At 36.9% G+C, this 113,598-nt stretch overlaps 6 protein-coding genes and 1 long non-coding RNA gene across 7 annotated transcripts in view; 3 read left to right on the top strand and 4 right to left on the bottom strand.

The window, feature by feature from the left end:
- Nucleotides 1-1,204: 1,204 nt before the first annotated feature.
- Nucleotides 1,205-13,207, bottom strand: LOC584826 (very long-chain acyl-CoA synthetase-like). Its single transcript, XM_030991101.1, has 11 exons — nucleotides 12,877-13,207; nucleotides 11,974-12,133; nucleotides 7,800-7,994; nucleotides 6,809-7,168; nucleotides 5,756-5,884; nucleotides 5,548-5,612; nucleotides 5,074-5,268; nucleotides 4,392-4,482; nucleotides 3,411-3,609; nucleotides 2,088-2,185; nucleotides 1,205-1,512 (listed from the first exon to the last, which is right to left on the bottom strand). The coding sequence occupies exons 1-11, from the start codon at nucleotides 13,192-13,194 to the stop codon at nucleotides 1,205-1,207; spliced, it is 2,118 nt and encodes a 705-aa protein (XP_030846961.1). The 5' UTR covers nucleotides 13,195-13,207.
- A 4,743-nt stretch (nucleotides 13,208-17,950) lies between these two features.
- LOC574604 (RING finger protein 10) lies at nucleotides 17,951-41,623 on the top strand. The gene is made up of 17 exons (XM_030991922.1): nucleotides 17,951-18,390; nucleotides 20,860-21,026; nucleotides 21,376-21,566; nucleotides 22,092-22,240; nucleotides 22,864-22,990; nucleotides 23,407-23,617; nucleotides 24,219-24,272; nucleotides 24,695-24,739; nucleotides 25,310-25,370; nucleotides 26,595-26,671; nucleotides 29,834-30,236; nucleotides 30,650-30,783; nucleotides 31,989-32,208; nucleotides 34,748-34,936; nucleotides 37,083-37,225; nucleotides 37,564-37,804; nucleotides 38,543-41,623. Exons 1-17 carry the CDS (start codon nucleotides 18,309-18,311, stop codon nucleotides 38,650-38,652), a joined length of 2,604 nt encoding a protein of 867 aa, XP_030847782.1. The 5' UTR covers nucleotides 17,951-18,308; the 3' UTR covers nucleotides 38,653-41,623.
- A 1,598-nt stretch (nucleotides 41,624-43,221) lies between these two features.
- LOC594463 (solute carrier family 13 member 5) lies at nucleotides 43,222-73,294 on the top strand. The gene is made up of 15 exons (XM_030991920.1): nucleotides 43,222-43,520; nucleotides 47,748-47,812; nucleotides 49,140-49,248; nucleotides 55,317-55,582; nucleotides 56,394-56,520; nucleotides 58,020-58,180; nucleotides 59,415-59,627; nucleotides 61,462-61,581; nucleotides 62,540-62,635; nucleotides 63,910-64,026; nucleotides 67,025-67,134; nucleotides 68,418-68,533; nucleotides 69,369-69,530; nucleotides 70,140-70,277; nucleotides 71,939-73,294. Exons 1-15 carry the CDS (start codon nucleotides 43,335-43,337, stop codon nucleotides 72,131-72,133), a joined length of 2,181 nt encoding a protein of 726 aa, XP_030847780.1. The 5' UTR covers nucleotides 43,222-43,334; the 3' UTR covers nucleotides 72,134-73,294.
- Nucleotides 73,295-75,631: 2,337 nt separating this feature from the next.
- LOC753231 (RING finger protein 215) lies at nucleotides 75,632-85,663 on the bottom strand. The gene is made up of 9 exons (XM_011663197.2): nucleotides 85,319-85,663; nucleotides 84,470-84,646; nucleotides 83,381-83,452; nucleotides 82,853-82,941; nucleotides 82,212-82,374; nucleotides 81,127-81,243; nucleotides 80,297-80,434; nucleotides 78,498-78,600; nucleotides 75,632-77,534 (listed from the first exon to the last, which is right to left on the bottom strand). Exons 1-9 carry the CDS (start codon nucleotides 85,589-85,591, stop codon nucleotides 77,503-77,505), a joined length of 1,164 nt encoding a protein of 387 aa, XP_011661499.1. The 5' UTR covers nucleotides 85,592-85,663; the 3' UTR covers nucleotides 75,632-77,502.
- Nucleotides 85,664-88,432: 2,769 nt separating this feature from the next.
- LOC593069 (protein NipSnap homolog 2) lies at nucleotides 88,433-100,826 on the bottom strand. Its single transcript, XM_792563.5, is given in 11 exon segments — nucleotides 88,433-89,841; nucleotides 90,193-90,276; nucleotides 91,091-91,185; nucleotides 92,025-92,056; nucleotides 92,623-92,669; nucleotides 92,672-92,762; nucleotides 93,571-93,638; nucleotides 93,992-94,086; nucleotides 95,895-95,940; nucleotides 96,969-97,093; nucleotides 100,642-100,826. Coding segments are annotated over 11 exon segments (846 nt in total). The 5' UTR covers nucleotides 100,740-100,826; the 3' UTR covers nucleotides 88,433-89,776.
- Nucleotides 100,827-105,468: 4,642 nt separating this feature from the next.
- Nucleotides 105,469-113,598, bottom strand: part of LOC100892877 (serine/threonine-protein kinase 36) — an 18,881-nt gene continuing 10,751 nt past the window's right edge. The window contains exons 10-12 of the mRNA XM_030991919.1: nucleotides 113,259-113,428; nucleotides 112,536-112,784; nucleotides 105,469-106,181 (exon numbers count right to left, since the gene is read on the bottom strand). Of these exons, the coding sequence (XP_030847779.1) occupies nucleotides 112,599-112,784; nucleotides 113,259-113,428 (356 nt within the window). The 3' untranslated portion in view covers nucleotides 105,469-106,181; nucleotides 112,536-112,598. The remainder of the gene's footprint in view (nucleotides 106,182-112,535; nucleotides 112,785-113,258; nucleotides 113,429-113,598) is intronic.
- On the top strand, nucleotides 107,987-109,613 carry LOC115926722. The gene is made up of 2 exons (XR_004065236.1): nucleotides 107,987-108,384; nucleotides 109,353-109,613. It is a non-coding gene; the product is annotated as an uncharacterized LOC115926722 (long non-coding RNA).

Genomic DNA, 113,598 nt, shown 5'->3' with positions numbered 1-113,598 from the left:
GATATATAACAAGTAGGTTATTTGGCTCATATTAAAAAGTTATAAATACATATATGGAGACAACATGATAGGAAAAAGGTGACATAATTCTGTTTTATATTGCAGCCAATTACCAAACATGATCGGCAAGTATTTGCATTTACATGTATGAATATTGAATTTGTCAATAAATTCATACAAAAAAATACATGTATATACATTTGCATGTGAAATTTTCATTTTGGCAATTGCAATTTTTAGAATACTGGTACACGGTTTTGGGTCTAGCCCTTGTCAAAATCTTAAATATGCTACACATAGATGCTCATCAAGTGAATGCCTTATCATCATATTACAAACATGGTCAATGACCTCATGGTTCCATCTCTAAAATTGTTTTTTATTATACATCTACATAGAATATTTGAAAATTAAAGATTGTTAATATAATATCTTTACATGTACATGTATTGTCGAAGGCTCTGCTTTATATCTGTATTCATGTATTCACATTCAGAAGCACATGTACTCGCTTGGATGTAAATTGTAAAATGCACCTGACACTTGCAAGTATACATACAACACAGATTTATAAACAAATGATTTCACACTAAACAAAGTTGTTACCCTTCTAACATTTACAAAAACATACATTATGTAATGTATACATCATATTGCTTGTTTAGATATACAATCGTGATAGATTTGCACGGATAAAACATATTTGGTAACCTTTGCATAAGTTTGCAAAATAAAAATGATTTACGGTAATAATATTGCAGAATGCCAGGCAGCTTGTTTTTGCAGCTTATCGGTAAAATAACAATCACAAAGACAAAATTTGCAGCTAAGAATAGGATAAAATGAAACATTTACTCTTAAGCCCATCTGTACTAGTTCGGCTAGGAGGGATTAGACCACCCAGGAAGGTCACTGACAGGTGGCTATCTCATCAACTCGGCTCTCAATTAACATAAGAAAAAGAGGATCACAGGGGAACAATGGTCACCAATTAGGCATTGTTTTCTATATAGAGGGAGCAAGTAGTACAGTGGGCCTTTAAATACCTGTATAAACTAACTCAATAATCTTGAAATAGTTCTTAGAAGTGAGAATATGATTGGAATATATCTATATAGTTTCTACAATGACTGTCCTGTTTTCATAACCAAGTCCAACTTCAGTGTTTAACTAAACCAGAGTTATCTCTAACCGTAGGACTTTTTCATAATCTCATATTGCCATTTTGAATGTTTTCGTATAGCTCATTATCTAGCAAGACATACGTTTCTTGAGTTTGGTCCCACACAAAGATGGGTTCGGACACCACTCTTGGGTCAAAACCTTCCTGTACCAGTCTGGTTTTCTTCTGCTTGAAAGTAGCTGTGTGCTCCAGTTGTTCCATGATACGGATGAATCGTGGGCATGCATAGTTGGGTAGGCGGGAGGTGATGTGTTTAAATGTAACAGCTGGACTGAAGTCTGATCCCGGGTTGAGTGATATGGCAGCCATGCCCGCTTTTCCATAGTGACCTATAACATTAGATAACGAAGGAGGAAGGAAAAAAAAATGAAATATGAAATGATGTTCAGGCAAAAAATTATATACATATCAAAGATAAACATCTATAAATGCTCAGCAAATGAATGAACAGGACGGACACGTCCCTCCCCCTATATTCAGTTGGAAGATCATCCCATATTAAATGAAATCAATAACACTTATAAAAGATGTACATTTATATTATTTCGTAGAAACAAGAAATTTGCTAATCTACTAAGAAACCTGCTCAAATTAAGATATGTTCTAGAGATATATGAGCGTGAGATGGCCAGCTGTGAACCAAAGTGATAGTGTATTTCACACCCAGTTTATCAGTTTCTCGACACCACAGCGTCGATTGTAAAAGCATCTACAGAAAATAATTGAATTTCAATCGACGCTACTACCTGCGGCTTATTAAAGAGTTGAAAAGCAACTAATAAAACCTTTCAAGATATATTAACAAAAATATTGATGTAGTTTTTCCTTTCAAACAAACGACACTCTATGTTTTAATCATGCGTTATTTCATGATTTGACTATTGTAATAATGTGAGTGTCATACCTGGTACTTCAACTCCATACACGCTGGATTCCAGTATTTCTGGCAGTTCGTTCAGGGTTTGGGAAACCTCAGTTGTAGCTACGTTCTCTCCTTTCCATCTAGGGGTAGAAAATCAGACACAAATTACGGTAGATTAATAATGCTGTTTAGGCTGCTATCCTGCTGTATCTTCCATTAAAGGTACTATGTCCCATTTGCAGGCCAAAAAAATGAAAAGGTTAAATTCCAATGGCATTTGAAAGATAATACTAATTTAGAACGTCCCTAAAAAAGGTGGGGCTTAAAAAAGGTCTTCAAGTGGGAAATAACGACTATTAGTTGTCAAATCGACTTAGGAGCTATAGAGCCAATAAGTAATAGTCTTGATGTTCAGACCATTGTACCGAATGGTCATACGTTTTATGCTGCGCAAAGATTCAATCAGTTTAATTTTGGCCATCACAAGAAGTGGGTTATTGATGTAGACAAATGCTCATGTAGGCTTTACAGCTCATTTTGTGTATGTTATTTCCAAAGAAGGAAAAAGCCAGTCAGTCACTCAATAGTGTCTGACAGTGAAGTCTAGCAAGTAAACAAGTTTCCTTGCATAATTGGAATATTAGATCACTGCTAACGTTTACATTTCACAGATATGACATACATGACATAATCACAATTTCTGCAAAGTTCTACAGAATTTGAGGTTGGCTGCAAAAGGGACATAGTACCTTTAACCCACTGACTACTGAATTTTCTCATTCCTATAGACTCAACACAGGGACCACCCGGTTCCAGTAGACAACGGTTAAAAGATGCGACCGAACATAAGTTTACATTCGTCCAATTAGAATTGCGTAGATATGACTTATGACAATATCGTCAAACTATCGACTATAGGTGTTAATCTTTATTTTGATAGTACAAAAGAACAACCCAATAAATTCCTCGGACACAATAATATTAATCCCTCTACATAAAACACTTTGTAGCTTCACAGAAAGGAGCTATATTATAACATTCTCCCATAAAATAAGGACTTCGCAAAATAAAGAAGTGTTTTAATAAATTGTGTATCAACGACCGAGTCCATCTACTTGAAAAACACTAGAACTAATAGTCTGACCATGTTGAATATCTAGCACACGTGAGAACAAAAATTGGGAAATGAAAAAGAGGTAAAAATATAGTGTATCATTTCATATTCAACGAAGTAAATCTAAAAACAAATGTGTCGAGTAGTATCGGATTCAAAGGAAAGTAGAGTTTTTGAAAAAATCAGGACATCGACAATTCGTTTTTTGTTTTGGTACAGAATCGAAATAAGGAAGACAAATTATTGCCTACCTGAAAGTGTCACCAATCCGATCTTTGAAGTAGAGATTGAAGTTCTTATCTCGAACCAGAAGATCACCTGTGTTGAAGAAGACATCGCCTTCTTTCCTCACGTCTCGTATAAGTTTCTTCTCCGTGAGTGACTTGCATCCCACGTACCCGTCTAGAGGGAAGATCCGATTGACGGGGCATACCAGCAGACCAGTTTCACCTGGAAAGATGCAAGATTGATATTATATCTCTCTATATAAACCCAGATTTAGTCAAGGAACCAGCGTTACAACCATCATAATCAACAACAACACCATCACCATCATTTCCACCATAATAATCATTGCTATCATCATCAGCATCATCCGCAGCAGAATCATCATCAACATTACAACACCGTCATCAACCGGGACATGCCAGCAGACCAGTTTCACCTGGAAAGATCCAAGATTGAGAGTCTGATATTATAACTCTCTCTCTCTCTCTCTCTCTCTCTCTATATTATAAACCGAAAGTTAGTCAAGGAACCAGCAGCACCACCATATCATCATCACCATCAACAATTACAACAACAACAACACCACCACCTTCATCATCATTATCATCATAATAATCATCATCATTACTATCATCATCACCGTCATCATCATCAGCAGCAGCAGAATCATCATCAACAACACCATCATCAACCACGTCATCATTTCATGTAACCATGGCAGCCGAGATAAGGGGCACATATCCCTGACAATCGACAACAAAATCTGAACATATTTAATCTTAGGCCATTGTATTAAGTTTTTTTCAGGTAATTTGGTTTGGTATACAATCAGCTTTTCCCGCTTGACCCCCCCCCCCCCCCCCCCCTGTTATCACAATATATGAGATTTTCTTTTTAAAGAGGACTCTTAACAAATTTTTAAAAAAAAGGATTATATAGAGATGTGACATCTGTACATAATCCTATTTCATAATCATATAATCCTATTAGTACATTGTACATACCTGGTGTAACTGGGATGCATCTGCCATTGTCATCTCGAATGGGTTGTGTTGTTTCATAATCATACTGGATAAGCTCAATCCTACACACCGCCTACAATAAACGTTCAATAAAAAATAAAATATGGTCAATTGATTTCTAATCCGCATTTCTTATACATTGTGTTGTACTAGTTTTGAGTATTTGATGACTCTATCTTCAACTTTGCGTCTAAACCATATTTGTGGTCTATTTAGTTTATAATGTCATGGACAACTACAGGAGGATTATAACGTTTCATCTGGGACATCTTCTTTTTTTTTGGGGGGGGGGGCGGGGCATAATGTTCGTCAGAATCAAAGGTTTTTTATTTTTTATTTTATTGTTTAATTCCAGTCGACGAAGTTGAAAAATCCGAGGACTTCCAGCAGACCCGGCGGCAAATTTTGGTCACGGTCACCCGCCCTCCCGACACCCCTCCTAAACCCCCATTCAAATTCATCTAGCGATATACCCCTCCCTGATAAACTGGCTCTTAAAGGTCTTTTTTATGTTCCGAAGTGCCTTCAATAGCTCGTTGAAATGAGTTCAAACATGGAGATACCAGCTTTAATCACGTCCTTTTGGCCTGGTCGAATGGGTTCTGTACAACGCATCTATTTTTAAATACCAATGCACTATGAACATTTTGCCCAAATTACTCACCTGCAGAATTGGGGGCCATCTTCCTACTGACCCGACGGTATTGTCCAAGTTCATGAGTCCGAAGTTGGCCTCGGTCGCTCCGTAGAGTTCAACGATTTGCTCGATGCGGAAACGGTCGCTGACCTCTTTCCAGATGTCGGCACCCAACCCGTTACCGATGGCCAGGCGAACCTTGTTGACAGCGTCGAGATCATTCTATAAAACACAAATCAAAGAAAATCATATTATACAAGAGATAAATTTACTTGGATCTGTATATGTCAGAGAAGAGCGATATAAGTTACACAATGTTATTTTATTTGTTATAAGTTATGTTATTTGTTATATTTCCGGACGAGTATTTACATGATAATTGTTTTGAAAAAAACGATTATTGTAAATTAGGATAATTATTGGAAAGAGACTTGAGAAGAAATATTATGGAACGATTGGGGAGGGGGATACGTAAGAGACAATATGATAACCTTTTCTCACTTTACCAGAGAAACTATCTTTAATTTGACTTTCCCTGCTTTTGGCAAAAACGTCGTTTTCACTAACTTTTCATAAAGAAGAACAAGAAAAAGTGAGAACTTTCATGAACACCTTTACAAAAACAATTGTCGAAAGGTACTCTTCACATAGACGGAAAGCAAATGATACTGAATTGGAAAACGAACTCGATAAATTCGAACTTAAATACAAACCTTTGGTTGTGCAATTAGATAGCGGAAGAGCTCGCCGATGTACATGAACATTGTGACGTCATTTTGGCGGCAATCACTCCAGAAATTTGATGCAGAGAACTTGCGTCTCAAGACACATGTAGCACCTAAATGATATAAAAATCAAAGGAATGTAAATGGAATTGTAAAACCACAGATGAAATAACTTTTACTATTTTTAAATGAATAATTACTGGTTTGCGCTTAGTTAGACAACTTTAGCCTAAGATCTCTAATTACTCGATTAGTAGTATAACCTGATTCCAAACAATCAGAATACTATTTTGATTGACATTTGTTATTTAGTTATTTTTGCTAGGTCGGAAATTCTTAGGTAAATCTGATTCTGCTGCATAGGGCCAAGTAGATGATCAGGCACGTAGCCAGAGATTGATGTTTGGGTGGGGGGGGGGGGGCAACTTAATACATGTAATCGATCGAGGTCAAAAAAGGGGTCTAGAGAAGTTCAACCGATCTTGGAAATTTGTTGGGGGCACGTGCCCCCCCCCCCCCCCCCCCCCCCCCCCCGTGGAGATGACATGACATCTCCCTGATAGGGCTTTTGTTTTTTCCGAAATAAGATCACTGAAATGTGAAAGACAATACAAAATGGAGGGGGAAAAAGACCTATAATGAGCGGCAAAAAGGGTGGATCCATTATTTTTGCAAAAGAGAGGAAGGGGCACAATCCCCCCTAAAAATAAAAAAATCTCTCAGAAGCAAATTAAAAGTTGCTTATTTTCAGATGCCTTTATTATTATTGGGGTAGAAAATTTGAAAAGGGGAGGGGGCATTTTGGTTGTGTACATCAGGTTGAATGGTTGTGACCCCCCCCCCCCCCCCCCCATCTGCCCACTGATTGTTTTACAGGTTGCAATAGTGATCCTCTACCCTAAATACTAGTAAACAAACGTAGTCATAATGAATTTCACAAGATCCCTTTACAGCAAACACTATTGAAAATCGCAAAAATGTGTTACCATTTTAAAACAATAATTTGTCTCACAGAATGATGATCATTCGTTTCTTACCTGCGTTAATGACGTTACTCAGTCCAATGAACAGTGCCGACACGTGGTAAAGAGGCAGTGTGATATACATGACGTCATCACTGCTCATTTTGAATGTTTCTAGCATGAATCCACCGGCCAACATCTTGTAATGAGACAAGCGAGAAGCCTTGGGTAAACCTGAATGATGAACGAGAAAACAAAAACATAAGTTAAGAGGTGTGTGGCCATGAAGTATGGGCAATATGCAAGTAAACATATTTATCTTCAAATTTGTAATGGAGCATTGAAAGTAGCTGGCCCGGTATATACTTTTTGATTTATTGTTTGTTTGTTTGTTATTTGTTAACGTTTGGTAAGCAGTCATCCTCCCTTTCCCCTCTGACGTTTGGATACATTGGCGGCATCCCTCATGTCAAAGTAATACAAATATTGAGGATGACTGAAATTAGTTATTTAATGTTTATTTATTTGATAACAATTCATATACAAACAACCCACCCGTACATAATTATAAATGTACGCCAGAGAATCTCTAATGCTGACGGTTTCTCTCATAGTTATCAAAATGATAATGAGGATAGTTAGTGTAATTTTTGTATGTTTATTTGTTTGCCCCTTTTATATGTCTGTTTGTTTTGTTTTAATATTTTTTCTATTTGTTGTTCTTCTTTGGTTTGTTAAGACTTTTGGCCCCGATCTTAAGTGTATATAGATGTACACCAGAGCAACCTCAAAATGTTGACGGCAATCCTCATATACAAATGTTACGGTGTACTTATTTTGTCTGTTTTTTTTTTTTTTTTTTATATGTTTGTTTGTTGTTTATGGTGTTTATACTACGTCATCCACCTGCTTTTCCTGACAAAGTCATGTAGATATACGTCAGGGCATCTCAAATGTTGACGGCATCCCCAATATAAAAATGATACTGCATGAAGAGATGTTTATTTGTTTATTGTTTGTTTACTTGTTTGTTTCATTATGTTGATTAGCCTACTACGTCACTCACCCGTTGTTCCTGACGTGTAGATGTACGCCAGGGCATCTCGAATGTTGAGGCCATCTCTGACGTCACGGGGCGGGTTAAGGTCATCCTCTGAACGATCAGCTGGGACGGGGAATTCGGGGTCCAGGCTCCACACCGAAATTTCCCTCTCTTTCAAGTCCGACATGACCTCTTCCAATGCTTGCTCCGTCGAGTTGCCTGTGCGATGGAGACATAATTAATAGGAAAACTGATGAAACGAGGAGAAAACGAGGAGAAAATAATAGGGGAGAGAGGAGCTAGGGGGGGGGGGGGGGTATCTGGGTTCAGGCCCGAGACCGAGATGTCCCTAGCTATCTTTCAGGTCTGACATGACCTCTATAATACTTGCTCCGTTCTCAATTCAATTCAATTCAATTTCATTTCATTCAGTTTAAAAAGACAACATTTCATATATCAACCAGCTATATAACATAAAATACACATTAAGTTTATTTGACATATTAAAATAAACTGAATAGGTTGCAACCTGAAAGGAAAAAAATAATCCTTATATAGAGGTTGACCTTTTTTTTTTTTTATAATAAACAAATATGAGTCGCTGTGCGATGGAGACATAGCCTAATCGAAATACTGATGAAGTGATGAAAAAACGAGAAGGAACTAATTTGTGAGACAATATTACATAGAGAGAGAGGGGGGGGGGGGGGGGGGGAGAGAGAGAGAGAGATAGTGGCAGGAGAAAGAGGGAGAAATGGGGTTAGTTTGCATGGAGAAAGAGAGGGGGAGGGGTGAGGGGAGTGGAGTGGAGTAGACGGGAGAGACAGACAGAGAAACAAATCTGAAGTGTAATAACAAGTAACCTTTAAATGCGGGACACCCTATAGACCGACAGCCCAAGAGACCGACAATGCACGAGATCGACAATTTCGGTTTTATGAGCCTCAACACAAAAGTTGGCAAACGATCCGTGAGACCGACGACGGTATCTTGGACCGTATAGCCGTTTTCATTCGGCATGAAGCGATGACAAATTGAAAGCAAAAAATGAGATATTAAATCTGGACTTTCATAACTATGTTATATCTAATCTCCTTCCCCCCCCCCCCTCCCCTCCCTCACAGCTGCTTGTCTATACAAAAAAAAAATCAGCAATAAACACCAGCGTTTGAAAGAGATGGTCAAAGGAATAGTCACATAACGTTAAACTATACAATTAGAGGAATGTTTAAATATATCTATTTTCTCTCGTATACCAAGACAAGTATAAGCAAACCATGAAGAAGAATGATAAATGGGAATAATCAAACCCCAACAAAATATTATGAAATGGAGTTTTTAAAAGGGCTCAGAGTCTTTTGATCATTTAAAAATAGATAGTACCGCAGTCAAGAAAAGAAAACAATTGTCCCGTTGGTATCATTAGCATATATCAGGTTTAGTTATGGTCCCTGCACAGTCGTAACGGGCCATAGACCGAGAAAAAGTTATTTCGAGCTTGTTCTATTCGGTCAAGAAACCGTCATGAATCATCTTCATTTGATTTGATTGTACTATATACTCCAAGAATGCAAGCGCGCATAAGCAAAATGTTTTCGCAGCGCCATTTTTCATTTATAAGAAAAAAGAAAAGTTTGGCACACCTCCGCGGCTTGCATCTTTCTCATTTATTTACGTCAGTCACGAACTCTTGGGTAGCAGATTTAACGAGTGGAGTGGGGATTGAAACACGAATACCACTCGCATTTAGCCGTCACTCAAGCTGGGCAATAAATTTGTAGCGCGCGGCATCATCTTCGTGGAGCAATTTCACCCACGGTGCATTGCTCGAGAAATATTTCACTACGAAGAAAGATGATCCATCAAAATAATTTGCGTGAATACAATGCGCCAACACGTAGCTGAAACTCCCCAAGCGGTTTCGGTGAATTGATCACTTTCTATCTCTTGAAAATAGTTGATGTCCTCGGGTTATTTCTAGCTGGCTTGTTAGGGGTATACAAAATAGCAAGGAGTCGCTGTGGAGTTTATTGGTATGTCTGAACTTTGCGATGAACCTTTGAAGCTGATATTATGGGGACAACAAATCATAAACAACTTTATAATTCTAAGAAATCATCCCAGGGTATCCAAAGTTCAATAGAAAGATATGCGATAGATGTGAGGTGTACTATTTGTGTGTGGTTCAATTAGGGTTACAATCTGTTTAACCCCCTCCGCTCGTTTGCTCCGCTCCCTCGCATGTCATCTATATTTTTAGACAAGTGCTCAAACCTTCATAAAATGTTGAGTTTAAACCTCACTAAAACAATCATTTTGTTTACGAAAATTCCAAGAAATAGTTTTTTTTCTCTCATTTTGGCTGACTGCTAACAGTATAGATTCTTCTGCTTCAATTCTCGTTAAATATCAAGCTCTCCTCTCAACAAAACAGAATGCAGCGAATAAGAGCGAGAGTGAATGGAGAGAGAGAGAGAGAGGGGGGGGGGGGGTTACAGACAAGCATCATACACACCCGCACGCTCGTCTACACAATCACGAACACCCACACACGCCCACCCTCCCAAGAAGAAATGTAGAAAGGGAGGGGGAGAGGGAGAGTCAGAGAGGGACAGAGCCAGAGGGGAAACAAAGTGAAATAGTACTGAATTGTGAATATCAGATCATAAATCGGGTATTCAAAATAATATGGATTCTGAATTATTATGATTCATCATCCAAAAACTTAAAGTTGCCCGACCTTTTTCCTAATCCATTCCAGCTCCCTGGTCTAAACATGAAAAATGGAATGAAAAGAATTTGAGCTGGATTAAAATGCATCATCCATGTACACTAAAATGACGCACAACAAACCAATAATACCAGGTAAGTAGGCCCCGATGAGTATGTGCTGCAACTATCAACACACTTCGGATAAGAGATGATTAATACAGGTAATACAAAATTATATATCCAGGGTGTGTTAAGCACGGCACACACGACACGATACATTGATTACCAAACATACTTCTATTAGTTAACAGATAATGCCGGCCTAAACAAAAATCAAATTCTGAGCAAAATTCATCTACCTTAAAGTTTAAAAGAGTTTATGAGGTTTTGTTATTGTTAGATCCATACAAACTGATGACGTTCTATCTCCTAAAATGGAAATGAGCGAGATGGCTTTCAGCTGAATTATAATTATACAATGTATTATCCATGGCCTTATATGCCAAGAATTGGATTGCATCTTTCGCAACCTGATGATACGCATGCGTAACCAATAACACAGGTAATTATGCCCCAAGGAGCATCTGCTATGCCAGAAACACCTGAAGCAAGTATCCAGCACGATCAACACACTTCGGGCAAGAGCTCATCCAGAGAAAATATCCAGGGTGTTATAATTGGATATCGTTCGTAATTTATACGTATATTCATTATTTCATCTATAATAATTATGCCGGGCCGTAATCATCAGATTCTGATGTGAATTTTTTTTTCTCATAATGATTTCAAGGAAAGCGTTATTTTGTATAATGTTAAAATGTGGTAATACACTGTCCTTGCTTATCGCTATATTTCTTGGAAGGGCTTCATTTATGTTTGACGGACAACAGAATTGCTACTCAATAAAGTGAATAGTCATTGTATTGTAAAGTTGCTTCCCCCCCCCCCCCCCCCCACGCACACACACGCACACACAAAAACACTAATTTTCGAAAACTTGTTTCCCCTTCAGGGACTCTTTGAAGCAAAAGCAACATTATAATGCGTCCTCTCTTGCTCAAAATAGTAGTCGAAACAACAGAAACAAAGAAGTTAAAATTTCAAACCCAGGTCCATGACATTAAAACACAAATGTGTCAATAGTTTGCAGGGTACTCAAAATAAATACAAGATAATTATACAAACATGGAAAATAAATAATAAATCACGAGAACCATTATTTTAACGAAACAGAAAAGAAAGCATTATTGTGTATTAGTATGTTCTGTAATAATCGTATGACCTGCCATGAGTTCGGAATGGGACCACCCTCTAACTGTTTTAACATTTAAAAGAAAAAACTTAAAAACACAGCATTGAGCAAAACGTGAGGAGGCAATATAGACTTCAATTAATTTGCCAATATCTTTGCCCCAAAGTGGCCGATATGGTACTGTGCTGAAATGACAATAAAGAAGATGAACAGTCATATCCAATCATATCTTACCAGTAACTGTGATAAGAGTAGCGGCTTCGCTGATCTGCAAGCAATGTAATAGGGCCTTCGATCTCAGGTTGACATTCAAGAGCGCGCAGGTCACACCTAGTTTACTGAAACCCAGTAAGGTCCAGATGAATGCAGGTTCGTTTCCGATGAAGAAGGCCACCTAATATTAAAATCAAGAGGAGAAAATTTTATTTAAAATAAATGTATACGTTGCCTATAGCTATGGGGTTGCTCCCCCCCCCCCCTCCACATCGAATGGCGACAACAAAATGAGGGCGAGCAGGGAGGGAGAGGGGGAAGGCAATAACATGGTGTATAAGGCAATATTTGAAAACAAACGTTTGCTCCGATAGTTTCACCAATGAATGCCAACTTAATTTCCTCTATGTAGGCCTGACGTTAATAATAGTCCTTGACCCAGCACTTGGCTATTGCGAAGAAAAAAAGTAGAATTTGTGTGAGAGAGTATGAAAAAGGAATGGAATACATGATAAATTACACTTAGAGAGAGAGAGAGAGAGAGAGAGAGAGAAGGGGGGGGCAGAGATATTGGTTATTGTGTACTAAATTATTTAGTTTGACTGTCTAAAAGTTGACGTTGAGCTTATGTTCGTTCTTATTCGGTCATTTTACCATTATCCAAATAAGAAAGGTTATATGTGGTCGATTTGGATTTTCTAAAGCCGCGCAAAAATCAGTACTATTTCACTTTTTTGCTTGTTGAAAAGAAAGGAAATCTGTTGGCTAAATTGAAAACAAATCGTCGACGACGTTTTTGTCTTGATATGGGACTGTTTCCAAAGTAGGCGCTATAATAATCTGATGATTTTTATTGAATTTAGGCAACATGAAAAATATTTACCTTGCCAAGAAAAAAGCGTTAAAAAGCATGTCTGATCTTACCTTATCCCCACGTTTAAACCCCATCCGTTGGGCGATTCTTGCAATCCTGTTGGCTCTTCGATTGACGTCGTCATACGTGTACTTCTTCCCCTCAAAAATGAGCATGGTTTTGGCGGGAGACTTCGTGGCGTGTTCTTCAAATTTATCAGCTATCGTGAACGGTATCTTCATCTTCGCGTACATCGATAGAGTTCGCTGTCTGCGAAGCTGAGTTAAGATGAACTGGACGTCGCAATAGGGCGTCGGGTATTGAAGCCACATGCAGATAACGAGACAAATGGCCACCAGAAGGAATATTGCGATGATGAACAACATCATTGATCACAATATTGCAGCTGTGAGAAAGAAAGAAAGAATGAATGTGATACAACAATAAGAATAACATTGCACTTGGGCTGGGCTATTTTTCACAATTTTCTTCCTATACTTTTATAGGAAATATTTACAATTACTTATAAGAATATATCGCTATCATCACTGTCATCATGCAGAAAATATTTTGTTTAATATGTTGAGATAAGGTCGGTCATAAATATACATAAAAACTAAGCCAGTATCTATATGTCTCAGTCATTGTCATAGAAAAAAATTGAAAGAAAATACACAACTGATGATAAAGTAAATAAGAAATCAAATCTTTGCCTACCTCTTATAACGAAATAGAGACGAAATGTCAAGCTTTGGAGATCCTTAGACAGTCTCAAAGAAGGTATGAAATGTCGATGAAGAAGAATTCAAAGAAGGAAAATCCAGGTACGATGATAAAGCGAAGTCTTCTCGAAATCTGCATGAGCGTATTAAACAGTCCACTTGATGAAACCCATCCAGGCATCTTCTGACTTTCTCCAGAGCGGTATAGACATATTTATATTATTACCGTTTCTCAATACTATATAAATAAATATTTGAATACTATATAATGATGCTATATTCTGTACGACCTCAGTTTCAGTTTTTTCGTACGTCATTGCGGTTGTATTGTAGTACATTACCAAGAACAGCGAAGAAAATTCCCCGTTCGTCTATTGGATAAAACCTTCGAGCCAATTAGAGGCTCCGAATAGCTCTCGCCAAATGTACGTTTTACGGAGAAGTGAAGGTCAGCGAACTGTGGGATTTCGTCTTGGGCAGGTTGTGCTATGTAAAGGGAAAATGGGTCAAGTGCATTGGCATTGCGATGTGGTTCTCGCTCGGCACATTCCAACGGAGTTCCCTGTGGACAATACGACTTCATAAGTTGACGTCATCCAATATCTATCCAAGAGTCGTCATCGTCGACATCATCTTAACCGAAGGTCATGGCCTTTGATTATGCATATTTTACTACGTCATCAATTCATGATGAACATCTTATTCTTGAGCAATATCACAGATATGGTGCCATAATGTAACGGTATGCATCTTAAGAAATAAAGTTGAAGCAATATAAGGTCAAATAACCAAAATAACGAGTTTCTCGTCCGGACTTTTTCAAAAAAGGAGAATGCAGGGCATTACCAAACTATTTTTAATTTTTTTTTTTGCCAATGATGCTTAAATATAGCTGGCCAAGGTATATTTATTCACAGATATTGTGCTATTTGAGTATATTGATGCAATGTATAACAAAACAAATGATTTAGTAGGCCTATCATCTTATAGCTAAGCAGGTCTAAAAATTCACAAACAGTGAAAATGTGTACATGACTGTGTTCAGTTTGAATTAACTATAGAAGCTATTGATACAAAATGTATCCATCACAACCTTTTTATTTTTTATTTTTTTATTTTTTGGGGTAATTATTTTTCCTTTTTTTTTTGAATAAGAAATAGTAAGAATTATTTAAAAAAAGGAGGCGGTGGCCTAAAAGGAGTCGGGCGGGGATGAGAAATTCGTTATATTTTTTTTTTGGCCTAATCAATTTCTGAATGCCGTTTCTTATGAAAGAAAAACGGTGATAACAGAGCGTAATAACGAATCAGATTAAACAATCAAAATAATGAGTTGCAAGCAATAACAAGTGTATCTCCATCGATCATCTTTTGTTTCAAATATTTGTAGACCTACATTAGCCTATAATCCATTCTAAAACTTAAAAAAAAAAAATCCTTTTAGTATAATAACATTTGATGTAGTCCTATGCTATAGGCAGGGAAAGATCTATAGGAGCTGGGGGAGGGGCATTGTCAGAGATTTGTGTTTGATTAAGTATAAATTTGAATAATATCTGAGGACACATTCCCCCTCAATTTGAGCGTTAACCTTTTAATCTCGGACCCCCCCCTCCCCTCCTTTTACAGTCCTGATCCTGGAGCCGCACCCCCCTCAATTTCTTTAGGGGGGATCCCCCCCTCAAAATTTGAAAAAGTGCAAAACAAAATGTATAGCAAATACTGACTGAAGACTGCAACACACTTTTAGGCTCTGGATCTGGAGGGCCCAAGAGTGCAGCGTTTAGAAAAATAAAACAAAATCTCACTCGGCAGCTACGCTCCCTCGCATTATATCCTTCAAAATGTACAAGTAAATACCGAGAAAAGTGAAGTGTGAAAAAATATATTGCTTGTTTTTATACTATAGTTTTGCTAAGGAATGTATTTTTTTAATACAACCAAAACTTCAAAACCTGTGACGGGGTAGTCACTTCCGTCACCTTCACCCTTCTTATTCACTATGCTCCCTCGCACTTGCGTATTGATTGCCGGGGGGGGGGGGGGCTTGGGGGAAGTTCCCCCTTCAAAAATAAAATTCAAACGTGGTTTATTTCTAATTCGATACCAGTGATTTACAAATGTTGCTGAAATGGCTTTTTCCCTGAGCTTCCGGGGGCTCTGCCTCCTGGACCCTACCAAATGCGCTAAGGCGGGCCTCTGGTTGCTCATCTGACCGTAATTAAATGCATAAAACCCCTTAGTTTAATGGGACTCCGCCCCTTGACCCCCGTCGGGGCTTTGCCCCTGGACCCCACGCCAATTTACCACTTGCTTCGCTCGCTTTGCTCTACCTGATCGTAAATACTTTACCCCCCTCCCCACTTTGAAAAAACGTTGCCAGGGCCTGCGTAAAATGTAAGTGTGGTGGTGATGCGGATTTTTTTCTTCTCCCCCATCATTTTTGCTCATTACGCCACTGCTCCCTCGTCCCTCACATTTCGTCCGTCCCCCCCCCCCCCTGTTATGAAAAGAAATCGCCGCCCTGGTGTCGATGGATATCAATGGCGTACTTGGAACAAACAGAAGTAAGTAAGGAAGGACAAATAATAAGAAAAAAAAAGAAGAAAGAAACACGTCATCCATTTATAAGAAATGACATAATTCAACTTGTTATCATATAAATTGATAAGCATCTTGTTGATTAGTATCACGACAACAATGATGATGAAGATGGGAAGGTGGCAGAATGAAGGGGCCTTCAATTTACAAGCCTTTAGCTTTAATGCCGCCACTTTCTTATTGCCTTGTTTTGTTCAATTTTGTTTGGTAATTAAAAAAATAAAATCTAATAGGCCTATTATGTATGTCATTTCTCATGAATTATGTGAAATAATATGTTCTTTTATTTATTCATTTATTCATGGTGTTAAGCAGCTAATGGCTGTATTGTTCACATTTTCAAGCAAATTCAAAAATACATATAGGCCTAATACAATATTGCACATGGTAACAAATATACAAACACCAGAGGATGATAATCAGGGTGCATAGAACAAAAATGAAATGTTTAACGTTATTGTTACTGCCTATATTTCAAGTCGTGTTGTATTTTTATTGTAAATTTGTTCAAACTGATTATCTACCATGCCCTGCATGTTTAATTTTATGTTTGAAAATGAAAAATAATGGATTGGAAAAAAAAGAGGGCGCAGAATTTTCGCCCTAGAAGGGCACAGTTCGGTTTGATATCATTTCACGCCCATAACAACAATTTGTATTTGCCGGCGGAGGGGGGGGGGGGGGGGAATTTGTTAGACGAGGCTTGCGAGGGAGCATAGCGACTATGCAGGATGGGGTGTCCCCTCTCAAAATGATTATTTAAATATTTGAAGAAAACTAATATTTTTCATCATTATTTTAGGTAAATGAGCGAAGAGGGCTAAGAAAATAAATTAAGTTCCATAGTATTATTCCAAGTTTCCGAGTGGATGTGTGTGTGGGGTGGGGCGTTCCATGCAGCGCCAGGGAAATTCCTATTGCAAACTTTAGATCAGAATTGTACCTCATGTTGTGTAGCGGCGGGGGAGACACTGTAAAATATTGGAGGGATAACTCTTGGACTATCATCCCTAAAAATTTGGAACCTTAACTATACCCGAAAATCTAAATTCTTTGCATACTCTAAAAAGCATGGAGGATCTCGGTCTGTGTGCCGTCCAATCTCATCGAAATGTATTGCAGTTTTCTAACCCAATATTCATTGTTGTATTTCAAAGCGACCGAGCGAGGGGGAATCTTATATGGGGAGTTTAATTCACCACCTCCCAGCCCCCCCCCCCCCCACCTTCTTGCCCAGGGAAACATGCATCAAAGTTGTTGTTTTTCCATTTTTAGTTTCCCCAAGTGATCTATCGACTTCGTCAGCCAGCTCGGAACATTCCCGGTGCATGGATGCATCGGGGTACTTTGATATGCATCGGGGTCGTGCCGGGTCGTGCTCAGTGAAAAAAATACACGGGGGCTCGGGGCGAATTAGCCCCCGAAATGCCCCAGAGAGCCCCCGAAAATCAGAAAAGAGCCCTTGTAAATTTGCATAGAGTTCAATGTAAAACAAATTTTAGAGTGTTAATTTCATGCAGGCAAGCTTGAAAAGTAGCCCCCGAAAAATGAATATTAATTTTTTCCCTGGTCGTGCTTTGGATCCCAAGAGAGCACCGGGGCTAATATTGTTTGTTCCCTTTTTTTTTGGTCATTTTCCTTTAGCGAAAATAAATGTGAAACTACATTAATGACTGATGTTTGTGAAACATAGGTATTTTCAGAGAGATATGTCATGTACTAGATCATCTTTTGACACCAAGGCGCCTGCCTGTGTGTTTTGCTAATGCATGTACTGTGAGCGCGCCGAAAAATAAACGAGGTCAGCAACGGACGCGCGCGTACGTGTCCGTATCCATCTTGATATCAGCTGGCGACGAGTCGCCAATTGTTTTACGGATAAGTCGGAAACGACTTAAAATTTGGTCTTTTTTGGCCATTCTGATCGCCCGCGAGCCAAGAATTTAAAAACTTGTGCTACAAAGCACAAGTTTTGGATAAATTTACTTGATATCTTCGCTTCTTTTACCTCACTTTTCAACCTTGCATTTAGTCCACGGTTGACATTTTCTTTCGTTTCACCAATATGGCGCAACAGTGAAGAGTTATCATGTCTTCAGAATCGTACAACCTCAACCAAGCTTCTCTTGAAGAAGGGGCGTTTTATCGCTCAAATATCTTCCAATTTTACCATTTAGTGGATGGACAAGGAAAACAACGATATGGAAAAGAAAATTACGTCATCTCCAGCTCGTCTCACTTCGTGTGAGACGAAGGGAAAGGGTAAGAATTTCACTTATTTATTCAATGACATAGAAAATCGTCTTTCACACCGGTACCCTGCCGTCGGGCCTAGTTACGGCGCACCCGCTCCTCTCGACCCGCTCAGGCCCCACCAGTGTTGCGCCAGCCAGCGTCTATCACGGGACTTCTTATTACGACATATCGAGCACAAGGCGCGGCGCACGCACAATTTTTCATAAGACAGGAAAATGATGCCGTCTAGACTTGTTTGTTGTTACCCCTGGCCCTGTGGTTGTTTTTCTTTATTTTAGTCGAATTTATGACTTTGATTAAGTTTTGCTGTTTAGTCTAGGTCTAGAGTCTAGACCTATAAGGCTATATTGGTAGAGAGAAAATCATGTTAAATGTTAGAGTCTATTATTATTAGTCTATAGACTCTATTATTACATTTACACAAATCTAACAGTAGTCTACACCTCTTAGTCTTACTCTTAGTAACAGTTTTATTGAGGCTGAAAAGTGAAAGCGAAAGATCCAACCAAAATGGGCAAGACCCAAAAGTGCAGAGGCCAGAGCAGCTAGCAGTGACCAGTGTAACTTTTTAGCGTCTATTTTCAGTAGAATCGATAGTTTGATTATTTATAGAAATCTAATGATACCTTTCTATTAGGCCTGAGTCATGTCGGGATTTTCATAAACCGGGTCCCGACGGCCTTGTACCGATCGGGACCCGGTGTCCCGAAATCAGCTCGCAGGATTTGTCACTTGCCTCTATAAAAAGCGCATATCATCAGTATGTCCCTTAAAAGTGACCTTTTTTATCAATCAAATTAATAAGCACATGCATACCTCGGCTCAGATCGGTATATTCTTCCATTTGACATTATTTTCATCCATGATTGGCGATGTTTAGTGCCATTTTCGTGCCTCTAAAAGTAAAAAAACTGGGGCAGAAATGTAAAGACAACATTTGAGCCGCCATTCGATTTATGCAGGTTGAATAAATCTGGTCAAAAAATATGAATGTTAGAATAATAAAACGGCTTTCTAAAAATTTCTTCTGTACAATATATCGATCATATAATATTTTAAAGACAAATAAAATATTTATCTCTTATTTCAAACATCGCATGCTTTTTTTTAAAAGCTGAAAATTACTTGGTAATCAAGAGTTTCGATACGGATAGCGTTGCAAGGCAAGTTGAGACTAGTCTCGGAAAAATGCGCAGTGCTCCTCGTAATTAACTGTAATGCGTGCCAGAACAAACCCCCAAAAAGACGTGATCGTAACGAGAAAAAAATCATTAAAAACTACGAGAGCACGATTGGAAAGACAACTACTGCTCAAAATTACCATAATCAGATAGATAACTTGGACAAAGAATTCATTAATCGCCCAAGAAATGCCACAGAAATTGTGATAATCGAGGAGTAACTGGGTACATTTTTATCGCAAGCAGCCTGCTGCAAATACTTGAAGCCTTTGTTATACTGCTTTTTACCGTAGAGGGCGGTATTTGCCTCGTATAGCCTCGTGTTCAATTTAAACACCTGTAATTCGGATATTGCAGCAGGCCCTTCCGATAATGATTGTACCTATAGTAACTCCTTAAATATCACTATTTATGTGGCTTTTCTTGGACAACTATTGTTTTCTTCCTCCAAGTTATGTATTTGCTTACGATAATTTTAAGTAGTTGTCAATCCAATTGTGCTCTGGTAGTTTTTAATGATTTTTTTCTCGTGACGATCACGTCTTTTTTGGGGTTCGTTCTGGCACGCATTACAGCTAACGAGGAGCACAGTGCGCATTTTTCCGAGACTAGTCTGAACTTGCCTTGCAACAGCTATCCGTATCGAAACTTCTTGTGATTACCAAGTAATTTTCAGCTTTTAAAAGAAGCATGCGGTGTTCAAAATCAAAGAAAAAATATATATTTTGTCTTTTAAAAATTATTCGATCGATATGTTGTAAAGAAGGACTTTTTAGAAAGCCGTTTTATTATTCAAACATTAATGTTTCTTTCAACCTGATTCCTGCCGAGAGACCCGGCCAGTACAGTAGCTAGCTAGTAGCTGGCAACAACAACCCCATGGGGCGAACTGCCTAATTGCAACCCATATCTATATCAGCAGTTCGGATTGATTCAGGATGAGCTAGAATATGATTGGTAACCATTAAATACTTAAGTTTTAAGGTGGATTGATTTTAGTGGTGTGCAAAACTGCAATTTCTTACATAGACTATTTCGTTATTTTTTTTCGGAGCGTCGGTTCTCAAAAAACGAAACCGGGACCCGACGGCAACGGTCGGGTCCCGGTGTGATCGACCGTACCGACTCAAGCCTACTTTCTATGCAACCAGATGGATTTACTAAATCTAATGCAATTAATATTTCTGTTGCTGAATTGCTTGGCACTTTTGTAACAATAAAATTGAAAGTGACTGTTCTTCAGTATGTCAATCACAATTTCATTATTTTGTTATGTTTTTTAATTTTTACACAGAGAATGGACGTAGTCAAAGATCTAATAAAAACAGGCGCGAGCCGCCACAGGTTCGTGCTCCAGGTGATCCTAACAACAGTCAGTCACGCCGACCAGTGCCGCAAAAGAGTAGGGCCGTGGACAAACGGCCACGCAGCCGAGGTCTTCCTGCCAGCAGACGCGATGAGGTAACAGTCTTGAGGATTTAAACAATATTGAAATAACACTGTGTTATGGTGACTCACAAAATACTATACTGTTAAAACATGAAACGCTTATGAATTTAATGAGTGGTTTCAAATTTGCATACGGGATATTTCAGGCACTCAGGAGACACCATTTTCCTGAGGACTGGGCCTCATTTCACAAAACTTGTCATCAGTGACAACAGACAATGACAGTTTTAGTTATAAGCTAATGAAACCCTTTCTTTTTGTCATTTGTCATTTAAAAAAAGGCTTTATGAAACAGGTCCCAGATCACTGCATGTATTTTTTAGCACTGTGCTTGTCCTAATCATGTTTGCTAATCTTACAGGTGACAGTAACTCAAAGGGCTGAATTTGGTTCAGCCCTTCCGCATGGTCCGAAGAAACTCAACATGAATCACCTCCTGAACTTCACCTTCGCTGCGAGAGAGAGTGAAGATGCCAGAGGTGGCTCTGGTTATCGTAGCAGGTCAAGATGGGGTCATAGACGCTTCAACAAGGAACAGTTCTTGCAAGCAAAGTGAGTTGAAGTCGTGGCTGTATGAAGGACTCCACAGTCCACACTTCATTTTATTTGTGGGATGTGAAGAAAGGGATTTAATCTCTGAATGGAATAGGTATAAAAGTTTCCCACACTGATTCTTCATTCTTGATTATTTCGAGCACAGTTGGCCTGAAAGTTCTGCAATGAAAGTTCTGCAATGGATCTTCATGATCAGTAGTGTACCAAAATCGTTTTACTTTAAATTATTTTACATCAGTACTGTTTTCTAATTTTTTAATCAGACAAATGTAAGTTCTTCTGATGATTTGCAGAATTGAGGTGTGCTTGTTTCAATTTGGAGCATCTGACATATACGTTCAGTCAGTAGATATGATTTTGAAGATAAAGACATCTTGGAGCGATACTTGTTATTTATAGATCGTTGGGGTAATGAGCACATGAACTCATATTAAAAAGGAAGCCAGTTTTCTTTTTTTAAATGGGAACAATTGCATGCCATGAAAATCTATGATTCCATCAACTTCCTTATTTTCATTTCAGTTGTCAGTTTGTGGTAAAAGCCAAAGGCAACTACAAGCAGCAGTCTGTAGACCCCGATGCTTTGGTGGAATGGGATTCGATTGAACAGATCCGCATGCTTGGCCATGAGATGCCCTCCTGCCCCATCTGTTTATATCCACCAACTGCAGGTGAATAAATATTTCTTCTCCTTTAACCTTTGACCTTTTGAGTGTTAAACACAAGGTAACTTTAAAAAGCTAGAGGCTATGGAGATTGCTTGTTATAAAAATTTGTAATCAGTTCCAAAAGGAAAAACAAAAAAAATCCACCCTGATTTCAAGTTAGTTCTAAAAGAAGCCAAAAATCAGTGAGATAGATTGATGAAACTTTACGGTTTGGGTTAAAATTCATAGAGAATGGGAAATGGTCAAAGTTTAAAGTTGGAAAAAAGAGTTATGTTCATGATATAGACAAAAAACATAGCAAGCCTCTTTTTTTCTACACATGAAAAAGCAAGATCTAAGCCTCAAGAACCCTGTGTTGAAAATTACACATTGGACAGTGTGTATCCTTTCACATTTACCAAATTCTCGTTCGTGGCATTTTCTAATTGACCCAACTTACAGCTAAGATGTATACACATCTGTTCAGTTTATTTTGATGTTTAAAATGTTTAAATAGTCATTCAGTTGTTCTATCAATGTATTTTATAATGTCACTGTCATCATTCATAGTTTTATTATCAAGTGTCAGATACACGTAATGTATGCTTGACTCACATATTGTATGCTTCACTTGTTTTCCTTCTCAGCCAAGATTACAAAATGTGGCCACATTTATTGCTGGCCATGCATCTTGCACTACATCTCCCTTGGGGAGAAGAGATGGCGCAAGTGCCCCATCTGCTACGAATCAGTGATGGCAAGCGACTTGAAAAGGTGAGCTAGATTGAAGGTACCAAGGTCTGTCATAACCATGTATAGTTGCTTGACAAACTATTGCGAAACTGGCCAAGGCTTGTCTACAAAGGACATATATTTTCTTTTTAAATTTCAAATTGCAGGCTTGATTTACAACCAGGCAATGTCCTGATGTCATGTATAGTTGTAATACCCATATTTTAGGGAAACATATCCTATGCACTAACTTCAGTTTCATGTTTGTAGCAAAAATATGAACATTTGTAAAGTAAGTAAGAGTATTTTATATCAAGACTTAAGACTCAAGCTTTCCCCACTTCTGGAAAAATTGATCTGTATTGTGACATTTCATCACTTCTTTTAGAAATACCTCAACATTACTTTGTGATAAACTAGACTCAATCTTAACACAAGTTTTACTTTCCACTACCCAGCGTGGTTGCCAAATCTCTGAAGACCTTCAGTGTTGGTGACACCATCACGATGCGTCTAATGACGCGGGAGAAAGGATCCATTACCATTCACCCTCACTTCCCAGACAGTGCTCCTGTAGAATTGCCAGTGTCTCCATGCATGACGGATTCATCGGAGGAAACCTGCTTCGTGAAGCTGATGATTGCCAGCCCAAGGGAAGTTCTAGATGAGGTGAGAAGAAAAGAGTTGTATTCTGCAAATCAATGGTGTTTAAAATCACATTATTAGAATAGCAGTATCTTGAATTATAAACTATATTGTTAAAAGATATATTCTAAATACAGTCAAACCTGTCTATAGCGACCACCCAAGGGAAACTGGCCTTTGTAGACAGATGGTCTTTGTAGACAGGTTCCTTTAGTACATGATTCAATGAGAAACCATTTTCAAGGGAAACAACAAATGTGGCCTTTGTAGACATATGGTCATTAAAGCAGGTTTGACTGTACTACTAGAATCTTGTTCAATTAGTTTCCTGAAAATGTCATCTTTATGAGAGATAAATTAACTTGATCCATGACTGAAGACTTACATGACATGCACAATTTAGAAAGTGCTATTGGCAATCGAGATCTAGATTTTGATTTGAATTTCTTAATTTGAGGTATTACTTATTCACCTTTAAAAGTGTATTTGTCTTGGTATATTTCTTTTAAATAATGGTAATTGAATTTATATTTGAGCAATCAACTAATTGTGTATTCCCAGATTTATAAGACCTGTTTTTGTGAGATTAATTGTTGATTTGATGTTTCAAATACTTTTATTTCAGATATTAAAAAGAGAAAGAGGAGAATTGGAAAAGCAGCTGAAAGAAGCAGTCGATGTAAGTGCCATTTAACAGATTAAGCTGTATTTTGTCAGTGTATAGAAAATAAAAATAAATAAAATATTGAAGGGGTATTTTTTGTCGATTCCAGTAGTCAGCAATGAATGAGTTAGGAACCTATTTATCTGTTTACCTATTTATTAACATGGCTACACATAGTTCATATATTTCGTTAATTCCTATCAAACATTGTTTTGCAATATTCTAGTTTGATACTGCAGATCAATGAATTTCCTTAAATAATTTTAGGATGTTGCCATCAGACCCAATCTACCTGAAGAGTAACTTTATTGAAATCTTTCAGAAATGTTTTCTTAACCCGTTTGCTACTGAATTCTCCCATTCCCATAGGGTTAATACAGGAGCTACCTGGTCCCCGTATGCAATGGTAATAATCTAATTATCTCTTTTTGTTTTAGGAATTTGAAAAATCATTTGTCCAGAGAGCCATGGATTCCTTGAAGGTGAGCACCATCATGTTTCAACATAATAGGCCAATTTCTTAACGGTATCAAATTACTGCACACATCTGTGTGAAGTGCCTCGTTACAAAAATTTTCATTCTCCTGTTAGGCTGTTACAAATAATTGTATTTGAATAGTCAGAATGAGAACTGTACATTTTGTGTTGTTGGGTAGGACAAGCCATAATGTTTGTCCTACCTAGCAACAATTAATTTATGCAATTCGGATTCAGACTATTGAAATACAATTATCTGTAATGGCCGTCATTTTTTATATTTTTCTTACGAAGGCTCATTAAACATTTATCTCAACTAAAAAAATGAAATAAATACTATTATAAATATAAGTTTGAAACTAGAAACTTTCGCTGTATGGGCATTTTAAGAATTGTTTATGATAGCCGTTTTCTTGGTATGAAATTTTTGCAAAAAGCCGAGATACCCACTTGCAATAGTTTCTGGTTTTTCTGTTGTGCTGAGAAATAGGTGCTGTTCAGATACACCCATGTTACCGGATGTTTAAAGCACCATTATAACCGTTTCCTTTTATATGTAATTGACACATTTTTAGGAAAGAGAGGATGGCCTTGGTCTGGATAAAGCAGTTACTGAACCATCAACATTAGTCACAGGTTGGTTTGCATAAGGAGAAGGTCGAGTTCTGGGAAGAGGTGAAAAATGATTTGAGAGAGTTATCATTGTATAAGCAAGTGTGGAACAACGTCGGATAAAAAATGTTCCCTGAAAAGCATGGCTCTTCAAATACCTTCATATTCTAAATGTATGTAATAGCATAAAAATTGGGACAGATTTTTATACCACATGTTTGTGTAGTCCCATATACATCTTTCTGTGTAAAGTGCTTGTTACTTTACCAAGACTGGGCCAAATTCTTATCATTTTGATGATTCCAAAACCTTGCAGTACACACCAATACTTATATGCTAGATGATCAACCTTTTCTGATCGATTCCACAACGTTTCTTTCACAATGCAATCGCATGACCAGAACTCAACTTTATCTTTAATCCTACACTTGCTCTGGGCTTTATTAAAAGAAATATTAATACAAATTAAATGAAAAGATGTATACAAAAAATAGGCAGGATGAGGGTAAAGGTTGTGATTGTATTTTTATAGGTTTGGGTTAGGGGTAGGTGTAGTGTTCAGGAATTGCATGACATTAGAAATCATTATTGCTGGAGCATGTGTCATGACAATGTTTGGTGATTTGCAATTGTAATCTATGTTTTATTTCTATGGTACTTCATAACAAATAATTGAAGTCAGAAAGCCAGTCTATACTAGTTATTTCTGATTTCGTGCTCTCCAAGGGTGATTATACATTTAATCTAAAAATGACAATTTTGCTGACTGCCATTCTGCAAGTCTAGACACTGTCATAGGGTAAGCCAAAAATTGATGTCATTGTTACTAGAAATATCAATCAGTAATCTTGTAAAGGTTTTTGTTAGAATTATATATGGTAGAAGTGTCGTAGTTGAGTGGTTTAAGCACTTGACTTGAAATTCAAAGGCCGTGGTTTGATCCCTGACAAGGCACTAATGTCCTTTGACAAGGCATTAATCCACATTTGCCACTCAATACCCAGAAGAGAAATGGGGACCCTGTAGGATAATGAATGCATCTTTGTGTTAGTAATTGTCTATGCCCTCATGGTGAACATATGGTAGGAATACTCCCCATGGAGTGGAAATGGTGAACATTGTGTGTGAATGAATCCTATGACCGGGGTAATAATATCTGTGTAGCGCTTTATACAGACAGTATGCCGTATTAATCGCTATATAAATCACGATTATTATTATTATTTACTTCATTCCTTACATTTTCAGATGAAAAAAGACCCTCCCTGGACCAAAAGGGGGATGATAATGACATGATGATGACAACGCCTATTCTACCAAAAGGGGTAAGAAGTTACAAAGGGCATTTGGCTCTTCATAGGCCTTATTTTAATTCCATTTCTAAGAATTGGGTACCGTATTTGCCGGCGATAAGGCCGCAGCGCTGCATAGGCCGCACCCCCAACTTTGACATTTCGTATAGGAAAAAAAAAAACGAATAAAAAAAAAAAAAGAGAGAAAAAAAATTCTCGTAGGACACTCTTTTTTTTTTACCAACTGATACCAAATTCATCAATATTCTTATAAATTTACAAGAAGTTTACCCCCAAAATGATCGTAATTTAGCAGATCTTCATCGACTTTTAAGCTAGAACTGTATCGCACTCAGATTTGGTATCCTACAATACCCTACCACGATGTGCAGTGTAATCCGGAATTGCGTTTTCGACCTGCGCAGTTGCGTTGCGCAACATCTGCTAGCTCCGTAAGTAACGGTCTGTCCCTTCTTTTACTTTTTTGGCGATGCAATGGTACAGACTTAGATCTAGATATATCGGTAGATTTTTATAAGAAAAATAAGTTATGCTTCTTTTTTTCGTCTACATGTGAACTGTGCATCGTAAAATTGTCGGTAAGTTGTGTGTGTGAGTTATTATAGAATTGTCCTGTACCATTGTCTAGTCATCCTACCGTTCATAGTCCCATATGTTCAAATGGACGTGCTGTTTTGACCGCTGGATTTTGTTGTTGTAGCGTAAAGGCCGCACCCCAACTTTTTGATATTTTTTCTTCCAAAAACACTGCGGCCTTATCGTCGTCAAATACGGTACTATAGGTAATGGAATATTTAGTGTTTTTTTAGTCGGTAAGTTGTTTTCCACCAATGCTTATAAGTGATTGGAATGTTATTTGTATCATGATAAATATTAATCCAACAAATTGTAGATATCAACATTTTGTTTGTAATGAGGCAGGGTTTAAGTGGTATAATTATTGAGAAGTAAAGTTTGCATATACTTGTTTTAGGACTCTCTCACTTTTCTGATTTAAAAGGAAGAAGGAAGGCAAAAGTGATCTAACTGCTTGTAAACACACAAGTACATGGGTATTAGGCTTGGGCGGTTCCCTTGTTGATGAGAACCGACTCCGGTTCCCACTCTCGGCCTCGGTTCCAAGTGGAATCGACTCCCGCTGGCTACCAGATACAGTACATGTAATTGAAGCCACAATGCTGTCAAGGCCACACACACACCAGGGAGGTGTTTACACACTGTACGTTATGTACTGTGCATGTCGTCTCCACTCAGCAGTGGCACTGATAGCAATAGATGATTTTCTATGATATTTTTTGGGAAAACTTTACTTTGAAAAATGAGTATAAAAAGTATGACTGTATTTGTGACTTGTGTGTGTAAATTGATGTTGTGTTTATATCTGTTTCATCTCATGTTATCTCTACAATTACATGCAAACAATAAAGAAGATCAAAGTGCAGACCTTTATAAACAGTTATGAAATGATTTATTTTACTACTTTCGATCAAATCGAGAAAAAAACATGACCACTGCTAATAAAGTAATTAATTATTTAATAACTCATGGTAACTTGGCAACAATGTAAACAAACAAAAACATGTTAGACCCTAGGTCCATTTTAAATTCTAAACTTCAACGTAGAATGATGGAATGATTAACTCGTACTTACACTGCTAAAATGTAAGACATGCAGAACAATTATTTCCACTATTACAGTAAACAATCCATTTTCAGAGTAAGAAGTCGTCATGTAAAACTAAAGATTCTGATTCCCTGCCTAAAATAAATGAAATATATCCGAAATATGCCTGGCCCGCTGGCTCTCCTCCCAGGGACCTATCTTTATCTAAGAGCTAAGTGTAAACCAGCCCCAGCGCGTGGCACTCCATTCCCATGGATACTGCTAACCACGTGCTCTCTAAACAACAGATAACAGCGCTAGATCGTGGTTTTGGAATAACTAGTCTGCATTTTCAGCCACTATTAGAGATGGCGCGAGGAAAAAAAATAACTGAAGGATACAAGAGATAGGGGGTGGGGGAATGTACATGTAAATTGTAGACCAGTCAAACTTATTTTTAAGAAGAAAAAAAACCCGATGAGGAGAATTCAAGGGAGAGAAAGGAGGAGGAAATTGTGAGTTGTGTGGTTTTAGTTTATTTGAGGAAGAAAACTTAACGTCTGATGTCTAGGGGAAGGGGAGACTAGGGATAGAGAGAGAGAGAGTATACACAAAGTCACATAAATCAGTTTGCGCACGAGAGAAAACATGAATCAACTTGATCAGTATCACCATAGACCTGGTAGGTCTATGGTATCACACACGCTCCAAGAGGAGAGAAAATGGGGTCATTGTTCCAACACTCTTGCGCAATTCATCAAAGGTCAAACGTTCAGCTGGGGGTGGGGGGGGGGGGCAGTTACAGGGGGCAACACACAGCAGTGCTACACACACCTCACTCACTCTGATGCATAGTACTACAAGAAGGTACACACACAAATGTGTGTATCAAAACAGCATGCTGTTAGTGCGCCCATCGCTCGCATGCATTCTGCTTTGATAGAGCTGATTTTGTTCATTCTCTATGCTGTGGAATCACTCCAGTTCGTTCGAGCAATGTTTTTTTGCAAAGTATCTCTTTGATTTGTGGTGCTGTGGAGTCGACTCCAGCGCCAAAGACTCGGTTCTTATCTTGGAACCGAGTCTCCTTTTCTCGGAACCGACGTGCTCGAGTAATCGACTCTCTAGAGATTGGAGTCGACTCCTCGGTTCTGGATTTCAGAATCGGTTAGAGTCGGGTACTCGGCTCTCGCTCCCAAGCCTAATGGGTATAGTGATCATTCATTCTGTTATTGTGGATATGCTTTATTGGCCTGTGGAGTAGATATGACTACCAGAGTACCAGTACATTCCTCATTTTATATATATATAATATTTTTTCCCGTAACATGAGAGTAATTTTAATAGTAATTTAATGTAATGTTAATTGTTATTATATAATTGTTTTAAATGGGGGCACGCTATAAGAGTCCTATCTCGCACCCCGGGGCAACGTGTCTAACACAGCTGGTTGTAGCAACTACTCCGAAGATCAAGATACATTAATCTTGATCTAAGGAGACACTAACGAACGAACGAGTACATTCCTATAAATGAACGCTCCATCTTATTTTTATGTATTTGAAACGCAGGATTGCATTGTTTATGCTTCTGCCTTCTCCGATGAAGAGCAAGATGAAACCATAGAGGAACCATCCTCTCCACCAGGAGACGACCAACCACCACCTCAAGAACCATCAAGCACAGACGTCACCAAAGAACCGAAAGAAACTGAAGATGGTACCGACGATGTCTTGGAAGAAAGCAACAGTAGCAAAGCTACCGGTAATCCATCTCCCCAAGAAGATGTCGGTGCTCCTGTTTCGGGGAAGACTGGAGAGGGAGAGGAAAAGAAGGAGGAACTTGGTGGAGGAGGGGAGAAAGAGAAGGAAGGGGTGGACTACATTGAGATGTCACCCAGTCACGCTGACAGTGCAAGTGGTAGAGAGAGGAAGATTCCCCCTAGTCACTCGAGAAATGTCTTTTTCTATCAAGGTACAGTTGTCAGTAAAATTTTCCCCAAATTATCTGTGAGTCTTGAGTAAACTTATTAATTGATTTTAGAAATTCAGTAAAATTGATAACTTCTATGAAGCAAGGATAAATGTAATCTTTCTGTACTTTTAGCTTGTACATTTTGGCATCACATTATTTTATATCTAGTACACTTCGAGAAATTTAAGTTTTTCTATATGTGAGATATAATTGAAAATTGGGCTAGTCTTTAATGCTGACTAACTTCTTTCTCATTTTTGTTTCTCCTCTGTCTGTCTCACTTTGTCTCTTTCCTTCTTCTTTATCTGTTTTTTCTTTGTCTGTCTGTCTCTCTTTCACTTTTTCACTTCTCTTTCTCTCTTTCACTCTCTCTTTCACTCACTCTCTCTCTCCCTCCCTTTGCTCCTAAACAGCCGAGGATGGTCAGCAGCTATTTCTGGGTTCCCTCAATGCCCGCTGCTTGATGCACGAATACGGTCATCTAGAGCACTCTCCCTTGACCATCACAGCCAAGATCGTTGAGATAGAACACATCTCCGTCACCCAGGTAAATTTCCCTTCATTCTGTACAAACGGTATATAAAAAAAAAAGCGTATCCGGACACCTACCCACTGGACGTCCTTCCCCCGGTTAACCACTCCCAGTCAACTACCCTCTAGACCACTACCCCTCAGACAGGCCTGATAAAAACCTGATTTAAATCGGTTTTCCAGATTTTTGTTTTTTTCAACAAAAAAAGTTACCCATTTTTAAAAATATTTTTACCGATCTTTTTTATTTTTTCTTCCTGATTTTTCCTTATTTCTCTGATTTTTCCCTTTTATCTCTATTCTTCCCTATTTTTCCTTATTATTTCCCAATTTTTTACTCAAAAGGGGGGAATCTTGTAAAATGCCATTTCTCTCCCCCCCCCCCCCCCCCGAATCCTCTTTTTGTTTTAACTCAAGGGGGCCGTGGTTGAGTGCTCACTATCACCGCTGCCCTCCAGACAACTACCCCCTACGACAACCCTTCTCTAGGACAACAACCCATCGGACAACTTTCTTAAGGGGTAGTTGTCCCAGGGGATAGTTGCCTGGGGGGGGGGGGGGGTAGTCGTCCTAGAGGGTGGTTGCCCTAGGGGGTAGTTGACTGGGGGTGGTTATCCGGGGTTCAGATGTCTAGGGGGTAGGTGTCCTAGAACCAAAAAAATAAGAATTAAACCATTCTTTATTCTGACTGTTGTAGGTTGTGTCTCAACAAGCTTTGTCCTAGGGGATAGTTGTTTGGGGGGGGGGGGGGGTAGTCGTCCTAGAGGGTGGTTGCCCTAGGGGGTAGGTGGCTGGGGGTGGTTATCCGGGGGTCAGATGTCTAGGGGGTAGGTGTCCTAGAACCCCCCAAAAAAGAATTAAACCATTCTCTTATTCTGACTGTTGTAGGTTGTATCTCAACAAGCTTTTGACATTGATGATGGGAGAGACAAACCGTTCACCAACAGATCATGGATATTAACATTAACATTGTTTGCCCTAAACAGTGTTGATAGTCTTAACCAACAAGTTAAAATCATACTACGATGTATGCGAGTGTACTGGTTGAATATCTGTTCTGTGATTTTGTGCAAATGTTAACCGGTATGCAACTATTCAAGTTTGAAATGTTCTGAATTTTGAATTGTCGACATAAAATAAATACCATATAAGATAATACTACATTGATTCTGAATTGCAGTGGATTTGAATAAAATTCTGTCCATTCTCTTCCGTTTTCAGGAGATGCGTAACCGGATGCGTCACCTCCAGCACCTGCCCCTGACCTGTGATGTCAGCGTCTGTGAACTTGCCCTCCGACCTCCGACCCTCTCGCCCAGGACCCTCGCCTACTTCTCTGCAGAGATTCAGAGGAAAAAGCAGAAGAGGGACAAGAAGGCTCGGGAGGAGAAGCGTCGGGAACGCAAGATCAGCCAGGAGGAGGATCGCAAGAATGGCATCTGTAAGTATCACAATCCAATACATCTGGGCCCCATTTCACAAAACTTGTCATCAGTGGCAAATGACAGTTTTTGTGATAAGCTAGTGAAATCCTTGCGTTCTGATTGGTCATCAGCAGATTTGTCACTGGTTTGTGTCATTTTTCATTGATAAAAGGCTTTGTGAAACGGGTTCCTCATATTGGTAATCCAACATTTGCCAAGGTGACATTTGCTCCAGGGTCATTCCATGTCAAATCACCCAATGGTTTTAACCCGACCATTTTTGATTTTGATGAAACTTAGTGTACTTGTTGAGTGTGATCTCACAGCACCAAATCCCAAATTTTAGGTCAATCGGGTGAGGGGTTTGGGAGATACGGCCCACCAAATTTTGAGATTTTTTCAAAAATGGGGGTGGCGGGCCTACCTTTGAACCCTTGTATCTCGGGACCTAATGGGTCAATCTTCACAAAATTTGTATTGTTGGAAAGGGTATTCAATAAGGATTCCAAATATGCCGCCATTTTGAAAATTCGTACATGTTGGGGTACTTTGACCTCCTGACCTAAGATTTGACCTTGAAATTGACCTTGTGGATCTCATGACCTTGACAACATTTTTCATGAAATGTAATCTCTGACATGTTCACTTAAACATATAAAAGTTTCAGAGATATAATATTTTTGGTTTAGAAACAATAAGGATTGAAAGTATTCATACTTACAGATATTCACAATAAACCCTATTATAATGTATACAATACATGCAATATGCACAGTACAACATACATCTTCCACATGCTTTTTTGTTCTAGGCATATCCATTCTAAATGTCAGCGGTACTTGAATAGAAATAAAATGACAAGTTCATTATAGGCCTAAAGGGTTAACAGGATGTATGGCTTTAGGCCTCTGAGTCAGTTCTAGGATAATTACCCCCCTGGAAATGTTTCCCCCCCCCCCAGGACAATTACCCCCTGGAAATGTTTCCCCCCCCCCAGGACAATTACCCCCCGAGGACTATCACACCCAGAGGACAATTACCCCCAGAAAATTACCTCTTAGGACAATCTGTCCCCCCCCCTCCGAGGACAATTACCCCCCGGACAATTACCCCCTAGGACAACTACCCCCCCCCCCCCTCTATTAGTTGAAGGGGAAGTTTATCCTGATAATAAGTTGGTTTTAATCAAAGCAGATTTTTTTTGGGGAGGTAATTATCCTTGAGTAATTTTCCAGGGGGGGGGGGATGGGGTAATTCTCCGGGGGGTAATTGTCCCGGGGGGGGGGGGGGGACAAATTGTCCTAGGAAGTTATTTTCTGGGGGGTAATTGTCCTCTGGATGTGATAGTCCTCGGGGGTAATTGTCCTCGAGGGGGGGGGGGGGACATTTCCTGGGGGTTAATTTTCCAGGGGGGTAATTATCCTAGAACAGACTCAGAGGCCTAAAGCCATACATCCTGTTAACCCTTTAGGCCTATATGAACTTGTCATTTTATTTCTATTTAAGTACTGCCGACATTTAGAATAGATATGACTAGAACAAAAAAGCATGTGGAAGATGTATGTTGTACTGTGCATATTGCACGTATTGTATACATTATAATAGGGTTTATTGTGAATATCTGTAAGTATGGATACTTTCAATCCTTATTGCTCCTAAACCAAAAATATTATATCTCTGAAACTTTTATATGTTTTAGTGAACATGTCAGAGATTACATTTCATGAAAAATGTTGTCAAGGTCACGTGATCCACAAGGTCAATTTCAAGGTCAAATCTTAGGTCAAGAGGTCAAAGTACCCCAACATGTACGAATTTTCAAAATGACGGCAGATTTGGAATCCTTATTGAATACCCTTTCGAACAATATAAATTTTGTGAAGATTGACCCATTAGGTCCCGAGATACAAGGGTTCAAAGGTAGGCCCGCCACCCCCATTTTTGAAAAAATCTCAAAATTTGGTGGGCCGTTTCTCCCAAGCCCCTCACCCAATTGACCTAAAATTTGGGATTTGGTGCTGTGAGATCACACTGAACAAGTACACTAAGTTTCATCAAAATCAAAATGGTCGGGTTAAGATTTTCAGATATTTTGGGTGATTTGACATGGAATGACCCTCCAGGCTTCATTGCATCAAAGATAAAGGGTTGCGGTTATTTTTTGCAATTTAATTTCAAAATAGATTTAGGGGAAGGTTTAAGATCAAGGCTATGGGTAGTTAGAGTGATGCAGGGTTTGAGGAATGTGGTTAGCATAAGAAATTGACTGCATTGTTGCTGGAGGATGTAACCATTTTCTCTCTCTCTCTCTCTCTCTCTCTCTCTCTCTCTTTCTCTCTTAATAGATCAGCTAATGCATATTTTGGAAAGTCAAAGAAAAATAGATCAAAAGCAAATATCTTGTCATCCTGATGTTCTGACATATTGTATGATGCCTCTTTGCCCTGCATTTGCTAATAATCATTCCAAACTTGCTACTTTGATATGCTAGTAGCCTAAAACGTTGATATGTGGTTTATAAATCATAACAAATGATGATTATTTTGCATCCTTAAGATCCCACAGCAAGGTATTCCCTCAAGAGCACCAACCAGTTCCCATCCTTTAGTCCAGGATCTGTTCCAGAGAACCCTGGTCTGCCCAGACCCATCTCGCCTGCATCCGTAGACTCTGGAGCATCCTCTAACTATAGCGCTGTCCTGTCAGACAATCATGATGATGATTTCATCTTTAGTTCAACTTATGGTAAGCATTGAGTATTATCGTTTAGATTTAAGCTTTAAATTTGCGAAACCTTGAAGTTTTAAACAACATCCAACAAGGACATGGGGTTACACAGGAGAAATCAAAGTTGTTGGAAGTTTTAAACTGCAAGCCAAGCAAGCAGGAACAAATACATTCTGGTGAAACTCAAAGTTGCTTGCTCGGCTTGCAGTTTGAAACTTCAAACACTTTGTTTTCTTGAAATTCATATGATTCTCTCAATCTAATTAAGACATGTATTATCTGTAATATGTAAATTTGTATATGATAGTACTCAATCCAGGTAGCACACAAAGAAAACAAGAGAAACAGTTTAAGTTATTAGTCTAACAAAGATTTGGAGAAAGTGAGAGTGACAAATTTTAAAACAATAAACCCAGTTTCGTCTATAATGATTAAAGGGCAGCGCTCAAAATACACGGGGGCGATGGGCGATTCGCCTCCGTGAGCACCATAATCGCCCCCGTCAGGTTGCTCACGGGGGCGATTGCAAAATTAAAGATCGCCCCTGTGGAATTATAAAATAAAGATTATCTTTTCTGATATAACTTTAAGACAATATTGAGTAAAATTTTTCAAATCTTAAACCAATGAAATGGAACTTAGATGGCGCTATCTCTCCCATCTCTTTGAGTATTACCGACACTAACAATGGAAGCTCGCAGTGCAGCTAGTGGCTATACTGCGCCGGTAGCGTCTCCCACCCCCCCCCCCCACCCCCCCCGTAAGGTATGACCCTGTCGCTGCATTTGATTGGCTCAATAGGACCTGTACGTCATGCGCTAGTCATCAATATTCGTGATACGCACGCACACATAATCTGATGCGATAATTTATCAAATATAAGATTTCATACAAAAATTACAAATGCAAAGCTAAGTTTACTTTAAATAAGTGACATTGCGACAAATCGGGAGGCTTACCGTAAACGAATGACTTCCCAGGTCGTAACTTGTCCATAATCATTGCAAAAATCTGGTTAATTACCAATTTAGTCCAGAATCTGGCCGATTTAATTTTGAATTTGATCTCCACTTCACCGTACCAACGCAAATATTCATATATTCAAATATCTACCTTACGGAAAGAAAAAAAAGACGCGCGCCGGTAGTACTGGTGTGCACGCTGACGCCCAATATCTGCTGGAGCTGGAGACGATCGTGCAAGGACTAAAACATGGAAGGTTTTTCGTTGTGAAAAGTGTGAATCCTCTAAAATCTGGTGATCCTAAAAGACCAGCAAATAATGTAACTCGACCAGTAAAACAATATTGAGAAGAAGAAGAAGAAGACCAAAGATGTTGCAGGGGCGGATCTAGGCGGTTAAGGAGGTTTAACCCCCCCCCCCCCCCTCCCCCTTGGGCTTCCAAATGAAAATGTGATGTGCATTGAAAAATGCTACCATGTTTCCAGACCTACACAGTATTAGTAGATGTCAGTAGATGCCAGGAAAACATCTCTAACAGGGGTTCAATATAGCCTTTAAAAAATCGCCTCGCGGCTCGTGGACGATGCTCCGCATGTTAGTAGATGCCAGGAAAACATCAATTACGGGGGTTCAAAATAGCAACAACTAAGCTCGCCTTGCGGTTTGTGGACGATGCTCAACATCGTATTTAGGTTATCCCCCACCCTTAGCAAAAAGCCAGATCCGCCCCTGTGTTTTGAAATGGAGAGAATGTCATCACGGGGATAAAAATTCAATAATAGCTAGGCCTATGTAACAAGTAAATTTCTAAGAGGGAAAATACCGACTTAAATAAATGATAATGATAAAATACCGAGGAATTTAGGAGTTTCAATGGAAATTTATATCAAAATAAGAGCCCCCGTCAGCACTAAAAGGCTCACGGGGGCTCTTATTTTTTTGGAAGAGCCCCCGTGGACAAAAAATTAATTTGAGCCCTGTTAAAGGGGCTGTAGCATGACGGGACATTGCGTCTGTCCCGAGGCCCGTGCGGGGAAAATTGGGTATACTACAGCTACGGACTCATGTGCGTGCATCATACGCGAAACCGAAGCGTAAGGAGAACTTCGGTACTGTCAACCAGTATTTCCCATGCTACTTCTCCTTTAATGTAGGTAGATAAATGCAATTCTTTTGAATATTTAACCTTTTTTTTATGAAGCTGAGGGGGAGTTTGTAAGCTCTCCGGTGGATGTCTCCATGTCTCTACCAGGAGGAGGGGCTACCGGAGGAGGAGGAGCAGGGGGATGGCCATCTCTCAGTAGTCCTGACAGCCAGGGAGGAGGGCATCGCTCATTCGCACAGGTAATGATATTCTTTCTTGCTCTCTTCCTCTTTCCTTCTTTCTTGTGTTCAAAACAATGTATTAAAGCCCCACTGTACTACTTAAAGCTACTTGCGCCCTCTACATAGCAATCAATGCCTAATCGATACCTGTTGGTCCCTCATGATTCACTTTTTCTTATGTTAATTGAGAGCTGATTTGATGAGATAACCACCTGTCAGTGACCTTGCAGGGAGGTCTAATCCCTCCTGGCCAAACTAGTGCAGACGGGTTTCAAGCACTAATTTAGTCTTTAAATGTTATGTGGTTATTATTATCATCATCATCATTACTACATTGCTTCTTGCCTCTCCTTCAGATGTTGCGTGATGGAGCAGCCAAGCCATCATCCCCTATGAAGTCCAGCAGCAACCCAGCATCGGCTAGTCCCCAGCACTACACCACCGCCAGCTACGGCCGAACCCCTGGCAGGGAGCTCACCAGTAGCAATGACAGTGACAATGAGGACTATGTACCTGTACCGCAGTACAAGGATGCCTTCAGTAACGCCATACAGACTGCACTGGACAAGGCTGCTGCGTCCATGTCCATCAAGAAAGGTAAGTCCATGATTTGATTTGATTTGATTTGATTTATTGATTTCTATATCATATTTCAAACATATATATTTTAAACATACATAGTGTCCATCAGTGTGATATAATGTATGTTTGAATAGTACAATACATGATACTCATACTGTATAAAATATAGACAATATATAGGAGCACATTACTCACTTTTACAATTAACATGATTTAGGAGGGATACAGTGTAAGTCCAAGATGTTAGGTTAAGGGATCTAAGGGTCACGTAAGGGGACACCCCCCAAAAAGAAAAAGCAGAACTAGAATAAAATCATTCAAAATGGTACAAATAAAATTCTAAAATCAGATGGTTATTAGACCTGTTAAATAATGTATTTCAATTTATGCATGTTTCTCCCCTGAACCCTTGGTTACCAACTATTTGATTCACCTCCTTTGCATAATGGTGTCTCCATTGATGGAATTCACTTTGCATACATTAGTTGTTGCTATGTCAGACAAGCCTCGTCAAGCTCAAACCTATTTAGTTGTCAAGAAAGAATCTTTATTAAAATGGATATTAAAAAATGTATACTTAAAATAAATAAATGGGTCTAATATCGCATCCTAACTTTATTTAGTTCCCTGTATCACCACATATGCCACTGAAACAGGACTATTTGAATTAAGGTAAATGAGTTTGCATAGTTATAACCAAAAACTATTATCATGTTTGGCTTTTAACAATTGTTTTTCCATCTTTTGTTCCAGGTGATGAAGCAGATGGAGATGCTGGAAAAGGAGGAGGAGGAGGGCGAAAGAACAAGAAAGGTCGCAAAAAGCAACTCCTTTTCTCCACCGCAGGTCCTCGCTTCAAATAGCACCCTGTTCTTAAACTCCCTATTATTCTAAGAAATGCTATATTCTGATATTGTGTGGTAGTAATGGTTATAAAATCATTAACTTTGCATACAATTTATTCAACCTTGTGATTGGGCTGTAGTTGGAATGCATTGCATGAAGAGTTATAGAAAAGCTTTGGAGAGAGAGTAAATTGATGCAATGTTCTTGTTACACAATAAAGTTTATCCCTGTAAAGCCCGGTGTATACAACTATATAATGTTAGATAAGATGCATCCTAATCATTTTGTTTACTTCATCTATATCGAAGGGATTAGCACGACTATATATTCTATGAGGCATGACAAATTTACTTTTTCCCAGTTTATGTGTAGGATCTGTAAGGTATATTGTAATTGTTGATATCCATGTGATGTTACTGTTTGACAATCACCCACAAGGCACAATGAAGTGAAGTAAAGTGAAGTGTGACGTCATCAAAAATCTTATTTTTAGAATTTCTCAATTTTGTCTTTATTTTCCAAAAGGGCATAAAAAATAATGTCCAAATATCAAAAACCAATTGAAAATGTTAAGTATTGGCTGAGATATGACCATCCGAATAAAAAGATTTTCTATTCTATAGGAGCTCAGTGTTATATTGCTCTGGCTCATAATGTCATGAACCAGAGCATTTTCAACTGACTTTCGACATTTGGACATCATTTTTTGATGCTCTTTCGGAAAATAAAGAGAAAATTGAGAAATTCTAAGAATACATTTTTATGATGTCACAGCTTCGGTACTCTATGCTTGCTTTGAGTACTGATGTCATAATTTTAGACAGTTTCAGAAGAAAGGAAACTTCTTGTACATTTAGATTTATATCATTCAGTGATTTTCAAATTGAACAGTGGACAAGTTTGTCAACAATGATCCAGAATTCAATTTCTAAAGGGAAATGTGCAAGGAATTTATATGTATAATTCTGTATTTAAATCGTTTTTTGTAGCATATCATTTATTGCTAAACGTAAAAATAATGCCAATACCCCCCCCCCCCCTTTCTGTTGCTTTGATGAAAAGACAACTAAATCATTTGAATATTCAGTTATATTTTGTTTCTTTAGCTCTCCAAATAAGCATTGTAGTCGCCATGATTTACAAAAGTTCATGGAATATGCACAAATGTATTGTGAGCAGCACCAATATCCATTAAAAAGTGTTATGTAGCTGTTTTATTTTGTTGCACTGCCCAGAACTTTTCACTTATTTTTCTGTTCCCATTTCTCATCACAGCCGTTATTGTTTTGAATGCATACTAAGTTTGCTTTGATCGTTTTATGCAGGAAGAAAAGTCTGACAAGCGATATGAGAATATCTTTCCAGACTTTGATACATTTGCAATGTTTCTTTTACAATTTGCCTGTAAATTTATTTTTGTTTGATACTGCGACTTGTCTCTTATATGCTCATGCTATAGAGTGGTAAATGTAAAGAAAGAAAAAAAGATTCTAAAGAAATGTATATTACAATACAAAGTCAAATTAACATTTCTAATCTAATCTTATTTCACAATTTATGTGTATTTAAAGGTACTATTTAACAAATTTGAAAGTTCTCAGTTGTTGAGTTACACAAAAAGCTATATAAAAATGGAATGAAAAATGTAAATTTTCATACAGATTGATTATTTTCAGTGGGTTGAATTTTTTTTCATAATTTGATTTAGCTTTACAAATTTACCTTCCTTTTCCCAATTGGAAGAAGAAGAAAAAATTGATAATAATACAAATATACAATTGAGAACTATTACTGTTCGAAATGGAGTGAAATGGCATTTTGGCTCATTGGCTTAATATCCTCCTATGTTTGTAAATTGAACCATTAAGTTTTAGTATTATTGATGCCTGTCATCATCCACTTTAAATCATTTCTTTTTGAGCAAGATTTTGTCATCTTTGTTGTATACTTTCCTTCAGCAAAATTCAAGCAAAGTCATAATGTGCTTACATTACTTTTTGGAAGCCATGTACTCCATTTGCATTTTATTTTTGTTTGATAATGATTTGAAGTAACACTTCAATATATTAGCCATTGACGATTATTTGTTGCCTTCCAAGAGTTATCTGTGTTACAAAAAGTTGTATGTAAATAAGAGATCCAGTTGCATGAAAGATGAACATATCTTCCATTGCTGCTCAATGTTTATTGACTATTTCAATCCTTCATGATTGTTATGGAATCAGGGTCCTGTTTCATGAAACTTATTATGAATAATGACTTAGAGTGACTTTTTAAGTTACTGATATTATTACATTTGATGTGAGCCGTGGCTGTGAGCAAATTTGTCACAGAAAAGTGGCACTTGTTAAAAATATTGATAAAGAGTTTTATGAAAAAGAGCCCAGAATAAGATAAAAAGTGAGAACAGTCGCAAGACTTCAGATGTATAGGGTTTGGTCTTCATGCGTAGTCACCACCTTTCATGTCTATGTGAAATTTGATTGTACATTATGTCGAGAGTGCATCTTCTAAAGAAAGTATGTTATGTCTTGAACTAAGCCTAAAAATCTTCAAAGTAATAGCGACACAGTAATCAACATTATAGGTTCTCTTGGATGTAGTCTGTTACACAGCTATTCCAGACCCTGTGTTATGCGGGCTTTGGGTCAAGTTATCTCGGGACCCCAACACTTGACCACACTCTTGACCTTAACACTTGACCACAGGAGTGATCATATATCCTTGCAAAACCATGAAGCAAATTCACTTCCTTATTCACCTCGCATTTGGATATGTTAGCATCACAGTATGTCAGATGATCCTTGATTATGTCTTTATAAAATTGTTTTTGTTTATTAATTTGGGGGTTCTTATGTTGGTTCTTATATACACCCATACATTGGTCATTACAGAAGAGCTCACCAGAAAAGTGTTCCATTTAATCACCCATCAAAAGTATTTTTTATTTGGTTTCAATAAATCTATTTGTCTTGAATACCCAATCAACTGATGAGATTATAATGTGATCTGTGTGTGCAGGTGCGTACACAGGGGGTATTTTTATGTGTGTAAACCCCCCCCCCCAAAAAAAAAACCCTAAACCCCCCCCCCCCCCCAACGGAGCAAATGTCAAATTTTCAAATTTTGACACCAAAAAAAAAAAAAAGTGTCCTCTTACCCCCCCCCCCCCCCCCCCCCCCTGCTTATTCAGCGGCTGGCTGAGTCATTGCGAAATTTTCGGCCTGATTTATTAATGTTAACCCCCCCCCCCCCCCCCCCCCTTGAAAAAATCCTGTGTACGTGCCTGTGTGTGTGATATTTGTTTCTTAATCAGAAGGGAGAGTGTATGCAAATGAGAAGCAACAGCATAATCTAGGTCAGGGGTCAACTTTCAGCACTTGTATACAACCTGCGGAATATTAAGACAGACTGTAAAATTGGGAACCGTATTTCTTTGGTGTGGACCGAGTGGGCTTGTCGGTTGTACGAATTAGTAAGACATTACGGATGGAAGAGTGACATTCCCACGCTAATGTCTTGGGTTTCTTTCCTAGAATAGGCCTAGCTCCTCGGGTTGTCATATTTCTCCATCACTTCTAACAGTAATGATTGAATGGATGAATGAAAGAATACAATATTGAATGGAGGAGAGAGTGATTAGATGCTGGAATGATGAGAAAATGAATGAATGATTGAATAGATGAGTGAATGAGCAAATGATGAGTGGAGCATATATCATGTATATATGTGTGGGTTTATTGAAGGAATCTTGAAAATTTAAAGAACAGCAGAAAGAAGAACTTGAAAAAAGTAGATTCAGCATTGTTGAAATATGAAATAATGAATACAAACCCATTGATTTAAAAGAGATAATCTCTATCATTTTTTAAGCATGCTTGCTTATTGAAAACAAAGGACTCAAACAAACTAAAGATCTGAATGAGCCAAAAAAGCATGGTTTTCGATTATATATCTTCTACATCATATATTTTACATTTTATAATGCAATTTACTTCTAGTTTTAGTAAGTGATGAAACCTGATGCAGAGAACTTACATTACAACACCCTATGTGTTCCCCTTCTGTTTTCAAAGCATTATCCTATATGCCTAGTAATATATGAGCAATATGTGATAAATTTGTATGTTGATTCAGGGCTTGTAATCCTGCTTGTCATCCAGTTTTGAATATTTTCGCCGAAGATTTTCATATAACATGGAAAGAATAATATCGGATTGTTAAAATCTTCAGTCTGATTAAAATATCAATAAATATTTTGCTTGATTTGTGCAGGGATATGTGAGTTAATTTTCCCTGATTTGTGTGTGTTATGCAATTTGTGGAAGATCCGTGACAAGCAGCTGTCAAGAAATGGCTACTCTTGGTAGTCTGGCTACAAGGCAACGTTAGTTTTGAACTCTGAAATGACCCTGGTCTAGTCAGGGATATGTGAGTTTAGTCAAGGGTTAGTCCACACAATGACAACATTCAAAGGAGTGAAATCCACTCCCCCAAAACGAAATATGCTAGTTAAGCTGTGTTGGCTACAAATTTAAGACGTATCAGCTATTCTCTTGATTAATAATATTAAAAGGTACATCATTTAAAGACTACCAAACTTTGACTTGTATAAACATTTCCTGTCCCCGAGCTATTTTTGCCAATATTTCACATTCATAATGTAGATATTTTCGAATTTGATAGAAGATGTGAAATAATGAGTGAAGATGAGCGAAAGCCTTTATTGACGAGTAATCTGAACAGGGACGATGACGAAATTTACAGCGAAAACGGTGTGTTACCAAGACGCCGCGACTCAGGAACAAGACAGCGGGAGGCCACCAGATCGCAAGCCGGAGAGTCGGGGGAATTGAAGCGCAGGGGTTCGTTAGTCGACAAAAAGGTATGGGCTCTTGGCCATATGGCTATCTTGTTATTTTGTACTTAATTCATTTTTCGAAATTTTAGTTCCTAATTGGCATCGTTATCTATTTCAACGATTCATTCGGAAAGGAATGTACATACACATTAATGATGATGGTAATGTCTATAGACTTGATGGTTATGAAAACTAAGAAAGATGAAGACGAAGATGATGGTGACACGTATACGTACTAGCTACATGTAGCTGAGTGTGATGATGTGTCGGTGATGATGATGGTACTTATGAAGATGATGATGATGATTACATGATGATGAATGATTATAGATAGTATTGATAATGAATTTCTGTGAAGGATGAAGAATAACGTTAAACTGCAAGCACGGATGCTCGTGCGGAACGAACACAAGTCAGACTTTGGTTCTGTGCAGGCTTGTATCGGGTATAGACTAGTAATGAGCATTTATGTTAATTGAGTGCATTAAAATGTACAGTAGACTATATCTCTTTGTGGAAGTAATATTTTTTATGATAGCCATTAGTGCAACCCCTAACATAAAAAACAAAATATATTTGGTGATAAAACTTTAACTAAGACTACTAAGTTCTTGTTTAAGACCCCAATGCCTTCAAAGTGCATGGCTATTGCCCTTATTCTTACTTACGAAATTCTAGTGCCTTTTCAGAACCTGAAATTGCTATGAAGGTAATTTTAGACCCTAAATTGTGTGAATTTAGATTAAATACGATCGTACCAATTCATCTCCACTCTCAACAAAATATGGTGACCGTTAATTAATTAATAATAAAAACAATACATCTTCTGGTTGTGCGCACTATAACCAACACAAAAAAGCCAACAAAAATCAAAAATTGGCATCGGCTGGAATAAAACGCATAAGGCGCTATTCTGCTTTCAAGGGCTGGTTCAAAATTAGTGAATATTTGTGGTGGCCCACAAATATTAGAAATGGTTATATTTACACATATTTCAGCTGTCTCTGAACTGATTTTGATCAAACAGATGATTTATCATTCAAATTGTTCATTCTTTCAAATTGGACACTAATTTTTCCATTATCTCACAAAAGCGCCCTCTGCAACAAAACTCAACTATTCCTTAAATGATCAATGCAGCAAACATGTCTTGATTGGAATACCGGTAGTATGAGTTGGAAGGGGAGTCATTATATATTCCTATACTCCCTCTGCCCCCATTTTATCCCCCAATAGATGGAAATGATCTGACATTTTCGGCTATAAATTTCATCACTTAACTAGTGGTAATAGTAGTAGTAGTAGTAGTAGTAGTATCATTATTATTATCATCATCATCATCATCATCATCATCATCATCATCATCATCATCATCATCAACACCCATCATCATCATCATCATCATCATCATCATCATCATCATCATCATCATCATCAACACCCATCATCATCATCATCATCATCATTATCATCATCATCATCATCATCATCATCATCATCATCATCATCATCATCATCATCATCAACACCCATCATCATCATCATCATCATCATCATCATCATCATAATCATCATCATCATCATCATCATCAACACCCATCATCATCATCATCATCATCATCAACACCCATCATCATTATCATCATCATTCCTGTTACTAATACTACTCAGATAAAAATTACTTAAGATTTCTTACAGTATTATTATTCTAGATGAAGAAGATAAAGTAGGAACTTTCTTTGAAGAAAGAGCACCTAAAATTTTCAGGAAATAATTCAATTTTTTGTTTTAAAGTAATTCCTCCCAAACCAATATAACACAGTACAGAAAATTTTGTTACCAAATAAAAAAAAGGATTTTGTTGTTGTTTTGTTGTAAATAAAACTTAGGGCACACAAATTAATACAAATTATAAGAGAAAACAACATTTGTTTTTCCATTTTGGAATGGATGCTTACCCATTACAAAACAGGCACATTAATTTGAGTCATTCATATATTGCTAGTTTGGCAAAAGTCTTGGGAATATGCCTCCCTGATCGCAGGAACTGACATCAACTGTTGAATTTATCAAGGGCAAATAAAGCAGGTTTTGGGGACGTCTGTGATAAGTATTCATTGTTCCAGTTAACATGAGGTATTAGAGGTTAAAGTTGCTTGATATTGAGTCATTTATTTCTTAGTAAAATTGTAACTGTCTATAATCACTTTTAATCAGTGATAATGACCTGACAATACCCACGTCAACTGCCACTTGCTGCTACCTTCCAAGGTAATTCCTTCTTATTAACAAGAACAGTGGCAGTGTATTAAATTTGTCAACATTGCACAAAAGGCTACTTACATGTAAATTTGCATTTAACTTGAATGGAGGAGATACATTGTATCTTTGATAACAATATAATGTACCGTAACTGGTAGCCTGCCTGTTCTGACTAGAAGAAAGTTATACAAAACGTGTATCATGATAAAGAAACGTTGTATAAAGAATCATCACATATCAAACGATTCGCTAGTTTATTATTTTATGTATTTAGCCATTGCCTGTAATTTGAATGGTGGATATATCAGTGATCAAAGTACTGTATGAGGCAACTGGTACTAGCCTGTTTAGACTTTAGAAGTTTAGACTAGAAATTTATACAAAACTGGTATAAAGAAACGTCATGTAAAGAATCATTGTGTACTTTTAATAGCAAAAGCTACACACGTGAACAGGGGCATATTACAAAGAAACATCGTTCAAAGAAACTAATCTTGAAGAGGGCAGTTGACATGACAGCTTATTGGCACGACAGCTGAGCTGGCCAATCATCTATCGGCGCTCATGATAAACCCCACCCAGTTATACAGTTATCGTGCGATTCAACATTCAGATGCAAATAGGACCTTGATTCTTCATTAACGTTTCGTTAAAAACAATACTGAGTCATGTTTTGTTATCCAAATGTTCATGATGTGACTGTACTTTACTCATATTATATGTATTCTTTTTATGTTTTTATTGTTCTTTGAAATTGGCACCTTGACAAAGTTATGTCCTGTGTGCCAGATGCGGAAAGGCTTCAGAAGTCATGTTTATTAATGTTTAATTTTTTTTGTGGTTAAATCATTTGATTGATATTACACATGTAAAGAATCCACCAGAAAGTTTGTGGACCTGAGTAGGCCTGGCTCCATCAGACCGAAATTGCAAAATAACCCGCTATTTTAACTAGCCCAATCTCAACTTAGCTAGCTAAAATGCGTGTTATCAGCCTGCACTTTGCAATTATCGCGTTATTTGGTCTAGAAAATATCCCGAAAAAATCTTGGTCTTGTTTCCCAAATATCTGGCACATTTATGCTCGTCCGAGCTAGTTGGTGATGAGCGTATCAGTCTGGTGAAGAGTCTCGCAATCGCAAGCTCGAGCTTCGAGAAAATATCCGGAGTCTGAAAGTAGCGGGTTATTTTGCAACTTCAGTCTGGTGAAAACAGCCCTTATAAGTGGACCCAAGTGTGGTATTAAAGGATCAAAGGACATGTAAATATGAAGAACCACAGTTTTGCTGACCTTTAGCCTATCGTCCAAGAACCATTCCTGTTTTTATCAGTTGGAAAACAAAGCTTTTGGAGGGGGCGTGGCCTTTTGGCTCGAGTTGAGGGGAGTTTAGTTTGTTCTTGTGTCAAGGTTAGTCTGCACGCGCAGACTCTAATTTGACACTTAAACTCAATTCCGCAAAGTCTTGAGCCCAGCTCTGTCAGTCTCTGGTTGTGCCGAAAAGGAGCAGCTAGAGTACAGGGCCTATCGAGTGCAGTAAACTGTGCAGTCTTGTATAGTCTCACAATTCAGACTGTATGTTTATGCACTTGACTGATAACAGGTTTGTGCTTGTAGACTAGGCCATGGTTTGCTCTGGTTTCTGCAGAGCGAGAGAGAGAGAGAGAGAGAGAGAGAGAGAGAGATAGGAGAGAGAGAAAGAGAGAAAGAGAGGGGTAGAGATAGAGGTAGAGCTGCATGCATGGCATTGGATAAAAATTTACTCGCTTTATTAGTTTTGCCGATGTGACATTTTCACTCCTCATTCCACCTGTTTAGCTTTACCAGCTGAATATTAACCATCGAGGAGGAGGCCACTATCTACTTTTGTTTCAATTAAAGCAAGAGAGCATTGCTTTGGAAAATCAAGGGATTACATGATATTGATTGCTGTTTGAGCAGATGATATGTGTTGAGACTTGAGAGGATTTATTTGTGTATTTTTTCTCCAGGACACGGATCTCCATTCTGCTGCAATGGACACGAAACCTGATCATGCTGATCAAGTTCAATATAAGTAAGTTTAACAATTACGAACACTTAGTTTGTTTTGGATTGACTTCCATTCAGGAGATGTCATTGTTCAAATCATTTTTTTTTTAAAGTTTCAAACTATTGCACAGTGTTATAACATGATGAAGATGATCTTTTATGACATTTCATGACACGCTCATGTTCATTGTTTGTTTAGATTTGAAATGAATGGGTTTTTAATTTTTTTTTAATTAAAATTGTTTTTGTACCCCGAAGTAGATATAAAAGCATCATAATGAAAGAAATAATTAGAAGGAAAAAAAATCCAGTATTTTCACCACCCAATTTCTTCCTTCCTTTGAATTTTTTTAAAAGGTTATTTAACTGTCTGGAGGTCATCAGAGCCTTAATTATTTTTCATTTCATAATAAAATATCAAATAAAAATGACAAAGGAAAGGAGGGGTTGAAAAGTAGGAATTAATTTTAATTCTATTCATATATTAAACAAATGTTGAATAGATGTGATTTTTTCAAAATATTTGAAACTGGAGAGGAGCAGATTCCATGTTATTTGATATTGATCAATTGTTTTTTTTTGTTCATAGAAAATGCTTTTGGATAAAATTTTAGTGAAATTTTATTTAGTTTTGATGTACGGTAATAGTTTTTGTTTTTTTAATGACCCTGGCTATTATTGGTCTCATTTTGTAAGCTTTTGTATTGAAACCTTGACAAAGTAAAGATCTGGATGGTTTGCCAATTTGCAGGACAATCTGATAACCGCTTCACATGAAATTCTATAAAGATCTAAGCCCGTTTTTTCACTTTACACAATATCTTGGGAGTCAGAGACTGAGAGTGCATAAATCAACTACATACTTTAAATGCCTTTTTCTCTAAAGTAACATTCTTTGTAACTGAACAGTCTCCTTCCTTTTCAATTAGTTAGGGAAACCCAATCGTGATGAGCTATATATCATTTTAAAGCTGAGAATCTGCTCTTTTAGAATCTACCTAAACTACTGGTATAAAAAAAAAAATCATATCTGGCAACTTTTTTGTTGTTTTGAGATGTCTTGGTCGAGTGGATAGGTCTCACCGGACTGTGGATCACAAGGTCCGCAGTTCTGCTGCAGCACCAATGTTCTTTAGCAAGACATTAATCTACATTTGCCACACCCGACCCAGGTGATGTAAATGTTACGTGGCAGGAATTAATTCTTTCAAATGCTAGAGCTCGGTAATGGCAGCCATCTAAAGCCGGGGTAGTAATTGTCGAGCGCCTGGAGTGTCAAGTCTGACAGACATGAGCGCTATACAAGAACCCACTATTGCTATTATTATTATCTATTTCTTTTCTTCCCGCAGAAGTTATAATGTAAATCTCCTGACCGTCCTATGGGCCTATCGGAAGACCATTATACTCATAGCAACCCCTTTGCTATGCCTTCCTCTCGTTGTAGTCATTGGAGATGGGGTGAGTTGAGTTCATATTTTTCCCTTTTTAAAGGGATTGGGTAGCTTTGTCTCAGATTCTGAAACAAAATCCTGGATTTAACTCTTGCTGCAATCATAATTATAAACCCCATGACTTTTATAAGCTGATCGCCTGTCTGATTATCAAGGTATACATGTATATGATTGGAAATCGAAATTAAAAATTTGTTTTCCTAACAGTTTTTGTAACACTACAGTCTATTGGGGAAAGTGAGTGTGGTAAAACTGGCCACTCAAAGATTTTTACTTTTTTGAGGCACTTTATGATTCTTTTGAAGCACAATTTGTTTAGGGCTTCAATATTACACCATATCACAAACACTGATAACGTGTAGGGCCATGCATCTCAGATTTAACATTGTTAACCGATGCCTTTAAAGCTTGTTGTACCTACTCATTCATCCATTTTCTGAATGTTGTTGCTTATTTTCGATAAGCTTGTTAACTAATTTTTATGCATGTTTTTGTTGAATTTAGTTGCCGATAGTTTAATTATTTTGTGAGCATTGTGATAGTTGAAATGTCATTCATTATTACATTAAAACAATAATTGTTTTTAGCATTATACAATGCGTATTAAAACAAAAGTGGACCCAATTTTGGTCGCTCCTAATTAAAAAGTCATAACCAATATGACTTTGAAATCTATTTCATGATGAAGAGTAACTTATTTTCTGTCCAATGATACCCTATTTATTATATTTCTGGAATGGGTGACTGAGTACCAGGGTCTTTAAAAAGTGTTGTCAAAATCGCCTTTTAAAGTACCACGTTTGGGCTGAACAAATGAATGTGGATCAAAGGCCATTATGTGTGTGTGTGTTATCTCATTACCCAAACGATAATTGCTCCCTTATTTACATTGATTGTTACGCAGTTGAGAAGAAAAGGTGTCGATATCAAGTACCAATTCAAACTCAAGGAAATGCCTATTACAAGCAAAATTTATGATATTCTCTTTGTTATGATGATTACAATGTTGAATTCATTATTTATTTATACATTTTGTTTTATTTCAACAGGGTAGCCCCATCAGTAGTTAAAATACTGTTATACTTGGGGGCCCTGCATAACATAAAAATACATAAAAACATACATATACATGAAAACATCATTACATGGTGAATAGTAAACATGATATACCAGAAAGAATACAGATTAAATTTCAAATGTAAATGTGAACTCAAAAATCGTAAAAACAAAGATCTGGAGGGGCTCTTACACCCATTTTTGGCCTCTTTTAAAGTCTAAGTAGTCTGTTCATAGGCAGAAGGGCAACATTATTTTTGCTCCAGACAGCTGAAATATTAGAAAGAGCAACAGGGGCAGAAAGCTTTACCCTTCTGCATCTAAAATCCATCTTGACCTTAGGCCCAAATAAAAAGACGTTTTATTGCAATAAAAGAAATCTTCTTTTTTTTTTTTTTTTTTAATTTTTTTTTCTTCTTCCTCTTTGGGCTGATATTTTTCAGTTTTGAATGCTTTAATATTTTTTTTCTCTAGAAAACGGTAAAATAAAAATAAATTCTTAAACAGCCGACCGTAGATTTCAAGATTTTGGGTTCGGTCGCAAAGGGCAATACAACATCTTTTTTTTTAGGTCTTCTTGTGTTTACACCTAGCTCTTTGGTTTCCCTTCTTATCTGAGGTCTTCCTCACTTCCTCCAGTGTTTATGAGGCGTGAAGAATTTCCTTTCCTTTTTATGCATTCTTTCCTAGCCATCTGAAAAAACAAGTTCAGGATTTCATTTCTGTTTCGATGATATCCAAATGATTATTGTCTGCGAGTGCATATACATTGTAACTCATGAAAAAACTTCAAGACATGATTATCGTTTTTAGAAAAAACAGGTAGGCAAAATGAATATAAAGTAGAAAAAGAAGCAACAAACCCGATCAAAATGCCAAGTGTTGCACAGTCATGGAGGTTGCCATTTGCTTTATTGAATGATATCATGAAGTGCAGCCACAAAGTACAGTGCACATCTCAGTGCGCACATCAATACATTTTATTGAGTCTTAATTTTGTACATGCCAGAGAATCGCATGTATGCGCTTCAATTTTTTAAATATCCATGCATTGACTATATCGGATTTCCTTTGTTAAACCTGATATTGAACAAAGGCTTATATTAGATTTTAAATTTTAGTAGAATATGGGCCATAGTGATCATGTATTTCAGCAGGAAAATGCTTGTTATGGGCCTGGGTTTAAGAGGGCAGTGGGGACGGGAGACAGGCCAGCAGAGTGAGCAGACATTGGCCTCCATGTACCACATCTTTTAATATGTTTGCAACCATTAATACAAATTAATTAGCATGACTACTAATTTATAGCATTAACCAACACAAATATTTTGAACAAGTGAAGCTAGCAAGCATAGTGATTGAGCCAATTTTTTTGGAGACTTTTCAGTGAATTGACAGTATTAAGATCTGATCACTATTAACATTCACCTGTTATCATTCAATTTGCATCAAGGTTTTGTCTTTTTTTTGTCAGATACACTCATATATATGTTTGAATTTGATTACTTTGTCTGTTTCTGGTGTTTCCTCAACAATTCAATCATAATTTATGTTTCAGATTACTTGAGATATATCACTTGGTTATGCATTTGCAACAAACGTACCGTCAGAAAAGTGGTATGAATTATCAGGGCATTTACTTTTCCATATGGTCTTAAAGGGACTTGGTAACATTGTTCAGATGAGAGAAAATGGTGCTAAGCCGGGTAGTGACTTCAATGATAGATGTACAATTCAAGATAATCTGAAAGTTTGAGTGAAAAACAGACCACTATTAATGATAACAAGTGGGAAAAACTGATCTGATCGATTCCTTAATTCTCCCAACTATATGATTACAATTCAATTACAATTTAGGTGAATGTAAATTTTCACAAAGCAATGAATTGGCTCTATATACCATTCCAGACCTTGAAGTGTTGAAAGATTTTTAAAAGCCTCTCTTAAGACTTTTTTTTTTTTTTTCATGGAAAAAAACGGTTGGGAAAATTAAAAGAAAATTGGGAAAATACTACTAGAGGATGTTGCACAGTGATGCCTTCAAAGAAAACCATAGATATATTTGGGGTTGAGAATTTGTTCAGGAATTTTTGCATGTTAGATGGTTAGTACAGTAGCAAGAATATGATAAGTAACATTTCATGTATACACAAGTCACACAGTTTTTTTAATCAACCTTCAACAATGTTACTGAGTCACTTTAAGATAATCTTCAAATTTATTATGAACAAAACTGTGTGATTTTTAAGCCAAGTCCCTGTATGGTAGGCTACTGAGTACTGACACTACTTCAGATGTAGAATAGAATAAATGAATTAAAACATGCATAATGTTTACTTCAGAAATATTACGTTCGTTTTCATCTTTCTTGACATAGAGAGGGTGTATCTCGGGGAGCTTTAACAGAAAATGGATTTCTGAATTAAAGAAACAAACTTTTATGGCACAAACTTTGAAAGTTCAAGCAAATATGTACCTTACTAAATTAAATGTCAATCTCCAACAGTTAGTGAATAGAAAGCTTAGAGCAAATCAAATACAAAGAAATAGCAAAGCAAAAAAGAGAAGATAGAATAATTAGAGAGGGGGGGGGGGGGGGGGGGGGAGGGAGGAAGGAAGGAAAGATTGGAGGCAGGAGGCACATGGGAGAAATGTATTTATAAAGAGAGACTGAAAAAAAAGGTTACCATTTCTGTCTCATCAATTACAATTATTTGGTAAAAATGTCAACAAAATTAGTACCAGCAGGATTCAACATGTAATTTCATCACCCACATGCTATTGTCATACTTAAGCTACTATTTCAACCCTGTATCATACTTATATGGCCTGGGGGGGGGGGGGGACTTTGCATGCTCCTCAAGAGTGCTTTCAAATTATTTTGACGTACGGGACCACAGCGTCCCGTACGTCACGCAGCACATTAATTACATTTAAAATTAATTAAAAAATTGGTCAGAACTAAAACTTTCCACAAATGAACTAGCCCATAATAGCCACAGACTCATACCAAAAGATAGCCATATAAATAATTTCATCTGTTGTTATTTCTTGTTTAAAGTCTCTAAATGTCCCGTACGTCACAATCCAAATAGCTTGGACCTGCCCACTACCGGTCTGCTAAAAACCGACATGTCTTAAACATACTTTTTAATATACTTTAATATCTACAGCTTTACTGTAAATAGTAATTATTTCCGGTTATTTATAGGAGACTAGCTGACGACCTTTTTGGACACCATCTTTGATTCGCAGGTTTACAGGTCGTCATTTACATTTCAAACAGTTGGCCCAAAACCTACATCAAACTACATCAAACTACATCTCTTAGATGAATATATCACAATTTATGGCTGATTTCACTTTCTAGCAGCCACATTGGATTACAAAATGGCGGCCATCTTTTGTATTGTTTTGAGTATAATTCTTCTCTAAACCTTTATGATAGTTTTAAGCATAGCAGTGGGTCTCCTGATCTCTAAGACATATGTTTAATATAGCTAATTACAGCTTTATCGTAAGTAGTAACTCACTTCAGGTTAGTGTTAGGAGACTGGTGGCTATTTTGGATGCCATCTTGGATTTCCAGGTTTCCTGATGACCATAATCCATTGTAAGTGGTATGAATAGACTTTTTGACCCTCAAAACATAGGTATATACACCAAAATCGTATCTCTAAGATGGGTATATCAGGATACTGTTGAATAACCTTTTGAGGCACTTTTTTTTGAGGGGGGGGGGGTGTCAAATCTTTTATCAACCTGACTATAACCCTATAGTGAGGTTCGCAACATGTGTCAGGTGAATTTTTTAGGATGTATGAGTGGCAGGCTCTTGAACTTTTTACAGTTTCCGGTTCCCGATTAAACAGGAAGTCCATCCTGATATTAAGTTGGTTTAAATAAAAGCAGAAAGAAAGAGAGAGAAAAAGTAATGAAAGTTTGAGCAATATCCAATTAAACATAAAAAAGTTATGAATTTTTGAAGTTGTCATCAGTGAAACACAAGTTGGCAACACTGTGACGTATATATGGCTAGGTTATCTCCTATTTTTCTCTGTTAAAAAAAAATGTCTTAAACTTTCATTTTCTTAGTTATTGATGAAGGAATATATCTATCTATATATATATATATTCGTTTCATACAGGGGTTCTTTAAAAACATATTTGCAATACTTACATTTAAGGTGCATGTATAATTGAAATATGTCTGAAGAGAGTATTTTTTCAATATATATATTTTTTAGTACAGAACAAATAGAAGGGGGTCTTCCAAGATACGTCACAAATTTGCCAATTTTTATCTGATTGATCACACCTTCAATAATTCATAACCTTCTTATTTTTAATTATAGCATGCTACTAAAGGTCCTCTAAAAAGAACAGACCCTCCAAATTCATACATTTCAGCCATTTTGCTTCTTCAGAACAAATGGGAAGTTGTCTGGCACTACGTCACAGTGACATTTACAGATTCAGCCAATTCGAAGTGCTCCTAATGTCGTTTCGATTACAAATTGTTTCTAAGCTTCCCCAGAATTCCTTACTTTAAAATCAGAAACTTTCATGTGCCTGAAATATATCTGAAGTGGTTCAGATTAAAAACAAACTTATTTCATGTCACTGAGTCACAACTAGGGTAACAGCAGATCTTTTTATAAATGGAGTGTAGCCTGACGAGACTACGTTTCTTTCCTGTAGCCTGACTCGAGGCCAATTGGTTATAATATGACTACGGATGACGCGAAACCGAAGCGTGAGAGTCTGTTTCGTAAACACTGATAATGTAGAGATTAAGTCGCTGACTACCGTTAATCAAGTCCATTCGTTCATGTGCAGTTGTCCAAAAGAAGACGTAGAGGGCGTTAACCAGTATTTGCCAAGACACACTCCCTTTAAAATATCAAAGGCACTTGCTATGAAAATGATTGTTGATTACTGGTTGTGAATGTTTCACGCTGTAACACATGTATTATTTTACAATAATCAGGCTAAGAATATCCTCTCCATATTTTGCAGCCTTCGAGGGGTGCCTTCGTCATCATCATCATGGCGGTCTACTGGATCCTGGAGATCCTACCCCTGGCCGTCACCTCCCTCCTCCCCGTCGTCCTCTACCCGCTGCTTGGTGTCCAGGACTCTGACGACGTCTGCAGGAACTACCTCAAGGACACCAACTTCCTGTTCGTCGGCGGGCTCATCGTCGCGGTGGCCGTCGAGCACTGGATGGTCCATCGGAGGTTTGCTCTGGGCGTGCTGCTTCTGATGGGTTCCAAGCTAAGATGGTAAGAGTTTTTTTATTCTTTTAGACTTTGATACCGAAGTTTGCATTGAATGTGCTGAAAAGAACCTTTCCAAGAACCTTTCCAATGTCCCCTGAGGATATATATATATTCTATATTTTTGTTTGTGTGTTTTTTGGTACAACCTGAAAGTTTGCTATATCGAGCTAAAGTTACAGTGGTCTCTGTATCACTCTGTGTATACTTGTGACTGGTTTAAAATAAAACTCGGGCCTTTCCCTCACTGTTTTCTCTCCCCCCTTCTCCCCCTCCTTCTTCCCCGCCTTCTTCCCCCTCCTTCCCCCTCCTTCTTCCCCCTCCCCAAATGCTCCTCCCTCTATCTGCCTCTGTCTGTCTATCTCTCTCTCTCTCTCTCTCTCTCTCTCTCACACACACACACACACACTCACTATCTCCCTCTCCCCTCCCTCTCTCTCTTCCTCTCCCTTTCCCTCTCCCTCCCCCTCTTCCTCTCCCTCTCCCTCTTCCTCTCCCTCTCCCTACCCCTCTTCCTCTTCCTCTCCCTCTCCCTACCCCTCTTCCTCTTCCTCTCCCTCCCCCTCTCCCTCTCCCTCTCCCACTCCATCTCCCTTTCTCTTACCCTCCTCCCTCTCCTTCTCCCCCTTTCACTCTCTCTCTCTCTCTCCCCCTCCCCCCTCTCCCCCTCCCCTCCCCTCCCTCTCCCTCCCCCTCCCCTCCCCCTCTTCCTCTTCCTCTCCCTCTCCCTCCCCCTCTTCCTCTTCCTCTCCCTCTCCCTCCCCCTCTTCCTCTTCCTCTCCTCCCTCTCCCTTTCTTTTACCCTCTCTGTATACAGGTTGATGTTTGGGTTTATGTTGGTGACAGCGTTCCTGTCGATGTGGATCAGTAATACAGCTACCACAGCCATGATGGTTCCTATCGCTCAGTCCGTCGTTATGCAACTTTTAGATCAAAGGAAAGCTGTGAGTTTTAATGTCATGTCATCATCTCTTTACGGTACCATTCAAAAGTCAATCAGTATTACAGGCACATACCGGTAGTAGTGATAATAATAAGGATTTATATAGTGCTCTATACAAATTACTGTCTCTATAAAGCACTTTATATGATATCTGCCAAATTATTTACTTAATGAATTTATAACAGCCGAGTTATGAGCAAAGAAAGGTTAATAAATAAAAATAGTCACCCTGATATGAGTATAATAAATTATTAACCCAATGCTTGCTGGAACCAGGTGGTTGCTGTGTTAAGTCTATGGGAATAAGAGAATTCAAGAGACAATAGGTTAACACATGTTTACATATATTGTGAAAATGCAAGTTTTGGTTTTAGTGAGCTTAAAGGTACTACGTCCCATTTGCAGGCCAAAAAAATGAAAAAGTTAAATTCCAACTGCATTTGAAAGATAATACTAATTTAGAACTTCCCTAAAAAAGGTGGGGCTTGAAAATGTCTTCAAGTGGGAAAATAACGACTATTAGTTGTCAAAACGACTTTAGGGCTATAGAGCCCAAAAGTAATAGTCTTGATTTTCAGACAATTGTACCGAAAGGTCATACGTTTTATGCTGCGCAAAGATTCAATCAGTTTAATCTTGGCCGTCACAAGAAGTGGGTTATTGATGTAGACAAATGCTCATGTACCCTTTACAACTATTTTCATGTATGTTATTACCAAAGAAGAAAAAAAGCCAGTCAGTCACTCAATAGTGTCTGACAGTGAAGTCTAGCAAGTAAACGGGTTTCCTTGCATAATTTGAATATGAGGACACTGTTAACGTTTAAATTTCACAGATAGGACATAAATGACATATTCATAATTCCTGCAAAGTTCTACAGAATTTGAGGTTGGCTGCAAAAGGGACATAGTACCTTTAACATTGCTCATTTGTAAATATTTCACAGGTCCGAACAATTTACTTTCATCACTTTAGCCAGTTTCTCATGAAAAAATGATTCAATTCAGTAGATCTGGAAATCTGCAAGTGAAAATATACATATATTGAAAGCTGCTTTAGTGACCACATGTACATAGAAAGATCACTTGTTTATAAAAACCACATTTTCTGCTCAGTTCCCTTCACTATTGTTTGTAATTGAAACATATGCAAAAGGAGCCTGAACTTAAAGACCACCCATCTATAAAGACCACAATTTTTGTTTCCCTTGAATATTGTTTGTCATCGAAATGCGTTCAAAAGGAGTCTGCACAGAAAGACCTGGGACCTGTTGCATAAAACTTACCACGGCATTGATGGTAACTTTGCCATCAATGGCAACTACCATGGTAACAGGGCTCAACAGCCAATCAAAAACAAGGTTTCCATGGTAGTTACCATTGATGGCAAAGTTACCATCAATGGTAAGTTTTGTGCAATGGGCCCCAACTATCTATAAAAACTGCTTTTCTGGTCTTTTAATACAGGTTTCACTATACTTTTTATCTTCTTGTTCAATAGCAAAAGAAGAAAAGGGAGGCCCAAACTGAAGCAACTGTGAACCTTGAGGAACCCACGAAAGAGATTGGAGTGAATGTTGATGAGACTGCATTCAATGGTCACATCAACACTGCTATGGATACGAGTGGCGAAGAGGATGGCAAGATGCAGCTGAATGAAATGTGAGTGAGCTTCTGCCTTCATCTGATCTTGGGCTTCTTGCAACCACCTCATCTTTTAACCAATCAGATTCCTTTATTTGGGACTTGCATTTGACCCAATGTACTGTCATTTCATCAATGTACTGTCATTTCAACTACAGGTTGGGTAACATTTTTTGCAGGATCATTAACCAGGAAATTTTCAAAATATGTGGAAAATATTTGTTAAAACTGTTCTTTCAGAAAAATAATTTGACATATAAATGTGTGTAAGGAGTTAAAGCCCCGGAGAAAACAGTGGAAATAAATCACCATCCTCGATACCATTCTATGAATTTCATCCCTAACCAGTTACGTGCAATCAATAGATGTAATTGCAGAGGCTGAAGATGTGGAAAATATTTGTTAAAACTGTTCTTTCAAAAATATAATGTGACATATATACATATGCGTAAGTAGTTAAAACCTGAAGAAAACTGGAAAAAAAAATCACCATCCTCAATACTATTCTATGAATTTTATCCCTACCCAGTGATGTACAATCAATAGATGTAAACGCAGAGGCTGAAGATGTGGAATTTTTTTTTTAGAACTGTTCTTTCAAAAATATAATGTGACATATATATGCGTACGGAGTTTAAACCTGAAGAAAACAGTGGAAAAAAAATCCCCATCCTCAAACCAATTCTATGAATTTCATCCCCACCCAGTGACGTGCAATCAATAGATGTAAATACAGAGGCTGAAGATGTGGAGAATATTTGTTAGAATTGTTCTTTCAAAAATATAATGTGACATATATACATATGCGTCAGGAGGTAACACCTGAAGAAAACAGTGGAACAAAAATCACCATCCTCAATACCATTCTATGAATTTCATCCCCACCCAGTGACGTGCAATCAATAGATGTAAATACAGAGGCTGAAGATGTGGAAAATATTTGTTAAAACTGTTCTTTCAAAAATATAATGTGACATATATACATATGCGTATGTAGTTAAAACCTGAAGAAAACTGGAAAAAAAAATCACCATCCTCAATACCATTCTATGAATTTCATCCCTACCCAGTGACGTGCAATCAATAGATGTAAATACAGAGGCTGAAGATGTGGAGAATATTTGTTAGAATTGTTCTTTCAAAAATATAATGTGACATATATACATATGCGTAAGGAGGTAACACCTGAAGAAAACAGTGGAACAAAAATCACCATCCTCAATACCATTCTATGAATTTCATCCCCACCCAGTGACGTGCAATCAGTAGATGTAAATACAGAGGCTGAAGGTGTGGACTTCACAGAGGAGCCAAGCGATCAGGTCGACTACGACGCCATGAGCAATGAGGAGAGAAAGCTGTGTAAAGGGTTGCTGCTCTGCGTGGCCTACGCTGCCAACATCGGGGGCACCGCTACCCTGACAGGAACGGGACCTAACGTGGTACTCAGCGGAGTGGTGGACGAGTGAGTATATATGGGGCAAATCCAGATTTTTGTTAAAAGGGGAGGGGTAGGGGGGGTGTTCAATTAAAAAACATTATGACAAGCAAAAAATGAAAAATTATTGGATGCATTTTGAGGTTGCATAATTGAAATTATGGTCAAAATATGTTTGGGGTCACAGTATTTGTGCTTTATATTCAAGGTATTAAAGCAACATTGGTTTTAAAAGGGGTTAAGGTTGTACCCCTCCCCTACCATCCACCAGTGATTACATACAACTATATGATGAGGAAGCTGTTTGTCTTTTCATCAAAATTTTAGCAAGAACAGCATAATATTTAAATAATTTTGTGACATTGTAAAGACAAACATGCCTACCCTGTGTACACTGTCTGTGCAATCAGAAGTACTCTAAAGAACATTTTCTACCTATGTCTGTATTTGTTTTGCATCAGTAGTATATGTCTTACTGTCAAGAAAAAGATTAATACTTGATGGGGCGGCATGCATGGAGCCGTCAGATTGGCCTCCCCTTGAAAGAATTTATTGTATGAATTACAAATAAATCTTAGTTTACTAACGTACAATTAACAACTAAATTATTCATACCCTTACCAAGTTTTCTATTTTTGTAAGTACCGTACGTGAAAAATTGATTTGTGCCGATTACTGTTTCTTGAGAACGTGACATATTAAAAGCTTACATCTAAAAAAATTCACCCAAGGCCTGATTTATCCAGTCCACTTTTCATTCTTAAGTTACTAAAAGCACACACACAAAGAAAATTAAATTTACAAGGGGTATAAATAATTTAATTGGTACATGTACCTGTGTGTATCATCTGAATTGGTAGTGACTGTTCATCACATCACGTAACAAAGAGCAAAATCAAAGGTCGGGAGAACAAAGGGTTTACACCCCTTGTGTCCTCTCCTTTATCAATATTTGTCAACATCGTAAAGGAACAGGAGACCTTAAAGTGTCATTGGAGCTCCTATTGTGCTACCATGTCAAACTACAGTCGTAACTTGATGTGATGTGAACTGTCGAGATTTTACTGCATTGTAAATGAGAGGAAGACGTCATTACCCTTTCTATTCTAATTAATGCACAAAGTCAATGGGAATATGTCAGTAATTGTTTTAGGACTGAAACAACATTCTGTAAGAGCTTTTGGCCCACATTCATTGCTGGTACATGAGGGTTTTAATTGACAACACTTTTTGAAAAGGCTGCTGCACAGTCATTTATGGCAGTGATATCATTCAAAGTCATACAGGTTATAACTGGCAAATCTGGCAAAGTTGGGTGTACTTTTCTGTATGCACTGTATAATAGTAAAATCTTTTCTTTTGTGTCCAAATCTTTTTTTTTCTTTGCCACTTCATCTCTTCCTTTCTTTTTCTCCATCTCTTCCTTTTTCCTCTCCAACCTCTTTCCACCTGTCCTGTCTTTACACTCCTCTCCCCCTTTCTCTCCCATTTCCATTTCTCTTTTCCCCTCTCTCTGTATCTCTTTCATCCTTTCTCTTCCCTCACTATCCTCTGTCTCTTTTCTCTCTCCCTCCATTTCTTGTTCTGTCTCTCCCTCTCCATCTTCTTACATCTCTCTCTCTCTCTCTCTCTCTCTCTCTCTTTCCCTACCTCTTTGCTATCTCTCTCTGTTCTTTCCTCCTCTCCTATCTCTCTCTCTCTATATATATATATCTCTCTCTCTCTATATCTCTCTTTCCCCTCCCTCTAACTCTCTCTATTCCTTCCTCTTCCCTCTCTTCCTCTCTCACTCTTCATATATACGCCACTGTGTGGGTCTTTCTCCTCTTAATACCTTTGCCATGGTCTTTTGTTTTTGTAGGTTGTATGGAGACGAAGCCGGCGTAACATTCGCCAGCTGGATGCTGTTTTCTATTCCTGGTACCATAATTAACCTCGTACTGTGCTGGTTGTGGCTTCAAGTCATCTTCATTGGATTTAGGTAAGGTTGGATGCAATGATCATAGTGGTGATTAAAATGATGATGATGATGATGGTGATGGTGGTGGTGGTGGTGGTGGCGGCAGCAGTGATGATGATGATGATGATGATGGTGGTGGTGGTGATGGTGGTGGTGGTTGTGGTGGTGATGGTGGTGACGGTGGTGGTGGTGGTGGTGATTAAAATGATGATGATGATGATGATGGTGGTGGTGGTGGTGGTGGTGGTGGTGGTGGTGATGATGATGATGATGATGATGATGATGATGATGGTGGTGGTGGTGATGGTGGTGGTGGTTGTGGTGGTGATGGTGGTGATGGTGACGGTGGTGGTGGTGGTGATTAAATAATGATGATGATGATGATGGTGGTGGTGGTGGTGGTGGTGGTGGTGGTGGTGATGATGATGATGATGATGATGATGATGATGGTGGTGGTGCTGGTGGTGGTGATGGTGACGGTGATGATGGTGATGATGATGGTGATGATGATGATGGTGATGGTGATGGTGGTGGTGGTGGTGGTGAGGGTGATGATGGTGATGATGATGATGATGAAAATGATGATAGTGGTGGTGGTGGTGGTGGTGGTGGAGGAGATGATGATGATGATAATGATGATGATGATGATGTTGATGATGATGATGATGATGATGATGGTGATGATCATGATGATGATAAAGATGATGATGATGATGATGATGATGATAGTGTTGGTGATGATGGTTTTGGTGATAGTGAATGGAAATAAGGAAGAAAAATAAAGAGAAGAAGAAGAGGGAAGAGGAGGAGGAGGAAGGGGAGGAGAAGAACAAGAAAAAGAAGATGTTTGAGAAGGAGAAGGAGGAGAGGGGGAAGGAGAAGGAGACTAGTAGTGATGATAGGGATGATGGTGATATTAATCTTAGTTTTTAGAGGGGATACCAGTACCATAACACCTTTCATCCTACTTTTATTTCAGACGGGAAACTGGTACTACCGATGAACAGACCGATGAGGAGGAGAAGTCTGCTAGGGAGGTAATCAAGCGGGAGTATCGAAAACTTGGAGCATGGACGTAAGTACTTAAAGCCCATCTGTACTAGTTTGGCCAGGGGGGATTAGACCTCCCTGCAAGGTTACTGACAGGTGGTTATCTCCTCAAACCAGCTCTCAATTATCATAAGAAAAAGAGGATCATGGGGGACCAACAGGCACCGATTGGGCATTGTTTGCTATATAGAGGGCGCAAGTAGCTATAAGTTGTGCATTTGGGATTTAACTCCCACCACAATTTCTAAAAGATAACCTTCCATATACATATATATTAAAACCTACATGTACATGGACTGGTACATCATGTTTGCAAAGACTTTCAAGCAAACAAGCAGGGGGCGTTTTTAATAGGCTAATGCTCTCGTATTGAAATGTGCAAAGATTGCAGTTACATATAGCTGTATCGTATAATCAAAATACACTATTTATAGACAATATGCCACAATAATTATTCAAATTGCCCTCAGATTTATTGCTTGAAAATCTCTGTGATTTGTGTTTGTTGGTGTACCTTATAATTATGACAAGACAACTGCTGGTTCTACTGGTCACAATTAATAGCTGTGTTTCGTATCACTAGGTGTAATGTAAAAGTCATTTTGTTTTGTTCTACCGATAATGATTTTGATGTTTGGTCTCTCATGTTGCTATACAAGTACTCAACTCGTTAGGATGTGATGATATTGATGTTAATAATGATTGATTGGTTGATGATGATGAGGAGGAGGAGGATGAGAATGGTGGTGATGATGATGGTGATGATGATGGTGATGATGATGATGGTGATGATGGTGGTGATGATGGTGATGATGATGGTGATGATGATGTTGTTGATGATGATGGTGATGATGGTGAGATGATAATGATGGTGATGATGATGATGGTGATGATGATGGTGATGATGGTGATGATGATGGTGATGGTGATGATGGTGATGATGATGATGATGCTGATGGTGATGATGGTGATGATGATGATGATGATGATGATGATAGTGAATGATGATAATGTTGGTGATGATAATGAATGATGATGATGATGATGACGATGATGATGATGATGATGATGGTGATAATAATGATGATATTGAATGATGATGATGATGATGATGATGATGACAATGATGACGATGATGATGATGATGATGATGATGATGATGCTGACGACGACGACGACGACGATGATGGTGATAATGACGATGATGATTTTGATAGTGATGATGACGATAATGATGTTGATGATAATAATGACTTATAATACTGATAATTCATCCTGTCCATTGATTATATCTTCTAGGTGGGGTCAGATTGCAGTGGTGTGTCACTTCATTGTCTTGGCCATGCTCTGGATATTTAGAAACCCAACATTTATTCCTGGATTCGCTGGCTGGGCCGGCCTCTTCCCAGTTCCAGGGTACGTAACTGTCTTTATTTCTCAGTATTTTTCTTTTATGTACAATTAGTAATAAATCCTGCTCTAATTGTGCAATTATGTATGTCCTGTTGCTCGTAGTATTTTCCTGCTTCTCTTTTTTATAGCCATTTTTTAGAAGTCAGTAGATTTTATTATACTTATTTATGTTTATATTTTTCTCAGTTCTTTAGTTAGTTTGTAAGCACTTTAATGTATGCAGTATTCTTATCTGAAGAGTTTGTTCATTTAGGACATACTCATAAGCTACTCATGAGGGACCTTAATTCCGCAAGCCTTGCTTTCAACCAAGGTCACCTCATCTTTCTGTTGTATATAACGCCATGTTCTGTCAACTTGTTATATTCATGTCACATTTGTAATGTGTGTTATGAAAGAAAGACAAATAAAACTTGAACTTAAAGGGGAAGTCCACCCTGAAATTAAGTTAGTTTTAATAGGAGTAGAAAAATGAGAGAAACAAGTCAGTGAAAGTTTGAGCAAATTCCGATTAAAAATAAGGAAGTTAGGATTTTTGAAGTTGTGATCAATCAAACACAAATTGGCAACTCTATGACGTATCATGCGAGCTCAACTTCCATTTGCTCAGTACTAAAAAAATCTAAAATTTTCATTTTCCCTCAAGAAAAATTTCAACCATACATGCACCCTAAATATAATAATTGCAAATATGTTTCTATACTCCCCCTGCAAGGAACAAATATATATTCCGTCATCAATAACGAAGAAAACATGATTTTATGGAATATTATGCACAGCGCAAATGAAGGAGAGCTCGTATAATAAGTCACAGAGTTGCCAATTTGTATTTGATTGATCACAACTTCAATAATTCATAACTTTCTTTTCATTCAGAATTTGCTCAAACTTTCACTCACCTGATTTTCTTATTATTCTGCCTCTATCGAAACAAACTTATTTTGGGGGTGGACTTTCCCTTTAAACTTGAACTTGTTATGACATGCACACATCTGTGTTCAAAGTCCAATTCACGGAGCTCAAAACAGTTCCCTCCATCATTTTATTGTAGCTTACTGCCAATACCAGACATCCCAATTGTAGTGTAGTATAAGCTATGCTGTGGGGGTATTAATCAGAGAAAACAGTTTGAGAAGATGAACTTGACCCTGAATATTAGTCACACATGATGGTCTCTTTTATTAAAGATAAACTTTAGTACTGGTAATGCGATTGCATTGTGAAAGGATCAGAAACGGTTGATCATGTAGCATGTAAGTATTGGTGTGCACTGCAAGGTTCTGGAGTCATCAAAATCATAATAAATTTGACCGAGTCTTGGTAAAGTAACAAGCACTCCCATAGAAAGCTATATATGGGACAACACACATGGTGTCGGGGTACTACCTTGATTTCCTTGTCTTTCTATGCTCATTACTCAGCCAGTATACATTTTCTTCCAAAATTGTTTGGCACATGTCATTTATTTGTAATCTTGAACATTCAGTGTAAGTTTCGTTTGATTCTGTGAGAATTATTATTTTTTTTTTACCGGTACTGGAGTTTATCTTTAAAAATAGTGGAAGGAGTATAGGGGCAGGAGTCAAAGTTATAATAGGGCAAGAGTCAATATTATTATAAAATATCGGATCAAAGTTCCAGGTCTTCATTCAATATACCTATACAAGGTTGATTGTATAGATGCAAAGCCAAAGGTCAAGTATAGTTTGAAAAGCATCCTATTGTACCTGACATGTCCACTATGAAACCTTAAACCTCCATACTGGTAATATACATTGTACATGTACCTGTATATTATGCAGGGGTCCAGAAGAAAAACATTTAAAATTGAAAATTTAGAAGGAGTATGAGGTGATGTGCATGAAGTGTAAATCTCCTGTTGTCTGAGTCCAGGGTTAACTTACTGGCTCTAGTGTTTTCATACAGGTCAAGTGTAGTTTGAAAAGCATCCTATTGTACCTGACATGTCCACTATGAAACCTTAAACCTCCATACTGGTAATATACATTGTACATGTACCTGTATATTATGCAGGGGTCCAGAAGAAAAACATTTAAAATTGAAAATTTAGAAGGAGTATGAGGTGATGTGCATGAAGTGTAAATCTCCTATTGTCTGAATCCAGGGTTAACTTACTGGCTCTAGTGTTTTCATACAGGTTAAGTGTAGTTTGAAAAGCATCCTATTGTACCTGACATGTCCACTATGAAACCTTAAACCTCCATACTGGTAATATACATTGTACATGTACCTGTATATTATGCAGGGGTCCAGAAGAAAAACATTTAAAATTGAAAATTTAGAAGGAGTATGAGGTGATGTGCATGAAGTGTAAATCTCCTGTTGTCTGAGTCCAGGGTTAACTTACTGGCTCTAGTGTTTTCATACAGGTCAAGTGTAGTTTGAAAAGCATCCTATTGTACCTGACATGTCCACTATGAAACCTTAAACCTCCATACTGGTAATATACATTGTACATGTACCTGTATATTATGCAGGGGTCCAGAAGAAAAACATTTAAAATTGAAAATTTAGAAGGAGTATGAGGTGATGTGCATGAAGTGTAAATCTCCTGTTGTCTGAGTCCAGGGTTAACTTACTGGCTCTAGTGTTTTCATACAGTATTCTCTCTGTTGCAAACTGATTCATATTCAATAAGTTTTGGAGCAATTTAAAACAAATTCTATGACTATTTTCAGAAAAGATTTTGGTTGAAAGTGAATTTTTAAGTTGTCACTGATTTTCAAAACCTGTAACCAGCTGATTTTACAAGTCCTAATTAAAAAATTCAAAATTGTCTCGCTGTTACATGTTAAAACCCTATTTGGACCACTCCTATGCATTAAGCCTTCCGGATGCGTTTTTTCATGCCCTTCCATTTCCCTAAGCTACCTAAGTCTTTTATAAATAAAACAAGGACACTTCGCATCTTTAATCCATAGAATCTCAATTGAAGTGAAGATAATATGACAAATTCTTTTTTTGGGTGCTCTTTTGATAGATATCTCTCTGATGCTACTGCAGCTATTTTCATCTCCATCTGTCTCTTTATTTTCCCGGCCTATCCTCCATGGTTCATGAGGATCTTCAAGAGGTTTAGACAAGAAGATGGTATGTTTAATACAGTTGTACATCAAATGTTCCAGCCTCAATATCCTGGGGGGGGGGGGGGGGGGGGGTGTTTCATGAAGCTGTGCGTAAAGTTACGAATGACTTTACAAATGGTTTGAATATGAAGAGCCAAATGGGATACCCAAAGTTTTCCCTGACATTTTAACAAAGTGTGACTGTATTTCCGATAATCTCTATTGAATTGTAGCCAAAAATACACTTTGTATTAAAATGTTTTGTTAATATTGATGAGGTTAATCTACATCTGCATATTACAACTTTAGCTTATGCAATTAACAGGATTTGAGAATCCCATTTAGCTCTTCATATTTAAGTCATTTGTAAAGTCATGGGTAGCTTTACGCATAGCTTTATGACCCCCCCCCCCCCCCCCCCCCCCCGGAGTAACAGAACGCTTAGCTTAAAGTTTAACCGTTGACCAAACACTTTACCTAACCTTAACCCTAACATAAACCCATTTGCAACCCGGACCCTGATGCTTTATCCATGATGAAATAAAGCCCAGAGCAATTGAGGCAGAAGCATTTGTCAGAAGCATATGCCAGATACTGCATGTTATATATTTAGGAAATACTATGTGATATTATGGTATCATAGGGTGGATTCAATTGTTTTATTCAGCTTGCTTATTATTTCAACTTCTAAAGCAAAACTTTTTAATCAAAGTGATATTTCAGAATGAGTTTAAATTTTGTACTGCCAAAATCAGGGCAAATATAATGACCTTGTTCAGAGTATAATAAGGAAAAGTGACCATGAGAACTAGAAAAAAAGACTTATAATGTGTAAGATATCAAAAGAACATCATAAAAACAAATGAGACTACCAGTATTACAGTAATCATATATTTTGGAATCGTCTCTTTAAGAATACATTTCAATATGATTCCTGGAAATTATTAAACTTGAATCAATCTGAATTTCATCAAAATCGTACCGTTTCCTATAGTCTGTTTCAATTTGTGAGCATGTGATATTATGTTCTCAATACTAGTGGATCCCTCTATATCTGGAGCAATGAGCAAAGTTTGGGGAATCCCTCTGAATTTTGGAGGGCCATCTGTAAGTGTAGATTCCCAGTACCCTTTGCATTTCTGCTGGTAATGTTCAGCCTCATAAAGAACACTAAAGAATGACCGCTCTAAAAACATTATTATCATTTAGTCGTCAAGTTGTCATGTTGTCAAGAACTAGTGAATCCTTCTATATCTGGTTTACACCCCTGTCTATAATTATTATTATTACTCTTTTATGTAATTGTAGATAAGAAGCCTAAAACTCGGGATGCGCTCCTCGACTGGAAGACGACTCAGAGGATGTTGCCATGGAATGTCATCCTCCTGCTTGGAGGAGGGTTTGCACTAGCTGATGGCACAGAGGTAAGACCATGGAGGTGTTTCACAAAGACTAAGATCAACTTTAAGTTGGACTTATCTATGGCACGCCATTCATGCCACTGGTTGCTCTTACCATTGATCTCTCGATTATGAACTTCAGATAATATTTTTTCCTTCAATAAGTTCTGTAGATTTGTGACCATGATTTGTACATCCTTTGAGAGACAAATGCCAGTAAATGGTGAGAGCAAACAGTGGCATGAGCGGCCTGCCATAGCTAAGTTCAATCTTAGTCGATCAAAGTCGATCTTAGTCTTCGTGAAACACCCCCTATATCGGGCTAGTATCCACCTTTAATAGAATGACCCCCTGTCTATAAAGACCATCTTCTTTGTTTCCTTTGAAAAGGTTTTCTTTTGGAAGCTTGCTCTAAAGCAAGCAGTCTGTTACGACCCCTTGCCTAGGAAGCCCATCATTTTGTGTATGCTTTGAACATTATATTCTATGGAAACCTTACATACTATACCTGTTTGCAATGACCATCTTTTATGTTTTCTTTGAAAATTGTTTCCCATTAAAGCCTGTACTAGCAGCATGTCTGTATAGACAGATTTTCTAGTCTCAACTGACCAGTAGTTCTATCCAGCTTTCACTGTATTACCAAATAGCCTTATTACCTACAAGTACTGATGGCTCCTGTATTAAAGGAGAAGTACTCTGTGATAGTAAGTTAGTTTTAATAGGAGCAGAAAAATGAGAAAAATAGGTCAGTGAAAATGCTTATGGGATTGATTTTTATGTTACAAGGCCTAGATCAGACAAATATCTTGGATTTGCACCTTTTCTATGTATTTACTGGTAATGTTTTATCTTATAGGCCTCGGGTCTCTCTCAATGGTTAGCGGACCAATTCAAGGTGTTAGAGTTCTTGCCTCCGTGGGTCTTTGTCCTAATCATCACCGTCATCATCTGCTTCTTCACCGAGTTCACCAGTAACGTTGCCACGGCAACGATCTTCCTCCCCATTCTTGCTGCTTTGGTAAGTATTAAGACATCCTTGTGGAATTAGATTGCCAGCTTATCTGGATTTACGTATTTTCGTCCATTTTCAGGCAAATTTTAAAATGACCGTACTTTTAAAGATGTCAATGGAAACTTCCTCCTGTGGTTCTTTTTAGGTACTAAAACACATTGTTATACAACTCACATTAAGATTACCCCTCGAATAGGACGTTAAATGGAAGCCCCATGTAGAGGAGAGTCACTATCTTTGCACGTTAAGAACCCACAGCACTATTTGTATAAGAGTAGGGGGAAACCCCGGTGTAGTGGTTCACCTGCACACCCCAGTATAGTAAGACAATATAAAAGAGGGATGTACTCCAATGGAAGAATAAATACAATCATTCATAACATGTGAATGAAATAATTTGTAACAAGGCACTTCTCAAAGGTTTGTGCATTAAATTGATTACATTACGAAAATAAAGCTGGTCTGCACTAGTTTGGCCAGGGGGATCATGGGGGACCAACAGGCACCGATTAGGCATTGTTTGCTATATAGAGGGCGCAAGTAGCTATAAGTAGTGCAGTGGGGCTTTAAACAAGAACTAATACCAATCCTTGTCCATCCCTTTGTATTGTACAGGCTGAAAGTATATGCATCAACCCCCTATATATCATGTTGCCTGCCACCATCTCCTGTTCCTATGCATTCATGTTGCCCGTGGCCACGCCCCCGAACGCCATCGCTTTCGCCTACGGCTCCCTCACTGTTCCGGACATGGTAAGTTTCAGGATATTTATCGGACAGTTTAGCTAGTTCACAGAGTTGTAAAAAAAATTAAACATTGTTGCAATTCTTTTAAAAACTGTTTTTGCAGCATTTTCTTATTTAAAGCCCATCAATACTAGTGAGAAGGGGGGATTAGACTCCCCTGCAAGGTCACTGGACAGGTGGTTATCTCATCAACTCAGCTCTCAATTAACATCAGAAAAAGAGGATCATGGGGGACCAATGGTCACCAATTATGCATCGTTTGTTATATAGAAGGAGCAAGTAGCTATAAGTAGTGCAGTGTGGCTTTAATGACACTGGGCTGCAAAAGATGTTTTGGCATTGTATGACCTTGATTTCAAAGTCTACTTACAAATATAAAGCGATATTCATACAAATAATAGAAATAGTACTTCAAACATGACATGAGACTTAATCCAATTAAATATTTACACTTCAGTCTTAATTACAATGTGCTATGATCTGCTTGAAACTGCAATGTACATGCTATCTAGCTGTATCTTTTGAGCTGATATCGATCTCAAGAGGCAATTTTTTTTTCATCCCCTTCACACATAATGTACATGTAGCCCACACTCCTCTCTGTGGTAATATTAATTTACTGATAATTCATTGATCGATTATAAAGTCGTGTTTGAAGTATATTATTATAACTGATTTACTGATAATTTCATTCATTGTAATTATTTGAACATTAGGGCGTGTACAGGAAAGATCAAAGCACCATAATATTTTCTTTGTACATGCATAGCAACATTTTTTTCGCAAAAGCAAATATCATTGTTAGTGTGATAATGAAGCACTCGGTGTCAGACATTAGAGCAAACAAACTCTCCAACTATGTGCTTGACTTATCTCATTATGATAACAAATGGAACCTGATAGCAAACAAGATGAGACAGGAGGATGTTGCCATCTATTCTTTGTTTTTGTAGCTCGAGTACAGAGTGCAAGCAGTAGGCATAATAGACATTCCGTGTGGAATCCCTTAAAGGGATCGTTTAACAATGTTAAATCTGAGATACACGGCCCTACGTGTTATCAGTGTCTGTGATATGGTGTAATATTGAAGCCCTACAAAAATTGCGCTTCAAAATGATCAAGAAGTGCCTCAAAAAAGTAAAAATCTTTGAGTGACCGGTTTTACCATACTCATTTTCCCCAATAGACTGTTGTGTTATGAAAACCGTCAGCCGAACGGTTTTCAAAATTTGTAATTCCAATCATAAATATCTTGATAATCAGACAGGTGATCGGCATGTAAAAGTCATGGGTATCCTGACTGACCTAAAGGTTTATAATTATCATTGCATCATGAGCTAAATCCAGAATTTTGTTTCAGAATCTGAGACAAAGTTACCGGATCCCTTTAAAGGAGAACTCCTTAGTTAATTACCTGTAATAAAAATTGAAATCAGAGAAAAAAATCTGAAAAAAAAAAGAAATTTGAAGAATATCAAACTATTAATCTCATGGAGACATAGGCAACTTGACCACGAGCTTATCGATGTAATTCCCTGACTATCTTTTACATATTTTGAAAGTGTAAATTTCCTCATTTGTCCCTAATTTGAGGGCCCATCGATGATGTTGTCTTGCCTATATTTGTTTTCATTTTTTATGTTCTGTCTTTTATCATCCACCCTCAGATGAGAGCTGGCTCCATGATGAACGTCCTCGGCATCATCGTGGTCAACGTCCTCATCAGCTCCATGGGCATCGTGGTCTTTGACGTCTTCAACTACCCCACCTGGGCTGGCAACCAGGCCGTCTGTCTACCCAACAATACCATGACTACGACCTTTCCTGGACTCGTCACACCAAACGGAACTTGCGTATGCTAAAGGTTGTTGAAACGGTGACCCGAGATTTCCTCCTGGGACGATTTCTCTTCTTTGTCAAAGGTATAGGGTTAGGGTTAGGTTTACAATTGGGTGTTGGGTTAGGTTTAGGGTAAGGGTTAGGTAGGGTGTTTGGTCCAGGGTTGAAGTTAAGAATTAGGTTGGTGTTGGAAATTGAAATTGTTAGTGTTGGAAATTTTTAGTGTTGGAAATTGTTGCAGGAGCACAAGCATCGTACAACAGCCCACCAGCCTTGCTCTATACACGACGCACCAAACGGCACCTGTGTATCCTGAAGATCATCCATGTCTATCAAACAGTGACGTGCTGATCGTCAAACAGAACTGGCGTAACTTCTTAAGATCATCTTCGAAACAGTGACTTGCCTTCATATCTTACCCAGGAGTCTGAGGAAAAAGGTGTCTTTGAGCATTGACGTGGAAGGGGCAAGTTTACTACGTTTCTTAGCACGTGCAATGGAAATGCAGGGATACTACACAACTTTTATTTTTAAACACATTGTAATAGATTTAGCATGAAGTATTTGTACAATCCCATTACAAATTTTCTAGGAATACTACCAGGGACAGTTGATTACATAGCAAGTGCAATTAATGTGGTCTACCGAATCGAGTGATTTTGTAGCGAATGTGAATAATCATGTATAATTGGTCGACATTCCTTGTGATTTTGATGCTTCCAATCGGTGCTCCGTGTGACATTTCTATGCCAAATTGCAATTTTATCAGAATCATAATCAAATGAATGGTGGATACTGTGGATATAATTTTTGTTTGATTATTATTATCTTTTAATATCAAATGCAAAACTATGCTAATGCATTTTGGCCAACAACATGCAACTATGACAAGAATTTCCACACAAGGTTTCGCCATTAAAGACAGGAGCGGAGGGAGGGGGTTGCCTCTCCAATATTTTTCATTTGCTTGGCCATGTAAAATGTTTCACTTATTATTCTGAATGTGCATTTGGGTATACCCCTCCTTTTCACCATTCTGAAGAGGGATATATTTGTAGAAAAGGATCCTTGATTTCGTCTTTACTTTCAATATGTTGAAAATTTTCTTAGGGTGGTATTCTCGAAAGTGGATTAACTTTAATAGTCCATGGTTTAATCCTCGGACTAAGTATGGAATACCAAGTGTCCATATGAATATATTTTTGAATAATTTGATATGTCTCTAATTTACCATGATAACATAATTATTTCATAGTTATATTGTTGTTTATTAACTATGTTATTATTTAGTGACAGATTAAATTATTAAAAAACATATTCATATGGACACTGGGCATTTCATACTTAGTCGGAGAATTGAACCATGGAATAAAGTTAGTACGCTTTTGAGAATACCACCCTTAGAATTCAAGGGACGGTGGTGCTGAAGGTTGGTTGTGAGAATGTATAAGGAGGTGGATTGCCCTCAATTTGTTCTAAATACCTAATATGATCCATACCTATGAGAATTTGCAAACTCTCAATGGAGTGAAACTTTTACTGTATACAATGCAAAGCACAGCTCTTTCATACATCATTTTACTTCATGTCATTCAAATAGATATTTTACTTTTTTATCATTTTTTATATTTTTTCTTGTATTGTAAATATTCCTTTAAAGGGAAAGTCCACCCCAAAAATAAGTTTGTTTCGATAGAGGCAGAATAATAAGAAAATCAGGTGAGTGAAAGTTCGAGCAAATTCTGAATGAAAATAAGAAAGTTATGAATTATTGAAGTTGTGATCATTCAAACACAAATTGGCAACTCTATGACGTATCATGCGAGCTCAAATTCCATTTGCTCAGTACTAAAAAAATCTAAAATTTTCATTTTCCCTCAAGAAAAATTTCAACCATACATGCACCCTAAATATAATAATTGCAAATATGTTTCTATACTCCCCCTGCAAGGAACAAATATATATTCCGTCATCAATAACGAAGAAAACATGATTTTATGGAATATTATGCACAAAGCAAATGAAGGAGAGCTCGTATAATAAGTCACAGAGTTGCCAATTTGTATTTGATTGATCACAACTTCAATAATTCATAACTTTCTTATTTTCATTCAGAATTTGCTCAAACTTTCACTCACCTGATTTTCTTATTATCCTGCCTCTATCAAAACAAACTTATTTTGGGGGTGGACTTTCCCTTTAACAGAGAAGATCATGCATACTTATATCTAATATTTATATATTGATTACATAAATTTTATGCTTTAAAATTTGCAATATATGCAATTAACTTATATACTGTATGCAGACTACTGTTAGATTGGGATAAAATGTGAATACTGGTAATATTTGGTATCAGTGTCGAAAAACTTTGTTGAGATTTTCCATAGTATTAAAGATATTTTTTATTGTTTATTTGTTGTTGATTTGGGGATTTAAAATTTTTTTTTTCTTCAATTTTGCAGCGCTCTGTTGGAGCTTCCCACCACTCTCATGTTTTCCATTTAAACTGTTATTTTTATATTCAGACAGATAGAGAGAACTTCAGTTCTCCTGTCAAATTATACTCGAGTTATAAAGGAAATAGGCCATTTTTGTAATGTAACCAAATAGAATGCATGATCCGTCTTTGTCAAGTACATTGTACATACGTGCATGTGGAGTCAGAATGAAAATTGCATACATTAGATGTTGCTAGACAGGACAAACATGGTGGCTTGCATTACCCAACAACACATATAGGTTATAGTTTGTACCGAGGCACTTCACAAAGACAAATTCATTCAATTTGGTTAACGTACATTAGGAAAATGGCCTATTCAGTCTCTTATCAAAGATTTTAAAGACCAAAGTATAAGATGTATATTTTGATTCTATTTATCAGTTTACAGTTGTCTTCCTCAGAGTGAATGTAATTTTGTGGGCTACTCTTAAAAATGGAGCATTTCATGTATATCTTTCTTCACCTTTACAAACTAACAGAAATAATTTTACTTATTCTTGTATGTGTAAAATGTATGTGATAAGAATCGGCATTACATTTACACGTACAGTGCATCCCAGAAAATCAAAACCGAGAATTACTGATGTTTTATCATAACTTAATCACAATTGTAATTAATAAACGACACATATTTGTAAAGCTTAGATTGTCTTCTTTCATTTTTCCTGATTGAAGTGTAATATGAAAGGACAGAGAATGAACTTTCTGGAAATAAGATTTTCTCTTTAAAATGACTTTTTGGTACCCTTTCTTCAATTTTTTTTAATCACTCATGCGTGAAATATGCATCATATGATTTGCATCAAATTAAAGAGGAGGATCTAAGCTTCACAAATATGTGTCATTTATTCATTATAATTGTGATTAGGTTATGATAAAACATCGATAATTCTTTGTTTTGTTTTTTCTTGGATGCACTGTATATTGTTTAATTTATCAAATTGAACCTCATACTGTGTGTAAAAAATATATCAATGTCTTCCATTCAATAAATAAATGCAATATATCAATGCATATATTTTATAAAATAAAGGAGTTTTAATTTTGCCCTTATTTGCTCGCTGTGAATGAACAGTTCACATTTCATAACTATCTGAGTTGAGTATATCATTTGAAAATACAAGTATCATTACAACCATTCTGATTTTGAAAACATCCTACAATGTATCAAGCCAAGTAACAAAAAGTAACAAGTTTCTCGTCCAGACTTTTTCAAAAACGGAGGTGGCAGCGCTTTTATACTACATGTATTTACTATTTTTCAATTTTTGCTATTTTTTTCCAAGATGGCCGTCATGCGGAATATGGCTGGCCAAGGTATATTTATTCACAGATGTGCTATTTGAGTATACTGATGCAAGGTATGACAAAACAAAGGATTTGTATCATTTTAGAACCGGTGAAAAATGGACAATGTCTTGTGTTAATCAGCTTGAATTAGCTATAGAAGCTATTTTATACAAAATGTAAACAAAAGGAGGCGGCGGCCAAAAAGGAGGTGGGCGGGGACGAGAAACTTGTATGTTTTGTTACTTGGCCATAAGGTTGTTTTCTTGATTGCAGCTTATACAGTACTAAAGACACAGGTTTGTTGTATACAGCCTGAATAACACTGGGACTGCATGTTTTTGAAGTGTACAAATCACGAAAAATATTTAGTTCTGCGTATTAGGTGTTCCATGTGGCTATACACATACTAAAACATGAGCTTCATATATTATTTCTATACAAATAAAACACAAGTTTGCATACTCTTGATAAACATTGTTTATTGTTTATTACTCACGATGTGTGAGTAGACTACTGGCCATACATGTTTGATTTTTACCATAAAAGGGGATAGATACAAGGCAAAAGAAGCATCGACTATGACTGGGTCATAAAACGGCTTTTGATCATTGAAAATACATTGATAGTGCGATACTCGTGGGTCAACTCTACATCCAGATTTTCAGAGGTAGAAGTTTGTACAGTATGTTGCATAATGTTGATAGAATACTACTACCGGTACATGTACATGTACATGTACATATAACCCAGCCATAGTCATACACTAGTACACAAAATCACAAGTTTTACAGCTCTGTAAAAGCTAGATCATACCACCCAATACAAAAGCATAAAACCTGGTAGTAAACCAATACAATTACACAAGAAAATAAAACGTAGCGGAACATGTATGCAGATAACCCAATACATGAGAGCTACAAGCTGTTTCAGCAAAAAGAATTACAAAAATCTGACGATAATCTCTTGAACCAAGTAGAGGAAAGTAGTCCCTTCATTTTATTATAGGACTTTTTTGGTTTTGCTTACTTACAAGTTGCAAAAAATACCTGAATTAAACAAAAATGAAATACGCTTTTAGAGATGATATACCGATACATATGGCAGATGCATTGTATTTCTAAGGTTAGGTATACACATTACATAACCAAGTTATGAATAAAATGAAATGTTCTGTTTGATAAACTGTTAAATTAAATTTCACAATTTTCTACTCCTGACCACTCCGTATATCTATGCAATCTTTGCTTTTAAGAATCTCAGTTTAACAAATAAAAAAAGGAAAGAATGAATCACGAACAACTTAATTTTCCACAAGTTCAAGTCAAGTGAAATTCTATGTCTTGGGGACACATCTTATATTCACACATACATGTAGCTCTAGTTTTTAGACTGACCCACTATTAAAATGCTTGCAGCAATAAATACACACACAGACAAAATAGGAAAATACAGTTCTTCCAGGTACATAATTTTTCCTAAGACAGACACGAACGAAAAGGAACACAACCACATACACTGTACTATCAACCTAGGGTAATATATTAGATATATATGAATAAATATGTTTGCTTGTTGTTTCTGCCGGGGCTTTGAGTTGCATCAGCATTTCTTGCCCAGGCCGAATCGCTCATCTGTAAATGAGGCAAAACAAAAAAATGGTACTGTTATTTTATTTATTACATACTTCTGTACAGTGTAAAGTATAGATCTAAGTACAGAAATGAGACAGTCAGTTCATACTAGTTTTCACCTTTACAAGCAGCTTGCACTTGGTGGTTTGGGTAAACAACAACTGAAGGAATTTTCTCATTTATCATCAAGAAAAAAATATTGGCAATAAATTCATTTTACAATTAGTGCAATTGTCAATAGGTCTTTTGTTGACAGAATATGAATATTTTTTCTCTTATTGAAAATATTTTTTTGGTTTTGTTCCTTAAAAGCTCAAACAAAGCTGAATGTTGAATAGGTAAAACAACGAAGGGGGGGGGGGGGGGTATATCTTGTTATTATTGGACACAAATGGGACAGCAAATTATTAAATGCCTGTACCATGGACCCATATATGAAGAGCTGTTCCAAAAGGTACTACATCCATAAATCCAAGTTCTGAGAAAAAGATTATCATGAATTATCATAATTAGCAATGCCCTCAGTTTGGAATGATACTTTGGCTGATTATACTATTGTATGATTCAAGTATAAAACCACCCTTTAAAAATATCTAAGTCTGCACAAATATTTTTCATAAAGTTATGTTTTTTTTAATAATTTTGTGGATGTAGTACATTTTGGAACCAAAATTGGATTTAGTACTTTTTGGAACCGAAAGTCTTGCCTACTGTATGCAAGTTACAATGCATTAAACCTGAATGGATATAGTACCTTTTGGAAACTAACTTATTTTTAAATGCCATTTTTTACTTTTTTGGGGGAAATTCCTTTTTTTTTGGAAGTGTCCATTTTGATAAAAATGGATGTAGTACCTTTTGGAACCGAGCTCTTCATATATTTAGGATACACTTTCTGACTCCTGTCAGCGCAAGCCCACTTCTTGACCATTCCTTAATACAGGGGTGTCCATCATTGCTTACCTATGATGTCCATCTTGCATAGAGGACAGGTCCTTTTTCGTATAAGCCAACTATCCACGCATCTATTGTGAAACGTGTGGTGGCACGGCAGCATTCGTATTGTCTGGATCGAGAAAGATGACAGGAGAAACAAAAGAGCATTAATGTGAAGTAATACATAAGTTGATGAGTTGTCCTATGCAGAATTTTTCCCTGTATAAAGGGGTACCTGGTATTTGTCCTATTGGGTAGTTTCCCCATATGTGGTTGGCTTATGGAGTAGTTTTCCTATACAGGGGTAGATGTCCTAGGGTTTTTTTTTCTTCTAAAGGGGTTACTGTAAGGGATGTTTTCCTGAAAGGGTGTTAGTCCTTGGGGTAATTCGTGGACGAGTGGAAATGTCACCAGACCGCGGTTCAAGTCCCTCCACGGCACTAATGTCCTTTGGCAAGACATTGATCTACATTTGCGACTCTCCACCCAGGTGTTAAATGGGTACCCGGCATTACGAAAAGCTCTCGTTAAAACTATACCCCACCACTATAGCACAGCAGTCAATGTAATCTGGTGGGGTAGCACTACCCCAGATTCGTTTCTCTCGTTAAAACTTTGTAATCTGGTGGGGTAGCAATACCCCAGTTTCGTTTCTCTCGTTAAAACTTTGAGAGAGCTACTACTATTACACAGGCACCAATGGGAATCTGATGGGGTCTCACTACCCCACTTTCAATTCTCTCGTTAAAAACTTGGACAGAGCCTTGAGGCTTTGAGTGAGAGATTAAGATATTGGATTGCAGCTGGACTCTACATCATCTTACGTAATACTAGTGTAAACAAACTCTTACTGGGGTCTGCCTGAAAGGAAATGAGAAGTAGGAAATAAGTATTTTACTTGTTTTAAGATATTTTCATGTCCTAAAGTCACTAATAATTTAGATGAAGACCAAAATGAAAGTTCGAACGAAGCAAAATGACCCATAATTGGCGATATAACAACAATTTTAACTCTGGCAGCGAACCCCTGCATGTGTCTCTTTCTCCCTTCTCCCTTCCTTTCCCCTTGTATCGTGCTTATCTCTCTCTCGCTATCACCTCATCAAGGTCTCGGTGGGGTGGATTACAGCGCTAGTGTTTACTTAGGGCTTATCACAATCTCAGCTCTAGTACAAGTAGAAATGGTGAAAGTCAAATGGGGGTTTCAATTTTAAACGACGAGTTTTCGTCATGGTATGATGTGAAAACTTAAGTGCTTAGATTAGCAAGTGCGCGCTTGTAAAAACGATGCCTGGCTGGAATGCTCCCCAGGGAGTGGAGAATGTGCATACATTGTGTGCTGGTTAGCCTGAATCCGATGACCGGGGTCATAATATATATATCTGTAAAGTGCTTTGAGAGGGTCTTCGGTCCTGAAAACACCATATAAGAACTAGGTATTCTTATTATTATTATTAATTGTTTTTTTAAAGCTCCACTGTCCTACTTGTAGCTACTTGCTCCCTCTATATAGAAAACTTCCCCAATCGGTGCCTGTTGGTCCCTTATGATCCTCTTTTTCTTATGTTAGTTGAGAGCTGAGTTAATGAGATAGCCAACTGTCAGTGACCGCGCTGTGTGGTCTAATCCCTTCTGGCCCAGTAGTGTTGACTGTTTTTAAGACATTTGCTTTAGGGGTAGTTGTCCTAGAAAAGGTACAGCAGTAGAGGATGGAATAGTCTGGGACAAGGTAGTCTAGAGGTATTCGTCTTGATAAACACCAATAACAAAATTGTGTGTACAATTGTCAATAAAATCTAATGCAGCAAGAAGGACTGAGAGCTTACTTGTCCTTTGAAGAATTCCTCCAGGCACACTGCACAGCTGTCCATGGAGTCGCTGGCTGAAAACTCATATTTCTTCCTCTTATACTTCCATACTGACATCTTAGACAGGGACTGCTTAGCTAACCTCTGAAGAGTCTCCTGGTAAAGAGTAAATTCATCGTATCATGAATATTTCTTTATAGAGGTGTAGAGGTGTTGTGGTCTAGTGGATAAGTCACCCGACTGCGGATCACAAGGTACGGGGTTCAAGTCCCGCCGCGGGACCAATGTCCCTTGGCAAGACATTAATCTACATTTGCCACTCTCCACCCAGGTGTAAATGGATACCTGATATGTAAAGCGCCATGAGCGTCAGAGCCTGGCAGATATCGGTGCTACATGTATATCCATGTTATTATTATTATTATTATTATATGAAAAATAATTTGACGGATCACAAGGCCAAGTGAAGCTCTGCACTCTGAAAGAATGACCAACAGGATGAAAATAACAGCGCCAAACTGATTGTGCTGCGCTTATAATTTCCAGTCACCTAAAGAAATGCATTTTTGAAAGATATTTCATATTAATAACAGAGAAACCTCTAATTTGAAGCTTAGGAGAGCTTCTATTTATTTGATTTATGAACTACAGTCGAATAAAATCTGACAAAAGAAAATATTGAAAAAACAGACCCATTTTTGATATTTTTATCAAATTAGGATCCATGTTTAGGGATTTTTTTGTGAAAAAGTGACCCATTAGAGAGGAACCCCCCGTATATCCTAATATGTAAGTACCCACCCCCCCCCAACCCCGGCATGATAACTGGTATTAAATCAACTGCTCACCTCTAGATCTTCAATGTTGTTTTGTTGTGGATGTTGTGCCATCCCTCTCAGCATGCTTAGGATGTAAAATCCGATGATCAGGGACACCAAACTACGCCAAATCCAGTAGTACTCATGCTACACAAAAATATTCAAGCCATAAAAAAAAGTACAGAGAAAGATTTTAAAATTCACTAAAAAAATTCCTTTAAAGGGCAATCCAACCCTTATAATAAGTTCATTTGTATGAAAGCAGAAAATAAGTTAAGCAGAATAGTGAAAGTTTGAAATAGATTGGACCAATAATCAAAGAGTTATGAATGTTTGAAATACAAGATCACTTGGGGCCCTACTCAAAGTATGGATAGCATATTATTATAGGTCTACTAAAAAGAATAGACCCTCCCGAGCCATTTGTTTAAAAAAAAAAAAACTTGTCATTTCATGTGTTGGAACAAAGGGGAAAGTTTTTTTTGCCACTACATCATAGAGACGATACTGATTGAGCCAATTTGAAGAGCCCATACCTATAGTGATTACAAGTTTCAAATGTTTATAACTTTATCATATTTTGTCCAATTTCATCATATATCTTCTACTACAAACTTTTTGATATATTTTCATAGATCTTCTACTGGTAGGAATTTATTCCTTGAAATGCTAGAGCGCCGTATGGCAGCCATGCTAAAGCCAAGGTAATAGAATAGTCGGGAGCACCAGGAGGGTCAAATCTGACTGACATGAGCGCCATACAAGAACCCATTATTATTATTATTAGTATTACTACAAACTTTCTGATATATTTTCATCTATCTTCTACTATGAACTTTCTGATATATTTTTATATATCTTCTACTACAAAATTTCTGATCTATTTTCCACAAATTTTCTGATCTATTTTCATATCATATCTTCTACTATGAACTGACAAATTTCTGATGAAATGAAAATTAAAAAAAAATTGTGAAATGTTATTGGCAGAATGACGTAATCAAATTTGCAGGAAGAACAAATTAATAAAACAAAAGTATCAAATCTGACGGATACAACAGAATATCATTGTTTATTATATTATTATTATTATTATTATTCTAGTCGTGACGTACCTCTGACGAGGACTTGTGCTGGGAGAAGCATACAGTCCCTTCCCACTCTCTGAACTTGCTACCCCCGCTAGACCGGCCACAGGTTGACCAAAGGGTCAGCTTAGGGGTCGCCTTGGCTCTAGAGTCTGGTCTAGCTGTGATGTTAGCTCTATGTTTGCCATTCCTATTAAAAGAGAAATCAGAAATATAAAGTTAACAAAATGCATGAACTGACTTTAACTTGAATAAACATGGTATTAATAGTTTAGGCAATGCCAATACATGATAATGTTAATGGAAAATAATAAAATTACTCAGTTTTTACATTGATTGTAATTGCAAGGAACTATTTTTGGCATGTAAAATATCAATGAGAATGATTGAATAAATATGAACATGTGTAAACGTAAGTGCTGAGCATTCACTGCAGTCAAAACCTTCTTTTTTAATTTTCAGTTAATATACTGTTTATACATGTAGTTAAATCAGTCCATGACCATCAATTTCCAATTTGATACGCATATTTCTTTACTTTTTGAAAGAGTTAATTGATTTAATAATGTAAAAAACATACCAGAACCAATATGAAAGGATTAATGATGTTCCTTACTTAAACTATATAAAACGTTTTCTTCTAATGAGTTGTACTAGGAATATCTTACCTCAAATCAACATTTGATCTAAATTTCTTGATCTCTTTTGGGTCAGTGATGAGTATGATTGGTCTATCGGTAGTGAAGTGAAGCTCAATCTAGGAATAAAGAAAACACTCACATAAATGACATAATTCATCGCAATGCTCAATGTACCAACAACAAAATAATTCCAGGAGTGCAAGCAATAAGAATATTATACTCTATAAGACAAAGCTCAGTTTCAGTATGCAATATGCTCTATCCAAATTTTTTTATCATGGGTCAACTACATGTACAATTAGATTCACAAATAAACAAATAATACTTAATACCAGACCTACTTGGATGACAGCATTATTGCGAGTTACATCCAGTAGTTTATAAAGGATCATTTAGTTACTTCAAATGATATCAGCAAAGTTTTAAGTAGAAAGAAATTTAAGAATCATGTAATTTCTTTAAAAGATATCCTAAAAATAATTTTATAAAAAATAGTATATAAGAATCATCATAGTAAGAGATCAAGAAACAAAAATAAATTAATGATGTTCATACCTCTTTGAAGAGTCCAGGATTAAGAGCCAATACTAGAAGAGCTGAAGCACCAAACAGCATTGCTTGCTTCACCTATTAAAAAAAAGATCAATGAATGATATTTGGTACCAGTTTAGAGCGGTGATTCTTTAACAAGCAATATTCCATTTTGGTGCAAAAAGAAAAGTGGAATTGAATGTTTTAAACATAAATGTATTGTACATGGAGACTTATATTGTTCTACTTGTATTGAAATATACATATGCCAGATACTTGAATTTCCTCTCCAGCTTGAAATGCAATAAATATCAACACGGCAAAAATGTTTCTCACGGGGGGGGGGGGGGGGGGGGGGGGGGGGGGGGGGGGGGGGGATATAACTATACAAGGGTAGACTTGACACATTTACTTCTGTCTGTTGAGAGCCAGAAGGGAACAAGTTTCTGACTCTCAGCAAGAAATATATATATAATGAGTGAAAATTTGATAATTTTATTTTTTATTTTTAAGTCCTTCCAGAAGGAAAACAGCATCTAACTGGGTGTGCTTTTCACATACAGTTTAAGGGCCAGGGCCAGTATTCAATTCAATACTTAGCATAAGTAAGAAATTTACTAGGTAAATGGCTACCGGTAAGCTAAAAAAATTAATTATCTCGTATTCAAATCACATTTTAGACTTATACTTACGCAAGACAAGATCTAAGTAAAATACTTACTGATAAGCACTGTGACATCACATGGTCAATCAAAAGTAATGCGCAATTAATTTGTTGCAATAAATGCGTGCTGATATAATTGTGCGCAGGTTATAATACTGCCTAAGAAAACCATATGCCTGAGCTGCCGCCCCAATGAAGGCCTCAAAATAATTGGCTTAAGTCTGGTAGGCAGCTGTCTTAGATTTAGGGTAAAATACTTAGCCAAAAGTTTGCATCAGTTGAATACCCAAATTGGCTAAGTATTTTATCTAAGCCAAATACTAAGTAAAAAGCTTAAATTTTGTACTTAAGTATTGAATTGAATACGGGCCTAGAGCCTCCTAACCTCATCATTCATACACACAAAATTAAAATAGAAGAATAAAAAAACAATTTGAGAGGCATCTCACTTGCTCGAGAAGAGAGCACCCCGTTCCTCCTTGTGCTCCGGCAGATTCCTCTAGGGGTGGGAGGTAGAAGATCCCGACCCATTCCTCATCTTCAGACAGCTTCTTATCCTCTTCGGTCTTGCTCTTATCAAGCTCATCGGGTAGAGTGTCACCATCTTCGCTGCATGTACTTGTTATCTGCAAAAGTTGAATTAACCTCCTTAGATTTATATGTTTTAAATTGAATATATGTAGTCTGCCTGACAGTTCCCCCATACAGAAACTCTCGAGTCTTCAATTTATTGATCAATCCTTACATTTTATGTTTCATGTACAAACAATGCGTGTACCGGTATATGTAAATATACTCATCATGTTAAACAAGTTTAATACATGTATTAGATTAAAAAAATTAAGTGTTAGAGTATATGTACATCTACTGATAATAAATCACCAAACAACATCTGTATTTGTTTGTTTGGTTTCTTAGGAAGTTTTTGTTTTGATTTGTTCTTTTTGTTTGTTATTGTTTTTGGATAAATTATAACTTAACAACAAAGAATCATACTTTAAAAGTACACATAGATCTACACTAGATTTATATATTTTAACCTAAATAGATATGCAGTTGCACTGATACAGAAACTAAAAACATTTAAGATTAAACTCATCAATAAAAAAGCGGGACAATCGACACCAGTCGTTGCATCAGATCAGTCATCATGTAAATTGTCCTCCACTTCCCTTATTTCTTCTGAGATGATTGGATTTTCAACCTAATCACTTGACGATATACCCAATAGTAGTATGATCGTTTTTTATCCACAATTTTTTTTCATCAGTTAACTTTAATAACGGTAGTTTACTTACAGTCTGTATCAATCCTGATGCATTTATACCGTTGGGTCCACTGCGAGAATACACTCCACGCACCTCGATTCCGCCCGGCTGCAGGCGTACGAGTGCCTCCCGTTCTCCGGAGACCAGCTGCAGCAGAAGCGATAAAACGAAGGCCCAGCTGGCTAACTTACTGCTGTTGATTGCTCTTGCAATGTGCCGCAGCTTCACTGAAGAGTTGGAATGGAATGTTATCATCTTCACTCCTTCATTATCTAATCCTTTCAACTTCAATTTCACCTTCATTTTAAAGATTGAGTACCTGGATTTCCTTTGACATATTGATCAAAACAATGTTTAAAAGACTGGTGTATAGTCAGTACTTTGCATATTTTATGTTGCTTTTGCGTTGAAAAATATTTTGAGATAGGGTACCAATCTTTTAGCAATCCTGTATTACGTATCATAACATACAGCTAGCCTAGAAACTGTGTCGGAATATAGGCGAAGGGATGTAATTTGAAAGGCAAAGGAAAAAGTGCAGATGGAGAAAAGGAGGGAAGATTGTGGGGAAAAGGGAGATTGAATGTGGAAGAAGGAACTGGAAATATATTTATACAAAAAAACTTATTTGATAAACTGATTGTGTCCTTTTTTCCAATTAATTAAGAAAAAAAATTGACGACATTGGGAAATAAAAGTAAAACTTAATACCAAGACCTATAAAGGATAAATGAATGAGAGAATCTTGTACTTTCCAGACCTGGAAGGTAATAGATTTCCAAGACAATATTGAGAGAAAGGAAAATGAAAAGAAGTTATTTGAGTTGAAAGAAAATACAGGATCAGGAATAACACTCATTTTGTTTGACCTCAAAAGGGAAATATATATATTTGTTTTAATTAAAAATATGTCAGCCGCATAATTGGAAGACAGATTTTGAGACATATTCCAACAACAACAAAATGAGCATGGGATTTAGGAAGAGATACATGAGGAAGAACAGGACATTTAGGAAGAATACCATACAGGACATACAAATTTTTCAATTAAAGATTATTTCATCTAAGAACCATTTGGGTGCAAGACAATGCCTTTCTGGTGCTAATCACACTAAATGTAGTAAATACATAATAGAAACCAAACTCGGCTTTAAAATGTTTTAATTTTCTAGTCCAGGGCAGGATGCTGTAACTATTGACAACATGCATCTTTCTTTTTCAATGGCGTTTTTGTTGAAACAAATGATGCATATGGTTCATATGTTTGATGGAATTAGCTTGTTTATATCATATCAATGAACCCTCCACACTAGCAAAGGTGAGGGAGGGCAGTTGTTCTTCTCTCCCTATATTTTTGTCGTTAATTTTTTTGTCACTGTATAATATCATGTCATTGTACCATATGGAGTGTATTTTGATCAATGAAAGTGCCTCAGCCCCCCCCCCCCCCCTCCCCCACAATGAATCAACATTCCTGTAATACTGTCTCCAGAAACAAATGGCCTGACAAGCACACAAACCAACTTCATTTCATAAAAACAAACATAATAAATTGAATGCAAACAAACATTGATTCAAATTTGAACTTTCATTCAATATTTTCTTTAATAGAACTGCTTTTAAAACAGCAATCTGAGCTATGATTTGCAACTCTATGTTAAATAACAATCCCAAGCTCACTCATATTTTTACAAAATTCACTTTTAAGAAACTGTCCACATCATGTTTCATATACTAGCTGTAAAATATCTCTCCTGGGAGTTCTCAAGTTATTTATTTCTAAACAAACAAATGAATAACACAACTTTCAATGAACACACAGAATAAAAGGAAACACGATTTCCCCTATTTAATACGCTTTTTGGGTCAGATACTTTCTTGAAACTTTTTAAAAGTTCCAAGTATCTATCAAAAAAAGAAATTGTTCATAATATTTTCATCTGCACACAAATTCTGAATAATTGTCAGAAAGTCAGATATGATGAGGTCCTCTTTTCTTTTTCAATCTGAAGAAGTATATGTATTTTGAACAATACATGTTTGAGTGGTAAGTGTTATAAAAGAAAATAATAACTTTCTCCAGAAAAAAAAACTGAGACATATATTTTTTTAAACAAAACATTATCATTTTATGATCAAATCTGGCCACTACTTTTAATATAATTGTCTGATTATAGAAAAGTAGATGTATCTAATACATGTAATCATAACTAGGGAAGTACATTCAGTCTTTAACAAAACACAAAGCTAACGATTAAAATTGATAATAAATTTATGGAAGTGAATCTCAATTCTTATGTTTAAGAAATGTCAAACGATATATATTTATATCACAATTATTGACAGGACAACCAAAACCAATCTCAATGTCTATTAAACACGAAAATAATTATACAGTATGTTGTAAATATTCAACTTTGTAGTACTTTTAGAAAATCAAGCGCTCAGCATTTTGGGCCTGACCTTTGCAAGTTTGCTCATCAAACACGATTATTTGGGGGAAAAAAGATCAAGCAAGATAAAGCCTTGATGTCACCAATATCATAGATGCTCCAAGATAATCATCGGTGGTCAATCGTTTACAGAACACACAAGTAAGGAGTAGTTGCTCTCTCCCATTAACTAAAACAAACCTCCTATTTTCATTCTCTAAAACATTCACTCCATCTAAGGATCACCACTTCAAACCCTGTATGCTTACTGCATTCTAATTTGTGATAGATTAAACTGCTTATTTGTGACCTTTGCTTTAAACACCACACACCTATGTACTCCATGCATATTGTGCGTTAATTAAAGATAAACTTGAGTTCTGGTAATGCGATTGCATTGTGAAGGAAAAGGTGTGGAATGGATCAGAAAAGTTGATCATATAGCATGTAAGTAATAATATGTAATGCAAGGTTCTGGAGTCATCAAAATCATCATAAATTTGGCAGAGTCTTGGTAAAGTAACAATCACTTACACAGAAAGATGTATACACAGTGTGTCGGGGCTAGTACTACCCTGATTTCCTTATCTTTCTTCCAAAATTGTTTGGCACATGACATTTATTTGTAATCTTGAACATTCAGTGTAAGTTTTGTTAGATTCTGTGAGAATTCATTTTCTTTTTTTTTACCACAACTCAAGTTTATCTTTAATACATGACGAGATTTTTCTGATAGGATGACAACAATACCGTCTGTTCAGAGCCAGAACAGCATTAACTGTGCATTAAAAGCCCATATGAGTTACTGCCCTTCTAGCTCCAAGTAAATGATATTAATCATGTATTATAAGTTTAATAGGCCTACCAAATAAGCAAATATAGCCAACATTGGTCTGGCAAATACAACAAAACCATTCCCTAAATGGTTGAAATAAAGACTGTCGTAACATATGAATCAAAGTCTAAAATAATGAGAATCAACTTCACTTCATTGGTTTGAGTCTGATTTACTTTCTTTGGAAGTTCCATTTTTTTCCGTAGAATCTCCTTAAAAGGATAACTTGCTCCATTCAATGAAATAACAAGCTACAGCGTAAAGAAGAGCAGAATAGGTTTATCTTTAGGCAAGTTGTTTTGATTGATTTATATTTACACAAAATTTACAAGACTGTGATAGCATATATTTCTTTGTCATATCTTGGGGAACAACCAGGATGGCCACATCTGAATATCTTCGCTTGTGTTCATTATCATAACGTCCTTTCCAATGTAACTTCATCCTTTCATGAACTTAACATGCAAAACATTAACCGGTCTATGATTCACTGCCTAAACAAAGTTCATTCTCGCCTCCATTAATATGAAATAAAGCTGGAAATTGTTGACAATTATTGGGTGCCAAAACACACAAGAATGTCCCACAAGCCCGTGCAAATTCTCAGAGTACCGTTTATTTTTAGGAGAGAGGTAATACACCAAGAATTAATACAACTTTCTTGAATGCAAATTCTTTCTTCTGTACACAACCCAATTAACAGAAATGTTAATTAAACTTTTGTATACAAAATTTCAGATTACACTTTCTTAGGACCAATAATTAATATTACTTGGCTACAGATAACTTCATCCTCTCTACATACTCCAATGTAAAGACTTGTTAAGGAAAGGGGAAAACAGGAGAAGGGAAGCAGCCAGGTAGAAAACAAGAGGGGAAGAGGGCAGGAGAGAAAGGAAGACAGAAAGAGTGAAATAGAGGAAGAGAGAAAGAGAGGAAGAGGTAAAGAGAGAGAAAGAGAGAGAAAGAGAGAGAAAGAGAGAGAGAAGAGAGAGAGAGAGAGAGAGAGAGAGAGAGGGAGAGTACACTAGAGCGGCACAATTTACGGGTTGGAAGAAGAAAAGAGCTATGAAACTATCACCAATGCAATCCATTCCCACATCCGCTATTGGCAAGGCTATCAGAGACCTTGAATCCTCTTACTTTCCACCAAAGAGCATCAGCTTTATATTCATACAACCAAGATGTTCCTAATGAGATAACTTCATCTGAGCTGAGTCACTACTTCTGCGGTGAGCATGGCAGGGGGATCATTATCTTGGTTTCCATTCGTCGGATCAGAGGCACTGTAAGGGATTCAAAAGAGAGAGAGGTGATTTGAAAATAAATTGCATATGATTACCTCGTACCTGGCCCATACATTGACTACTATATTTGCTATAAAAATGTCATGCATTGTACCAGCTTTGTATTAACCCCCTCAATGCTGGGCTGCAATTCTGGACAAGAATTTGAATGTTGAACAATGTGTCCGCACTAAAAAGAAGGTCTACATTTAATATTTACCTAATGAATATGGAGGTGTGAATATAAGCTCACCAATATGACACAATGATTATGTCAATAAATATTTATTAAATGAAATCAAATGAGAGATGTATCAATTTATTTCATCTCTGTCTGGTATATTTACTGACCTGTGTAGGCTACACAATCATCCCAGCCGGGCTTTCTCCACGCTGAATCTCGAATCTCCTTCCTCGTCTGAAGGTCCTTGTAAGCTGTAGGCGGGAAAATCAAACATAAATGATGTATGATGTATCATAAAATCTGGGGTTCTGAAATGTTGTGCCTTCTTCCATATTATAATAATCCTGACATATGCCCATGAGAAAGGCAAGAACACATTTTTTCTTTTTTTCTAAGTTGTCTATTTTTGTATGGACAAAGGTTGTCCACACGCCCGTTTGCGTCCTTCTGTCTGGCACCAACAAAAAATAAATAATAATACATCTTTGTTGGGTCAAATTTGCTAGATGTGCCCTGGGGAGGGCGATGCTGTTTACAGAAAAGAATAATTTCTAAAATGAAAATTGCAAGATCTTTTTAAGCATGGTTTGAACTTTTTAAATACATACCTTATGGCTGCAGGATACTTGTCAATCAAAATTTGTTCCACTTATTGAAAACATATGCAGAGCCAATGCAAAGTGAATAGCATATAATCACTACCGGCAATTTTTGGAAATAATATTAGACATATTTGTCTTTTTTGGGTCTATTTTATTGCTAAAATGCATTTTTGAACAGTCGATGTAGAATAGAAAAGTAGGTTTAGTTCTGTCAAGTTGCCATCATTGATTCATTTTCACATGAAATATAGATGACTGCAGTTTCTGATATTGTCAAATTCCGTGTGAGATCCTTTGCAACCTACATATACATGTAGAGTATACTATACACCAAGAAATATGGTAAATATCATAAGTTAAGTTTCATGGATTAGTATGTAGGAATGAGATAGAATAAACTCATACCATTACACATCAAAAGTAATTTAGTTTCATTTCAAAGAAGGAATAAAACAGGACATACCCCATATGTGATGCACTAGATAGAGATCTCCAATCTGTGTGAAGAGGCCCAAGACGGATTCACTCTGTTCCCTCCGATGAACTATGCCCTTTGCCCTTGAGGTCAAAAAGAGGAGATATGGCATCATATGTTAAAGATCTGTCTTAAATTTTTGATAAAACATATCCCCGTCTGGCTGGCAGAAGGGCGTTAGCACGAATTTCAGGTATAAAATTAAGCGCTAAGCAGAAGGACGTTAGCACTAAATCGCCTCAAACTTTTATAAAACTGACTTATTCCTGAAAAAAATTTGTGGCCGTGTTCTACTATAACATTTCTATTAGTCTTTTAAATATCAAACAAATCTTTAAATGCGAATAATTTGAAAAGTAGTTTTTCGAGTCGCTAACGCCCTTTTGCCAGCCGGGTGAAGATATCATACATTCAGTGTATATTTTTTATCTGTCTTATAGAGAACTGTTAATACAAAAGAACAACAAGAGCACAAAACTCAATCAATGTATAGCAAGTATGTGTACAGCTAAACCAGCTTTAGTGACCACATGTATCGGTATTGATAACCCATTACTCTATAACGACCATATTTTTTCATTTCCCCCAAAAAAATTGTTTGTCATTGAAACATGTACTATAGGAACCTGTACATAAAGACTACCTGCATTCAAAGACTACTTTTCTTGTCGCCCTTGAACGGTCTTTATCTGCAGGTTTCACTGTATCATACAGGAGATTAATATGATATGAACAACTGTAAATATGCCTGTGACGATGCAAACCTATTTAAAATGCTTGATATTTGAAATTAGATCATTTAAGTATTATCAACATTATTTATTCATTTTGGAAGCTGACAAAACTTTGAAAAGTGAGTACTATTTGGATGATATTTGTCTCAACATTCTTGAAGTTCCATCAACCGATAGAAGTTACTCACCAGTTGTTGCCCCATTCAATTAATGTTCCAGGCTGAAAATATAAGATAGAACATTGAAAGTTAGACCCAAACCACAAAGTAGTGTTAACATCAAGACCAACAAAGAACAGTCACAACAGAGTATCATACCTAATTTCAAATCATTAATATTTGTCTTACAGCTTTAAGTTTAGAAGTGACCAGTGTGTTTTACAAATCAAATGCAAGACATGTGCAGATGCATTTTACGATTAATATTATATCAAATTTTTGTCGCCATTATATCTCTGTTGTGAACATCACACAGAACGCTAAAGAATATTTTGAATGAAGCTGTATTTAAAGCATAAAAGATGACAGGGAAGAAAAAGAGAGAGAAAGAGAGAGAGAAAGAAAAGAGGAAGAGAAGGAGACAGAGAGAGAGAGAGAGAGAAAGAGGGAAAGAGGAACAGATAGAGAGAGAGAGAGAGAGAGAGAGAGAGAGAGAAATGGAGAGGAAGAGAGAGAGAGAAAAAATGGAGAGGAAGAGAGAAAGGGAGAGAGAAAGAGAGAGAGAGAGAGAGAGAAAGAGAGAAGGAGAGAGAGAGAGAGAGAGAATACTCATACAGATCATACTAACCCTGAGATGATAACTCCTGAGTTCATAGAGATGGTCTGAATCTCTGTGAGGGGGATCCCCCAGAATGAGAAAGGCATGAGAAGTTGATTACTCCTTCCGACCAACATCTCACCACGCAGCTTCTTGTACTCTAAGTAATCCTGTATCAAACATAATTATCACAGGTTTGTTAGCATAACAAAATAAACGCTTGTTTTTGTTAAGTGATTCAAGAAAATTTCTTCTTCTTTCATGAGATTGGAGAGCCAGGCAAGAGCATCATCTGAGACAAGATGGAGTTCCTAGATGCCTCCTGGGAACCCTGTCAGCATGCAGTCATTGATGCTGTGCGACAAGGTCTGATCTGGGTGACCAAAGCTGCATGCTGCACTCTCCCTGTATTTCCACATATGGGGGGGGGGGGGGGGGGGGGGGGTCGTGTCGGGTCTGGCATGTTCAGTGCCAAACAAATGTCAAACCTGTCTATAGCGACTGCCCGAGGGAAACACAATAAGTGGTCTTTGTAGACAGGTGGTCACTAAATTTGGACGTCTTTACAAAGAATTGATTATATAATGTGATACTTTGATTGATTATATAATGTATCTATCCAACTTTTGATTTTTCATGACTAACATGACACAAGATATACTAGCACTTTCAACAACATACTATCACACTATACAATCACAGCAACCTATACTTTCTTCTTCATGAATAGTCGCTAATGACCATAGCAACAGCTAATTTATACAATGTCAATTTATCCATTCAATATTATGTCATTCTTCACCACAAGTTCTTGTGGTAAAAAAAAAAGTGTTACCATAATTTGAAGACATTTCAAAGGCCTCCTTAAAGACAATATTATTCTGATCTTTCTACAGTCGATGCATAAACTGTATCAATCGACCCATGAGACCGTCATTTTGGGCACTTTAGGGGGGGGGATCCATTGCTGTCACATACCTTGTCTTCCCACAGCAGTTCTGACATCTTTTTCACTTCATCGAAACCTTTGTACATCCAAATGTGCACTGTAAGAAGGGAAACAAACAAATCAACGCTCAATTTAAGGGTACCAAAACATGTACATGTATACTGTAAAGCCCATGTAGTGTACGAGGAGGAGAGGGAAATGGAGAAGAAATATTCTGATCATGTAGACTAGACAGGGACATCCACATTTCACTTTCTTGAACATTTCAACTCCGTTTCAAAACATAAAAGACTTCACAAAATAGGATCCCTCAAAATTATTGGGGAAAACAAAAACACTGAATTCCCCAGTCAGAATCAGGCTTCAGTCAAGCACTTAATTGGGTTACAGAATTTGATTAATCTCGATCTTACGATCAAGATTTATCCAGATTTTAGGACCAAGATTTACCTGCTTGATCCTGTGGCCCAAACGCTGTGCTCCAGCTTCCAAAGAGTTTGCATGGGTAGTCTGATTTCTCATGGACTCTCCTCAAATGATGGTCTCTGTTATGTTCAGAAGAAGTGTAAATATGAAAATAAATTATTTTAAAATTAGAGTAAAAGGAAGGGTAATCATAAAATACTGTAAATATCACACCATTGGCACATATTATCACAAGTATAAAGTTAAAGATAAACTTGAGTTCTGGTAATGCGATTGCATTGTGAAAGAAAAGATGTGGAATGGATCAGAAAAGTTGATCATATAGCATGTACTGTAAGTAATGGTGTGTAATGCAAGGTTCTGGAGTCATCAAAATCATCATAAATTTGGCAGAGTCTTGGTTAAGTAACAATCACTTACATAGAAAGATGTATATGGGACAACACACATGGTGTCGGGGCTAGTACTAGTACCCTGATTTCCTTATCTTTCTATGCTCATTACTCAGCCAGTATACATTTTCTTCCAGAATTGTTTGGTACATGACATTTATTTGTAATCTTCAACATTCAGTGTCAGTTTCGTTAAATTCTGTGAGAATTAATTTTCTATTTTTACCAGAACTCAAGTTTATCTTTAAGGTCAAAATGGTAAGCACTTTATAAGCACTGTTTTATTATTATTATTATTCTGTCAAATGGATAATAAGGTTCATTTTTATCTTCCATTTAGCAATGACAATTTTTGGTATTTAAAAGGTATATAGATACATAAAGCGACATGAATTCATATAAAAGACAAATTCAAAAAAGATATTTTGAGTTGAAGAAAAAAAAAGCATAGACAAAATTGTTGTTGTTACTAATATTATCATGACATCAACATCAGGTTATTACCAAATCATTGGTAATATCAACAATATATATTAGAGTTATCAGTGAGAACCAGGGCCCCATCTAATATAAAGAGTCGAGATTAATCACAACTTATTTGGGATAGATATCAATCGTAACTACGTACGAGCTAGGAGACTGCAAACTTGCGATTGATTTGGATCAATCGCTACTCTTTATAAGACAGGGCACAGAACTGCTTGCCCCTTGTACCCCACCCCTCCCTCCTTCATTCACACCATTGCCAGCTATAATCCAACAGTTTACAACATTACCAGCATCATTGTGGGATGTAATGGTTCAGTCACATGACTTTCATTTTTCAGATCAAGAGATTGAGAGTTCAAATCCCACACTGACCAGATGTCGTTTGGTGAGACAGTCATCTACATTTGCCACTCTCAAACCCAGGAGTTATATTAAAGGGATCCGGTAACTTTGTCTCAGATTCTGAAACAAAATTCTGGATTTAGCTCATGATGCAATGATAATTATAAACCTTTAGGTCAGTCAGGAGCCCCATGACTTTTACAAGCCGATCGCCTGTCTGATTATCAAGATATTTATGATTGGAATTACAAATTTTGAAAACCGTTCGCCTGACGGTTTTCATAACACTACAGTCTATTGGGGAAAACGAGTATGGTAAAACGGTCACTCAAAGATTTTTACTTTTTTGAGGCACTTGTTGATCATTTTGAAGCGCAATTTTTTTAGGGCTTCAATATTACACCATATCACAGACACTGATAACACTTTGGGCCGTGTATCTCAGTTTTAACATTGCTAAACGATCCCTTTAAAGCTCATAGCCTCATACCTGGGAAGAATTTATTCCTTCAATGCGAACCCATTACTTGTAGTATCCTTATCATAGTTATCATCATCGCTTTAATTACTTGCAGTGAAATACTATTACATTATCTGTGGGGATAAAGATGGAGTCTACATATTGCCCATACAATTTAATCTTCAAATGATTAAAAAATAACAAACACTATTCACAGATTACACAGTTAAAAGCATTTACTTACGAAAGTTTGATGTAATCACCCATGCAGTCTGGCTTGATATTGTGCACTGTTTGAGAGAAAATAAGAATGAAGTTGTAACTTCTCAGTAATGGCTTACTGGACATCTATCAAAAAATCAATCTGTTATTCATTGTTCATTGATATCTTGAAGATAGCAAACAACTACCGGTACTCAGTACAGGAGCTGAAATTGTACATTCAGCACTCTTTAGTATTTTTTAAAATTATTACAACAAAATGATATTATGAAGGCAAATTTGTCTTAATGATGCTTCATTTACATCTCAGTTTCTTTCAAATTTTGTTTGTTCTAAAATTTGTTCGATCTGACAATTTGCACGCACACACATGATCCCCCATCAATGTAAAGTTATGAATTTAAGAAAACAGACTATTTGCAAAACACTTCATATGCCAGTTATAATATCTACAATGATATTCAATGAAATTTACATTTCCAGTTCCCATTTGGCATAATTTATGAGGTTTGAGTTTTGATTTCATTACATGCTGGACCTGGGTTTGGATATAAAGTAACCTGCATGTTAGTGATTTCAACCTGCTTTCAATTGCTACTTATAAGCAACAAGACAAGTTCTAATTATAGTAAATAATTGGTCGGCGTGGATGAATGGCATATATATACTTCTGCGACAACTGCTCTATGTCAACTTTCTACACTTATCAAATTCTTAACTTTAACCCTGTAACACTATGTCTAACCCTAACCCTAATCTTAACCTAAATTTGAATTGCGACCCTAACCCTCAACCGATACTTTTACAAGAACAAAGCCCAGAGTAAATGTTGCCAAAGCAAATGTTGGATCACCAAATAATCCGTTCCTAGTACTTGGTATTTGCTGGGGTAATCCCTTTGGCAGCTCACTCAGGAAGCTATACTGGAATGGTAGGTGAGGCAAGTAACTACAAGGAGTGTCATGAATTGCAGGAATGGCGTGTGGAAAAAGCACTTGTTGATTTACAGTAAAATATGCTGAGTCCTGTGCAAGTAAAAACCAAGCTAGTAAGCTTATATGATGTGAGGAGCTACACGAACAGACAAATTTCTCACCTTGCATTTCATACACAATATCTTTGTTTGTCAGAGCCATAGAGTGAGATGTTGTAGCTGGCTCAACCCTCTTCACATGAAGTAATTTGGAAAGCCATCCTTCTCCTCCTTGGTCAGCGTAGGTCCTACACAGATACATGGAAATATGGAGGGAAAAGAAAATGTAAATTATTTTCATAAAAACTTTGACGAGAGAATGGAGAACTAATTTAGAATACCGGTAAGAGGTCTTAAGACCATTAAAGGTAATGCAAAGTTTTGGGAAATTTTTAAAATTGAATGGAAAGTCATTCTTTACAATTTTGATATACCTGGTATTTGGACGCCCCTGTGGATGGATTATAAGCCCTATTATATGGAGGGAAATGAAATTGTACATCTTTTTCATGAACAATTTGATAAGAGAAAGGAGAACTAATTTAGAGGTCTATCTCTAAGGTCCATTAAAAACTAATGGCCATATTGTTGTGCTCTTCTTCATCAAACATGTGCCCATGTTATTTCATGTCGTTCCTTTTTGGGTGTTCCAGTGAAAAGTCTTATGTCCCAAAACTGTGACTAAATCTTATGGGGAAGGTCATTTTCATATGCAGTCACTGATTACTGGAATAACTTGCCAGAATACCTTAAAAATATAAAACCATTCCACTTAGCCTAATTCCACTAGACCAAAATTTCTGTCTCTTGCGTTCGTTAGCCTCTTAAGATTTATTTGGGTAGGGTTGGCTCCTCTCTTTAAAGACCAAAGCCGGCCATAGGGTCTCCTGTGCGAGTAAAATATGCGCTAAAATTTGATTTTAGAGCATAAATGCATCAGAAATGCATCCACTAAAATGACATTTTACTAGTGCAAAGTTTATTGGCAAGATCGTGCCTGTAAACTTTGCACAGGAGACTATGGCCGGCTTCTGTCTGTAAAGAGGGGAGCCCACCCTACCAAAATAAGCATGTGTTAAGTTTGCCGTGAATCCCATGAGAAAGTGCATAGAGGGTCTATTATAAGTCTTCGTTTTTTTAATGAAAAATACTCTGAAAAAGATAAGAAAATTGACACAAAACAGGTAACAAACATAGTCTATAGACTTTTAAAGGTAAAGACCAGTATTGGAAACGCCCCAATTTCAAAAAATGAAATGGAAGCTCTTATTACCAATCATGTGAAAGAATATGTTTTGAATAATACATGATAAAAATTTTGACGGAAAACCGCCTACTAATTGATATATTTGGTAAATTAGTGTATCTCTTGCCTGTTGAGAGATACAAATGCATGTGTCGCGATGTGTGTGTAGTCCCATATACATCTTTCTGTGTACAGTGATTCTAACTTTATGAAGACTTGGCCAAATTTCTTATCATTTTGATGATTCCAGAACCATGCAGTACATCTAGAGTAAAGGAGCCGGTTTTCGGCCACTTAAGACAAAATCCTATTTTTGGACCCTTTACTTCCTATTTATTATCATTTTTTGTTCAAATCATGAAGCAAATATTATTATTATTTAAACAAAACAAGAATCCCAGAAAAAAATCACGAATTGCCATATTCATTTCAATTTTCACTGTTTCGGAGTCAGTTTTCGGCATAGCGTACCAGTTTTCGGCCGCATGTACAAAGTCAATAGGAAGCGCGTTTCCGCGCTGATCTATAGCACTAGCGGGCGGAGCAGATATCCCACGCCGGAGCTCGCCAGGCCGAAAACTAGTACTGTGGTGATCGGATATTGGAATCTGAATTAGACAGAGATATCCTGTGTGTGTTACGGTGTGCGGCTGCATTGATTTAATACATACGATGAGATACTTTTGAGCTTGCGACTAGCACAAAATCGGGCTCTAAATCTGAAAAATACTTGAAATAAAGCTCATTTTATGGTACCCATATTTCTTACAGACACGCGTAAGATACTCAATTTTTCAGATTCGGGTAGCGGGACCGCCGATTACATCGCTAAAATGTGATATTTTAGGATATATTTTTTATTGCAAATGTGGTTCTTCAGTGACACTGGCATGGTATGGTATGTGTGGGATATGTGTTATGCTATTATGCGATGTATTTTAGAGGGATTTTACCTTGCATCCAACCAATCGGCCGAAAACTGGAGCTGGCCGATTACCGGCTCCTTTACTCTATGCTAGATGATCAACCTTTTCTGATCGATTTCACAATGTTTCTTTCACAATGCAATCGCATGACCATAACTGGTCTTTAGCTTTAAATCATGACCTTTATTTGGGCATTTGATGAATATTTACTTCATTTTGGGTATGTTTTACTATCTCCAAGCTGGAGTCATGGGTCAAAGTTTGGATAAACTTCTGAACTAGCACTAGACAGCAATAACCATCTGATTTGGGTCATTTCTTTAATAAAACTGACATTTGTTGTCATTCCCCAATACAGATGGCAACCCAGAGATCTCGTACCGTGGGGGTGGCTATGTACATATTTTCGTCCACGACATTTTCTCCCCGATTTTCTTTATTTAGATCTAATTTCCTGATTTCTAAATCAGATGTAAATTAGGTCGGTATGTCATTTGTCCTAATTACAGTTATCAAAATTTGATAACTCAATATTAAATGGATAATTTACGGACTTACTTATATGAATTATCCAATTTGTATCTCCGAACGTTCATGCACTCGGAACATAGGGCTATATGACCCGGCGGCCAAAATATTTCCGGGTCAACCTACCAAAACATAGCCAAATGGCCAATCAGAGCACTCGTTTCGTGGGAGTTTGTTGGTCAAGCTGGGCTTACTCGTACAGAGCTACGGTAGCTATTGGACGTTCGAAAAGAAAAAATGAATATTCATCAACTAACACCAAGACGGATAATGTTGACGACGAGACTTTCTCGGATTAATCATTAATTTAGGATCTAAATGAGCAAGCTATCGTAAGTCAAATAAGCTACAGTGTATATATATGTTATTTTTAATTTGTGTTATAATTGCAGCAGTTATGAGGATGTGAGTGAAAATCTCGTTGCATATCTCATTGATCGCGGTCATGTCGAACCGAACCATTTATTCCATACAGTGCCTCACAGAAAGAGGTCCCCAGACTTCAGTCTCTATAATCGGAGGTCTAGTGGAGCCAGACGTAGTCTCAGTTGAACAACCGACGATTAGAGAGACTGAAGCTTTCGGTCTAAACTAGCACCTACTATTCCACAGAGCGGCGGGGCCCATCGGTGCCGCTGAAGTTCAGCAGCCAAAACTTTTATTTTATGATCGATTCTATTCAAGTTCCCTACAGGGCTAGCGCTAGCTCGGCTCGGCCTCGCATTTGGCTGGCAGCAAGGCCAAATTCACCCCCAAGTCCGAGTTAGCACGACTAGACTTCTAGTAGACCTAGGCTAGATCTATAGCCACAGGCTTAAAAAGTTTATCCCTTGCCTGCACGACTTCTAGTAGACCTAGGCTAGATGATAGATCTATAGCCACAGGCTTAAAAGTTTATCCCTTGCCTGCCAGTGGGCTTGGCTTGGAGCCCTGCGCTACTCCGCCTGGCCTGGCCTTACCCCTGGAGTGGCCCCTGGGAGGGGACAGTCGGGCATGTTGTGTGTACGACTGAACAGCCGTGCCGCAGACACACAGTCACTGCAGTCGACAACAGCAATTTTATTGGGAAGATAAATGACGAATTTTGATTACTCACCTACTAAGCACACCAATATGAGGTTTCACAGAAGCTTGTATGGCAAACCGAGATGCTTGTGACAGGAGAGAAAAGCTTGATTTCAATTTTGCAGCCATGTTTACGATGTTTCTGGGAAAGAAATCCCTACAAAATTCGTAGATTTTGTTTTGGGATTGAATCTATGGTAGCTTGAGTTTATAAATAGAAAGGAATTTTTTGCTTCAGTTGAGTGAATCATAAAATACAAGAAATGAAACAAGAGCTGGTAGACTGATCCGTCTTAACTTTGTCAGGATTAATTAACTGTTTGGTTAAGACAATTGTGGTTTGCAGAAGTCTTATTTTTTTACAATTTGAATACCTGTAATTATGTCCCCCCCCCCAAATAATAACTTGATCCAAAATAACGTATGATATGAATTATGCATGATGCAAAATACTTATTTGGTTGTTCAGAAAATGTGTAATTAAAATTGATAGAACCCCCAAGCATACCCAGTAATTTAAATACCTGAAAATTATGTCCCCCCAAAATAAGAACTTTATCCAAAATAATGTATGAATGATGCAAAATACTTTTTAGTTGTTCGATCAGAAAATGTTCAATTAAAATTGAGTATATACCTGAAAATTATGTCCCCCCATACAATAATAAGAACTTATCCAAATTTTTTTTTTTTAATTTATTTATTTAGAATGGTTTATTTCATTAAAAAACATTCGCGGCCCGAGAGCCGAATTGCAGTTTCTTTTACAAGGTATACATCAGTGACAAAGTAAAATTACACGTAAAACATTATGCATGGTAGCATTATGGTAGTAAAATTGGAATTCTTTGGTACAAATGATATATAATTATGCTTCAACGACCTTGGCAAATTACTTGGTACATATACAGAAATTCGAATTGTATTACCATATTTGCAATAAAATGATATATTAAACTTATACAATACATGAATAGCAATACATTTTTGATATTCAAAAAAATTAAATGTTTTGGTTGGAAAATGCATAGCCAGAAAAAAATCACGTATGAATGATGCAAAATACTTAATTAGTTGTTTGATCAGGAAATGTGTAACTAAAATTAAGTAGAATCCCTAAGCATACCCAGTAATTTAAATACCTGAAAATTATGTCCTCCCAAAATAAGAACTCTATCCAAAATAACGTATGAATGATGCAAAATACTTATTTAGTTGTTCGATCAGAAAATGTGTAATTAAAATTCAGTAGAATCCTTAAGCATACACGGTAATTCAAAAATGTAGTATTGATTAAACCCTAAAATTTAGGGTTTAATCAATACTACATTTTTGAATGATGATTATCATAGTCTATGCTCAAGAATTTCATTAAGGTCAGTCACTGTTTACTGCCTATGTCACATAATTGTGTGTTTTATAATCACCATGCATCATTCTCATAGTCCAAACAAAATACAAAACATAAAGATAAAAACAAAAGTTTGATTGTTCAAGTCTAATCCTGACATTTAAACTGCACACGCAGATTTATTTGGCAAAACTGTTGTATACTGTCACACAAACTAAACAGGATATGAAGTTACTGTTTTCCATGGTTACAATTTAATAGACATGTCATTGATGGTTGGAAACAGGGGTGATTTCAGTTCACTTTTGGAGCCTAACATTGGTAGGTAATACAATGGAAATATGTTGATATGAAAATTGAGTTATATAGCTCAATTTTCATATCAACATATTTCCATTATATAAATTAATAATTCAAAAATATTGAAGCTTTTATTTACTGCCACTAATATTTATGTTATTCAAACATACTTTCGACTAACACTGGTCCAACACTTGTCAGTTGTTTACCGGTATTACAGGCACCAAAGATATACATGTATCCACTGCCACTCCCAACATAATTTCTTTTTTAGTTCTTATATATAATACCGGCTGCCAACCTTTCACAGCAACAGAACAAAAATCTCTCAAGGCAAACTTCGAAATACAAAATATCTTTTGAATATATATTTATCACTGACACAGAATATTTCATACAAAAAAGAGGAATATAGGGTTCAAAACAATAGCTTGAAGGCCAAAAAATGGAATCGTTCCTCCAAAAAAGGAATGGTTGGCAGCTATTATATATGTGAAATAGTGAACAATAGGTATCAGTAGATAATTGGTAACAGCTTGCAGTGCCAGCAGTCCGATAAGGTTCATAAAGTAGAGGTGTTGTGGTCTATTGGATAAGTCACCCCACTGCAGATCCGCACAAAGTACGGGGTTCGAGTCCCGCGGCGGCACTAATGTCCTTTGGCAAGACGTTAATCTACATTTGCCACTCTCCGCCCTGGTGTTAAATGGGTACCTAGTAGCTAGATGCAAAGTTAATGTGGTTAGATAGTTAGTGTGCTCTTGTAAGAATTAAGCCTGGCTGGAATGATCCCCAGGAAGTGGAAAATGTGTGCATGCATTGTATGCTGGTAAGCCTGAATCTGATAACCAGGGTAATGATATATCTGTAAAGTGCTTAGACACATCGTTGATGTATTAAGCGCTAAAAGCAGAATATTATTAAGAAGAGTCCAAATCAAAAAGACCAATGGAATAGGTTCCCTGCTGCTCAGATGATGCTAAACATCCTTTTTCTATTTGAAAATTTAAAAAAAAAGTAGTTGTGAAAACAAGACAATGGAATGAAATATTGGAATGTATTTGACTATGACATAATAGCTAGCAAATTTCTCAGGATTTAACTTGCTTCTATGAAAATTCATCTTCAATTAACTTCATAAAGTAATTCAAGGAACCAAAATACATTAAAGTCACATAGCAGTCAGCTCTCAAGGGGAATTCGACACTGTTCGGGTTTTTACCTGATGCAGGTGTTGTCAATCACCAGGGTTAGCCTTCAGTTTAGCATGACCATTAGATCTTATGTAATGCTTCGCTTTTCCCTCACCGAAGCTCTCCCAGCGATTAGGGGGTAATTTTTGACTGGCCAACGGGTTTGCTGTGTGCAGATTTGTACTCCCATTAATGGTATTTCCACCAAGTCTGGTCTCAGCGAATTATGGCCTTCTACACATGGAAACTGCCGATCCAGTCCCTTTAAATGTACAATTGTACAATAAATCTTCTAATCTTATCTTCATCATAGATGACCATTCTATATTTGTTGTTACATTATTACAGTTAACTGTCCTACCAATATTGTTTTTTCTGAAAACTTTACCACATATCATCTACATATGAAAACAAACAATATATACTTTGCAAAGATATTACTTCAATATTCATAAAACCAACATCAAATGATAACAGAAATTGAAAAACGTGTAACAAACTCACACACACAAGGCTAAAGTTCAAGGTGAATAATTAACTGTTATTTATCTATACATCTTTATATTCATTAAAAATATTTAGAATGATCTATTGATGAATAAATAGGCAGATAATACAAATATGTACACTTTCAATTTACATACACAATTATAAACAAATATTGGCTTACTCTACAGACATGCAAATCAGTGATATATTATCCAATTATGAATCAAACTTTTCCATGACTTTGGACTGTTGTATAAATACATGCCTATTAATTTCAATACGAGAACAACAGCACATTACTTTATCAATATAACAACAGGAGTGCTTGCTCTCATCGACAGTGAACATACCTTTTCTGTCAATTTAGATTTAGACAGCATATTGGTAAATCAACATACTCTTAGAGATATACATCATGGTATTCAATCACAGTGATGACAGAGAACAAAATAACATTCTTTTAATGCAGCATCGCAATTAAAGAAAATTTACACAGGATAAATACGTATTAAGATAGAAATGGAATGCTTTGAAGAAAAAGGAAATAAAAGTGAGAACCACAAAATAAATATATTTTCACACTTCCGAAGCATGTAAGGCTTTCTAATTGAATACTGGACCTTGTATGTACAAAAAAGCATTATTAATACACCAATATTACTACTTCCAGAATAAATATACACAACTGTGAATTGAACATTAAACGTTAAAACCATCCAACAGTATCTCAACCAGTAACGTTATTACAGTTTGTGATTTTTTTAATTTTTTTTTTTTTTTTGGGGGGGGGGGGGGAGGGGGTCATCCAAAAGATTCTATCATGATAATATTCATTCATTTATTTAAAATCGACTGGGAAATTTTGAGAAAATTATTCTAGACTTCTTGAAAAGATATTCATTCCAAGTCAAGTTTTGTTACAGGCTATCTTCTATTTAAATACTGTCACAAGGGCTGAAAGTACACAGTATAATATAGTACATGAACTTAAGTTTTGATAATTTTTTTCACTATGGAATGTAATCCAAGACAATTTCATAAATCATTGTTTCCATATTAATTGTTACTAACACCATTTTTTTGCAGAGAATCATAAGAAATAACAAGCAGCCTATTATAGTACTGTAAATTTCACTGATTTTTACTACAATTTTGAAACCTATTTTTCTCTCACATCAAGTATACACAACACTTATCTTCAATACTCTCATTCCTAAATTATTGGAAAACAGAAAACACATCATACTCTGAAAACATTGTTTTGATAGAAAGATGAAATTTCAAGGCTGTGAGAAGTAAATCTTCAAAGTAATGGCAATACTTTTCAGTACATATAATACTTAGTACTGTAATTATTTACAAAGCTAATCACTTCATTACTTTACACTCAACTCACAATGTGTAATCCAAATCTTTTAAAGCCCCACTGCACTACTCAAAGCTACTTGCGCCCTCTATGTAGCAAGCAATGTCTCATCGGTGCATGTTGGTCCCCCATGATCCCCTTTTTCTTATGTTAATTGAGGGCTGTTTTGATGAGATAACCACCTGTCAGTGACCTTACAGGGAGGTCTAATACCCCCTGGCCAAACTAGTACAGATGGGCTTTAAATCTACAGGGTTGATACCATGTCAGCAGATAAGCATATAAATATATCCTATGTCTCTTTCACTGCCGCTGACCTCTAACACTTGCCTCTGGAGTAAATTGTCATATGGTCTACACCTGTTTGGTCAACTTTCAGTTGGTCTAATATGTTACACAGCGCATCTAAATCTCTTTTGACTACCATCCACAAGGACTAATGGAGTAGATAACACAATGAGTGGCCCAACTGGTCATTAGACCTAATGATTAAACAGTAAATCAACTGGGTACATACAAGATATAATAAGAAGAACTGGGTATAAGATAAAGTGGCTGTAGACCATATAACACTACTGTCCATGCTACACCCCATCTTCACTTAACCCATAGTCTATCAAATTCTTTCATTCCAAGAGACTGAATACAGGGACCATCTATCTCCCGAAGGCAATTGGTTAACAGTCGCCCTTGGCATTTATTTATCATCTAGCACTACCCCCTCTCTTGACGAGGCTCAACAGTTTGGAGGAATGGTGCGAAACTGCGCCGGCGCTGTTGCATTCAATCACATCAGCCTAACTGAACAGTAAACGAACTGGGTATATAGGCGAAATGGTATTAGACAAACTGGATATAAGACACAGTGGCATCCCTAGTCAAAATGGGCTCTGGAAAAATATATTTTTTTCCTATTTTTCACTATTTATTTCCTATTTTTATGTGAATGTACCCTATTTAAACACTATTTTTTTATTAAAAATAGATTAAAAATAGCATATGACAGCCTATTTTTTTTCTATTTCTAGGAATTGGTGGTTTGATAACTATTTTTTACCTATTTCTTCCTATTTTTTTACTATGTTTTTGGACTTGGATTTTTTTCTGCCATTTTCTTCCTATTTTTTACCTATTTCTTACTATTTTTTCCCTATTCTTTTCGACTTAGTTTTTTTGTCACCAGATTTTGTCCTATTTTTTCACTATGTTTCTGGACTTTGATTTTTTCACCCATTTTCTTCCTATTTTTTTTACTATGTTTTGGGACTTAGATTTTTTCTGCCATTTTCTTCCTATTTTTAACCTATTTTTTCCCTATTCTTTTCGACTTAGATTTTTTGTCACCAGATTTCGTCCTATATTTTCACTTTGTTTCTGGACTTTGCCCTTTTTCACCCATTTTCTTCCTATTTGGCTATGTTTTGTACTTAGATTTTTCTCTGCCATTTTCTTCCTATTTTTTTACTATGTTTTTGGACTTAAATTTTTCTCTGCCATTTTCTTCCTATTTTTTTACTATGTTTCTGGACTTTGATTTTTCTTACTCATTTTCTTTCTATTTTTTTACTATGTTTTTGTACTTAGATTTTTCTCTGCCATTTTCTTCCTATTTTTTTACTATGTTTTTGGACTTATATTTTCTCTGCCATTTTCTTCCTATTTTTTATGTTTTTGGACTTGGATTTTTCTCTGCCATTTTCTTCCTATTTTTTTACTATGTTTTTGGACTTAGATTTTCTTACTCATTTTCTTCCTATTTTTTTACTATGTTTTTGGACTTAGATTTTCTTACTCATATTCTTCCTATTTTTTTACTATGTTTCTGGACTTTGATTTTCTTACTCATTTTCTTCCTATTTTTTTTTACTATGTTTCTGGACTTATATTTTTCTCTGCCATTTTCTTCCTATTTTTTTACTATGTTTTTGGACTTATATTTTTCTCTGCCATTTTCTTCCTATTTTTTTACTATGTTTTTGGACTTAGATTTTTCTCTGCCATTTTCTTCCTATTTTTTTACTATGTTTTTGGACTTCAATTTTCTCACCCATTTTCTTCCTATTTTTTTAGGGTTAGGGACTTAATTTTTTTATCACCATTTTTTCCCTATATTTTGTTTACTATGTTCACAGACTTAATGGATTTTGTCACCTTTTTGCTTTTAATATAGGCCGATATTTGATTTTTAAGGTTGTTGAAACTTTTTTACACTTTATAAATATATATTTGTACAATTCAAAACATATTTCACAATATAACTATAATGTTAACAAAAATTGCGATATTTCGTCTTTTAAAATGAAAAAAATAAATAAATTCAAAGAAGATTTGGACAAATTACTGGCCCTCCTTAGAACTCAACTCTTCCTTTAAGGGAGCATAATTATTTCGTAGGCCTGTGAACATTTTAAGGGAGCATAAATATATCGTATAGGCCTGTGAACATTTAATCAAGAATTAAGAATGTTTTAATTTTATCTTTAAATGAACTGACTATCGATTTTGAATATTTCAAGTAAAAAAAGTATGTAATTAGCAAAAGAATTAGCTTACTACTATAGTGTTATAGTGACTAGAACTTATCCAATTGGATGTAATTGTAACAATTTTCCCCATAATAAATACAAAGGTGAAAGGGTACTCTTCAAAAATGTTGAATCATAATGAAAAACACAACTAAATGTGTGCTGCCATCTAGTGGTAGAAAGCGAATAGGCCAACCGGTAGTTTATTTTCAAATTCAAATCTTCACTCAGACTCTGTGATGATCAGCTCAACGGCGCATATTTCAATCATTACTTTGCCATTTCGCCAGACTTGTCTTCCTGTAAAACCCACAGTATGGGTAATAAGGGGTAGATTTACACCAGGAAAGGACAATTTCAAGAGTAATTCCAGGGCAAGAATTGAAAGAACAAAATGAAAGGATCGAATTTATTACCAAGATTAGGCCTACAGTCCCACACTAGCACTCTTGTGTTGGAGAAATACGATCAACTTGCTTTGCACTAGTCTACATGCACTGGACTGCTACTGCTAGCTGCTGGAGCTACTTTAAAGATCTTCATTTTGAAGGTGAGTAATAAAATTACACACAATTCAATACGAAATTGAGTTTGCTTTCTGTACAATTAAATTAGGAAATTGGTTAAGTAAATCTTGATTTTGTAAATTTATTTGGTTCATGAAAAAATCCAAACCATCATCAAACTGATCACAGTTGACGAAGATCGTAGATTATATTCCCTAGTAGTATGTCTACATAATTTACATAGTCACCTATATATCTGTGTTTACGTAAGGCTTTTCATTGGAAGTGAACAATCAAACATGACGAATCTCATTAAAGAATGGAATTAGCGTATTATAGTAGGTCTACTCATTCACAAATATATTTGAGCAAATTAACGCAGTGCAGTGTAGGCTAGATTCCGCCACATGCGCGTGCTGGCTGCATGGTAGTTGGTAAGACATGTGAACGCATGTGGATATATAGCATCTCCATTGAACACATGGCACAGGATCTGCACTCGTTTTGAATGAATTGCAATTCTTTACACTTTTTACAGCCAGGTAGAAATTTCATAAGCCAATAAATCATCCTAAATCATACGTGCAAGATTTTCTTGCATATTTTTAACAGAAATTGAATGGCAAAGTTGATTCTTAGAAGCCGTACATTTGTATGTCACATACACTGTATATATTATGTGTGTTATGATTTTTTTTCCATCACAATCCCGCATTCAATTGGCTGTGCAGATCCTGCATGCACATGTAGGTGTATTGCATCATGCATGACCATATAGTTGCAAAGTATAGCTCATCATTCAATCATCATAATTCATACATGTAAGTAGTCAAGCATCTATCATGTCATGAATTTGTGAAGGATGCAAGTAACTGTAGTTCTTACATGAATTTCATTTGTACAGTGTACATTCCACGTTCAACTCTTAAATTTTCCTAGATTTGATTTGAAAGCATAATAGAATACTACAACCTGCTTATTTTTTTTTTACTTATTATTTTTTCTTCTTCAGGGTATCTTAGCTTCGGCTGCTGGAAAGTCATCAACTTGGACTGTGTGGCACTGGCACCCTTGTCTTCTAGAGTACATGTACATACAGTCTTAATTTGTTAGACTGAACTGTCCAACACACATCTAGGAAATGCAAGACATGGGTGAAAGTATTAGAATCATACATGGTTAATGACTTATTGTTCATCTGTAATTAATGGAAAGCATTTCAAAATGATGCCAATAATGCCGTCCAACAAACATTCAGCAAGTACTTCCAGGTTGCCTCGCCCTGCCACAATCAAACATGTGTTCGCGGTCGGAATGAATCTGAGACATAAATCTTCAATACACAGCTTAATTTTTATGCCTCCGTTACGAAGTAGCCGGAGGCATTATGTTTTCGGGTTGTCCGTCCGTCCGTACGTCCGTACGTACGTACGTACGTACGTACGTCTGTACGTACGTACGTCCCGTTCTCGTGATCGCGTTATCTGAAGAACTGGTTGATGGATTCCTGCCAAACTTTGGTCATGTATGTATCTTGTAGAGCCGATGAACTGATTAGATTTTGGGGTTACGAGGTCAAAGGTCAAAGGTCACAGGGCTCATTATGTATGCAAAACGAGCTCGTGATCGCGTTATCTGAAGAACTGGTTGATGGATTCCTGCCAAACTTTGGTCATGTATGTATCTTGTAGAGCCGATGAACTGATTAGATTTTGGGGTCACGAGGTCAAAGGTCAAAGGTCACAGGGCTCATTATGTATGCAAAACGAGCTCGTGATCGCATTATCTGAAGAACCGATTGATGGATTGCTGCCAAACTTAGGTCATGTATGTTACTTGCAAAGCCAAAAAACTGATTAGATTTTGAGGTCACGAGGTCAAAGGTCAAAGGCCACAGGGCTCATTATGTATGCAAAACGAGCTTGTGATCGCGTTATCTGAAGAACCGATTGATGGATTGCTGCCAAACTTAGGTCATGTATGTTACTTGCAGAGCCGATGAACTGATTAGATGTAGGGGTCACAAGGTCAAAGTTCAAAGATCACAGGGCACATTATGTATGCAAAAACAGCTCGTGATCGTGTTATCTCAAGAACCGATTGATGGATTCCTGCCAACTTAGGTCATGTATGTTTCTTGCAGAGCCAATGAACTGAGTAGATTCTTGGTTCATAAGGTCAAAGGTCATGGGCTCATTATGTATGCAAAAATAGCTTGTAATCACAATATTCTGAAAACCTGTTAATGGATTACAATTGAACTTGAATCTGAAAAATTTCTTCTGTTTTGGTTTGTAAAATTGCTCTATGACGGAGGCATCATTTTCGACTGCGCGCAGTCGAAGTTCCATCTAGTTACCAAGGCAATCTTAACAAACACAAATTGAATTACCTATATACATGTATTGATGTATATATATATATATATATTCTATATCTGCGTATGAATATTTTTGTATAACTTTGTTTCACTATACTCTTTGCCTTGTCAGCTCACGTGTACTATGTAGTTGATGCCAGTATTATGTAACACTTTATAGATGTGTATTCATGTAACAGTAATAAAGCTTTGTCTTAGTATTCATTTAAAGTTTTAAAGACATCTGAAGACTATTCATGTTTGACATCCTTATGACACTTGACAGATAGACCAAGTTGCCAGTGCTATTAACACTTTTTACATTGTTATAGATGTGAACTATACCTTTGCCTTCACATGTTTTCATTTATAGACATTTTTAAAGATTTTGTTTAGACTGTTGAAACTTGCCAGATAGCCTTGCTACTGGTATCATGTAACACTTTATAGTCATGTATAAGCTGTTCAATACTGGTTCACATCCTGTATATATGCTAGTATTTTATTAGCCAAAAATGTGAAAATTCATTTTTTTTTTTTAAATTCTAATATCTTACATTCAGATTAGATTTACATTATAATAGTTTCGTTTACACAACTAATACATATATATATATATGTGAACCCAATATCTGCAATTTTTACCAGTGATTATATAGGGAACAATTTAATGAAGAAGAAAAAGATATATTTTTTTTCTTTCTTGCGTTTATGTTTACAAAGACCTAGTACTACCTTTGCGTAATATTTGTATCATTTATAAGACGGGTATATGCCAATCGGTTTGCCAAAGATACATAATATTTACCGGCCGTTCTTACCTCTAAATCCAAAATTTTCTATATGAAATGCTGCTCAAGTTTTGTAAGTGTGACTTTTGTAAATATGTTTTAATAGTTTGTGGACTGTTTGTTTAGTATTCTCATTCACCATATGGGTGTACATTGCATGTGATATTTTATGTAATAAAGTGTTCTAACGTTTCAAACTGAAATAAAAATGTGTTTGCATTTTATTTATCTTGTACATCTGGCAGCAGAAAAAAAGGATAGAAATATTTTAGTGTATTTATTTTCCCCCTATTTTATTCCTATTTTAGTTTTTACTCGGGTAATATGTGGACGGGGATTCGACTAATCCAATTATTTTGTACATGTGCGCATGACATGCACCTACATGCATATATTGTACAACAAGGTGCTACAAAGTAGAACTTGACAGAGATTTAATTGCTACCAAACAATTATACAGTACACCAATCATTCAATTAATATTCCATTTTTTTTAAAATAGATTTTAAATATATTTGGTTTGTAAAAAAAAATATGTTAGAAATATATTTCAGAAAAAAATATGTCTGAAATATATTTATAAACTATTTTTATTTCAACGCTATTTAAGTCTCCTATTTTTTTCCTATTTTTGTTCCAAAACTATGCTGTTTGAAATAGCTTTTTGGGGTATTTTTAGGGGACGAGAAAAATAGGGAAAAAATATATTTCAAAACTATTTGTGGCTTTATTTTTTTCCTATTTTTTGTTCCAAAACTATAGCAATTAAATAGCTTTTTTGGGGGATGAGAAAAATAGGAAAAAAATATATTTCAAAACTATTTGTGGCTTTATTTTTTTCCTATTTTTAGGGGACGAGAAAAATAGGAAAAAAATATATTTCAAAACTATTTGTGGCTTTATTTTTTTCCTATTTTTTGTTCCAAAACTATAGCAATTAAATAGCTTTTTTGGGGATGAGAAAAATAGGAAAAAAATATATTTTTGCATTTATTTTTCCCCTATTTTTTTTCTATTTTTTTCCTATTTATTTTTTACTAGGGATTAGCCCAAATGACACAACTGCTCCAACATTTTCCATTCAACAGTCACCCTTGGCATTTATTTATCATCTAGCACTACCCCCTCGCTTGAGGAGGCTGAGGAGTTTGGAGGAATGGTGCGAGATGGCGCCAGCACTGTTGCGCTCACTCCTGGCAGAAGAGGGCAGGCTTCCTGGCGTGGTGATCCCCGAGGAGCGGATACTGTCGACGAGGGTCATAAGCTTCTCTGGAGCCTTGGCCTTGAGTAGGGCCTGCATGGTTGGAAGGACAGCATGGAAAGAATTATTTGTAAAATGGATCAAATATACTTTTCAAATTCATCCAGTCTTACTAAATACTTTCAAATACGATAAATGCTTGTGTGTTTCTTGCATGATCACAACATTGCAATGCGCTGTAAAAACTCAGCTGAACTGGTTTGTCAGAGTTTAAAGTTGCCTATCAAAATATATTCTGATTCATGGCTCCATATCATATATTCCTAAAAATCCTTAATTGGCCAATTTGAACATCACTCAATTATTTCACTTTGATATAAAAGATGAATAATAAAACTGATTTCTACTGATACTAAAAAGCAACATGTACATCTACATAGTCTTAGTGTCGCATCCTGCTAAAACAACAGTTTTATAAATAAAGAATGATTCGCTTTTCAAACTCTATCTTCTCTGGTCGGAGTGTCTTTGAAAAAAAACAGCACACCAACCCCTTTCCTGACTTACCTGTCTGAGAGGGGCATGTCTGGCATGCGTCCTGAGGGCCACGAGGGCTACCTCCTGCACGCTGAGCTGGTTGTCATGGTGAGCCGATTCAAGGAGACTCTCCGCGACCTTGCACTTGAGGAGCTGGGAGCACAGCTTGGCCGAATGTCGGGCAAGGTTCCCAAGAGCTCCTGTTATGTACAAAAAACAAGATGAAGTTTTTGTTGAACCTTTCGCAAAGACAAAGATCAACTGTAAGTTGGACTTCTATGGCAGGCCATTCATGCCACTGTTTTCTCTCACAGTTTACTGGCACCGGTCTCTCAAGGGACGTACAAATCATGATTTTTTTGATAATTAA

This window comes from Strongylocentrotus purpuratus, unplaced genomic scaffold (assembly GCF_000002235.5).
Source record: "Strongylocentrotus purpuratus isolate Spur 01 unplaced genomic scaffold, Spur_5.0 spur5_scaffold_2, whole genome shotgun sequence".
NCBI lineage: Eukaryota > Metazoa > Echinodermata > Echinoidea > Camarodonta > Strongylocentrotidae > Strongylocentrotus > Strongylocentrotus purpuratus.
This window is presented reverse-complemented; position numbering and strand designations above follow the sequence as displayed.

Bases quoted from the DNA above. Each gene is read 5' to 3' on its own strand.
- LOC584826 (XM_030991101.1), bottom strand. From the start codon at position 13,194: ATGATGTTGTTCATCATCGCAATATTCCTTCTGGTGGCCATTTGTCTC. The intron at 3,610-4,391 runs GTATGTACAATG...GCATCTTTCCAG, and splicing joins ATGCATCCCAGTTACACCAG to GTGAAACTGGTCTGCTGGTA. The intron at 1,513-2,087 runs GTATGACACTCA...CTAATGTTATAG, and splicing joins GTATGGAGTTGAAGTACCAG to GTCACTATGGAAAAGCGGGC.
- LOC574604 (XM_030991922.1), top strand. From the start codon at position 18,309: ATGGACAAGGAAAACAACGATATGGAAAAGAAAATTACGTCATCTCCA. The intron at 30,784-31,988 runs GTAAATTTCCCT...TTCCGTTTTCAG, and splicing joins AACACATCTCCGTCACCCAG to GAGATGCGTAACCGGATGCG. The intron at 34,937-37,082 runs GTAAGCATTGAG...TTTTTTATGAAG, and splicing joins CATCTTTAGTTCAACTTATG to CTGAGGGGGAGTTTGTAAGC.
- LOC594463 (XM_030991920.1), top strand. From the start codon at position 43,335: ATGAGTGAAGATGAGCGAAAGCCTTTATTGACGAGTAATCTGAACAGG. The intron at 55,583-56,393 runs GTAAGAGTTTTT...CTCTGTATACAG, and splicing joins ATGGGTTCCAAGCTAAGATG to GTTGATGTTTGGGTTTATGT. The intron at 56,521-58,019 runs GTGAGTTTTAAT...CTTGTTCAATAG, and splicing joins TTTTAGATCAAAGGAAAGCT to CAAAAGAAGAAAAGGGAGGC.
- LOC753231 (XM_011663197.2), bottom strand. From the start codon at position 85,591: ATGAAGGTGAAATTGAAGTTGAAAGGATTAGATAATGAAGGAGTGAAG. The intron at 83,453-84,469 runs GTGAGATGCCTC...TTTTTTTAATAG, and splicing joins GGTGCTCTCTTCTCGAGCAA to GTGAAGCAAGCAATGCTGTT. The intron at 78,601-80,296 runs GTAAGCTCTCAG...TTCTCGATCCAG, and splicing joins AGGAATTCTTCAAAGGACAA to ACAATACGAATGCTGCCGTG.